Below are 116019 nucleotides of genomic sequence, written 5' to 3' on the forward strand. Positions count from 1 at the left end.
CACGCACGCCCCAAGCCCGCGGGCGACGCCGGCCGGGCCGCAGCGGGCGGGGTGGGCGGTCCGGGGGCGGACACCTGCGGCCCGGGGAGCTGAGCCGGCCCGGCCGCGGGGTCACGTGAGCGCCGGCCGGCCAGGTGGGGACGGTGACGCAGGTGGCCCGGCCAGGTGTCCCGGGCGCGCCCGGCCGTCCGCTCCCGCCCGGCCCACGCCCTGCCCGCGCGCGCGCGCGCGCCCACCCACCTGGGCGCCCACCTGGCCTGCGGCCGCGCGCGCGCGCCCGCCCGCGCCTCCCCTCCCCCCACCCCACCCCGGCCCCGGGGCCGCGCAGGGAGCGGGGGGCGGGGCCTGGGAGGGACCGGCGGCGCTCGGAGCGCGGCCCGGATCGGCCGCGGGGCCGGGGCGCGGAGCCCGGAGGCTACACCGGCCCGAGTCGCCGCCCGCTGGCCGCCACGTCCTCCGCCCGGCGCGCGGCGCAGGTGAGCCTGGGGACGGGTGAGCGGGGTGGGGGCGGGGAGGCCCGGGAACCCGGGGGCGCCTTTCCCGCCGGCGCCCCGCGGTCGGCGAAACTTGGCGGCGCCCTCCCTCCGCCGCGGGACGGAGCCCGCAGCCCGGGCGCGGCTCGACCCGGGTCCCCGGACCCCACCCCGCGCGGCCTCCGGCGTCCTGCTGCCCGCCCCCTGCCTCCCCTCGAGCCCCGGGGCGACGCTTCTGTCGCAGGGTCTCCTGTTTAGACATCAGAGCCGGGAGACCCTGAGGAAGCCCCAGGACCTTTGGAAATGGAGGTCAGGAGCAGGGACAAAACCACCCTCCCCCAAACTCCGGGCAATCTGCTGCCCAAACCCTCTTTGGCCTCAAGAGTCAGCAGCCCCCGAAAGGAACATCCGCCCACAACAGACCAAAATCCACCGCCTCCCCCACCCGGTGGATGTGGTGGACAGGCCCAGGTGGGGGACAGGGGTGCTGTTCACTCTTACCTAGTAGGGGAGGAGGAGGGAGGGGTATGGGAGCAGCTTCTGGAGGGCCGGGGGCCCCATTTACTGCTGACACCAGCCTCGGCTTCTGCATCCGGGAGGCAAGAGCCCCCTTTGAGATTTGGGTGGGTCTCAGCCCAGCACCCGGCATGGGGGGTGGGGGGGAACCTCTTCATCTGACCCGAAGCCCGGGAAGGCCTGATTCCTCCCTCTCTCCTTGAGGTGAACAATCTGCCCCTCCTGGTGTGGGGGTTCGGAGGGCGCCTGTTGGGGACCTGGCCGGGACCAGCAGGAGGGTGTCTGACCCTGTCCACCCTGACACCCCCGTGGCCGAGTGCTTAGGGGTGGGGGCCCTGGTTCCGTATGAACTAAGGCAAGTTACGTGAGGCTCCTGGACCTCGGTTTCCTCGTCTGTAAAAGGGGGTAGTCAGGGTACCCACAGAGAGGGCCCCGACTCCGTTGCCGCTGAGCTGTTCTGGGGTTGCCCGCGGGCCACAAGAACAGGGCGACCTCTGCCCACGTAGATCAAAGGCGCTGCCCCCGGCTCCCCCAGGCCTGGTGGGAGAGCGCGGCAGGAGGTGCGGACCTCGGGAAGAAGTAAGGTCTTAAGTCCCTTGGACAGATGTCACCTGCAGAGTGAGAGGGACTGAGCCGAGCAGAGGGCCTCCTTTGGGGGAGAAGCCTGGGAGAGCTCTGGTCCCCGGGGTCATCTCCGCCCCCGCCCGGGAAGTGCTGTTCCCCAGCAGGGGACATGAGGCACAGGGGTGCAGGGGCTTGCTGGGGCCCCCACGTGTGCTGTCCCTGAGGGGCAGTCTGTGTGCGTGACCTGATGGGCACAGCCACTCACCCTGCGTCCGTCTGGGGCCCGGAATTTTAGTTTCGGTTTCCAGACGGATCGCGGCTGCTGGTCGTTTTTGCCCATGGCAGTGACCGTGCTCGTGCGACCGACCGTCTGTAAGAGCGTCTTTATTTCTGGTGAGAATCCCTGCCCGTCTGCGGGGCCCCGCAGGACCGTCATCTAGGTCAGCACAGGCCTGGCTCCTCGTCCGGCTCTCTGGTGACAGGCAGCCTGACCCCCCCCCCCCAGGTTCCCTCACCTGTCAGGGAGGGAACACACCCACCTTCCCGAAGATGGGGGAGGGACTGCAGACACTGCGGGGGAGAAAGCATTTGGAAGACACCTGCTGGTCACCTGTCCAAGCTCCCGTCAGAGTCGGGGCTCTGATTTCCCATCTGAGGCTTCTTTGGGGAAATGGCATGCGTGTCAGCTGAGTCTGGGCCCGGAGCCAGGTTTATGGGACGTCCGGACCCAGACACAGGAGCCAGGGGCATGGACGTCGCAGACTGAGCCGGGAAGGTGGTCTTCTCTGTGACCGCTGCCCGAGCCTGGAAGCCTCATAGCAAGAGGCAGCGGGAGGCTTCTGCGTGGGGCGGGCCCAGCACGGCCCCTCCCTGCTGCCAGGCCCGGTGCCAGGCTGGGCATGGCCAGTGGGTCTCCCGGGCCCCACCAGAAAGGGAGGTGGCCTCTGCGGGGCTGGGCTTCCCTGACCCCCACCGTGAAGGGGTGGAGTCAGCTAAGCTAGGCACTGCAGACATTTGCTCCGGACAGGTCCCCCCTGCAGGGTGTTGACCTACAGGCACGGTCTCCACCCACACAGGCGGGGCAGCAAGTCAGGACCGGCCCTGACCTCTAAAACTGGCTCCGGACGTGGCCAGGTGTCTCTGGTCGGGGGAGGGCAAGGCCACCGCAGTCGAGAGTCCCTGAACCACCCCTGGCCACCTGGCAAATGGAACCATCTGCTGTGTGCTCTGTGACTTACACGGCCAAATCCTGCCCCCAGATTCCGTGTGACTCTGACGGTTGAGCGCGGCCCTGCAGAATTACCCAAGTACAAGACCATCATCGTGTCCCGAGTCAGCCTGAGCAAAGACCAGGGTCTGGTGCTCGGGAGGCCGGGCCCCACCGGGCAGGGTGGGGTCAGGGGGACCTGGAGGCAGGGCAGAAGGGACAGAGAGGCCCCACGGACGGAGTGGTCCCAGTGGCAGTGGGAGCAGCTGTGGACAGGGCCACAGGGCCAGGTGGACTGATCTCCTCTGTCAGGCAGCGGGAGGGCGGGCGCTGAGCCCATGGAGTCCGGGGAGCCCGTCTGGTGAGAAGAACGCAGGAGCCGGGCACCCGGCTGCAAGGACCCCCGGCACCAAGTGCCGCTGAGGCCCCGCTGACCCGGCCGCTTGGTCCTCCCTGACCCCGCCTGCTGCCCCTCCTCCCTCCCAAGTCACAGGTGCCCCTCACCTGTCCCTGCACCTGTGCCTCGGACACCGGGCCGGCTGCGGAGTGCAAAAGGAGAGTTAAATGCCATGGATTCCAAGGACTCAACAGGTCACCACCCTCCCCCACCCACCCGGTGCGGAGACAGCAGGAAGTCCCCTGAAAGTCACCTAAAAGGTGGTGTGGATGGGTGTGGAAGCCCCTGTGATGCGCCCTGGTGGCTTCTGCCGGCTCGAAGCTAAGTACCCTTATGGGTGGGTTCTGGGCACGGACCCCAGGGCCCCCCGGGAGGATGCGGCACCGGGGCGAGGGCACCAGGGCGGAGCTCGCACCACCACAGCCAAGAGCTCGCTTCTCACCATCGAGCCCAGCCGCTTGTGCAGATGTGAACCGAAATCGTCCCTGGGCCGGAAGGACCCACAGACCCCTCGGGAAGACGGACACGCAGCACGCAGCCCTCAGGGCCCCGGGTGTCTCTGGAGGAGCTGTGCTGGGGAGCAGACCCGCCCCTGTGACCCCATGGTCGCCGCAGGGCAGCTGGCCTCCCTCTCGGGAGCTCCATTGCCCGGACAGTGTGGCTGGCATTTGCCCGAGTCCGTGCCCTCGGCCCCTCCCTTGCACTGGCCCCCGGACACCAGGCCAAGGCCGGCAGCCAGTGAGGACCTAGGGAGAGCTGCTCTGCAGAGCCGACCAGCCAGAGGAGAGGCGGCGGGTGGAGACGCGGGGGGCGGGGGTCCCCAAGGAGCATGGGGGGCAGCAACACTCCCTGCGTGGCGCCGTCTTCCCTCCTAAAGTCGAAGCAGACAGCCAAGAGGGACCGGGAGGGCCTTCTGCCTTCGAGCTCGTGACAGAGGCCCATACAGGAGCAGAAAGGAACCACAAGCGACCTTTTCAGCGTCGACAGAAGCCGTAGCACGCCGCAGGGACAGGGCGCTCTGGACGGCTCTTTGCAGGACGTGCAAACAACAGTGCTGGTTTCTGGAAGAGTTGGAATCTCCCACGGCGTGGGCGGAGAATGAAAACCCAGGACAGAAGAGGCCGCAGCGTGGAGACAATGCCAGAGGTCGGAGTGCGGGATCCGGGCCGTCCCGGAAAGAGGGGCTGGAGAAAACAGGCGGGGGAAAGTTTGCACGAGAGATCACCAGGATGCGCCCAGACCTGCGAGGCCCGAGGAAGGGGCTGGAAGGAGGCACAAGTCTGTGGCTCAGGGAGTGCATGTGGACCTTTCCCCACGAGTGCCGGTGCTCCCTGTCACCCCCCACCAGAAAGTGGGAGCCACACCTCCACAGGGCAGGGGACGCCCCAGGCTGTGATCGTCCAGGGAGCCAGCGTCGGAGCGTGTCTGGTGTTTTCCCAGGAGCAGAGCACCGGACAAGAAAGGAGGCCTCCGGATTCTGGAAGAAAATAATCTCCCACGGGACTCTGAGCTCAGCAGGTTACCCGCCTCAGGGACAAAGATCTGCTTCCCGTGAGGCTACCTCGTAGCCTCAGGAAGGTGGGGAGCTCCAGGACCGTCCCAGGATGGGATCTGGGGGCAGGGAAGGGAGCGCCGGGGAGAGAGGCCAGGGTCTCTGGGAGAACCAGGGCTGATGAACTGATCGCATGGAGTGTGTGGTCCAAACACGCGAGGCAGGGACACGGGAACGAGTAGGGAGTTAACAGGAGGACAGCCGCCGGTCAACAAGAGGGAATTATTAACGAGGGGAGGCCAGGCGCTGGCGTCCTGCTCGGCCAAGCCGGCTGTACTAACACAGACACCCACGGGTCCTGCGTACTGGGCTGGAATCCCATCCACACGGCGGGGAGAGGCTGGTCTGTGTGATCAGATCTCAGAATAGCAGACATCGGGGAAAAGCTGTAGAGCCCGGAGCGGTGGCCTGTGGGGGACAGGGCAGTGGAGGAGGGGACACCTGTCTTTCACGGTAGGCCTCTCGGTGCCGTGTGACTTTTGGACCTGTGCCCGGGGAGTTGTGAGAACCCTGAGGTTAGAAGGAGGAGGTCAGAGTGTGCCCATGTCAGCTGCACCCCCCCCCCCCGACAGCTGGCTGCAGCCGGCCCCGGTCCTGGAGGTCCAGCAGAGCCCTGGGATGGCATCCACTCCTCTTCGGGCCTCGGTCCCCGCGCGGGTGGCACTCCAGGCCTGTGGGTGCGGCCACGTTACTGAGAACGGAGGTCACACCCAGCAGTGGCTCACCCGACAGGTTCCTGCTGGGGCACCTCCTGTCCCCAGAGTAGACTTTGCCCCCTGCTGAGAGCAGCCCTGCTACTGGCTGTGTCCGGGGTCTGGGGTCCAGGGTCCGGGTCCAGGGTCTGGGCCCAGAAGACCAGGCCTAGGGCCTGAGGTGGGGAAGGGGAGGGGGAGGACGGGGGATGGGGCAGGTGGAAGGCACAGTCACAGTGCTGGTTTTCAGGGCGACGAGGTGAAATGCTCCCACGGTAAACGCCTCCCAGACTAAGAGGACAGACCAAGCCTTCGGGCTCCCCACTCGGGGACACTTTGCTTGGCCTGCATAGAGGTCAAAGTCTACCAGAAACCCCTTTCTCGGCCAGGCCTGGATGAATGCAAAGTTTACGTGGGGGTGGGTGAGCCAGGGTGGGGGACCGCCCGCCACTGGCTGCCTGCGACTCAGAATGTCCCCAGGAATGTGTGGGCAGTCCTCCCGGGGTGGGGGCGGCCAGGGCTCCTCAGGCAGCCACACTCGCCTCTCTGGGATGGCTTCAGCAGAGACCCTGTGTGTTGGGGGTCGGAGCACAGGCAGCCAGGCTCCCGGCTGCTGCTGTCACACCGGCCGGTGCTGTGGCTTAGGGCCCTCTGGGGCCCGGCTGCCCCTCAGGGAGGGGTTCTGGAGCCGAGGCTGGGCCGGGAACTTCCGATGCAGGGTTGGGCGGGGAGTGTGGGAGGTAGGCTCAGGCTGGGACCTGCCTGGCGTGTCCTGGGACGGATGGCAGTGGTGTCCCTGGGGTCCAGGGAGCCGTCGACTCCAGAGGCCCGGGAGGCCTGGCGCAGGCCCGGGCACCTCTGGCTACGCGCCCCCCTCCGCCCCCCCGGGGCAGGAGAGGGCAGGTGACCGCCTCACTCCCACGGAGCTGTCGGATAAACTGCGTCTCCGTTCCTTCCCAGATCGGCAGGGAACGTGGCAAAGGATGCCGCGCGGAAGCTGGGCGCAGAGTCTCAGCCACCTGGGCTGCAGATTCGGAGACTTGATTTTTCTGCCTGAAAAATGGGCTTCCAGCCTCGTGTGCACAAGCCCCGTGTCTACAAGAAGCACAGGAGTGTTGCTTGCGTTAACGTTGAAAGGAGGAGGTGCAAAGGAGTGCGTCTCCCGCAGGCCTCCAAGTTCTCCCGACCCTGACTGTTGCCCTGGCCAGCGCGGGTCACTGTGGCCATGGCTCCGCCCGGCGGCTGAGGCGTCGCTCCTCGCAGCCCCGCGGCCCAGGGCCGGGCCGCGGAGCACTCGACTCCTGCGAGCGGGAGCCTTGCTCCCGAGGCTTTGTCACCATTCTGCCCACGTTGCCGATCTTGAGCGGGAGGCACAGAAAAGAGCCGAGGGATGTGACGGTCGCTGGCCAGAAGCCGGTGGCTGGGAGGCCTGTGTGGGCCCTCACAGTGGAAAGGCAGCGGCGGGCCCGTCCACACCGCAGGGCCGTGTGCCCTCGGCCCGGCACGAGCCAGACCAAGCTGAAGAGCCAGCCCCACGCCGGTCGGCGGGGCTCTGCACGTGTGAGGCGCTCAGGGTCCCCGGAGGGACGAGCATCCACGGGATGCAGGGAGACCGAGCAGGGGCTATGGGCCCCGGGTGTCTGCAGACGCCCCCCTCCCCCCTCTGCATCCAGGCATAGAGGGACCGTGCCCAGTGGGCTCTTGAGACGGGGTCGGTCGGCCCTGCTCAGAGTCCGTGAATGCGGGAAAGTCCGGGCGTGTCACTGCACACGCAGAAAGGCCACCTAGACAGCCGGCCACGCGGGAGTCACCACGCGGGGCGGTGAAGAGAGAGGGTCTGGAATCACACAGGCCGGGGGTCAGCCCCCACCCAGTTTCCCACGCGTCCCATCCCACACCCTGGGGGCTCCTGGGCTTCTCGGGGCCTCGTGTCTTCGTTTGCAAACCGAGAATGCAGACGGCTGGCGTGTCCCGCGAGTGAGCGAGCTGACACGACCTCCCCCAGCACGGCGGAGCCTGGCCCTGCGTGCTCTGGAACGTGGGGGTGCGGTGGAGGCTGGGGTCCCGGGAGCCCCACAGACAGCTTCGTTCGCGGTGCTCACGGCGACCAGGAGGAGGTGGTGCCAAGATGCCCAGTGTCCGACCCGGCTCGGGCCGGCAGGGCCCCGGGGCCACACGCCCCTCATTGCCACACGCTTGCACCCCCCGGCCTGGGGGTCCGTCCTCGGCGTGGGCGCCCACCAGAGGAAGCATGGTGGGGGGGGGGGGCGGGGGGCTGCCTGTCCTCCGCTCCGGTCCCAGCAGCTGGGTCCCGGCAGGCCTGAGCCTCCCGCCCCCCGCACACCCCGCTCCCAGCCTCCGGGCCCTGCATCCCGAGCGGGGTCCCTGGCCGGGCGGGCGCTGAGAGGCGGTGGGCGGGGCCCGCGGGCAGGAGGGCTGCAGGGTGTGCGTGTCCACCTGCCCTCACCTTTGCCCTCTCGCCCCAGGACACCGTGGCCACTCAGCATGTCCCAGCGACACTCGGACAGCTCCCTGGAAGAGAAGCTGCTGGAATACCGCTTCCACTCCGAGCTGCGGCTCGATGCCAGGGGGAACCCGGCGTCCGGGCTCCCGATGGTGCGGGGCACCCTGCAGCTCGGGGACAACGAAGGCTTCCAGCTCGATACCCCGGTGCCCCCCGCTGTGTCCCCTAAGGACGAGGAGCCACGGGCTGTCGTCCTGAGCACGCAGAGCCCCGCGGCCCTCAAGATGGGCACTCAGCAGCTGATCCCCAGAAGCCTGGCCGTGTCGAGCAAGGCCAAGACCCCGGCCCGCCACCAGAGCTTCGGGGCGGCCGTGCTCAGCAAGGAGGCCGCCCGGCGGGACCCCCGGCTCCTGTCAGCCCCCAGCTTCTCCCTGGACGACATGGACGTGGACGCGGGTCCCGGGGGGGCGCTGAGACGGAACCTACGGAACCGATCCTACCGGGCGGCCATGAAGAGCCTGGAGGCGCCGGGCGGGGAGAGGGGCCCCCTCCAGCTCAGCCCCAAGCTCCAGGCCCTGGCGGAGGAGCCCAGCCAGCCTCCCGCTCGGTGCCCGGCCAAGAATAAGGTAGGGGGCCGTGCCGCCTGGACTTCGGGGCGGGGGCCGTGCCGTGAGGGGCCTCGAGAGCTTGTAGGCACAGACGGAGGCTCACTGTCACCCTCGCTGTCACCGCCACCGTCACCTGTCTCGTGCGGCTGCCATTCAGTGAGCACCTACTTCGCGCAGGGTCCTGACGTGTATCCGGTTCGGTCTGATGGGCAGGCTGCAAGCGGAGTGTGAGTGTGCCCGCTTTACAGATGAGGCAGTCGAGGCTCGGCGAGGTCGGGGGGGTTCTGTAGGACCCCGGGCTCGGGGGTCCCCGCTCTCAGCTGCAGCGAGGAACGGAGCGTCCCGAAGGCAGCCTCTCTCTCTGAGCCCCGAGGGGAGCCGGCCTGTCTCGAGGACGAGTTTCAGTGCCGACCTCACAGCAGCACCTGGCTTCGATGGGTCTGCCCGAGGGGCCCCCTGGTTGGGGACTCAGGAGACGCGTGACGCCCTCTCTGCGCGCACGCCTTCCCCGCCCTGCCCGACAGCCGCTCTACCTCGGTGCTCTCGAGAGAACGGGCCGGGCACAGGGCTGGTGGGAAGGGGCCCCCGTGCCCAGAGTTGATGTTCCGGTGGCCGCCTCTCCGGGGGCTGTCACCGGGACCGGGAGCCGTGGCCGCGGGCGGAGGAGAAGCCAAGCCCACCCGTCGGAGTACGTGCAGAGGGGACCCCCGGGGACCACCTTGGCTGCAGTCCTCAGATGCCCGTGGCCTTGGAGGTGGGGCGCAGCTCCTGCCAGGCCTCCCTGAGATGCCCGGGCCCCAGAAGCTGCCTCAGGACCTAGGCACACTGCAGCCACCCAGGGCCCGTCCAGCTGCCACCTCACTCCCTCGCATCAGACGTTTCCTGACTTCCTGCACACCTGGAGCCGGGGTGCCGAGGGCACCCCTGTAGGTGGCCCCCAGCGAGGTCCTAGGGCAGGGAGGGGGCAGGCGTGCGCCGGGGTGCTCCGGTCTGGGCTGGGGGAACCTGGGGGGCCAGCAGAGCACGGAGGAGGGGCTCCCAAGGAACTCTGAGGTGGTCCAGAGGCAGAAAGCAGAGGGTGAACTCTGGGCAGGTGCCCAGACCCAGAGGCAGGAGGGGTAGGGGTGCTGGGAGCGGGGGCACGGGGCCCGGGGTGGGGGAGCAGGGCCCAGTGTGGGGGGAGCGCCACACATTCCCGATCCACAAGGGGAGTTTTCAGGCCCCAACTTGTTGAAGAAACCTCTCCCTTTCCCGGAACCTGCATAGCCCCGAGGTCGGGAAAAACCGTGTCCTGGCCAAGAGGGCAGGCTCTGTGCGGCCAGCTGCCGGGGCCGGGGCTGCCTGAAGACCCTGCCTGCCCCCACCTGCCTCTGCAGCCTCTGCAGCTGCTGGGACCCCAAGCCTGTGCTGGGAGCTCGACACTAACCTGCCAGTCCCTGCCCTTCCTGCTTCCCCCGGTGTGGCCCCGGCTCCCACCCTGGGCCTTCTGCACACCCGTCCGGCCTTGCTTGGGCTTCTCTCTAGACCCAGTCGGAACACCCTGCTGTCCCGAGCACCGCTCTTGATTAGTTCAGGCCTGCCTGCCTCTTCCAGGCAGCACTCCTGGATCTGCCTAGCTCTCAGTCACCCTGCCCTACCTGCCCTAGCCTCTGCTTGGTGGCCGTGCATTCCTTGTGGAGCTGACGTCTATCGAGCACCTTCCACGTGCCCAGCAGAGGCCCCCTCCTGTTGGGCATGCCTTCACATGTGGTGCTATGAGATCTCCGGGCCCCCAGGGTGGCCTTGCTGTGGACTCACACCTGCCCCTCCTCCCCACTGACGGCCCTGTTTCCGTGTCTCTTGTTTGCACAGAGGACACTGGGGCGGAAACGTGCACACAAGGGCTCCTTCAAGGACGGTGAGTGTGGCCAAGGGACGTGACCTTGAGAGGCCAGTATGGGCCAGGCCGGGCGCAGCTGAGGCTGGTCTCGCCGGGGCTGCTGGGGGGCAGGGCAGGCTGGTGCGGCGCAGGGAGAACAGGCCGACTGGGATTTCTCTGGGGGCTGGAGGTCCTGGTGGCTTGTCTCATCGTGCAGTTCTGACGTGTCTGGAAAGTTCCCTCGGGCTCTTCTGTGCTGTTCCAGGGGCAGGGGATGGACAGAGCGCCCACACTCACCCCAGGAGGCGTTTGTCCAGCGTGCATGTGTGTGCCAGGCCCGTCTGCACCGGTGCAGCCAGGGGGTGCTGGCCCCAGGGTGTAGACACCCATGCTGTGTATACTGCGCACGGGACACAGGGAGCCCAGTGTTGGGGGCTCAGGAGGGCCCGGAGCAGTGCATTTGGCCTGCTGAGGGGTGATGCCAACGGGACCCCACGGGGGAGGGGCGGGGGAGGGGCCCGCCCGCCAGGATGCAGCACCCAGTGGCTGTGAGGGGGCAGGTTCTTAGGGTGCAGGAGCTCAGCCAGGAGGGGGCCCCCCCGTGTGGACAGCCACAGGCCTGGGGGTGGGGAGGCGTCAGGATCCGGGCCCCCTCCTGCCCCAGGGAGAGGAGCGGTGGTGCCCAGTCTCAGAGCCAGGACAGGAAGAGAAGGGTTAGGGTTGGTGGCCCTGAGCCAGGCGCCAGCTGGCCCCCGGGGGGCGGGGGGGGGTGGTGATGGCTGCAGAGTGGGAGAGCGGGAGACCGCACCTCGGGTCGGAGGACTCGGGAACAGGCGTCCACTGCTCTCGGCCCAGCCTGGGAGCAGCCCCCACCGAGGGCGGCCCCCACGGCTCTGATTGGTCAGCTCGGCCCTGGTCTGAAGGTGCCACATTCTGCATGGGGACACCAGCCCTGTCCTGGGCTCGGCCGGGCACAGCCATGGGAGCCAGCCAGCCTGAGGGGAGCCTGCTGTGGGGGGCCCTGCACCGCCTGATGCCCTCAGGGTCTCCCGGGGAGGACTCAGCCCGCAGATTCCCGGGGGGAACCCGCTCAGAGCCCCCAGGCCTGCCGGTGACACACCCCCCGTCCCCAGACCCCAGGTTCTACCAGGAGATCCGGGAGCGGGGCCTCAACACCAGCCACGAGTCTGACGACGACCTGCTCGACGAGCCGTCCAGCCCCGACGGAACCGGGAAGGCGGACGCCCCCATCGTGGTCAAGAGCTACCGGCCGGCGCAGATCACCTGGAGCCAGCTCCCGGAGGTGAGGCCAGGACGGTGGGGTGACGCTCTGCGTCCGAGCCCACGGGCGATTGGCCCCTCAAAGCCGGTCGGGGTCCTCCTCCCAGTGAGGGGAGGAGGCTTCCAGAAGTACCCTCCTATGCCCAGCTTGCAGGGGGCCCCCCTTCCTGGCACCCTCAGAGCCGCCCTGCTCCAGGGGCACTTTGGGTTTGGTCCCGAGGGAAGGAGAGCAGCTAGGGGCCCGTGCCATCAGCGCATATGTGACGAGCCCCCCACAGGTGAGCCCCTGGCCCTCGCCCGACTCAGAGTGGCCTGCGGAGCTGTGGGCAGAAGGACCCCCTCCGAGGCCCTGGAAAGTGGCAGGAGGGTCCAAGGGGGGAGACGGCAGGGGAAGGGCGAGGGCCCTGCCCTAGGGCTGTGGGGGTCTCCGGGGAGAGCTCGGCTGGTTCAGAGGCCCTGGTGCTCTGAGCAGGTGTGTGTGGGGAGGTGCCTGCCACTACCCCAGGAGGGCAAGCACTGGCGACCCATCCCGAGGGCCCAGGGACAGAGCTGCACGCAGCCTGGGTGTGTGGGTGGTCTCCTGGCATAGATGGTCCAGGACCCCGCACCCTCAAAATGCTGGCAGATTCTGTTCCTACCCGAGCTCGGGGGATCTCAGCCAAGCCTCTGGGCTGGACGAGGAGGCAGGGGGTTACCCAGCCCCCCAACTCCCGGCCCAGGCGCTGGTGACAGCCTCTGGCCAGCCCAGAGGGGAGAAGGGCAAGGATCAGGTGGCTCTGGGTCCTGCAGGGGGGGTGCCCCTGGGCCATGGGGCGGCCTGGCCGGCTCTGCAGGGCCACCGCGGACACGCTGTGGCCGGATGGGCAGCCAAGGGCCGCTGGGCCTGCAGGGGTGAAGAGCTGGAACGCCTCCCCTACCTCCCGGGCAGGCCGCACGCCCCCCTGGGCCAGGTGTGTCTGAGTCATGGCCGTGGCTCGCCGCTCAGCTCTCCTGGGTGGCTTTGGGCCTCTCGGCCCCCGGGACAGCTCTAGGGGACGGAGCCCACACTCCCCACCCTCGGGTGTCTGTCGGCCATCGCCTCCAGATGCCTGTCTCGTTCCTCAGCCGCCCCGGGGCTCTCTGGAAGGGAGGATGGGCTTCCGGGATGAGCACCCCGTGACCCCCAGGCCTGTGCCCCCCTCAGGTGGTGGAGTCCGGCATCCTGGACAGGCTGCCTGCTGAGGAGCGCAAGAGGCAGGAGGTAAGGGGGCTGGGGGCGGGGGGGGGGGGTCCAGTCCTGTGCCCAAGACTTGGCGTGGGTCACACAACGCATGGGGGACGGTGGTCGTGGGGACACCTCCTGGGCCGGGCACTGGGACGATGGCTGATGCCCTTGGCGGGGTGGCGGGGCCTACCGTCGCCCCTTCTCGGATGCGGGTGCGAGTCCTCGCCAGCATCACGGCTGGTAGCCGCCGAGCCAGAGCATGTACCCAGGTGTCGGGCTCTTGTCCCCACGGCCACGCTCCCAGCCTTGCCCCGGGTCCGGCCCGTCCTGCACCCGGACCGCACCCCCGAGGCGCAGGGTGGCCCCAGCAGCCGCTGTCCTCCCCGCCAGGCCATCTTTGAGATCCTCACGTCAGAGTTCTCGTACCAGCACAGCCTGGGCATCCTGGTGGCCGAGTTCCTGCAGTCCGGGGAGCTGCAGGCAACGATGACCCAGATGGAGCGTCATCACCTCTTCTCCAACATCCTGGACGTCCTGAGCGCCAGCCAGAGGTGAGGCCCACGCCCACGGAGGGCGGGAGGGCTGGGGCTCCAGGACACTCCCCGTCCGGGACTGCGGGGTGGACGGATCGGAGCTGCTGCCCGCTGGGAGGGAACGCGAGAACCTTCTTGGGCCCTGAGGCCGCCGACAGCTGGTCCAGGGACAGGCTGGGCACCAGGCCCGCGGGCGCCCCAGCAGCCCCAGCGCCCTGTCCCTTGGATGTTTGAGAGGGTGGAGTTCCTCCCACGGGACACATCCCCCCCGGGACATCGGGTGAAGGCGGCCGAATGACGAGGCGGGCGGTGCCCACGGGGCGGGGCGGGGGGGGGGGGCCCTTTACTTGCAGCCTCGGGTCATGTTCCGCCTGGTGGTGTCTGGGCCTGGCCTGGGGCTCTGGTTGCAAGGCCCAGGGTGGAGGAGGGGCCAGGCCTGCACGGGCCTGTGCGTAGCTGTGTGCGTGCATCCGTGTGCCCGAGTGGCTATGCTTGCACAGGTGTGTGTGCGTCCATGTGCCCGAGTGCGTGTGTGTATGTATTTGTGCAGGTGTGTGCGTGTGTGTGTGCACATATGTGCCTGCGTGAGTGTGAGTGTGGTTGGTAGCGGGTGCACGTGTGTGTTTACTCCCACGGAGGGCACAGCCCACGTATGCACCCGTGTGCACTCAGCTGCACCCAACGCTGGGTCCCAGGAGACCCCGGGACAGCGTCCCTCATGCCCCAGCATGCTCTCTAAACTGCATAGGTGGGCCCCACGAGCCCCCCTCTGCAGACTAGGGTGGGGCAGGTGACAGAAGGTGGCTCGGCCCCGGTTCACTCACATCAGCATCAGTCCAGCCCCCGAGCCCCCCAGCCCCCAGGCCCTGCTACCTGTTGCCCCATGAAGTTTCAGGGCCGTGCGGGGTGGGCGGGGGGTGGCTATCTTGTCCCTGGAGACAGTCTTCCTGCGGAGCCGCGGTGACCAGCCCCGGGGAAGCTTGCAGCCCCTGACTCCGTGGGGGCCCGGGATGGTGGCTGCCCCTCCACCCAGCTCTGCCCCTCAGCTCCGTGTCCGTGAGGCGCAGCAGAGGGCCCGGGGCCGCCGTAGGCCGGCTGTCCTCTGTGCCAAGCGGCCACGTGGTTGCCTCTGAGCTCCCCAGGGCCTCTGGCTGGCCATCGCTGTCCTGGGGTGGGACGTCCGGCCTCCTGAGGTGGCAGCAGCCTCCTGTCCGTGGCCGAGGCCGAGTCACGGCTGATCTCGGAAGGGAGCCCCAGGGGGAAGCGGGGCCTGGGGGGTCCCTACCGGGGAGTCCGCCCAGAGCCCCCACTCCCACCCTGAGCCGGGCAGAGGGAGCCAGGGCTCCGGGCTGGCCTGACCCAAGTCCAGGGCATGAAACCAGAGCAGCAGGCTCCCCGTCCGGCCTGCGGGCTCCCCCGGGGTCTCCGCCAGAACCGCGCGGGAAGTGGCCTCGGAGTTGCCCTATTTTTCAGGCTGAAGGAGCTGACCTGTCCCGGGGTTTCCCCGGGAAGGTCACGGCTCGCCGCCGGCCTGGGCAGCCGGTCCCCGACGGCCAGGCCCCAGCCCGCTCTCACCCCTCAGGTTTTTCGAGGCCCTAGAGCAGCGGCACAAGGCGCAGGTGTGCGTGGAGGACATCAGCGACATCCTGGAGGAACACGCGGAGCAGCATTTCCACCCCTACGTCGCCTACTGCTCCAATGAGGTCTATCAGCAGCGCGCCCTGCAGAGGCTGATGTGAGCGGGGCCTCGGTCTCGGGGGGCCTCGGTCTCGGGGGGGCCTTGGTCTTGGGGCGCGTTCCTGCGGGCTCCCCCTCCCCTCCCGCCGCCCTGACTTCGGAAGCCCCGTTCTCTGTCATAGGAGCAGCAACACCGCCTTCCACGAGGCCCTGAGGGAGATCGAGAAGCGTCCCGCGTGCGGGGGTCTCCCCATGATCTCCTTCCTCATCCTCCCCATGCAGAGGGTGACCCGGCTGCCCCTCCTGACGGACGTGAGTACACAGCGCGGACCCCGCCCTGGGAGGGAGGTCGGCCGGACGCCGGGACGGAGCTGCCCGGGTCCCCTCTCCAGTGGAGTGGAGCACGGCACGCCCCCTCCCCCACCTCGTCACTCAGTCGTAAGACGGCTTTGACATTTGATAGCCTCCCCCCACCCTACCCTCCCCCCGGGCTCTGTGCCAGGAGCGGCGCCAGCACTCCGCAGGTGTTCGTCCCCGTGCTAGAAGGTTCACGAGGTCCCTTCAGGTGGATGAGTGAGAACCAGGGTTGCCCGGGCCTCTGCCGAGGGCGGGTCCTGGGCCGCTGCCTCCTTTCCAGGATCCTCAGCCAGTTGTCCCGGCTCTGGGCCCCCAGGGCAGCCCGGGTGCCCGTCACCTTCCCTTCCGTGCGTGGAGCTCTGAACAGCTCACTGGAGTGGCTCATGCCTCGGAGATGCCTGCTCAGTGCTGCAGGGCAGGTGGGGGCGAGAGGCATACGTGCAGGTGCACGTGTGCACATGCTTGTACACATGTAGGCACACACGTGTGCTCAGGCTCGCACACATGCAGGCGGACGCGTGTGCACGTGTCCACACGCTCACACACACGCAGGTGCACACATGTGCTCACGCTCGAAGACATTCAGGTGCACACGTGTGCTCACGCTCGTATACATGTAGACGGACGTGTGTGCTCAGGCTTGCACACATGTAGGCGCACGTGTGTGCTCAAGCTCACACACGTGCAGGCGCACACGTGTGCTCATGCTTGTATACATGTAGGTGCACACGTGTGCTCACACTCGCACATGTGTGTTCACGCTCGACATGCAGGCACACACGTGTGCAATCCTCACACATGCAGGCGCACGTGTGTGAACACTCATACGCATGCAGGCAGGTGCACATGTGTGCTCACACTCATACATGTAGGCGCACACGTGTGCTCAGGCTAGCACACATGCAGGCGGACGCGTGTGCTCAGGCTCGCACACATGTAGGCGCACACGTGTGCTCACACTTGCACACGTGTGTTCACGCTCGACATGCAGGCACACACGTGTGCACACGCTCACACACGCAGGCGCACATGTGTGCACACTCATACGCATGCAGGCAGGTGTACATGTGTGCACATATTCACACATGCAGGCGCACACGTGTGCTCACGCTCGCACGCATGCAGGTGCACACGTGTGCACGTGTCCACATGCTCACATGTAGGTGCACACGTGTGCTCACACTTGCACACGTGTGTTCACACTCAACATGCAGGCACACACGTGTGCACATGCTCACACACATGCAGGCACACATGTGTGCACACTCATATGCATGCAGGCAGGTGCACATGTGTGCTCACGCTTGAAGACATGCAGGCGCACATGTGTGCACACACTCGCACACATGCAGGCACACACGTGTGCTCACACTCGTATACATGTAGGCACACACGTGTGCTCAGGCTAGCACACGTGCAGGCGGACGCATTGCTCAGGCTCGCACACATGTAGGCGCACACGTGTGCTCACACTTGCACACATGTGTTCATGCTCGACATGCAGGCACACACGTGTGCACACCCTCACGCACATGTAGGCGCACATGTGTGCACACATACGCATGCAGGCAGGTGTACACGTGTGCACATATTCGCACCCATGCAGGCGCACACATGTCCACACGCTCACACACGCAGGTGCACACGTGCTCACGCTCGTGTACATGTAGGCACACACGTGTGTGCACGCTCGCACACATGCAGGCAGGTGTATCTGCGTGCACATACTCGTACACGTGCAGCCGTGCACACAGCACACAGAGGCAGCGTGTGGCTCCCGCTTAGAGTGCCGTCTTTCCAAGCAGACGGGACATCAGACCTCCCAGGTCCCTCTGGGAAGTGTAGAAAGAGAGGCCACGGGCACCTCCCAGACCGGTCCAAGATGCCAAGGACTGGAAGGGCTGGGGTCCCGGGAGCGTACTCTCTCTGGGTCCCACGGACCAGCCTGACCCAGCAGAGCCGTTTGGGGGCCGTGCACCCCAGGGCAGCCTGGCAGGAGCCCTCTGGACACTGGCCCTCGACCTCCCTGCGGCCCCGCCCGGTGTGACGTTAGTGGAGGCGCCCCTGCCCGTGCAGGCCCCTGAGCCCGGAGGGCAAAAGGGTCCTCGGCGCCTCACGTGTGGTATCCTCTCTGCAGACCCTCTGCCTCAAGAGTCAGGGCCACCCTGAGAGGTACAAGGCCGCCAGCCGTGCGCTCAAGGCCATCAGCAAGGTGAGGAGGGTCCAGGGGAGAGGAGGGGGCGCCCAGACCAAGCCCGGGCCTGAATGCTGCCCCCCTACCCCCACCCGGCAGCGGAGACCCTGAGGGCAAGGCGGGGAGGGAGGGAAGGTTTCAGCTTTTCACGGAGGGAGTGGAGCTGAAACACGATGGGCGAGCCCGTGGGGGCGGGGCCGGGGCCGGGGCCGGGGCGGCCGGGCCGCTGCCCACGGCACAGCCTGCTCTCCCGACGCCCGCCTCGCAGCTGGTGAGACGGTGCAACGAGGGAGCCCACAAGATGGAGCGCACGGAACAGATGTACACCCTGCATACGCAGCTGGACTTCGGCAAGGTCAAGGTGGGCACCCCCACCGCTCCTCGCCCGGCTCGTCTCAGGTCAGGGGGCCACCGCCTCTCGGGGCTCCGGCTGGAGGGAGGCCCCTGCGGGCGCCCGCACCGAGGGGGCCGGGGCCTCTGCCTCGGCCTCCCCGGCACCCTTGTGACTCCCACCCCCTTGGCCACGGGCTCAGCTTTTCGGCGCTCCTGCCCGAGGCTCAGTGGGTACGCGGGTCTCTCTGGCCTGTGCCCCCACCCCCAGGGCTGCAGGCGGCATGGTGGGGTCAGGGGGCAGGACGATGTCCGGGCCGGCTCGCGTCTCGGGTTTCCCCGTGAGGCCAGGAATAGCCGTCAGTTCTGGTGGGGGGGGGGGGTGGGCACTAGGCATCCTAAAGGCCGTCCCACGCGGGCAGGGCTCAGACTTCTGTCCCCACGGATCCCCCACCATCCCATGGTCCAGGGGTGGTCCCACCGGCTGCCCAGGACCCCGCTGTGCCCCAGGCCACCGGGATCCCGCTTCTGCAGGAAGCACCTCCTGGGGAGGGTGGCGCCCAGCAGCAAGAGAGGAGCAGACAGACAGACGCTTCCTCCTGGGAACTGCTCTACAGGAGTCAGGGCCTGGAGGCAGCTCTGTGGGCAGGGCCTCAACTTGTCATCAGCCAGCAGAGGCTGCCCAGCGGGCTGGAGCAGGTGCTGTGGGCAGGGCACGAGGGCCACGGAGTGACAGAGGGAGGCCACGGAGGTCCGGACGAGGGTGTGAGGGCCTCTCTGGCTCAGGGGGTGCTCAGTAGGTGCCTGGAGAGTCCCTGGGCCCGGCCGGAGGCAGGGAGGGCACCCACCTGCCTGGGTGGCCGAGCAGGATCTGGGCCGGGGACCTGGCACAGCGCAGCTGCCCCATCTGTGCCTGTCGGCCAACTGAATAGCCCTTTGTTTGAGGCGAGGACACATCTCACTGTCCTCCTCCTCGGTCCAGCCCGGGGGGAGGGGGCAGTCACCTAGTCCTTGGAGGCAGGGATTGGTGCCCACCCACCCTCGGTACATCCTCGCCCACACCCCGCCCCCCGACCGCCCCGACTCAGGCACCTCCCCGGCCCTTCCTTCCAGTCCCTCCCGCTGATCTCTGCCTCCCGCTGGCTGCTGAAGCGTGGGGAGCTCTCTGTGGTGGAGGAAACCGGGCTTTTCCGAAAACTGGCCAGCCGGCCCACGTGCTACCTGTTTCTGTTCAACGACGTCCTGGTGGTCACCAAGAAGAAGAGGTAGGCCGCCGTGGGTGCCGGGCCATGCGGCCCCAAGACGGGGACCGGGAGGGGCCTGGGGGAGTCACCCGGGCCTCCTCAGACCTCAGAGCTGGGGCACACGGTGGGGGCCCCCTCCCAGCCTGGCCCGGCCCCGGCAGCGGCCTGGGTCCCCCTGCAGGTGACGTGGGGCGGCCAGGTCTCTCCCTGTGCCTGCAGACCCGGGTCTGCCCGCCCAGGCCACGGGGACGAGAAAGCGCACCGCCTGTGCTCCCCAGGGGGTGGGTGAGGGGGGCAGCCCTCAGGAGCGTCCTTCTGGCCCCCGTTGGGCGGGGGACCCAGGCCGCCCCACACCCTCGGAGGCATCTGGCCGCCCCCTTGTCTCCCTGCAGCGAGGACAGCTTTGTGGTGCAGGACTACGCCCAAGTGGACCACATCCGGGTCCAGAAGACAGAGGCCTCCGACCCCTCCCTGCTGGGGGGCGGTGGCAGCCGCGGCTCCTCCGTGCCGCACCCCTTCCAGGTGACCCTGCTGCACAACAGCGAGGGCCGCCAGGAGAAGATCCTACTGTCATCCGACTCCGCGTGAGTCGGGGGGAGGTCCCGGGGCGGGTGGGGGGGGGGACCTGACCACGGAGGGAAACACGGCAGGGAAGGGAATGCCAGGAGGGGGCAGCCTGACCAGCACGGCGTGGCCCGGGGAGGAGGGCCTGGCAGAGGCACCACAGTACAAAGGTCCTGGGGCAGGAGGCCTCTGCCAAGAAGCAGCCGTGAGGCCAGTGGCGCTCGAGCATGGGTGCCAGTGGTGGGGGTGATGAGGTCAGAACAGGCTGGGGGGCGTTGGGCAGCACAGGGAGGTGCCAGCAGGGAGGGGGCTCAGCGGGCAGGGGAGGGAGGGACGGTGGGCTTGGGACCCAGCGCCCGGGTCGTAGGGGTGCAGCTGCTGCCTGACTGTGACCCTGGGCAGATGAGACTCGGGGTCGGCCTGACTCGGTAAAGCCTGCCTGCTGCCCCTCTTGCCTGTGACTTCCCACACCCGGCCCCCGAGGGAACTGGTTTGTGGGGGGGTCATGAAAGGATGCCAGTGTCCCGTGAACTTCATCATCACTGTGGGTCACAGCTCCAGGGCCGTGGGGGGACGCCTGAGGAACCCCGGGGAGGCCCTTTGACCCCCTGTCCCCGCACAGCACCACACTGGGGGTGGGCCGTGTGAAACCAGAGGTCCCCAGGCTGGCAGGATTGGCCTCAGGCCCTCACCCACGCTCTGTCCCGCCCCAGGAGTGACCGGGCCCGCTGGATTGTGGCGCTCACACACAAGGAGAGGCAGAGTCCCGCCAACAAAGGAGGTGAGCGCCCGCCGCACCGAGAACAGGGCTCGCGACCCCTTCCCCGGCCCTGGGCAGGGGGGCGGCACGGAGCTGAGAGGTATCGTCCAGCCCTCCGTCCGTGCCACTGTCTGCCCCCAGGGTGACCTGCCCAGGTACGTGTGTATCCATCTGTGCGCACAGACCCAGCTCTGTCCCAGGGCCGCCTCGTCCGTGCGGGGGAGAGGACCGTGCCCCGTACCTGGAGCACACGGAGCCGGGCCGGCCCATAGATCGTCAGCCTGGCTCCAGCCCCGCCCCTTAGGAGCCACCTGCCCCCTCTGCCAGGCAGGGGCAGCCTGTCCCGTGGCCTCTGGGGAAGCTGCCACGTGTCCCCAGCCCGTGTGCCCAGCCCAGGCCCTGCTGAGACCAGGCCACGGGGGATGTGCTGGGAGGTGGAGCCCACGTCCTCCCGGGGACAGCTCTGCCCCTGACCCCCACCCCACGTGCCCCCGCAGACCTGCCCCAGGTGGAGGTCACCAAGGCCTATCTGGCCAAGCAGGCGGACGAGATCACCCTGCAGCAGGCGGATGTGGTCCTGGTTCTGGAGCAGGAAGACGGTGAGTGGAACGGCGCTGGTGGGGAGGCCCCGGGCGACAGGCCCCAGCCCCGTCAGGGCCCAGGGCACACCCGTGTGGGCGGTGCACCCTGACCCTGGCCCCCTGGACACAGTTTCTGCCACTGCTCACGGTGCTCCAAGGCCCCCTCGGCACCCTCCCTCAGGGGTGTCCTCAAATGTCCCTGAGTCACGGGATCAGAATCAGGTCCTTTGTCACTCTGTGGCATAAGTGGGCGGAGGGTGACTGTGCTACTCCGGGGGCCCCTGCACACACCCGCACGGGGCATGCGCCGGCATCCGGGCCGAGCTGCCGATGGAGGACCAGGTGCCCGTGTGACCCGGAACCGGGCCCCCTTGGCAGGAGCTGGTGGTGATCCGCTGTAAGGGAGGGGCCTCGGCCTGGTGCCTTCTGGAACAGCGGCTCAGAGGGCATCGCAGCCCCGCCCTCGTGCCCGGACCCCGCCCTCACCCGCCCCACATCTGTGTTCAGGATGGTTCTACGGCGAGAGGCTGAGAGATGGGGAGACGGGCTGGTTCCCCGAGGACTTCGCCCGATGCATCACCAGCCGCGTGGCCGTGGAGGGCAACGTGCGCAGAATGGAGCGCCTGCGCGTGGAGACAGACGTGTAGCCCGCTCTGCCCGGCGATTCGGGGGGCGCAGATCCACCGGCCCCCGGGAGCCTGACAGCCGCGGGTCTCCCAAGGCGCTGGGGGCTGCAGTGCCGGCTGCAGACACATCCGGTGGGAAGCTCGCACGCGCCGTCCCCCCACCCCGGGGGGCCACCCTCCCCCAAGCTGTCAGGGCCACGCCAGCCAGCTTGGCCCCACGTCTCCCACGCGTCCTGCACCCACCGCACCGCCACGCAGGGCACGTGACTGGACGCAGGACGTGGCCCGGCTCCTCCCTCGCCTCTCCTGCCCCCCACGTGGGACCGAGGGCCCCACTCTCTGAGAGGAGGTCCCGCCTGAGGGAGCAGACTCTGGTGCCAGTGCTGAAATCCTGACTGAGGTTTCCACAGACATTAAAGAAAGTATTTCTTTAGTGCCTGGATTTCCATGGGAGCCTGCGCCTCGGGGAAGGCCAGGGCAGTCCCTGCAACATCCCCAGGGTGCCACCGGCCAGGACCGGCTCCCCGCGCGTGGTCACCTGGGCCGGGTCCCGGGGGCGTGTCCGGCCCCCCCTCTTCCTGGTCACCCGTGCTCATCTGTGGCCTTGGCCGGACTGTCCGCCTGGAGCTTGGTGAGCGAGGCCAGTGGCTCCTGACCCCTGTCCCCACATACTCCTTTGCTAGGCTCCGTCTGGCTAGTGGGTCTGGGGGCTCTTCTGGGATGTCCCACCAACCCCCGCCTCCCTCAGGGCCCATCTGTCCCCCCCGGACCTGGACGTGCAGGTGGGGAAGTCTGTCCACTCCCAGGGCCCCCCTCGGCTCGGGCAGTGCTGTCCTTGGGGTGGGGGCTCCCATTATGACAAGAATCTGCCCAGATCCCGCGGGAGCTCCAGTCTGAAAGCCACGGGGGCGGCTCCACACTCCCAGCCAGAAGGGGGCGATCTGGCAGGCCCTGAGCTGTGCCTCTCCCGGTCCTAGGCCCGGCCAGGTGGGGAGGGGAGGCCGGCCTGAGCCAGTTGGAGGGCCCGGTGGGGATGAGCTGTCCCAGCTCTGCCCACCGAATGGGGTTGGGGGAGAAATATAGTGCCAGGAGGGGTGAGCACCTCCTCCCCACCGACCTCCAGGGTGACCTCCGTGGCCACAGGCGGTCGGAAGGACCAGGTCTAGGTCAGAGCCCAAGCAGGGTCTGGGGTCCCGGGCAGGGATTTTATACGACCAGAGGGCGGTGGGATAGCGGCAGGGTCCCGTCACTGGAGTCAGCCCCCCGTAGCTCCTGCCACTAACTGCACAGGTGGGAATCTGGGACCTCGACTTGCCCACCTGTGAGCTGGGTTAACTCCCGGCTCTTTTCCAAGAACTGTGCGGGCAAGCTGGCGGCCGAGGCCAGGCGTGTGCACACGCGTGCGTGCGTGTGTCAGGCAGGGGTGGGGGCGGCTTTCTGTGTAAGCCCAGCTCCCCCGAAGGAAGCCCACCTGCTCGTTCTCCCCACCGACCCCCGAGCTCCTCGGAAGGGCAGACCTGTCCACTGCCCGCCCTCTGCCGGGTACCTTTCCAGTTAATGGAGCAAAGAGGGTTTGGAAAGCCCTGAGACCAGGCCCTCAACTTCCTGACCTGGGGCCAAGACACCACCTCAGGCCCATTTCGGTCTGCACAGTGGTTGGCTGGAGCCCCCTCGTCCTCCCAAGCAAGGGGTAAGGTGCTTAGCCAGGAGGAAGGACACCCCAGGACCCCAGGGGAGGGGCTGGGCCCACCCAGGCAGGGCCAGACCAGCCTAGGACGGGAACCCCTCAAAGCAGGCTCCAGAAGCACAGGGCCCTGGCAGCTTGGAGGCCTGGAGGGGCTCAGGTGGGCGGGGGGTGGGGCTGGGCGGTGAAGTGTGGAAGGCCAGGGCTCCCTCCAGGGCAACACCCTCTGAGGGGCCTCCGCTTAGCCTGAGGTGCCTTCCTGAGGGCGGGGCAGGCCAGCCGGGACCCCGGCCCCTCCCAGAGATGGCTCTGATCTGCCTTCTAGCCCAGCTGAGGTCTCAAGACCCCAAACAACCCTTCCTCCATGGCAGTGCCCAGCACTGCCCCCCACCCCCAGATTCCTGGGGGTTCTGTGAACTCTGCCACACCTGCCCTGCTGGGGAGGGGTCTCCAGAAGCAATCTAGCCCAGCCCCTCCTCCCAGCCAGCCGCACCGCCCCTTTTGGGCCTGCTGCTGGGGTCGGTGGGCTTCCTAGGACATCAGCCAACCCCCGTGGGGCCCAGTGTGAACAGACACCGAGGTGTCCCCGCCCACGCACCTATTACAACCACTCCGAAACATTCCAAGGCCTTTCTGCAGGGCGCCCCCCCCCCAAATCAAGCGCCCCTGGTGGCTGGCGGGGACACCGTGGTCGGGCCCACAGCCCTGAAGACATCCAGTGCCCCTGGGTGCCACGGCGGGACCCTAGCAGTGCCTGGGGCTCCCCAGTCCCTGAAACTCGATGGGAGTCCCTATAGCCCTGATTCTTGCCCCTTCAATGCGCAGGTCAGTGTTTCCGCCCTTACCTCCGTTGGCCCTGGGCGTCCACAAATCCTGCTCACGTTGCCACCCTGGTTACTGTCCGTATCCCCAAGATCAGACCCCCAACCCCAGCTGTCCCCTGCCGGGCCATCATGGAGCTCTCTGGGCACGGGGTCACATCAGACTGGGGGCTCTCCGGTCTGTTCTCCTAATTTGGTTCGGGGCTTCCCGCATCCTCTTGCCAGATTAATCTGGCATTGACGGGTTTTCTTGGGGAGGTGAAGGGCGTCTTACTTTGCATTGTTTCCTAGTTGGTCATGGCCTCCGCTGAAGCACGATTGAGTTTTACAGGTTTTACACATTTCATATGCTATATACGATTTTTATGCCCCGCCCTGCTGATCCTTACTGGTCTGCCGGCCCTTTTCTGTCCCCTTACTGGTCTGAAGCTTTTCTGTTCCCTGGTCCTGCCCCCCGAGCACCGGGCGGGGTTCTCTCCCCACAGCCTCACATTCTAGTGTCTCGCTCGCACCGAGTGTGGCCCGAGCCACAGAGCTCTGCTGGGGCCTGGGGCAGGAGACGCTCCGGCTTTCCACTCCTTCTGCAGTGTTTCCTGGGCCCTAGGGGGTCCGGCACAAAGCAAGCGGAGGCCCGTCTCCCGCACTGTGTCCTCCTGGGGCAGGACAGCCAGAGACGGGGGCTTTCGGGTCAGGGCCGGGGATGCAGATGATGCAGGCCGCGGGGAGGGCGAGGGCGGGGTGCTAGGCAGGCAGGGCTGGCCAGCGTCGCGTCGCTTAAAGATCGGGACCCCCTCAGCTTCTCTACCAGACTTGCGAGAGATTCTCGGCGCGTGACCACTGCCAGCAAAGCTCCTGCCTGCAGCCGCCCGGGCCTCCAAGAACTTACCTCCTGAAGAGACGAACTGTATAGAATGTTCTTTCTGCTCCTGTCGGACAATCATCTGATTCCTCATCTCACAAACACGTCGAGGCATTTTGTGATGTTATGCCGTCCCGCCGTCTTCAGGGCAATTCACGCTGGATCAGGTTATTACTTTGCGAGCATTTTGGAGTGGTGCGTGTTTGGGATTAGGACTTGGGCGCACCCGTGACGGATCGGTCATCTCCCTTGCTTGCCCCGCCCTCACCTGGTTTCAGAACCAGGTTGACGTGGGCCTCCCGGAACGAGGTGAGCTGCTTTTCGGTTTCAGAGAGTTTCCGGAACAATTCCCATTAGACAACTTCACGGGGCCTTGCAACTCTGGCACCAGCCACCTGGACGGGCATACGGCCAGGCCCTCCCGCGGGCGGCAGCTTCCGTTACTACTTGTGTTTACTGCAGTTGTGGGTTTGTGCAAGTGTATATTTCCACCAGCATCAATCCTGGCATTTCGTATCTTCCCTCAAAACTTACCCACTTTTTAAAAATTCTGTTACTTAGGGGCGCCTGGGTGGCTCGGTCGGTTAAGCGTCCGACTCCGGCTCAGGTCATGATCTCGCGGTCTGTGAGTTCGAGCCCTGCGTCGGGCTCTGTGCTGACGGCTCAAAGCCTGGAGCCTGTTTCAGATTCTGTGTCTCCCTTTCTCTCTGCCCCTCCCCTGTTCATGCTCTGTGTCTCTGTCTCAAAAAAATAAACGTTAAAAAAAATTTGTTTTAATTCTGTTACTTATACGTAATCGTTCTTAACATCATTTTTAGGTCTTCCTCTCTGTTGCGTCTGTAAGTTAGTCCTTCCTCCTGTATCTTCTCTTTGCGTTTAAAAATACTATGAGGGGCGCCTGGGTGGCGCAGTCGGTTGAGAGTCCGACTTCAGCCAGCTCACGATCTCGCGGTCCGTGAGTTCGAGCCCCGCGTCGGGCTCTGTGCTGACAGCTCAGAGCCTGGAGCCTGTTTCGGATTCTGTGTCTCCCTCTCTCTCTCTGCCCCTCCCCCGTTCATGCTCTGTCTCTCTCTGTCCCAAAAATAAATAAAAACGTTGAAAAAAAAATTAAAAAAAAATACTATCAAAGGGCACCTGGGTGGCTCAGCCGGTTGAGCATCCGACTTCGGCTCAGATCATGATCTCACAGTTTGTGGGCTTGAGCCCCGCGTCGGGCTGTGTGCTGACAGCTCGGAGCCTGGAGCCTGCTTCGGATTCTGGGTCTCCCTCTCTCTCTGCCCCTCCCCCGCTCACACGCGCGCGCTCTCTCTCTCTCTCTCTCAAAAATAAATAAAACATTAAAAAAAATTTTTTTAGTATCATCAGCCTTGCTAGTTTTTTTCTTCCTTATTCATCTTCAATGGAATTTTAGGCTTAAGTGCCCCATCATTCTCCACTTGCTGAATGTAAAGTTTATATACACGAATATAAATTCTGTACATAAGAATATAAATATATGAACGTAAGTTTACATGTATACCACGCATGTTAAAGCTTATTAAAATTTTATCATTGCTTGTGTCCTGCTTGCTTAACGTGGTTTTTTTTAAGGAACACGTTAAAATCACCTACCGTCGTTTATTTCTGCTATATGTTATAGTGTCACTTTTACGGATTCCAGAGCCTCTACTGTCTCGTGCATTTATCTGTACACGTATTTATAGAGTCACTGACGATGCTTTCTGCCCAGAAACGTTAAAACTCCTACCCCGGCTTTCTTCTGATTTATTTCGTAAGCTTATGTTTTTGTCCTTCGAGGCAGGTCTTTGACAAAGTACCACGGAATGAGGTCTGACGCAACCCACGGATCAGTGTTTTGATGTCCTTTGTAACCACTTACAAGGCTTTGCTAATCTACTTTCTCACTCTGCTTTATTATTCCTCCTTCTCCACTTTCCACCAGAGATGACATTCCCTCCGGGCAGGAAGTGACCTAGCCTGTTAGCACATGTCTGCACTCAGTTGCGCTCACCTGCCGCTGCGTGGGGCTTGCTGATGTCCCTCCCCACCCCTGCCACACACACTCTCGGGGTCTCTGCTGCCGGCTCAGGGGAATACCTGATTCCGTTACCAGGTCATGCGGGAACCGTGGGGACATCTCACTGCACCTTCCTAGGCTTTCTCTCCTTGCCGGTGAGCGTCCTCTGAGTGCATCTTGAGATCAGGCTTTCGAGGGCTCACCCAGTGGGGACTTGGGAGACCCAAGAAGAACCCTGACTTTGTTTTCCAGACGCTTGAACAGTAACATCAATCTCGAGCGTCATCCGTGCTTTGAAAACAGCACCACGGTCCTCAATTCCCGAGTTTCTGCCGTCAAGTCTGACGTCACCAGGACTTCCCTTCTTTTCTGGGCGTCTTAGAGTCTCTCTTTGCCGGTGATTTTCTTAAAATTCTTGGGATCCTGGCTCTTTTACTTTTGTGTTATGCGTGGAGCGCTTCTGGTCTGAGACGGTTCACCTTCTGGCCGGACTTCTGTTGTTGCTTCCGTCATTTTTTTCCCTCCTTGTTCCAGAACTTCAATTAGAAGGATGTTCACAACCCCCCTTGTTTCTGCTAACCGTCCTCTCCGGTCCCCTGTCCCTGTCCCGTCCCCTCTAGGAGCCTCCCTGCCGCCTCCAGGCGCCGCCCACCCTGCACAGCTCCACCCCCAGCCTTCACGACCGACCGGTCCTCCTGTGACCGCAGCTTCCTGTATCACGTCACCAATCTGTCCCCCCTTGTCCCTCCTGGGACTTTAAGACCTTAACACAGGGGCCCGTCCCTTTGACCTCCTCTGCCACGGGTTGTTCACTAGGTGTCTGCCTAAGGGGACAGGGTGGGTCGCTTCGCTCCATGAGACGCTTTGCCCTGAGGGGATCAGCTAGCTAGGCTGGTGTCGAAGGGAAGGGCAGAGGGGCTACAGCCCCGACCCTAAGTGTCCGGCCTGACCATCTGGGTGCAGCCCACTCTACTGGATGTTCTTCACCCCTCCACCGTTTCCGCTCTGAAGACAGGAGGGGTGGGGTGCCCAGCCTGCCCCCCCCCCACCCTGCCACAGCACCCCTGCCCTCGGGCCAGCCTCCTCCCCGAGGGGCCCACGCACAGACCAGCCCCCTCGTGCCCCTCCAGGGCACCGGAAACCAGGACAAACTCCAACCCTCCTCGTGTGCCAGCCACACCCTGGGGGAGCGGGGCGGGGCCAGACGGGGCCTCCCCGGTCAGGAGGGGATCCCCGTCCAAACACACTCATTGGGCGCGCCCGGGAGGCCAGCACAGTGAGCCCGAAGCAGGGAGCACACAGGTCACAAGGAAGCGACTGCTTCTTCCTTAAATTACTGGGTTTCACATGTACCAGAGTCCCCCACCCAGAGGCCCCTCAGAGCCCCAAGGTCCCGCGTCAGGGTTTCGTGGCGCAGGGGACGGGCAGCCTTCGGTGCCCAGGGTGCGGCGGGCGTGTCCAGCTGCCCATAAATACTTTTACATAAATACAGTGGGCTGCGGCTCCAAGCGAACAGACGGGGCCACAGCGGTCCCAGGGCCTAGCACCAGAAGCACCAGCTCGGGGGGCAGGGGTCCCCTGCCGCACCTGCGCCCACACCTCAGTCCCCACCCGGGGAGGCGGGCTTGCTCAGCACGCACAGCCAGTAGGGCGGGTCCACTCGTCCGGGCTCCTTGTGGCTGGGCCGGCCAGGGCCTCCCTCCCCGTGCCAGCCGATCCTCGCAGAGCGAGGGGCTGCGTGGCTGCACACGGCCCTCGGGGACGAGGCTGCGGCTGGAGTCCTGGCCTACGGGCGCCCTCCTCAGTCGTCGCCAGAGCACCCAGGAGACAGGCCTGCTTGACTGCTGCCTCTGCGCTAGTGTTTCTGTGCCCTGCTGCTGAGCCCAGGTGCTGGTCCGTCAGAGGCTGGTTGCAAGGCCGCTGTAGGGACAGGGGAAGGGAGGGTCAGCCCCGGGGCACGGGGAAACTCTCGACCCGGCCAGTTCTGGGCTCCCACTTCAGGTGTCCCCTCCTGCACCTCCAGCTCCAGGCCGATGAAGGGGAGACAGCCCAGCCCTTCCCCCCCAGCTTCTGCACCGCCCCGTGTCTGAGGTCCAGATTCTGGCCTGCCCGCCACCCTGTGGGGCCTGGGTTATAAGTAATTACATGCACAATCCTCATCCCTCCTCTGGCCTCAGTCTCCTGGTAACAGACCAGTGACACCAGCAAATGCCTCTCTCCCACCTAGGCCTGTAGGGCCCTCCCTCTGCAAATGAAAGCCCCCAGTGCCCCCAGGCCAGTATCACGGAGGGCCGGGAAGAGGGACTTTGAGGCTGGATGGAGAGGGGTTTTACTAGAAGCTAGCCGCTCCACTCCAGGAAAGTGAGCAGGGCCCAGAACTGCAAGGCAGGGAGGCCTCGCCTCTCCTCCTTTCCACCGGGCTCAGGGGTGACACAGGTCCCAGACCCTTGCCACCTGTCCAGGCTGCTAGGACCGCCTAGCAGCGCCTGCGGCGCAATCCCACAGCCGACCACCAGGTGCCGCCGTGGGTGGCGCTGCGTCCCGAGCCGCAGCCCTGCAAGCCCCGCCTCCGCCGCCACGCCCCCACCCCGCCTCCCGTGAGACCCCGCCCCCGGGACTCCCAACACTCCCGGGCCCAGGGCCGCCTCAGAGAGGCTGGAAGGCACGCTTGCACAACATCCGGCCCTCATTTGGGGTTCCCAGCCGAGGACCTGTCTGGAATCCCCACCCAGCCTGGCTCCTGGCTTCACCTGTGTGCACAACCCGTCCGCGCGGGCCCCAGACAGGCCCCAGGCACGACCTTCTCGGCACACACAGCCCTTCCCCTCAGCAGGCTGGGTCTGGGCAAGCTGACCGCGGAACCCCAGGGGCACCGCAGAGCTCTGCCTGCAGAGGCACGTCCCCCCAGGGGGCTGAGGGGCCAAGATGCAGTTCCTGCACCCTCCCTCACTGCCTGGGGGTGCAGGCAGGCACCGACGTGCACAGGGGCATGGGCACGCACCAGCGTGCACACACAGGGGTTAGCATATACATTGTAGCACACGCGCGCACACACGGGCGCACCATCACGCTCTGGTTCACACACGCAGGGCAAGGAGGGGAGGGGTGGAGGGCCAGGTCAGCGGATGCATTCAGCCCTGCCCCAGGGGTTGAGCCCACCCTTGCCGTCTAGGGCCACCGTGGGCGGCTGGCGCGGCAGAACCCGGCCCCACGGTCCGCACCTCGCCCATCAGCAGCCATACGGACAACAGGGGTACCCAGCTGGGATGGTGATGTCCTCGCAGGGGCGCCGTGTGTGGGGAGGAGGGATGGGGCCTGTGCCAGGGGTGGGGCGGACGCCGGGGGTGGGGCTGAGAAGCATGTCGCCCTCCCTCCACCCCCTCGGGAGCCTGGCTCACCTTGCTGGCAGGTGGGCCCAGTGTAGCCGTCCACGCAGTGGCACTGCCCATTGACGGGGTCACAACCGGCCCCAGCTCCGCAGCTACAGCGCAAGGCACAGCCTGGCCCAAAGAAGCCCGGTCTGCAGTCTGCAGGCAGCACGAAGTAGGAGAGACAGGCCTGAGGGTCCGTCCACCTGCCCTGCCCAGGGGACCCAGGCCCTCTGTGCAGGAGCGTGAGGGAGCGGAGGCCCCAGGCCTTGCTTTTCCCGCCCCACGTGAGCTCCCACACCAGAAAGCGCCAGGTACCGGGTACCTGCCCGGCGTCACCACCCCGCTCCCCGCTCGGCCCTGGGGCTGGCAGAGGGGGCCTGGCGGTCAGGGACGCTCCTCCCCGGGTCAAGCTGAGTGCACAACCGTGAGCTCGTGTGTGCGGCCCCTCCTCCGTCCGGGCAGGCTGGTGGATCAGGCAGGTCTCCACCCCGCCCAACCGGGCCTCTGTTCTGGCCAGAGAGCAGAGTGTGGGGCCTTGACGACCCTGAGCAGGAGCCTCATGCTGGGCGCCCCCTCCAGCAGCTGCCCCCCACAGAGGGGGGAGATGTGCCCAGGGCGGAGCACAGCTGAGGCTCCACCTGCACCAGCAGCACTCGCCAAAGGCAGAGACCCACACCTGTGCCCCGCCGAGCGGGACCCCAGACTTACCACGGTCACAGGTGGCCCCTGTGCGCCCTGGGGGGCAAAGGCACTGGCCGGTGACGGGGTCGCAGGGTGCCCCGGCCTCGCAGTCACAGTGCTGGCGGCAGCCCTCTCCAAATGAGCCTGCTTCACACCCTGCTGGGAGGCAGCGGGCTCGGTGTCCCCTCCGGTCCCCGCGCCAGACTGGACAGGGCCAGGGTCGCACGCAGGAGCGCAGAGCACTCACCCCTCTCGCAGAGCTGGCCGTGGAAGCCGGCGGGGCAGAGACACTGGCCGCTGACGGGGTGGCAGGAGGCTCCGTGCTGACACTCACATGCCACCTGGCAGCCAGCCCCGTGGAAGCCAGGGGGACAGGCTGAAGGGGACCCGCGTTAGAGTCCCCACCTCAGTTGGCCCAGAGTGAGCAAAGGGCTTGGTTCCAAGGCTCGCGTCCCCCCTTCCCCCTCCCAGGCCTGGGGAGCTCCCCCATCACGGCTGGGGCTCGGGTGGGAGGTCCGCCGGCTCGCTCGTGACCTCTGGCCTCGGACTCCCACGGTGAGCGGGGCCAGGCCCCAAGCCATCCGCCCCGCCGGGAGGGACGGGGACGGCGGCCATTGCCACGGAAGCCCAGGTGGGCCCTGACGTGGCAGGGGCAGATGCCGGGCAGGGGTCCCCTCCCCAGGACTCACGGTGCTGGCAGGCCTGGCCGTAGAAGCCGGGGCCGCAGCGGCAGGCGCCCGTGGCGGGCTCACAGGTGCCGTTGTTCTGGCACGAGCACTCCAGGCGGCAGGCGGCACCGTAGCGACCGGGAGGGCAGGCTGCGGAGAGAGCGGGGACGTGAGGGGCGGCCCCCCCACACCAGCCTGATTCCAGCGGCCTCGGGAGCCTGGCCCAGACCCGCGGCGGCCCCGAGCCCCACGCTCTCCAGGGGGCCCAGAGCCCCCCCCCCCCCCCCATCGAGGCCCTGGCCCTCCGGCCGCCCGGGAGCTCACCCAGCTCACACCGCGGCCCCGTCCAGCCTAGGCCGCAGGAGCAACTGCCGTTGGTGGCGTGGCACAGGCCCCCGTTTCTGCAGGAGCACGTGTGCTCGCAGCTTATGCCAAACCGGTTCCGAGGACAGCCTGGAGGCAGAAGTCAGGCGCTGCTCACAGCTCTGGCCGGGGCTGGACACGCTCTGGGGACACGTCCCCACCACGTCAGACCTTCCTTCAACAGACGCCTTCTGGGGCCTGCTGGTGCCGGTCTCCACCCCCAGGGACACGAGCGCCAGGGAGTGACACGAGCCGTGTCCTGCTCATTCATCCGTTCTCTCAGTTAGCAAATGCCAGGGCCGGCTGGGCGCCAGGGACGATCAGGACGAAAGGGGCCAGCGGCCTCCAGGGCAGGGGAGTGCCCGCCCAGCTGTCAGGAGGTGGTCAGGGAAGCCTTCCTGGAGGCGGCGGCCCTCCGCACAGGCACACCCTCTGGGCTGAGAAGGAGGCCGGGCTGCCATGCCCTCCGGTGGCCTCTGATTGTAATACGACTGACCGTGGCTGCCGTACTCCCCTGGAGGCGAAGACACAGCCTAGCTACAGCCGGGCCATAAGGCTTATGACTCCTTACTGCCGCTGGTTAAGAATGGGGGTTTGTCACTGACTCCTTGAGGAGGACTAAAGAAAAGCAGAGAGCTCAGATCTACCAGGGTGGGGGGGCCAGGCCAAGGGGCCGTAGCTGTGGCCGTGGGGTCCGGGTGCCATCATGGGCACAAGCCACCCCTGTTCTCCCCCATGCCTCGTGCTCCAGACGTCCCTCTACCTGGGGTCCCTGGCCTCTTGGGCCAGAAGAAAGGGCCAGCGGGACGCTATGCCAAGGGACCATGAGCCAGGAAGCTGGCTCTGTCCTCAGACGAAATAGCTGCTTGACCCCACCTCCCGCCCGCCCACCCTCTGCTGGGAGGGTCCGGGTTGGAATTTGTTCGGCCCCCACGAGCCCCTTGGGATCGCCGGAGACCATCAGCATGAACGTACCACCCGGTTTTGGGGGCCCAGGTCTCCCCTGGGGAACCCATGGCTCCAGCCCATCGGCCCCACTCCCGAGGGCTGACACGGACAGTGGCGGGTGGAGTCCGTGCTCACCGTGCTCACAGTGGAGGCCGGTCCTCCCCGGGGGACAGGTGCAGCTGCCATTCACGGGGTCGCAGGCCGCTCCCTGCCCACACCTGCACACACGCGCACAGCCAGGACCGAAGCGGCCCTGTGGACAGGCTGCCGGGAGGAGACAGGAGGGTGGCCACCGCTGCCGGCTGCCCTTCTCTCTGCCACGTCGGCCCAGGGACGGGAAGGGGCAGGGGGAGCCCTGTGTCTGGCCCGGACGGGGCGGAGGCGACCTCCTCCCGTGCCCCCGCCCGCCCTGGCATCTCCCCTCTACCCACGGGTCTGCTGGGGGCCAGGCCTGCTCTGAGGCGACAGTGACTCACTGATGCCCCCACCCCACCCCCACCAGCCCAGCCAGGCTCCCGGATGGGCGGGAAGTCCCCACATGACTCAGAGAAAGGCACTTTTCTCAGCTGGATGCCTGGCTGGCCTCTGCACAGAGGTCCACAAGCCCCTGCTGGGCGTGGCTGGGGGGCCTGGGGTGGGGGTGGGGGGGAGAGTGGGGACAGGTGAAGGGGACAGAGTTGACCGGCAGGGACACGGGGGTCACACTGACACCCCCCACCTTAGCCCAGCCTGGGGCCAGCAGGAGAATCGGGGGCGGGGAGGGGGGGGCAGATGGTCAGGGGCCCTGCCCACTGAGGCACAGAGGGCAGCCACCCCCTCCCTCAGCCAGCCACCCAGCCCTCGCCCCAACCACTCACCCAGGCTGCAGTCGGCCCCAAGGAACCCAGCAGGGCAGAGGCAGGCGCCGGTGGCCGCATCACAGGAGCCCCCGTGGAGACACCCGCACGGCTGCTCACAGCCGGGTCCAAACCGCCCAGGGGGGCACCCTGCGAGGACAGGGGCCGTTGCCAGGGGCCAGGAGCTGGGCCGGGCCCGCGGCAGTGCGCAGCCCTCCCAAGGACGGCCCGGCGGGCGGCCCGGCGCACTCACGCTGCCGGCAGCCGGAGCCATGGTAGCCAGCGGCACACGTGCAGGTCCCCAGGGCGGGGTGGCAGGTCTGGTTCTCGCTGGGACAACGGCACTTCTGCCCACAGCGCTCCCCAAAGGTGCCTGGCGGGCAGGCTGGGGCGCAGGCGGAGGTCGGTCCCGGCCCGGCTCGGGAGCCTCCTCCGTCCGCCCCAGAGCCGCCCCCCTGCAGAGCCCCCCCCCCCACCGTGGGGGTGCCGCTCCAGGGGGACGCACAGCCCCGTGCCCGCCCGGGCGGGGTCACCTACCCTGCTCGCAGCTGGGCCCCGTGAGGCCCGCTGGACAGCGACACTCCCCGGTGACGTGGTGGCAGGCGGCGCCCGGCGGGCACTGGCAGCGCTGGCCACAGTCCTTTCCGAACCGGCCACGCGGGCAGGCTGCGGGAAGCCATGTGCTGGGGTGGCAGGGAGCCCCGGGGCCGGCGCGGGCCCACCCCCACCCGAGCAGCGGGGCCCCCGGGTGCGGCGGCGCCGAGGGGCTCACCGTTCTCACACTGCGAGCCCCTCCATCCCGGGGGGCAGAGGCAGGCCCCCGTGACGTGGTGACAGGTGGCTCCCCGCCGGCAGGCACAGCGCTCCTCGCAGTGAGCCCCAAACGTGCCTTCGGCACAGGCTGCAGGCAGAGGGCTGGGTCGGGCTCCGGGGGTTCAAGCGGGGCCCCCCCAGCCCTCCCACAGGAGACCCCTGGGAGCTCAGACAGCCGCCCCTGCCCCCACCTGCCAAGTAACCCCTCACCGGGCCCTCCACCCTGCAGGGAGGCTGAGGCCAGCCCCTGATGGGCCCAGAGGGACCCCCGGACTTCCCCCAACTGGCCCCCAATCTGGCCCACTCACGGCTCTGACACTCGTCCCCGGTCCAGCCGGCTGGGCAGAGGCAGCGGCCTGAGTACCGGTCACAGAGGCCACCGTTGAGGCACCTGCAGCTGTGTTGGCAACCGGCCCCGAAGCGTCCCGGGAGACATTCTGCAGGGTACAGTGCTCCGGGAGTGCCCTGTGCCCCCCGCGTCCAGGAGACCCCCACCCCGCCCAGGGCCTTGCACCCCACGTCGAGGAGAGGTGCCTGGGGCTGGTCACACTACGGGTCTGGGCCACAGCCCCCAGCAGCAGGAAGCCGCCTCTGCCCACGGACGTCGGGCAGGGGGGGGGGCGTGCCAGGACACTCGGGGCACCCACCCCGGACCCCGGGTCCCTCCTCCTCCTCTACCGCCTGACCCGTGCTCACCCTCCTCACAGGCTGGGCCACCCCAGCCCTCTGGGCACGTGCAGTGGCCTGAGACAGGGTCACAGGTGCCCCCGTGCTGGCAAAGGCAGGAATGTTGACAGTTCTCGCCGTAGAGGCCTGAGGGGCAGGCTGGGGGGGGGGGGGGGGGCGGACAGCACCCCACCAGTCAGCCCAGCAGGGCCAACGCCTCTCCCCTGTCGAGGGCTGGCCCTGGTGGTTCTGTGCTTTCCAGCCACCCCAAAACCCAACACCAGGCTCTGTGGGGAGGACCTCCCCCAGGGCTGCATGTAAGATAACCTGCCCCAGGCCACCCCGGGCCCCCAACCCACCTCGGGGGGGCTCGGCACCCTCCTGCTGCCCCCAGGTGCTGCGGGCCCCGTGGGGGTGTGACAGGCCCCGGTCCTCCCTGCCCGTCGCTCCCGGTGAAACCCGCGTCACCGGCATCCCATGCCCACGTGACCCTGCACGGCTCATCGAAGGGCTGACACAATCCTTGGTTCCAGACTCCCCGGGGTGGGACTGTTTGCTCCTAAAGGACCCCTCCTCGGGAGGGCTTACCCTCCAGGCACGTGGGGCCCATCCAGCCAGGGCCACAGCGGCACTGTCCATGGACAGGGTCACAGGAGGCCCCGTTGAAGCAGGTGCAGGCTTGGCTGCAGTTGTGTCCGTAGGAGTGGGCTGGGCAGGCTGCAGGACAGGGGACAGTCAGGGGTCTGGGGAGCGGCCCTGGCCGGGGCTGCAGCAGATCCGGGGCAGCTGGGCACAGGCAGGGTGGCCACAGAGACCAACATGCTGGCCCTTGTGGGCAAAGGCAGCGTTTCCCAGGTGGCCACCGGGCAGCGTCGAACACCCAGGAAGAGGCCCTAGACGCGAGTCTCGCTCAGTGGACCCGGCCCCCCTCCCATAGCCCCCGGGGCTGCCTGGGCCTCTCGTACCCTGGGCACAGCGGGGGCCCCGGCGGCCGGCGGGGCAGAGGCAGGAGCCGCTCACGGAATCGCAGGAGGCTCCGGCGACACAGTCACAGACGCCACGGCAATCCAGTCCAAAGAAGCCCGCCGGGCAGGCTGCGGAGAGCGGGCGGTGATGGGAGACAGCCAGGAAACGGGGCCCACCGCCAGCCCCGGCCCACGGCCCAGCTCACCACGTTCACAGAAGGTTCCCCTCCAGCCGGCCGGGCAGGTGCAAGCCCCGCTGACGTGGTCACAAGCTGCCCCGTGCTCACACTGGCACCGCCGCCCACAGCCCGGCCCGAAGTAGCCCTGGGGACACCCTGAGCCGTGCAGCCCCCGCCCAGCATCAGCCGGAGGTGGGGAGACACTGACAGACACCTGCCTGTGCCTCTGCCACCCGAGCTGAGGGACGGGACCACGGGGCAGTCCCCCAGGGGCTCATCTACCTGCCTCCACCCCCTCCCTGCCCAGCCAGCTAAGGACTGAGCCCCCAGGAGAGGAGCCCCAGGCATGACTTTGGACCCCCTGGGCCCAGCTGTAGGGGAGCACACGCAGAAGGTCGTGGCCCTTGGTGCCCCCCTCCTCCGGGTGCCCCGTGGGGTGCAACAGACCCCACCTCTCCCTGTCTGCTGCTCCAAGTGTGCCTGTATCTCAGGCCCAGGTATATGGGGGCTGCCTGGGCCCAGCAGGGCAGGGGGAGCTGGGGGGGCAGGGGGAGCTGGGGGGCAGGGGGAGCTGGGGGAGGGGACCCCTGCCTGTCCCAGGACTAGGGCCCCCAGCACGTGGGTGCATGCACGCACATGCGTGGGAGCATGGCTGTGGGCGGGCCAGGACTCACGCTGCTCGCACCGCAGGCCCGCGTAGCCGGCCTCACACGCACACAGGCCGCTGACCGCATCGCAACTCCCGTGGCCGACACTGCAGCTGCAGGTGTAGCTGCAGTTGGGTCCCCAGTGGCCGCTGTCGCAGGCTGCAACACAACCCAGGTCAGCCCGCACAGGCCCGGCAGAACCCGCGAGCATCCCGTCTCCTCCTCGCCCCCCCCAACCCCCGGCCCCAGGCCCCGGGCCCACACACCTCTCTGGCAGCTGAGGCCGGTCCACCCGGGGGCACAGCTGCAACGTCCGGTCACCGGGTGGCAGTGCCCGTCATTGGCACAGGAGCACCTCATCTGGCAGCCGGGCCCAAACCAGCCCGCCGGGCACGCTGCAGGACGAGGAAGCGTGAGCGGTGGATGGGGCCGCCCGGGCTAGGGTCTGAGGTCGGGGGGGACATGGGACTCACCGTCCTGGCAGCGGCTGCCCGTGTAGCCGGGGCGGCACAGGCAGGCTCCGGTCGCGGGCTCGCAGACGGCACCGTGCTCACACGCGGGGCAGATCTCCTGGCAGCCCGGCCCCCAGCGGCCTTCGGGACAATCTAGCCCCCCCCCCCACCACAGCCAGTCAGTCTCCCCGGGGGGCCTTGCTGGCCCGGGGGAGCACGGTACCGACCCTGTGTCCCAGCCTAGCGGTGGCACCAACTGAGCCGGCCCAGGGGAGGGAGAGGAACGGGTCATGGGAGCCCCCGGCCCCTCCTTGGGCTGCGGGCTGCAGAGGACCACCCCCAAAGAGGAGCCCCTGCCCCAGGACAGCTCAACAGGCAAAATGGGGAGTGCATCAGAGAGGCTGGGAGACCCCCATAAGCCGGCAGCCCAGAGGGCACAGCGCCGCCCGCAGGGAGGGCAGGCGGCTCGGCTGGCCGGTCCGTCGCCGTGGCTGACGGGCTCCTGGTGCACGGAGGTCAGCTCGGTCCCCACCCCCAGACCCAAGCATGATTCTGCGTGGGGTCTCAGCTGCTGAGGATGGGGCCGGGGTCTGCAGGCCTCCGGGGCGGGGGCCAGGGCTGGGGGTCCCCAAATGCAGTTGGGGCCGGGGTCCCCAAACACGGTCCGGGCTGGGACCACCCAGCCTTGTGCAGCGCAGGGGGGAGGGGATCTCAGAACACTGCTACCACTCACCTGCCCCACAGTCGTCCCCAGTCCTCCCCGGAGGGCACTGGCATTGCCCCGTGACCCGGTCGCAGGGTGCCCCCCCACAGGAGCAGGAGCCCGAGCAGTTCACACCGAACGTCCCCTCCGGGCACTCTGCAGGAAGGAACAGGTAGGTGGGGCCTCGGCAACCCCCTACCCCAGTGGGGCTGCTGGGCACAGCCAGAGTCCCCTGGGTGACCATGGTGGTCATAGGAACAGGCAGGGCACAGAGCACGCCGGCAGGGAGGAGCCTGCTCGGGCTGACCGCGCACGGGGTAGGTGGGGGCAGGGGGCGCAGGGAGGACTCTGCAGGCCCCCAAGCACACTGAAGCTGGAGGCAGTTCTGCCCTCCTTCCTCCCCCCTCCCCGCCCGCCAGGAAGCCCAGGACAGGCGTGGCCCCGTCTCAGATCCTCAAAAGAGTAAGGGCTGGGGTGAGGTGGGGGTCTACACACACCACTTTACCCCCCCGCTGTGGCCCTCTCCCGGCAGGATGGGGGCTGCCGTGGTAGCCAGACACATTAGGAGGGTGGGGGGGGGGCCTCCCAGAGTCCTGAGGCCCCCTCCTCCTCTGCCCAGCAGATGGGCAGCAAGACCCTGGGGGAAGAGCCAAGACCAGGGAGAGAGAGCCTGCTGAGGGCGAAGACGCCGGGCTCTGCGGGTGCAGGTGCTGGGAGCCTCTGCACCCTCCCCAAGAGAACACGCGGAGCCCAGGGCACCCTAAGCCTCCAACCAGCCTGGGCACGGCCTCCCCCACACCGCACAGTAACCCTGGGCCCCCCTGCAGCTCTGCCCCTTGCCGCAGGAAAGCTCTGGCAGGCCCAGGAAGGAGGGCGCAGCCCTTGGAGGGGACGGGCCGTGGGGCCGAGCTCCACGCCCAAGGAATCAAAAAGCGCCCTTGGGGGAGTGGAGAGCAAGCACCCTGCCCTGGGGCAGAGTGTCGGAGGGGTGGGTGGAGTCCCTGGAGGGGGCTCTGGGACTGAGGACACATCTGCGGACCCTTGTCCTGAGGGCCCGTCCTGGGCGGGGCGCGCACCCGCCTCCCCCCGCCCCCGGGGCAAGGGCACCTGAGCAGGACCGGAGGCGCACACGGGCAGCCGCGCAGTGGGGACCAGGGGACGGAGGCCGGTGACGGCACCAGCTGAAGCTGTCCCGTGGGGCCTCAGGGGGCCCGGCAGACACGCATTTGGGGTGGTAAATCTCTCCAGACCGACAGGAGTGGGGAGCCCATCACTCCCAAAAAAATATGCATGGCATTTCCTGTGCTGCATCCTTAGGGCGCAAGAAACTATCAAAGAGAAAAGGGAAAGAAACAAGGAAACCCAGCAGAGAAGGGCTCCAGGTGACGGTGTCCGGAGAGACCTCCTGCCCCTCCCTGGGGCAGCTGCCCAAGTGTGTGCTGTGCTCACAAGTACTCCCGTGAGTGTCCAGTGGGGTGGGGGGAGGCAGAGAGAAGAGTCAGGGGTCCCCAAGGCAAGTCTGTGACTCGCTGAGCTCTGCAGGGGCTTGTAGGACAGGAGAGCAGATGTGTGCAGCTACTAAAGACCTCCAGACACCGCAGAGCCCCTTGGGGTGCACAGGGGGTTGGGGGTCCAGGCTGGGTTCCCAGCCCCCCCCCCCACACTCCTCCTGGACCCCTGGGACCTGAGAGCTCTGCGAGATCATCACCTTGGCCTCTAGGACCACCCCTCTAGAGAGACCTGGCCTGGTGCACAGGGAGACACTGACTCATCTCAGGCTGGGTAGTGGCCTCCAATCCCCTCCTTGTTCCTGGGACGGGACAGGCCAAGACTAGGGGGAGCTCGAGCCAGCCAGTCCCCCCCCCCCAAAGAATGCTCACACCAGTGGACCGCTCAGGCAGGGCAAGTCCCCATCCACTTGGGCCAACAGGTGCAAACAGTGCTCACACCATGTGCTCTGGAAGGTCCCCACGTGTCCACACCCCAAGAGTAGGGCTGGGCAGCCCCAGGACCCACGCAGGGGGCTTTCTTCCTCCTCATCTGCCTGTGGCGTGTGAGCACCAGAGGGGCCTCCAGCCTCGCCCACCGCTCTGCCCATGTCCTTCACCGCGTGGCCAGGGCAGCCGTGCGGGGGGCCTTCTGTCACTCACCACGCTGCACTTCCAGCCCAATATTGTGATTCAAGTCGCCCCTGAAGGAGCAGCTGCCAGGGTCCCGCACTCAGACCCACCGTGAGGGAGCTGCCCCGGGTCCCCCAGACTCAGACCCCCCAGGACGGAGCTGTCCCAGGTCCCACACTCAGACCCACTGGGACGGAGCTGCCCTGGGTCCTGCAGGCTCAGACCCACCGGGATGGAGCTGCTCTGGGTCCCCCAGACTCAGACCCACCGTGAGGGAGCTGTCCCGGGTCCCACAGGCTCAGACCCACCAGGACGGAGCTGTCCCGGGTCCCACACTCAGACCCACCGCGAGAGAGCTGCCCCGGGTCCCCCAGGGCTTAGACCCACCGGGATGGAGCCCCCAGCACACTGAACACGTTCTAGCTGACCAGTGGAGGGGCAGACCCCTTCCCTGGGCCAGGCCCCGAGCACAGACTTACTCCTGCCCCAGCAGCCCTGACAGGTGCACCGGGACCAGCAGACCAGTGCCGAGTCACCCCTGCATGACCAGGGCGGGGCCACGGCAGGTGCAAGTGCCACGGGGCCAGGCTGGCGGCTTCACTCCACCTCCTGCTCCGGTCACTTCTGGGGCCCAGTGCCCGGCGCAGGCAGGTGACCCCCACCCTACCCGACCCTGGGCGCCCCTCGGGCTGGCCACTGACCTTGGTCACAGTCCTTCCCCCAGTAGCCGGCGGGACACTGCTTCCCACACTGGCCGCTGACGGGGTCACAGGCCACGCCCTGAGGGCAGGCACATGCCTGCAGGCACCCCGGCCCGAAGAAGCCTGGCTCGCACTCTGCAGGGGGGCAAGGAGAGAGGGGCCTGCAGGGTCGGCCAGGCTGGGGCCCTTCCCCCCCCCCCCCGCACCCCCTGCACTCACCGTCCTGACACCGCTCGCCCCTGAAGCCCGCTTTGCAGGAACAGCTGCCGTCTCTCCGGTCACACGCAAGCGTGTTCCGCTGCTCGCACTGACACTCCTCCGAGCAGCCCGGCCCGAAGGCCCACGGAGGACAGGCTGCAGCCACAGAGCCCACGTGAGAGCCTGGCCACCTGCACGGGCCACCCCCTCCTGGGTCCCAGCTCTCCAGCTCCCGCTCACTGACACGTGTCCGTGGGAGCCGCGCAGGGCGGTCCTGCCCTCCTAGCCGCTGGTGTCCCAGGGGGCTGCGACCCGCTTGCCCGTTGTATAGATGAGAGACGGTCTCGGCAGAGTGTGGGTGCGTGCCTGGGGTCCCACCACTTCCCAGCCGGGAGACCCTCGGACTCCCGGTTCCTCCCCTTTCAATGATCCTTCTACAGGGGAACGTGGAGAGCTCCCCGGTGAGGTCGGCTCATCGTCACCCACCTTTGCTCCAGGGCCCACCAGGGAGGGGTGGCCCCGCTGGGGACTCAGGACTCCCCCTGGCTGCCAGAGAACCCCAAAAGCCAAGGTGAGCCCGTGCCCCGTTCAGAGGGAAGCCAGTCCACCCACTAGCCCGGTTGGGGCCGGGAGGTAACGGGAGACACCCTGAAAGCCAGCGCAGTTCAGAGGACGAGGCTCTGAGCCCACAGCCCCGGGGGCGGACCCCACATCCCAGCCGGGGGGGCCTCGCCAGCCCTGCATCGTCATCTGCAGGTGGTGACGCCACACCCAAGCCTCAGCACAGGCAGCAAGGCACAGAAGGAGCCCTCGGCCATCCCCTTGGGCGCAGGCAGCCAGGGCGGGGGACTCACCCAGGTGGCAGAAACGGCCGTAGAGCCCCGGGTCGCAGAGGCAGGCCCCATAGAGGCGGTGGCACCGGCCACGATTGGCACAGTGGCACTTCTTGTGGCACTGCTTGCCGTAGAAGCCCTTGGGGCAGCCTGGGGGAGGCAGGGCCTGCTGAGTGACCCCCTAGACATGCCCTCATGCCGTGGAGATGCTCCCGGGGGCCCCAGTGCCTAGCACAGGAGCTAGGAGTGGCCCGGGCCACTGGGGCAGAGGGCTCTGGTGCCACCAGCAGTCAGAGGACTCTGCACCCCAGACAGTGAGGGGCCCGGGGGGCAGGCAAGGGCACCATGAGGACAGGGCAGACACAAGATGAGCCATACATATGGCCATCTGCCCTGGCTGGCCCGTCTCCCCAGCATCTGTGGCCTGGAGGATGGCCCGGGGTGCAAAGCCAAGGACATTCTTCAGCATACGCGTGGGATGCACAGAGACTCCCCCGATCTCCTATGCCCCATCCACATCTACAGCATCCTGACTTCCGTCCCTCAGTGGTCACCTAGCCTAACCTCTGGCCCTCAGGGAAGGAGGGACACACAGCCCCAACCGGCTGTCTAAATCCCCAGGATCTGCAGGTGAGAACCCCCCTTGGTTATCCAAGTGGCCTAATCCCCTGAGTGTCCTTAAAAGGGAAAGGAGAGGAAAGCTGGAGATGGGAAGACGGAGGCAGAGGCTAGAGGGATGCAGCCCCGGGCCCTGGAGCGCCCGGAGTCCAGGAATCTTATGCGGGGGCCGCAGAGCCCTCCCACCCGAGGACTGGCCTGCCAGCCTCTCCCAGGACTGGTGCACTCTCCCCACAGGACCCCAGCAGAGGCCCAGGTCTCTGGGGAACCACGCCACACCACGCCACAAGCAAAAGCAAACAATGCGAGCCGTTCACGTGCCAGGAGCCCCGTGGGTCTGTTCAGGGCCCACACACGCCCTGAAGCCTCGAATGGGGGGGGCAAAGCCCCAGGGATGGCTTCCAGTGACTAAAACTACCCCCCTTACTAAGGCAGGAAGTTCACGCACTAGCTACGTTCTGCGGCAAAAGAGGCAGAATTTTAAAGGCCTGCAGACTTAAAGGCAAAGCGTTTTTGGAAGCTTATTTATATAGACTCTTGAATTCCTTCAAAAATGTTGATGCTTCACAGTTAGGAAGGATGTTAGCGTCGTCCCATGCAATGATGGGCCCAGGCACGTTCCCTCGTGCAAATCCCACTAAGCCACCAGGAGTCTGCTTGAATGCTTCCAGGAACGGACAGCTCACTATCTTCCAGGGGAACCCATTCTGAAAGGGCTGTTTTCCTGCCAAGTCTTCACCATCAGCTCTACTTGGGCCCCAGGCAAAGCTCGCATCCACACGGCCGCCTTCCCCACTCCCCACTCCCCACTCCCGCGGGAGGCAGGTGGCTAAGAGAAAGCCGGGAGGCCAGCTGGGAGGCCGTGTCCCATCCCCTCCACCCCAGGAGGGCTGCACCCACCGTCCTCACAGTGGGCTCCAGAGACGCCAGGGGGGCAGCGGCAGGCCCCCGTCGCGGGGTGGCAGGTCCCCCCGTTCTGACAGCTGCAGGACGAGCTACAGTTCCTCCCAAATGTGTCTGGGGGACAAGCTGCGGGCGGTGACAGCAACGCACCAGGGTCACCGGCTGCAGAAGCACTGTGGCCCCAGGAGCCCCTCTGGAGACACCGAGGCGCCTCCCGGGGTGTGAGCCCCCCAGTTCGGAAGCACCTGTGCCCCAGGCCCGGCCACGACACACGGCAGACATCACTAATCGATCACCACACTCCCTCCCTCTAAACCCCAGTACGTGCACCTCCTGTGCGGTGCTCTCAGCAGGCAAACCCTCGGGGACAGTCACCACGGCCCTGAGACCGCCCACCCACGTGCACCTGAGAGGGGCTGGTCACCGGGTGGGGGCTGGGACAGCAGGTCTCAGAGGCACTTCCAGTACCAACTCGCTGTGCGGCCTGGGTCGTGGCTGGTCCCGCCCACCGGCGGCACCCCGTCAGACCCCCTGCCGCCTGGGCTGCCGCCCCGCTTGCCCCTGCCAGTCCCCGAGGCCCCCTGGCACCTAGAGCAGCGCCTGGCTGGACGCTGCACCTGGAGGGAACGCGGCAACGGGTAGGCCCTGGGGAACAACCCCCCTCCCCCGGCCCAGGGTGGCTGCCCGCAGGACCCCGCCCCCGAGGCCTCACTCTCATTGCAGATGAGCCCGGTCCAGCCCTCAGGGCAGTCACAGCCGTCCAGGCCCGGGAGGCAGGTGGCCCCGTTCCTGCAGTCATCACAGGTGAGACTGCAGTCCTGGCCGAAGGAGGCATCTAGGCACACTGGAGGCAGACCGGCAGAGAGAGGTCAGGGCCCACGTGGTCCGGCCAGGCTCAGCAACCCCCCCCCACCACACTGTGCAAACGAGACCCCAGGGCGGGTGGCGGCTGGGCCGCCGTCCCCGACAGCAGAGCCCCCACGGCTGGGCCCGCCCGCACCGAACTTCTCCAGCAGCGTGTGCTCGCCCCGGGCCTCCACCGCTGCTGCCTCCTCCTGGGCCCCCACGTAGTCATCCTGGAAGAGGTGGGGCAGCTCGTCCTGGAGCACCGCGACGTGTGGGAGGGGCCGCACGAAGGGCAGCTGGCCGTCCAGGTCCGCCTCAGGTACCTCCAGGGCTGGCGGGGGCACAAAAGCCCCTTAGCCCCTGCCACCCTCCTGTCCCGGACTCCCCCGCCCCTCAGTGCCCAGAGGCAGCTCCCACCCCCTGGGGCCCCACCTATAGCCCCTGCTGCACCCCGCCTCAGCTCGATGGCAAGGGGACGTCCCAGCTGTACTCCTGACCAGGGGCAGCAGGGGCAAAGGGGGGGGGGGGGCAGGGGCGGTCTCTTCCCTTGGACGCCGTCCTCGGTCCCTCTCTGACCGGAACTGGACCACCCCGGACCCCTGGGCAAACCCCTGCCCTGGCGGAGGCCTGTCTGACCAGCCCCTTCCCCAACACCGCTGCCCCCAGCTTGTCCCACAGCCAGAGGCAGGACTGAGGTGGGCTCTACCTGGCCAGGACGGGGGTGCATGGGGGCATAAGGGACAGGTGCCTAGAAGGCAGGGTCCCTGCGGTGACAGGCAGGGACTCACGGGCACAGCCTCGACGGTCCTCGTCCAGCCGGAAGCCGGCCTCACAGGAGCACTGGAAGGAGCCGGCCAGGTTGGTGCAGTGGTGCTCACAGCCGCCGCGGCCGGACGCGCACTCGTCCACGTCTGCGGGCAAACCCGGGGCTGCTGGGCCTGTCCCGGGGGGCCTCGGGGTTGGCCCACCCCCGGCTCCGCCCACCGGACTGAGGTCAGGGGCATGCGTGACGGAGGATGACTGCGTCACAGCCGTCCCCCCACCTCCAGCGTCAGGGGGACAGCAGACGCCTGCCCGGGGGGGGGAGGCCGGGCCAGGAGCAGGCGGGGGTGCGCAGCCCGGGAGCGAGACACGGCTGGCCGGGGGTGGGGGCGGCAGGCAGGGCAGCCAAACCCGGGTCCCCCTTGGGGGGTCCCCCCGGTCCCGCCCCGGCCCCCCAGCGGCCCCCGGCTCACCCTCGCAGCCACAGCCGTCGGCGCTGAGCCGGTAGCCTGCGTAGCAGCCACACTCGTACCCGCCGGGGCTGTTGCTGCAGACCTGCTGACAGCACGGCGAGTCCGCACAGTCGTCCACGTCTGCAGGGCGCACACAGGGCCGCTGGCACCGCCTGCACGCACCCCTGCACGCGGTCACACGCACCCACGCACCTCCCCGGCCTTGCACGCGCACGCACACACACACACACACACACACGGGACACGTGCCCCGGCCCCAGGGCCACCCCGCCGGCTGTGGGGGCCAGACTGGGGGTCGCAGTGGGGGTGAGGAGTCCACCTGGCGGCACGGGGGGCGGGGGGCGCTTAACCAAGTGACCGAGCGGATGGGGGCCGAGGGGGCCCAGTACCGCCTTTCCCAGGCCCGCCCTCGGCCACCACCCCCGGCCCGGGGCAGAGCGAGCAGGACGGAGGGGAGCACGGGGGCATGCCGAGTCACGGCAGCCAGCAGTGCGCAGACCGGGGGCGTGTGCGGGGAGCCCGCGCACCGATGCACGTCTTCTGGTCCTGGTCCAGCTCGTAGCCACGGGGGCAGCTGCACAGGGGCCCCGCGCTGCTGTGGCTGCAGCCGTGGGAGCAGCCCCCATTGCCGGCCTCACAGCTGTTCACAATCTCCATCTCGATCCCTGCAGTGACACCCGCCACCGGGGACGGGGGTCTGGTGACCCGCTCCCACCTGGCACGGTCCTCCCTGACCCCCTGCAGCCCCCCCCCAGGCCCCTCCACACCCCCTGAGGCCAATGCCTGCCCACCGTCTACTCACGGTAGCACTGTCGGCCATCAGCGCCCAGCTCGTAGCCGGGGTGGCACACGCACTTATAGGACCCCCGGGTGTTGAGGCAGCCGTGGGCACACCGCGCCTGCCCTGTGGCACATTCGTCCACATCTGGATGGGAGAGATCGAGGAGGAGGCCCCTGGGCTGCCGGCCTGGGATGCACAGCCCCCAGTGTGTGGGGGAGTGGGGGGAGCCTTGGGGTGAAGGGGCCCCTCAGCCCCATGTCCTGCTGAGACGCCCGCACGCAGAGCGGCAGGGCGATGACGCCCGAGACACCGGGTCCTGGTGTTGGTGCCGTGGGGGGCACGTCTCTCGGACGCCCGGGGAAAAGCTCACCTCCTGCCCTGGACACACCGCATCGCCTCACAGACTCACCCTGAGGGTTACAGGGGGACACGCACAGACCCGTCCCCAGAGCCGTGTGCACAGGGAGGAGGGGGCACGCCCCAAACTCCTGTGGTGGGGTAACGGATGCCCCAGGCCACTCAGCACACACCCCTGCAGCCAGGAATGAAGGACAGCTTCGTCTGGGACCGGGGACCAGGGACCGGGGACGATTCCGAGGGCGCCGGCCCAACAAACCGTGGAGACATCCAGAAGCCGGCCTCGGAGACGCCACCCGGGCTCGGGTGACCTCCCTCCCTTTCTCTTCGTGATCTCTCTTCTGTTTCCCTGACGACCGTGTACTACTTAGCTAACATGGGAACTATTTAAAAAATAAAAACACAAGGGGCGCCTGGCTGGCTCAGTCGGTTAAACATCTCACTCTTGATTTCAGCTCAGGTCAGGAGCTCACGGTTTGTGGGATCGAGCCCCGCGTCGGCTCCGTGCTGCAGCGTGGAGCCTGGAGCCTGCCTCGGACTCCCTCTCCCTCTCTCTCTGCCCCTCCCCCGCTCTCAGTCTCCCTCTCTCCCCCAGAATCAATAAATAGAACATTTAAAAAATAAGAACTAAGAACACAACCCGAGGTCTCCCACCTGCTTCTGCTCAGCGTGTCCCTGTCCCCGCCCATCCCCCGCGCGAGGTGGGGTGCAGAGGCTGCCTCACCCCGGGGTGGGGCATCGTACCTTCGCAGGACCTGCGGTCCGCCCCCAGCAGGAAGCCCGCGTGGCATTCACAGTGGGCGAGCCCCCGGCGCACTTGGCACGTGTGAGCGCAGCCGCCGTTCCGGTCCGCGCACGGGTTTCTCCCTGCAGTGACAGTTCCGGGCCTCTCGTGAGCTCCCCCAGGGCACCAGGCTGGGGGGGGGGGAGCCTCCCCCTCCCAGATGCGGGAGCCCCCGAGACACCCCGAGAAGACTCCAGAGAAGACTGGGTGCCGGCCAGCTCCTCCTGAGCCTTCTAGTGGGAGCCGAGCTGCCCCCCCCTCCGGCAACCCCATGCCGCTGTGCCCCCGCTGCTCGGCCTCTCAGACCCACCCTCACTCCTGGCCTGGGACCCAGAAGGCCAAGTGGCGGTTGTGCTCTCGCAGTACCTGCCCCATCCCAGCGCCCCGCCCCCCAGTTTCCACATCTTGGGGCCCCCGGCCTGCCCCCACCACCTCCATCAGGGAGGCTCCTCTCCCCGTGGCAGGCAGCCCTGAGACCCCAGGGCGAGATGCCAGGTGGCGCCCTGTCCACCTCTTCCACCCGAGGGCCGGGGCCTGGGTTCCACCTGCCCACACAAAGCCCAGGGCCAACACACAGATGCCCTTCCCATCATCCCCCACGTGCCCCGTCCTGGCCTTCCTGCTCCCAACAGATGCACGATCCCAGAGCACAGCCTAGGGGGCTCACTCCCCGTGCTCCCAGAGCACAGCCTAGGGGCTCCCTCGTCCGTGCTCCCAGAGCACAGCCTAAGGGACTTCCTTCTCAGTGCTCCCAGAACACAACCTAGGGGGCCCCTTCCTCAATGCTCCCAGAGCACAGCCCAGGGGCTCCCTCCTGGGAGGGCTCCCAGAGCACAGCCTAGGGGCTTCCTCCTCAGTGCTCCCAGAGCACAGCCTAGGGACTCCCTCCCCCGTGCTCCCAGAGCACAGCCTAGGAGGCTTCCTCCACAGGGCTCCCAGAGCACAGCCCAGGGGCTCCCTCCTGGGAGGGCTCCCAGAGCACAGCCTAGGAGGCTTCCTCCACAGGGCTCCCAGAGCACAGCCCAGGGGCTCCCTCCTGGGAGGGCTCCCAGAGCACAGCCTAGGAGGCTTCCTCCACAGGGCTCCCAGAGCACAGCCCAGGGGCTCCCTCCTGGGAGGGCTCCCAGAGCACAGCCTAGGAGGCTTCCTCCACAGGGCTCCCAGAGCACAGCCCAGGGGCTCCCTCCTGGGAGGGCTCCCAGAGCACAGCCTAGAGGCTCCCTCCTCAATGCTCCCAGAGCACAGCCTAGGGGCTCCCTCCTCAATGCTCCCAGAGCACAGCCTAGGGGGCTCACTCCCCGTGCTCCCAGAGCACAGCCTAGGGGCTCCCTCTTCCGTGCTCCCAGAGCACAGCCTAAGGGACTTCCTTCTCAGTGCTCCCAGAACACAACCTAGGGGGCCCCTTCCTCAGTGCTCCCAGAGCACAGCCCAGGGGCTCCCTCCTGGGAGGGCTCCCAGAGCACAGCCTAGGAGGCTTCCTCCACAGGGCTCCCAGAGCACAGCCTAAGGGACTACCTCCCCCGTGCTCCCAGAGCACACCCTGAGGGGCTTCCTCTCCAGTGCCCACCAGGGGCTGGACGATGCCTCGTCGCCTCCACTGAGGCCCCCTTCCAGCCCCAGCCCCCCAGCATCTGCCCCTGCACCCGCCCTGGGCTCGGGCTTCGGGTCCCCGGGTGGCTCTGTGGGTTATGGGAGCCCCGGTGGGGTCCAGCCTCTCTCCCGAGGGCTGGCGGCACACTCACGGACACAGCGCTTCCCGTCCTCCTGGAGCTGGAAGTCGGGGCGGCACTGGCAGCGGTGCTGGGTCACTGTGAGCTGGACACACTCGTGCTGGCAGCCGCCATTCCCCAGGGCACAAGAGTTGATGGCTGGGGACACACAGACAGGAGCCCAGGTCAGCCCAGGAGGGTGACCCGGCTGAGGGGCCTACCCTCATCAGGCGCAGAGCAGGGATATCACGTGACCGCCTCCTCCAGGGAGCCCCCAGGACCCTCCTCTGCTCTGTGTTCTGGAAGCAGGGACTGTGAGAGGGCAACACTGTTCCTGCGGTGTTCACGGGCCTGGCTCTGCTCCTCAGTCCATACACAGGGTGCCCGGGACGCGGGTCTGTTTCTGGCTCCACATCCCCAGCCTGTCTGGGGACTGGGTGCAGACAGGGACTGCAGACCTACCCAGCGCCATCCAGCCCGCAGTGCAAACCAGGGCCCCGCTGAGAGCCCGGGTGTTCGGGGCTCAGAGGCCAAGCAGACTGGGAGGCTCCCTGGAGGAGGCGGTGGGCCGGCTGTGGGTGGTGGAGACCCAGACACTTCCACTATCCTGTCGGTCAGGCCAGGGGCCAGGTGGCCAGCACAGCCCACAGGCCTGGCCCGCAGCCCCTGCCCACCCCGGGCCGTTTTTCGTCGCCTGTGGGAGGGGGAGCGGCAGGCCTGGCGGCATGGGGGAGCGGACACGGCATCCCCACAGACCGGGTGCCTGGCCTCAGGGCTCCGAGGACGCCAGGACCACGCTGTCTGCCAGGAGCAGTGTGCTTGAGAAATCCAGAACACCGCCCTCGTGAGAGACCCGACTTCCTCCCGTGAGGCATACGGCTGGGGAGCCCCTGCCCAGGGTCCCATCAGGCCCAAACCAGCACTAGGGAAGTGAGCCTAGGGGAGGACACCAGGGTGGCAGTGAGGGCTCGGTCCCCTGGCAGCACCTGCCTGCCATATGCACTGAGGAGTGGCAGTGATGTGGGACCTGGGCCAGACCAAGGCCTGCATGGCAGCCGCTGTCTGATGTCCGTCAGCCCTTAAGCCCCTCCCCCACCCAGCCACCTTACTCTGCACTGACCCCCCACGGCCCTGCCTGCCACACCTGAGCCACTATGACTGACTGAGCCACCGGCACCACCCAGAGGTTTCCGAGCACGACCTGACCCAGCCCGGTTCCTGGGCTCTCTGTGTGCACACCTCCCAGCCCTCTCCCTCCTGTTCTGGCTTGTAACAAGAGCCAGAAGGCCTTCCTGGCAGGTGGGACAGGTGCCCAGAGACAGGGTCTTGGAGCCCAGGGCAGGGCGGCCCACAGGACTGGTACCACGGCCACAAGGAGGGCCCAGGGGGCTGTGGCAGGGGTGGAAAGGAGACCCCTTGACAGGCAGAGCCCCCAGGACGAGTCCGGGCATGACCTGGCACTGCCCACCCACCCCCCCCCCATCAAGTGAGCCAGGGGACAAATCCCCAGCAGGTGGGCTTGGCAGAGGGAGCTGGGGCTCGCTGCGGGGCCTACTGGCCTCCGGAACCTGACTCCCACAGCCCGGCCACACAGTGCTAAGGTTCCGGGTGCTCCCAAGCTGTGTGCACGAGGGAGCCAAGCCCAGCGGCCTCGGGCACACCCTGTGCCACGGAGGCCCAGAAAGCTGGAGGAGGCGGATTTTTTCTCAGACGCGGGGCCGTGCAGCTCAGGGACGGGCCCGCTTCGGCACGGCCGGTGCCCGGAGCTGGTGGTGAAGGTCACACTGAGACCCGGCTGTGGAACCCATGCCCCAGCCTGCGCGGCCCCGCAGATCAGGACGGTGCTCAGACCCGAAGCAGAGCCAAGAACTGGTCAGAAAACGGGAGGTTGGCAGGCCCTGCCGCCCCTGACGGGATTGATGTTTCCGTTCCTCTGAATCGACACGCGTGCCCCTAAAATTTAACCCCCAGGGTGACTCCCTTTGGAGGCAGAGATTTCGTGGAGATAATTAAGGTTACATGAGGTCACAGGGCGTGGCCCCGATTCAACAGAAAGCTTGCCCTCCTAAGAAGAGACGCAAGATTCTCTCTGTCTCTCCCTCTGCCATAGGACACGGCCAGAAGGCCACCAGGAAGGCGGGACCCCGCTGGCCGGCAGCGTGAGCAGGAAGTGCCCACCTCCAGAACTGTGAGAAAATGCACTGCCGCTCCTGAAGACACCCACCGAGGTACCTGCTGGGGGGCTTCGGCCCCGCAACCCCCTCCCCCCCCCCAGGATCTCAGGGTGGGGCTGCACTGCCACCTTCTGCCAGCAGGGGCCGCCACCACCCACGTGCCAGGGGCCGGACCTGCCCCATCACAGACTGCACACCCACCGGCCAGCTCCCAAGTCCCAGCGGGAGAGGGACAGCCACGAGCAGGGCGCCAGGGCCTGCCCGCCCCGCGCCGCCCACCTCGGGGTGAACCCGGGCTCTGCCGCAGCCCCTGGGGGTGCATCCGCCGCTGTTCGCACAGCCCAGGCCACCCGGCCCCATGCCCGGCCCCACGCTCCATTCTGCGCCGCCCACACTCGCCGACCCTCCCCACCGCATCACCCCGTCTTTGCGCCCTTGCTTCCCTGTCGGCCCAGGGCCTGTGGCCACCGCTCCCGACCCCCGGGGTTCGAGCGTGACCATCCCGTCGCTCCCGAGTGCCGGCAGCTGCCCTTCTGGGGCCCTGGGCTCGGCCAAAGCCAGGACTCTCCTGGGGGTGCTTAGGGGCGGGGAAGCCCTTCCCACCACCCCACTGAGACCCAGGGGCCCCGCGGGGCCAGAAAGGCACACTGCTTTCTTGCAACGGTGGCCCGTTTCGGGTTTGGGAGGCACCAGAGAGCACGCCCAGAGCCGCAAAGGAGCTTTGCAGGGAGGCGTGGAAACGAGTCTAGAGCCCTCTACCTTCCCGCTTCCTGTGGCTCTGGCGCCAGCCCCACGTTCTGCCAACGGGGCCTCCTGGGGGGCAGGGAGCCTCCCCTCTGAGCAGCCCTCGCTGCTCCCTCCCTGAGGGACCCAGGCCTGGTGGGGAAAGGACGGCCCCGAGACGACGGGGCACGGCCGGCAGAGGCCCCAGGAAACACAGGGCTGGGGAGACCCTCCCCCACACCGTGGGCACCACAGGGCCCGTGTGACTCCTAGGGGAAGGAACCCGGGTCAGGGCGTTGGGACACGGGTGAAGGGGGGTGGGGAGTGCGAGGGCTGGTGTGGGTGGGGGGTGAGTAGTCCAAAAGGCCAAGGGCAGAGGACGGGGGGGGGGGGGGGGGGGTATCACACAGACAGACCCCGTACTAGTTGGGCCAGTGAGGTCATGGTCCCTCAAATGGACCCTGTGCTGTATCGCTTGCTGCGGGGGAGTAGGGGAAGTTCCACGTCCAAGGTCCAGAAGGGACCACTGGGCAGGTGTCCTGCTGGCTCAGGGCGCCCAGCCGCGCAGAGAAGGCGGGTTTCCCAGCGCCAAGTGTTAAACCACCCAGCAGCTGGGCCCTCGGCAAGATGTCACAGAAAAGCGAGAATGGCCTTCCTGAACACATCACCTGACCAAGGCACTCCCAGCCCCTGATGCCCCAAGTTGGAAAAGGCAAGAGGCCTGCTCTGTGACCCGAGGGTGACACTCAGGGTGCACTAGCACTGGGCCCTGCCCTGCTCTTTCTTCCCACCCCAGAGCCCGGGGGACACACCCAGGAGGGCAGCCCAGAGATGGAGGGCCCCAAGACGCCCGGCTACTGCTGCTTCCCTTGGGGCCAGGCTGAGTGGGTGGTGCTCAGGGGCCTCAGGCTGCTGGCAAAATCCTTCTGGCAAATTCTCATCTTTAAGAACTGAAACCTTTCTGTGTTTTGTTTCCGTCAGAACTTCTGAGAGGGAGGGATTTCCTGCCCTCTCCCTGCCTTGGAGGCAAGTTCCTCAAGGGTTTCAAGGCCCCCCTTGTGTGTCTCAAGGCTCCCCTCTCCAGTGTGCCTCCCTTGAGGACTTCCCACGTCCCTCAGGGCCCTGTGACGTGGAACACCCCAAGAGATGCCAGCACACAGGAAAGATGGCCATATCCCTGTGGGCGTCTTCTCTACCCGCCCTCCCCCCACCCCCCCAGCATCTCTAGAACTCTTACTCCCAGCTGCTAGATGGGAGCGGGTGCCTGGGGCTGTCTCCTGCCAGCCTGCAAAGTCCCAGGAGAGCTCCCAGCACCCCTCCCCCAGCAGAGGATCCCAGCAGGGCCCAGGAGAGGGGTTCCAGAGCAGCTGTGCTCCAGCTGTGCAGCCTGTCCCATAGCTGCACAGGGTGGGGGTGCGGGTCCTATTCTGACGCTTCCCATAATCCTGTGCTACAACCCTAGGGTGGTCTGGGCTCAGAAGGCGCCCTGTAAACCTCAGACAGGCCCAGCTCCTCCCCAGGAGCCCCAGAGGAGAGGGGGCAGGGCCCCACAACTTCTCGGTGGCAAGAAGTCCAGCCCCCCACCCAACTCAGAGCCCTCCGAGGGTCCAGTGGCGCCCTCCACCCGAGCCCCACCCAGAAGCCACCCATCCACGATCTCAGATGCTTGGCCAGCCTGCCCACCCACCCAAGGCCACCGCCGCACCTGGGCAGGTCCCTCGGCAACCAAAAGGGCACAGTAGCAAGAAGGGAGAGGTGCCCCTAGAACGAACACTTCCCGCTCTGCCTGTGAAGAAGCCCCCTGGAGACGCCTGTCCACTCTGGAAGTTTCTCAGCAAAGCCCAGGCCTCCCCAGGAAAGGCAGCTCCCAATGGACCAAGTCTGACAATCCTGCACCAATCCCAGACACGGTGGGGGACGTGGGGACCGGCCTGTCAACCGGTCAGCTCCCAGACTCCCAGGTATCCATTGGGATCCACCAGGTCCCAGAATTCACCCAAAACAGCCAGGTGTGTGCAGGTAAGCGGAGCACAGTGCGCGCATTTCCCGCTGGCAATTCCAGTCCAAAGAAAGAGAAAGCGCGAGAGGCCGCATGCCCTCTAAGAAAGGAGCCACTCCGGCTACGGGGAGCGCCCAGGGGGCGGCACCGACAGGGAGAGGGCTGGCCGCCACTCGGTACGGAGCGCACCTGCCCCGCCTGGTGGGCAGTGTGAGGGGCAGCCGGGCAGAGGCCGAGAGGTCCCAGCAGCCTCAGGTCAGGCTGTGCAGACCACGCCCAGGAGCCCGGCATCAGACCAGAGAGGACCTTTAAATAAGCAAATGTCACAAATCAAGACTTCTGGGGCCTGGAGCAGAGGGGACTCCTAGGAAAGGCTCCTGGGAACAGCTCCAGCGCAGCGAGGGGGTGGGCTGGGGGCCAGGGCAAGGCTGAGGGGCGCCCCACCTGAACTTCCCGCAGCCAACAGCCTGAGGCCAGTCTCAAGGCCACAGCCTGTCCCTCCACAGCCGTGAAGGCCCCCCTCCCTTTGCATGCTGCCCACGCATCACCACCACCCAGCACCTCACTGAAGGCCACGATCAGCACACACGGGGGGACTAGAGACACTGGGGAGGTGGGTCCCAGACCCAGGCCCCTTGCAGGGGAGCCCGCGACAGGGAGGGGGCAGTGGGCACCCACCAGGCCCGGCCCACCCCGGACCAACCCCCAGGACACCCTTCTCCAGGGAGAACCCGGCCCGGAGGAAGGGTGAAGAGAGACGTCGGGGGGCCAGGGTGAACCAGCAGACTCCCAGAAGCCCCTCCCCCTAGCGCCGGGGGGCAGCAGCTGGAGACTGCACCCTAGTCAGATTTGTCTGGAAGCACATTACAACACTTCCCACATCTGTTTCCACTTCCCGACCCAGAGAAGCTTCACGGAGCAGCGCCCGGACATGTGAGTATGCGCCCTGAGTGCCGGGAGGGCCCCCCCGGGGCTGGCAGGCCGCCCTGCCACATAGCAGTAAGGCAGGCGGGGATGGGGCCGCTGGGAGCCTGCCGGGCCCGCTCTGGGTCTCCGGGGTGAGAGAAGGGGTGTCTGGCCCCCAGCCCCCCCCCCCCCAGAACAACCATCCCGTGGCCTCCCAGACACAGCAGCCCTGTGCCCTCGGCCCCTGCGTCCAGAGCCAGCCAGGAGAGGGGCACAGGAGGGTGGGGAGCAAGCGCTGGCCGCCAGACCCCAGACCCGCCTCCGGCCCCTCCAGCCTCCACCTCAGGGGGAGCCTGGCTCTGTCCCCTCCTCCCAGTAGCCCTCCAGGCTCGCTCGCAGGGACAGCAGGCCACGGCAGCAGGCCACGGCCAGGCACTCCATCAAGCCTACTCCCCACAGGCAAAGAACGTGCTGAGGAAGTGAGGGTCAGGACCCGGCTTTTGGCTACCCCTCCCCCCAACCCCGCCACAGCCCAACCCCCTATGCTCCCCAAGGCTGGGGCGGGGGGACCTGGGCCCGGGAACCCCAGCCCACCCACCCCAGAGCGGTCTCACACCACCCCCGCCCTCACCAGGCCTCCCCTCACACCCAGCAAGCACCCAAGTCGCCCCCAAGGTTGGTCCCCATCACTGCGGCTTCTGCAGAGAGGGCACTCCACAGTATCGGGGGCCCAGGGGCTCCTCCCCAGGTGCCCAGAGGCGCCCCGGGAACGCGGCTTCAGCGTCCCAGGCCCCAGCCTCAGCAGGGGGAGCCAGGTCCTTGGGACGCCTCCTTTCCCTCCCCCAGGAGCCGCACACTCAGCAGGACAGGACGGAGACGCCGTCAGAGCTGCCACTGAGCACACAGACCCCAGAGGGTCTCTCAGTCCCTGTCCCGGCGGGCGCGCCCAGCAAGTGGGTGGGCCGGCCGCTCCCGGAGCCGCAGGGCGCTTACCCAAACAGGTCCTGCCGTCCGCGTGGAGCCGGAATCCGGGCTTGCACTCACAGACGTAGGAGCCTGGCGTGTTCACACAGCTGTGCTGGCAGCCGCCATTGTGCACCTGGCACTCATCCACATCTGCGCGGGGACACAAGGCCAAGGGTTAACAGCCAGCAGCCACCTGGGGTCGGGGCCCCTCACTGAGGAAACTCGGTGGCTGCAGAGGGGACTGGGCGGGGCAGGGGGAGCGGTGGGGGAATGGAGTGCGCTTCCCAAGTCCAAATCCAGAAATACCCGGGACGGTGCCAGCCAGTGCCCGCCGCTCCTCTGGGGCCCATGGGCCCCAAAGGAAAAAACCGGTAACTCATGAGGTGCCCTTGCCCAGGCTTTGGGGGACAAAAAGCCCAAGGGAGGGCAGGGGGTAGAGGGACTAGATGCCCCCCCAAATTCACATCCATCCGGAGCCTCGGAATGTGACCTTATCCACAAATAAAATGCAAATGCAAGTAAAGATCCAGGCAAGACCGCACTGGGTGAGGGGGCCCTAGATCCTGCGACTGGGGTCCTGACAAGAGACACACGGGGAAGCAGAGGTCAGAGTGAGGTGGCCACAAGCTGAGGGACAATGGGAGCCACGAGAGGCTGGGGGACACGTCAAGGACAGGAGGTCTCAGAGGGAGCGTGGCCCTGCCGTGACCTTGATGCTGGACTCCCAGCCTCCAGGAACAGCGAGAGAACCAACGTCTACTGTTGTGTCCGTTTTGTTCCCAGGAAACGAACACAGGACCTGTCTGGGGTCCCAGGGGGGCTCCCAATGCCAGGGGGACAGGAGACCACCAGCAAGAACCCCAGCACAGGACCCAGTGGAGGTCCCTGGCACTCCGCTTCTGGGAGAACACCTCCCATCTGAGACCACCGACCACCAGGGCAGGACACCTGTGCCCATGCACCCCAGGAGGGTCACACCTCCTTCTGCAGGAATGCAGAGGTGTGGAGAAGATTGGGGCTGCCCTCGCCTCTCATCCCTCCCTCCAGGCTTCCGTCCACCAAGCTGAGCTCGAGGGGAGGCTGGGCAGCGACTGAGGGCGTCAGAACAGGCTGCCCGGGACACCTGCGTGCGAGGCTAGGGCCAGGAAGGACGCGACTGCCCGGGAGACACGGAGACTGAGGCGGGAAGCCGCTGCAGACACGGAGCATCCCCAGCGTGCCGGGCACGGGGACGGGAGCCCACTCCTGGGCCGCGGGCCAGTCTGCACTTTTCAGACGCAGCCTCACCAGCTAAGCAGCCAGCTCCCCTAACCACAGAAGCAAGGAGACAGACACACAGACGCTTCACTCAAGCACGTACAAGCCACGACTGCACCCTCCAGTTCCCGTGAAAATGCCCACCTTCAGTGCTCCGACCCTAAAATGCCAGCCACGTGAGCCCACTTCTGAAGGGCGCCGAAGGCAGCACACGGGGGCCAGGCTCCTCCCGGCCACCCCAGAGCCTGCCCATCAGGTTATGCAAACCCCGCCACCGGTCCATGCTCAGAATGTGCCCGGCCGGCACTCCAGAAACGACACAGAGCCAGGGCCTCTGCTGCACACACAAGCTGCGTCTACTCTGGGGACATCCCGGGGCCCTGCCAAGCCCTGAGGCTGCCTAAGACAGACAACAGAGGAGCAAGAGAGGCTCTCTTGGAGTCCTCTCAGAACGGAACCAGGGTGATTCATGGGAAGCTAGAGGGCAGAGCAGAGCCCCCAAAGAGGGTGGGGGACAGAGGGACCCGGGGCACAGCTGAGGGAGAGCTGGCTGGGAGGGGAGGGGATAGAAGGGTAGACCCACAGCCATCGGGCAGGGCAGGCGGACAGCACCCACCCAAGGGGGCTCAGAGAGGAGACCCTGGAGACCCCGCCCGTCCCTTCTGAGCGCAGATCCCTGTCTTTGAGAGAGTCCCTGAAAGGTAAGTGCCTCCAGGGGGCACAGCCCGGGGCACACAGTTGGCACTCAGTGAAGCTTTGAGGAAGGTGCACCACGTGTGTGTTGAGGGCTGGGTGGACGGCGGCCTCGGTGTCCTGAGCGGCCTTGCCAGGCAGGCAGGTGTCATTCCGGCAGGCTGACCCCGTGACGTGGCCGCGGAGGCAGGTGCTGGGTGAGCAGGCAGGCAGGGACGCTGGTTTCTAGAAACCTGCTCTCGGCCGGCAGCTCTGTCTCCATGCTCACTCAGTCCAGACCCTGGGGACAGGCAGGCTCGGATGGCACCACGCCCCTGAGCCTCTCAGACACCTGGCTGGGGGCGCTGAGCCCACCCTGAGGACTGCCCCCTCCAGCAGCTCCCAGGCGGGTCGGATACGCAGGGAGCCCTGGTCAACGTCAGCCTCTCGGGCCCGCTCAGCAGCCCTGTGGGCCACAAGGACACCAGATGGGCAGTCTGGGAAGAGCCACGTGGGGGGACGCAGGGGCAGGAGGCAGCCGTCAGCCAGCAGGGCCCCTCCAGTCGGGGCCTCCCTCCCCAGCTCACACCCCCTGCCCACGTGACCACTGTTCTGGCCCCCCTGCTGCCCGCACAGGAACACTCAGACTCCACCCCAGGGGACAGAAATCCTGCTCTTCGCTAAGACGCACAGGCCCACATCGGCCAAGCCGTCTCCCAGGGCACCCCCCTCGGGAGGGGCTGGCACACTGACCACAGCCCCAAGCTCTCCCTGGCCCCTGGAGCCGCACTGCCTGGTGATCTGCAACCTGCCACTGGGGAGGGGGGGTGGGGACAAGATCTGTGAGCGGGGGCCCGGCAGGTGCAGTGATGCTCAGCCACCACTTCGGGCACCACTTGTGCCGTCAGCCCGGGTGGGTATCTGGACACAGCGGGCAGTTCAAGGCCGAAGGATCTGAAGCCTCCCCCCTTCAGCTCTCTGGGCAAGGGAAGCCTGTTTAAGGGTGTTGGGGCGTTTGGCCACATGCCCTCCAGCTGGGGCCCCTTCACAGAGACATAACCAGGACACAAGCAGGATCAAATTACCTAAACCCGCCTGCCCCACTCCTGAGGTGACCACGTGGGGGCAGAGCAGAGCCGTCCTCAGCCCGCTCCAACCACCGGGAGCTTCGGACTCCGTGACCGTGGCTGTGGCCGTGGCTGTGCCCTGAGAGCCACAGCTCAGTGGTCTTTAAGGAGAGTGTGGTCAGCCCTCCAGAGGTCCACATCCTAATCCCTGGAGCCTGGCCCAGCAAAAGCGACTTTGCAAGTGGGCTTAAGTTGAGGACAGCGAGGTGACCAATGATCCTGGAGTATCCAGGGGGGTCCTGTGTCATGACGTGGCCCTTAAAGGAAGGGGCAAGAGGGTCAGAGAGAAAGAGATGGGAAGACACCCGGCCCCTGGCTGTGTCAACGGAGGCGGGGCTGTGTCGAAGGATGCGGTGCCTCTAGACGCTGGGAGGACAAGGAAACAGGTTCTCCCTGGAGCCTCGGAAGGAACCAGGCCTGTCAATTCCTGGACTTTAGCTCATTTCAGACTTCTGACCTCTGGAACCGTAAGGTAATAGACCCGTATGGTTTTAAGCCACTCAGATTGGGGTGATTTGTTGCAGCAGCCGCAGGAGTTAAACATGGGGCACGTGTAAAGATTCCCTCTGTGGTCTTTTCTGGAACTGTGGGGTGGGGAGGCTCAGACCACCCATGCTGGAAATCCAGGTTTCCAAATGTCCATTCTGGCCAGCCCGGCCTCCTGACTCCCACAGTAAGATCCTCTGTGCTCCCCGGGGGCTGGCCGTGCTCCCCTGGGCCCCGTCCTGCAGGCCTGCCCTCTCGGGCCAAGTGGCCTACACGTAGCGATTCCCACCGTGGAATCAGTGCCCTGAGGCACCCCAAGCAGCAGGGCCCCAACTGAGCATTGACACAGAAGGCCTTGGAACCACCAAGAGAACATCACTCTCCAGGTGGCACAGAAGGGGGCCTGGGTCCTCCCCCAGGCCGAAAGAGAGCGCCAAGGCACCGCACCTCCCATGCTGACCCAGTGGAGCCAGGGGACGAAAGCTGCCTCTGGGTGCAGACCCCCTGCCCTCTGCAGCCCGAGGCCCGGCTGACACTCGTCTGGGGCAGCTCACACCTGCGTGGGAGGAGCCAGGAGCCCAGGAGTGGGCAGGTCCAGAGCTGGGCTACGGGAAGGAATAGCCGGGCCTGGGGCCTCCAGCATCGCCCACAGGTGCCGTGCTGCTCTCAGCTGACACGTGTGGCTGGAGACTTGAGCAGCCTGGTGACACATCACCGGGCTAAGACCCGGCTGGCTCCCCGGCGGTGCCTGGGGACACCCATCACGACGCGGCCGGGAGCCCATCAAGTCACGGCAGCTCCCAAGCCCGGAGCTCAGGCCAGGGCCAAACAAGCTGCCCCTGCAGAAACCACCCAGAGAAGCCCCTTCTGAAGCCCTGCTCCCTCCAGATGCTGCCGGGAAGCTCGGCTCCGATGGTTACCAAGTTCAGAGTCCTGCTTTCCTCCCAAACACGCCAGAGGGTCCTCAGGCCCGCAGGTGGCGCCCTGTCAACCACAGGCCGGGATCCTTTCCTCTCTGTAAGTCCAGGCAGGCCTGGGGTGGGGGGTGGGGGGCGGGGGGCTCCCCGAAGCCCAGCCCCACACAGCCCCAGGCCTCGGGATGCTACACAGCCTCACGGCGCTTAGTGCCACGCTGCTTCAGTGACAGCACCGGCCTGGCCTCGACTGAGCCAGAGTGGGAGGGCTGCCTACCCCGTGGGGACGCAGCCAGGGACCCGGCTGGCCGAGTGACAAAGTCAGGGAAGGTGGGAGACGGCCACCATCAGGGGCCTGCAGCTCAGTGCTCGATGTGTCCCCTGGCACGGAGGGCCGCAGAGACTGCCCCAGGGACAGCTGGGCAGGGCCAGCATCTCCAAGAAGACGCGTGCCCTGCCCAGAGCCACACGCAGGGCCGGGAAGGCCTGGAGGGGAGCGCCCCCGCCCCTGCCATGATCCGGTTGATGACTCACCACGCCCCACCTCGCATTCCTGAGGATGACCAGCTCCAAGTTCTGAGGAGCTCCCTCCCGCAGGGAGGGTGGCCCAGCGTGGGTACCAGATCTGGAGAGCAGGGAGAGGCAGGATGCAGCCAGGACAGGGGTGTATCTGCCGGGGTCCTCACAGCTCACCCGGAGCCCACTGGGCTGACCACTCCCAAGGCTTGCGGAAAGGTGACAGAAAGAAAGGCTAGCGCCTGCACATCCACCCAGGCCCTGGGCACCCCGGAAGCCGAGACTTTGCCCGGGGACCCCAAGGACTCTCTCTCTTGAGCCTGCCTTCCTGCCTGACCCCCAGAGCTACCAGCGCCAGGGAAATGCACGCCCTGTGCCACAGGCCAATGCAAGGGGCTGTTTTATTCTTCCCTCCGCTCAAGACCACTCTGCTGTCGGCAGCCCCCTCAGCCAGGCCCGAGAGGGGATGGAATGTCGACAGCTCAGGGCGTCCCAGAGGAAGGGGGCCGCCGGCGGCACTGCCCCCGCCCTGCTCCCTCCGGCCTCGGCTCCGTCAGCCGGTCAGCCGGGACGGGCGCAGGCCGGACCCAAGCGGAGCAAAGGGAGCCCAGCGCGGAGCAGGGCACCGCCTCCCCCACGCCCCCCGCGCAGAGTCCGCGCGGCGCCCACCTGGCCTCCGGTCCCCGGCGTTCCCGGAGTAGCCGGCCTGGCCCAGGTGGCACGGGACGCAGCCCCTCCACAGGTAGCGGTAGTGCGTGCCCGCGACGCGCGCCAGGCCCCCCAGCAGCCCGAGGCACCAGAGCGCGGCCAGTCCCCCGCGGCCGCGGGACGCTTCCATGGCCGGTCGGCGAGCGACGCGCACCCCAGCGGCCCCGCCGCGCTCTGAGCCCGGCGCCCCGCCCCTCGCCTTTATGTTCTCGGCTTTCCCTCCGCCCCCCGCAGGTGAAAGCCAAATCCTAGAGGCGGACGGGCCGCCCCCGCCCCTCGCCCCGCCCCCGCGGGCCGCGCCCTCGCCCCCCAGTGCACCGCCCACCGCCCCCGCGCACTCCCGCGCGCGCGCGCGCCCTCGCACTCGCGCCCTCGCACTCGGACACAGGCACCCCTCAGGCCAAGACGCAGAGACACGTGCACAAACAGACCCACGTGTGCAAATACGCACGCGACACACAGGGGACCCTGCACAGACGTATTCAGCAAACCCAGACACACATGCTCAAACACATGTGTTTCCAGCACCAACGCGGGAAAGTAACCGAGGCAGAAACGGAGGCCACCCTGGCAATGCCGCCTGGGGCTTTGAGAAGGCGGCTCGGTGGGGTGGGGTTGGGTGCTGTTAAGTGTGAGGGGGGTGGGGAGCCAAGCCACCAAAGTGGAAATCCCAAGGGGTAGAGACGCCTGCAGCCCCCAAACCCGGTGTCCTGCACCCTGAACTGTCGTGTCCTCCAGTGGACAGGGACAGGCACCCGGAGGGAGCAAGGGAATCCCTGTGCCCACAGCAGGTGGGAGAGGGCCACGGGGAAAATGGACTCCCTCGCAAGGACAGCAAGCCCCAGATGCCAGGCTACAGAAGCCCGGGAGGCAAGTCCAAATCCAGACCCCTGAACCCCCTCCTTGGCTCAAGGACAGGGCCTGAGGCTCCAGCCTTGTCCAAAGTGGCCAATGGCATCATAAGGGTCTATGCATTCCGGCCCCGATGAGCGCCGGACCGGCAGCCCCACGCTGGCTCCTGATGTCTTGGCCCTCGTGCCCTGCCTAGGCCGACCCTCTAGCTCCTGGCCAACTACTGGGGCAAAGGCCCTATTGGCCGTCACTCAGCCCTGCCCCGCAATGGGTGGGGTCCTCAAGTTTGTGGGAGAGAGGCACCAACCCACCTTGCCCGGTCCTGTCTGCGGTGCGGAGGCCAGCCCATTGGCCCCCCGCCTGCCAGGTGCCCTGCAGTGCAGACACAGGCCTGCCTGGGGCCCGCCTGCCTGTCTGCCCCCGCCTCCTGGATGAGCCTCTCTTCTGGCCTCCCTCTGAACAGCACACCAGCCTTCGAACTCCGGGCTCTCACCCGGGGAGCCTCCAGAAGTCTCCCCGATGGGCACACTGTCAGATTGCTGTTTGAACGGGGCCTTCCACGTGGGCTGGCAGTCCGTTACTGCAACGTAAACCTCGTTCTCCAACAGCATGCAAACAAGTGCTAACAGAAACCGGAGGATCTCACCCCTGCAGCCAGCAGCCAGGGTGCAGGGGGACGGGAGGCCGTGGAGACTGTCTGTCTCACAGGGAGGGGCAGAGAGACACCTCGGATCCACAGATCACCCTCACCAACGGGGCACAGGGCCTGGGGCTCCTCCGGGAGCACCCTTCTGGGGTGGAGGCCCCTCGAAGCATCACTAACTCCCATGCAGGACCAGGGCCGTGGGAGGAGGAGGAGCCAAAGACAGGAAGGGGGAGGCGCCGGCCTCGTCTCCGGTGCAGCCCAAGTCTAGCCCACCCTGGGAAAGGGCTCTGCCTTGTCCCTTGTCACAGGGGGGCCTGAGTACGGGAACTGTAGCTCGTCCTGAATGGAGACACGCACTGGGGGTAAAACACACCACTTTCCTGGTACCAAAAAGATGATGGCACTCCTTCTCATTTTTGTATTAATCACACGTTAAAATGATTCCACCTGGACGTGTTGCGTTAAATGAGATACGTCGTCAAAATTAACGTCACCTGCTTCCTTCCTTTTTCAGTGCTGCTTCCAGAGAACTTAAGGTAGACACGGGCTCTCCGTGTGGCTCCGGCCACCTCCGCCGGGCAGCGCTGGTCTTCCCGAGCCCAGCCCCCAGCTCTGCTACCAAGGGGCACGAGGCTCTCTGTGCCCACTGCCTTGTCTGTAACGAGGGATGATCATCACAGAGCCGGTAAGCTGATGGGGAAAATGCTTCACTGAGAGTCAGTAGGAGTCAGTCAAGGTTGGTGGCCAGGGGCCCTCCCCCAGGCAGGGCAGCAAGCCCCAAGGAAGTGCCCAGACTGGGTCTCCGAGGGGCGGTATCCTGGGACCTGGCCAGCTCCCTGCAACATGGCAGATGCAGCCGTGAGGACAGGCATCCTGGAACCCAGCCAGGCCAGCCTGAGACGAGCCAAGGGACCTGAGGACCGTCCCTAGCTCTCTTTTTTTCTTAGTATTACTTATTTTAGAGAGACACAGAGTGCGAGCAGGGGAGGGGCAGATATAAAGGGAGACACAGAACCCGAAGGCGGCTCCAGGCTCCGAGCTGTCAGCACAGAGCCTGACGCGGGGCTCCAACTCACGAACCGCGAGATCATGACCTGAGCTGAAGTCGGAAGCTCAACCGACTGAGCCACCCGGGCGCCCCAGGACTGTCCCTATCCCACAAGAGCCACCTCCCCAGTGCCCCCTGCACTCCCTCCCCGACCCCAGGACCCCCAGCCAGGGACCGCTGCTCGGGCCACCTCGTCCCACGGTGGGGCTGTCACCACCCTTCTGTATCCACCTGGACCCCGTCGCACATCCCAGCCTCGGGGTGGGGAGGCATGCTGCTCCAGGCCTCTGTCCTCAGCACCGGCACGGCCAGGGGCTGGGAAGGGCAGAGCACGGTCTGCAAGCAGCAGACATGGGTGCAGGCCCACGGACGAGTCCCAGGACCCCACTGGGCCTGCTTCCTCGTCTATGCAGTGGGCAGGACACGGTTCTGAGCAGCAGCAAATAAGGGTTATGATGAGGTCCCCAGAGCCTGGAATGGCTTTGGCACCTCCCTGAAGGACTGGGGGGGGGGGGCTGCGGATGGCTCTGGGCCCTACCCCCACCAGGCCAGGCACGGGGACTCAGGCACGGCCATGCAGGCCAGCAGACCACCCAGGACAGAACACCACCGGCCGTCCAGACAGTGCCCACAGCCGCCCCACTGTCCCCCCGCCCCCCGGACTCGGTGCCGCCGAGCGCATCCAGGGCCGCGGCTGTGGGGTCTGGAAGCTGTTTGGGAAATGCTTTCTCGATGCGGAAATGCGGGCTGGGCGTCTCTGCCCGGCGGAATGTCTGTGTGTCAGCAGAAGGAGCCGTGTCCCCCCCACCCGCCAGGCCGGCTCCAGCTTTCCTCTCCCAGCTGGGCGGCCACGGGGCTCCTTTGCCAGGCCCCAGGCTGGGGTGAGGGCCCCGTGCTGCCCCACAAATGCCACACTGCCCCCTCAGTGCCACAGACCCCTGACATCAGGGCTTTAGGGAGAGCTGCCACGTTCCTGGGTCAGCTGGGGCCAGCAGGAAGCAGAACACAGGCGAGCTTACCCCCACTTGTAGTGTCTGTCCCCTGGTACTCATGGACACCTCCTCCCTGAAGCCCTCCCTGAGGCCTCTCGAGGCCCCACCCTGCTCAGTTCAGGGGCCTGGCCACATGCTGCCAATCTGAGGGGGGTGGGGAGGTGTTCCCCCCAACCCCGCCCCGTGCCAGCTGCCTTAGCTCCGGGATGCAGAGTGGGCGCCGGGTGAAGTCTGGCTGAGCCTGGGAGCGTGAGATGCTGGCCCGCGTTGGGAGGCTGCCCCACACCTCCCCCCTTCCTGGGGGTCAAGACATGGAGTGAGCAGGCCCTCCAGCAGAACCCAAGGAGACCAAGCATCAGGCACCCTGTGTGGCCCCCGAGGGGGAGCCCACAGGCCTGGACCCTCCCTATGTGGCTGGGGGCCAGGCGTTCCCGGGTCCCAGCTTGTCAGGAGGAGCTAACCGCTCTGCAGGCGGGGCAGGGGTGGGGGAGGGGCTCCAGGCGAGAGGGACACACAGAGAGACTCCCAGAAGTCACTGCCCGTGGTCCCAGGGTGCCTGGACTTGAGAGTGAAGTCGCCGGCACAGCAGGCTCCAGAGTCCAACAGCGGGTGCTGGCCACCCAGCAGCTGTGGCCCTGGGTGCTGTGTGGGGGCCGAGGCCACGCCCACGCACAGGCGGGCAGGAAGACCGGGTCCTCCAGGCTCCCCGGCACCTCTGCTCACTCTGCTCCCCCTCCTACTGAAGTCGGCGTGTCCCGTGTCCCTTCTGGGCGGGAGCGACAGACAGCAAGTGCCCGAGCGGACTCCCTCCCCACAGCCACAGCGTGCCCGGGGACACACACGGGGTTCCACCTGTCTGGCCCCGGGGAGAAGCTTCTTTGAGGGTGCAGGATGAAGGGGGGGAGCATGGGGGGGGTAGAAAAGGGGAAGAGTGGGGCAGGGTGGGCTGAAAGGCAGAGACCAGTTACTGGACGCCGAAGGCAGGGGAGAGCAGTGTGGGTGCCATCCACGAGGCTGGGGGCACAGGGACCGAACATGACAGGCTAGGGATCAGACAGCCCATGGCTTATGTTCAATCTGCCCTGTGGGGGGGTGGGGTACTCAAGTCTTCTCAGATGGAAAGTCCTCCTTTCCACCTCCGGTCCCCCAGGTGACAAACGCCCTGCCTGGTTGTTCCCACCCTTGACATCCAGAGCCCAGCCCAGAGGGGAGGCCAGTTTTTGGTCTGGGGCCACACGCGATCAACCCAGACCCAGCGGAGCTGCCTGCAGGACGCCCCCCGCCCCTTCCCTGCCCCCCCCCCCCCCCCCGCCCCGTGCTGCTGCCTGAGTTTATTTCAGGAGCGGGGAGCCAGCTGGTCCCCGCGCCAGCCTCCTGGTAAACCCATTACCCGGCTGGACTCCTCACCCAAGCAGAGGGAAGGAAAAATGAAACCACGGTTGCTTCCGAGAGCCCAGCTGCCATTCCCGACTATGGCCTCGGTGGCGGGGGCCCGGCGCAATGGGGGTGCTCCCTCCTCTTTCACACACGGGCCCCCCAGGAGAGCCCAAGGTAGAGCAGGCCCCGTGTCCTCCGGGCGCCAGCCAGCTCGGGGGGCCTCGGACCCCGGCACCACGCCGCAGAACCCAAGGCCTGCCCTGCTCCGGGGAGGCGCCCGCGGAGGGCCAGCCCCAGAGCCGTGCTGGAGGCCTCCCACACACGTGTGCACATGCGTGTGTGCGCGTGACAGGGCCCACTCTGTGGCTGCCCGCTGCCTGGACTCACGCCCCTGCCGTCACGCACAGGCTGTGGTGAGTCCAGGGCAGGCTGTGCCACCACCCGAGTCCAGGAACGCCCACGGCCCCCACGACGGGCACAGCCCCCGAGGCCTGGCTCTCACCGAGGACATCTGAGCTGCCAGGGACGCATGCACAGCGCTGGGGCTCACACTACTCAGAGAAGGGGAGACGGGGAAGGCTGATGGACGGGGAGGTTTCCCCGAGAAGGCGACGAGCCAGACTGTGGCCAGGTAGCGGGGAAGGGGGCAGCCGTGAAGACTGGCTCGTTGGAGGACATCTGGGCGGGTGCAGGGCTGTGGGTGCAGAGGCAGGAAAGGCCGGTGAGGGGAGGATGCCAGCCGGGGAATCTGGCCAAAGCCGTGCGCCTGGCCCTGGTCCACAGCAGTCACCCAGAGAGACCGCCAGAAGGAACCAGAACATCGACGGCCAGGTGCATCACCAGGCCCTCACCCAGCAGCCCACTCAGCCTGCTGGGCCCCGTCGGTCACTCCTCCTGCTGTTTTCCCACCCGAAGGCAGGACACTGCGGTCACGGGGGTGTCAGCCAGCTCCAGCCAGTGTCGGGGACCAGCCCGCACATATGCGCCTTTTCAAGGTGCCTGAGCCCGAAACTGGCAGGCTGGCCATCGGCCCCTCCTGCCGCTGAGGCCCCGACGTCACACCACAAGTACTCAAGGCCACCTCCTACAGAGGCTGAGCTCAGGGACAGACACCGTGCATGTGACAAGCAGAGGGACAAGAAGTAAGTCCAGAGGGCTCCCCAGCTCTGACCCGGCAGGCCAAGGGCCCGGGCTCTGAGCGCCCACATCCTCTCCCTAAGATCGGTTCACAGGAGATGCACCAGTCCTGTGGTCTTACCACAGGAGTCTTGTTTCCTCGTCAGGAGGAAGGAAAAACCTTTGTCCTCAGTTCTGGTACAGCTGCCCACCCCCAGGGCTGCTCTGGCCAGACCCCAGGGTGTGGTCAGAAGCCCAGCAGCCCAGCGGGGTCCAGAGCAGCAGGGAGAGACTGGAGTGGAGGCCAGCCCAGCCCCGCCTCCCGGGGATGCCTGGAGAAGAGCCAGGGAGGGAGGGGAAGGTGAGGCCACCATTCCACAAGGAGGGACAGAGACAAGGGGCAGCCAAGATACATGGGGCAGAATCCAATCAGGAGATGAGGCATGGGGGCCGGGCGGGGGGGGGGATACTTCAGGATGAGCAGAAACTCGCAAGGAAGGGAGTTGGGCCGGGTGAGGGACGAAGCGGAGGGCAAGACCCCCTGCCCCCTGCCAGGCAGAGAGCCCCCCCACCCAGGAGCGAGGCTGTGAGGGGCCTCTGTCTCCACTCTCTCACCTTCCCCGGGTGAGCCACGGCCCCCTCGAGCTCCACATCGCTGCCGCCCCGAACCACCCAGCCTTCAGCAGGGGGCCCTGGACTACTGTGATTCCAGGTGACAGTGGCTGCCCCACACAGCAGGCCCCCAGCTCCGTGGCAGAAGCTTCTGGGGCGAGGGCAAGGTGCGGCCTGACTCCTGAGCTGTGCCCTCCCTCGTCGGTCCTCTCGGCCCGGGGGCATATCCCAACCCCACCCCCCACCCCCCAGCAGCTGCCCTGGCCAGGCAGGGCCCCCAGCGCACGTTGGGGTTCACGGTTAACATGGGTCGGCCTCCTCCTGCTGAGTCCCGAGTGTAAGGCCCACGGCCTCCAAGGTTACCCGCCATGCCTGTGCTAAGTCGGGGATCTGAACCTGGCCTTTCGCACCTCGGCCTAAACCCTCAGGCTGTACCACTGGCCTCGGCACCCAGGCTCACCCGCGTGGGTGCCTCCGGGCAGCCCATCCCCAGGTCTCCTGCCGGAAAACGGCACTGGGCCCCGGACTCGGGGGTCGGGCAGGCCTGCGGGCCAGGCCGTGGTCTCTCGGTCGCCGGCGGGCTCTGACTGCCGACAGCAGGGCTATCATTTTTCCTGCCTTGGCCCTTAACCGAGGGCACGGCTGCTGGCATCGGCTCACTAGGGGAGCAAACGCAGCCGGAGTCGGGAAACGAAAGCACTCGATTCTCAGGGCCTCTGACGGAGGAGACCCTACCACACACGCCTCGTGGGAAACACTGCCATCCTGCCTGGAAGGACCTCGGTTCCCAGTCGGGCCCGGGGTCCATCCCTCGCAGGAACGAGGCAGGTCCCGGTCCCGGTCTCCACATCTGGGTCACCCAACAGATGCTCACCGAGCGCCCACTATGGGCCGGGCACCGCCAGCTCGGACGGCCCCGGAGGACACAGCAAGGGGCCCCCCAGGTGGGGCCTGGAGGCCAGGATGTCACTCCAGGCTTCGTCCCCGGCTCCCCACACTCCCCGGCTGTGTGACCCCAGATGCACTATGAACCCCTGGGCCTCCCGCTGCATTGTGTCACCTGGGCCCTGGGTGGCCCTGGGCGGCCCTGAGCCCTGAGCAGCAGCGCTGCAGGCCCCGGGGTGCGCTGTGGGCTGGACAAGACAAGGCGGCCTTCTTGAGGTCACCATGACGGTTCCTGCCACCCTCCCCGTTCTCTGGGTTCGGCAAGAGCATGATCATCCCAGGAGGTGCAGAAGTCCTCACGATGCTAAATCTCCCTCGAGACTCTCTTGGGTGGGGGGTTGGGGGGGCCCTGCCACTGGAGGGACCAAGTATGACCCGGGCCGGGGGTCAGAGAAAGCTCCCCCCCCCCACTATCAAGACCCTATGGAAGTGTGGTCAGGCCCCACCTGGGTGCCACCAGGAGGGTCCCTGGCAGTCCCCCTTGTCACACCCCCACCAGGATGTCGCCGCAGGACAGCACAGCTGGCCCCGGTCAGCCCACGGCCCTCCCAGGCTGGGGACGGGGCCCCGCAGCCTCCTAATCAAGGCCTGTCACTTCCCACATTCTTGCCTCTCCCTCGGGATGGTGAGAACCTGGCAGCCACGTCCAGGAGGCCAGTGGAGGCCAGGCCAGGAGTCTGGCCAGGCAGAGTGGGAGCGACAGAGAAGCACTTGTCCGGCCGCGTCTGCTTCGGGGGTGGAGACAGGCCCGGAGCCACAGCCACAGCCGAGGCTGGGGGCGGGGGGGGGGGGGGGGGCCGGCCTGCAGAGAGCGAGCCCTGCCCCCTCTTCGTGTCCCTGGGGGTCGGGGTGGGGGGTGGGGCGGCGGTCAGCAGAACCCTCTGCTCAGCGCAGACACCCAAGCTGGGCCCATGGGCTGGGACGCGGGGACCCCATTACCGTCTCAAGTCCCGGAGCCCCCCAGGTTTCTCACAGCCACTCTGATGTGGACCCCAGCTCTGCCGGCCTCCCCCCGCGGCGAGGCGTAATGGAGAGGCACACCCAGCCCCCCAGGAAAGACCCAGCTGTTCTCACCCCGAGGAAGCCTGCTCCCCACTTGGCTCCCGCCTGGCACTGACCGCTGCCCCTTCCCCAGAGCCTCTCTTATCTCCTGGAAGGAGGGCCATCAGGGCGGTGGGAACAGTGAGTGGGGTCACCCGCCGTGGGAAAGCAGGCCTGTGGGCCTCACGTTCCCCCCACAGAGACACCCTGATTCTCTCCAAACAGCAGTGTCAATCTTCCTAGGGCGTGGGACCGAGACCCCCTCCCCCCGTTGTGACAGTGTCCCTGCGGTCCTCAGGCCACACCATCTGGCCTAGCGTGAGGCCTGGACGCATCTTCCAGATGGGGTGCTACGAACCCAGTACCCAACCAGCCAGCCGTGGGGTGGGGCGGGGGCTTGGGACAGGCACGGAGACCGGCCAGAGGGTCTTGGGACCCCCTCAGCGGCCTCAGTGTGGTCTCCCCAATCCCCCGGACCTGCTGAAGAGGTCCTTGCTGAAGAGAAGGCTGTGAGGTTGGAGAAGGGGCAAGCTACCCAAGGCCAGGGGGAGGACAGGTTCAGGCCAGGTTGGAACAGCCCTTCTCTCCATCCCAGGCCACCGAGGGAGCCGGCCTGGGGCTGGGGGCCTGCAGGGGCACTGGGCCAGCGGCCTGGAGGCATTTCCCCAGGGCCTCTCCAAGTTCCCTGAGACATAAGGGTCCTTTTAGTCCCACTTACTGGATAAAGAGACTGAGGTTCAGAGTCACCCAAGGTGCTAAGCTGAGGCTCATCCCGGGCCTGACATCAAAGCCTGGCCCTGGAGTGGCCTCCCCAGAGGGGTTGCCATGGAGAGCTGGGACCATGGACGGAAGCTTGGGGACCCCGGGCTGCCAGGACGGAGGTTTTATGGGGGAGCCCACACTTCTCCCCGGGGCCCGCCACCTCCATAAACCCACACGTCTGGGGGTAAGGCCGACACACGCCAGAGGTCGTGCCCTGGGACTTGAGACAAGCGTCAACCTCACCTCGGAAGTGCACCTGCTCCGTCTCCCAGCCTCCCTTGCCTCCTGGTCTCCAGGTCTCCCAGCCTCCTGGCCTCCCTGCCTCCCAGGCTCCAGGCCTCTTGGCCTCCTGGTCTCCAGGCCTCCCTGCCTCCTGGTCTCCAAGTCTCCCAGCCTCCTGATCTCCAGGTCTCCAGGCCTCCTGGCCTCCCTGCCTCCCAGTCTCCAGGCCTCCCAGCCTCCCCACCTCGCAGCCTCATGGATTGCACGGCTCCTACTCCAGGATGGTGTCCCAGAACATGACAAGCACACGGCCTGGCAATGCTCCCGGAGCAAGGGCCAAGCCGCCCTGCAGCCAGGCTCCCATGCCAGCGCTCAGGGTTTTAGCGTCGATTCATCACTCTGAGCGGTTTCTGGGCTCACCCCACCGTCAACTCGGGGCGCACCACCCCGCGTGTGAACGAGCAGAGCTGCCCTTTCCTCGGCGGTAACATCTTGATTTCCTGCTGGCTCTGCTCGCTCACGGCCGCCGGCCGCCCACCGGTCCGGCTCACTCGCTCGCGCGCTGCATTTGGGGGCTGGGGCTGGGCTGGGCTGGCAGGGGGACAGAGAAAACACAGCAGGCGCTTGGCTCTCTGCGGAGCCCTCTCAGCCTCGCGGTGACTCGGAGCCCCAGCCATCCCAAACACGCAGGGCTGGGGTCTGCACACTCCCAGGGGCTGAGACCAGGGAGGGGCCCCGGGCGGGGGACAAAAGGCCAGCGCTGCGGGATGCAGGGTCCGAGGCCAACCTCCCCGCCCGCCCCCGGCCCGCCCCCCAACCTCGTCATTTTGTCCACGGCGCTGCCCTCAGACAACTCTGCCAGATGGCGGCAGCCCGCCTGCCCTTCGGGACCCTGTGGATTAAGGGATTCCAAAGCTTCCCAAAGGAACTCGGAGAGGCCGGGTTTGCAGACCCTGTGCTGTGCTAGCTCTGTGCAGGGCCCTGGCCAGTGGCTGGGCAGCACCGGGAGCCCGGAGCACATGTCGGAAGACCTCCAGCTCTGGAGCAGCCCCAGCACCTTCCCCAGGGCCTCCTGGACCCTGACAAAGGGTCCGGCTCTAGGGGCCGGGGACAGGAAGGGGCGGGGGGCGGGAAACCCAAAGCCCAGCCCCAACCCGAGAGGCCACTGGGCTAGGGGACCCCGATTCCATCTCAAACTGTGCACAAACCGGCCCAAAAGGAGCAGACGGCAGCTTCCTGAGGCTGGAGATCCTGATGCAGAAGTCGAGGCCCAGACCGGCCAGGTCCACCAGGGTCAGGTGGCAGATGGAGGCTCGGACCAGGATCCTCCGGGGGCGCCGTGGGGGCGCCAAAGCCCAGGAGAACCTCCGCGGAGGGCGCGTGCGTCTTGTACGTGGGCATCCTTGGGGCGGAGGAGGGCCAGGGCAGCCGGCAGCGAAGCGGACTCTCCCGGGGCTCTGCCCTGGGCCCGGCACTCTCTGGACCCCAGACTCGCTCGCCGCACCAACACGTGCTCCCCGCTTAGAGAGGTACACAGGCTCTCGGTGGGGGGAGGCAGTCCGTCCTCCTGCTCCCTTCTGGAGGCACTGCCAGCTGGTCCCAGGTGGGGAAATGCAAACACCATCCCCCAAAACCCCACCGGGACTCTCCCACGGGTGCCAAAAACACTCCTCACTGGCAGCAAACCTCCAGCCCCGTCTTTCCAAAACGTCACTGGGCCACTGGACGTGCGGATTTGGTGGGAGTGAGGTAGGGGGCCTCCTCACCGGGACTGGGGGTGCTCCCCTACCCCCCTGCTGCACTTGCTCGCCTCCCTCCAGCCCTCCTCCTGGCCATGGAAACGCTGGAAAAGAGCCTCAGCACAGGCAAACCCTGTGTTCACAGACCCCCCCCACCCCGGGACCCCGGTCCAGCAGGCTGAGCCCCATCCCGCCCTCTGACGGACAGCTTCTGGCTGGCACCGGTGGAGACAGTGTTCTCTGGAAAGTTCCGGACACAGAGACGGGGGTGGGGCGCTGTCCAATATGGGGAAATGGGGCAGATGCTGCTGCCTGACAGGTGTGCACTCAGGGGGACCCACGCTGCCCAGACCCGGCCCCGGGGTCAGGGGTCAGGTAGGGCTGGGGCAGACAGGGGAGTGTGAGGGGAGCCGCCCTCCCACCCCTGCCTTCCCCCTGCTTCAACCCTAATCCGTCCCTCTCCCTCCCCACCCCCGGGGGAAATCTCTCCGTTCTCGATTTTGCTGACAGCCTGCCAGCGACCACAGGGCCGAGGTCGAGAGTATACCCAAGGCCGGCAAACACCTCCAGCCCAGGCCTCAGCAAGCCCCAGCCGGGCTCGGTGCCCACCGGCACCTCGTGCATGCCTGGGCACACGGCCCTCCCTCCCGAGGCCCCGCTGTCTGCACTGGGCCAGCTGCAGCTCGAGGCCCGCCAAGGGCACCTCCCCCAAGACGGCCTCCAGGGTGCCCCCACCCCCTCAGGTTCTCTGGGTCCCCCAAGGCTCATTTTAGGAGACACACGTGGGTGCCCTAACGGCATCACGAGTGGTGGGGCAGGAAGGGCCCACCGCCCGAGTGCCACCCAGGGCAGCCAGGGGGGACTAAGGAGGAGGCCCCCAGGGACCAGCCAGGGCCTCGATGTGAGGCTGAGGCCAGGCTGCAGCAGGGGGCAGCAGTGGGCTGGGCCCTGGGGCCTACCTCGGCGGGTCCTGCCATCTCCCTGCGGCCGGGGTGGGGGGAGGGGAGGGGCAGCGGCAGTGGAAGCCCCCACAGTGTTGCAGTCCTGATCCCCACGGCCCCTGTCGCCACTGGCACACTGACGCACGTCTGCGAGGGGGAGACGCTGGTGAGCCGTGGGGACCTCCCTCCCAGCCACGGCCCACCCCACGGCCCAGACCAGAGAGGCCACAGGGGGATACTGAGCAGCAGGGACGGGGAAGCCTCGCCCCTCCAGACAGACCCCACGAGAGAGGACACCCAACGTGTCAGTCCAGGACAAGCTGTCTGTCCTGCAGCATTGGAGGGCAGTTTCTCGGGAAGGCCCTGCAGGCACAGCTTCTGCTCCCCCATAAAGGAGCCACACCTGCTCTTCTGAGTCCTTCCAAGAACTGCCCGTGCACGTGTTCCGGTCCCCCTGTCAGCGTTCCAGGGAACCCGGGCCTCCCTCAGCTCCGAGGCCAGGAGGAGCCCCTAGACCTGAACCAGTGCCCCCCACCCCCCGCATCACTGACCCCAGGCTGCTGGGGACCTCACAGAGCCACGGCTGCCAGCAAGGACGGACAAGAGTGTGGGATGACGGGGGGCCCGGGCTGCCCTGCCCCCATGCCCATCTGAGATCCCAGAGGGGCTCTGCTCATCTCCTGGCGTCTCGAGGCCAAAGGCCAAGGCTCCCCTGGTTTCATGGGGAACACGACCCAGAGGCAGGCACAGACCCTGCTGAGACCCCGCTGGGCCACAGGCCACAGACGGCCAGGTGCGAGTACTGAGCACCAGACCCTCCCTGGCCACGCAGGGAGCAGCCCCTCCCACAAGGCTCGATGCCCACACAGGTCACCCCACAACCGCTGGTGTTCCCACCGAGCCCAAGCCTCCCCTGATGGCCCCTTCACCTCTGCACGTCCCCGGGAGGGCCCCCGGGAGACCCCGGGCCGGGCTGAGGCCGCAGTTCCACACGAAAGGCTGCAGCCAGAACCCTCCTCGGGACCGCGGGAATGCAGCCCTCGGCCCAGACCTGCAGAGGTTAACGCCGGGAATTCTCTGGGAATTCCTAGAGAGTTACGCAGGGCCAGACAGAGGTCAGCCCGGCCCGGGAGTCAGAGACGGGGTGCCCGGGGCAGCAGTCGGCCTGGGCTGGGGAGACAGCACAGAGGCCAGCCCCAGTGGGCGGGTGGACAGGAAGTGGGCCCCCGGGGGCAGGGAGCGTGCCAGGCCGGCAGGACACACACCAAGGGAGCTTCCTCACAGCCTGGCGTGCAGGGCCCACCGGGCCTGACGGCTGCATGAGCCAGCACCTACCCGGACCCTGTTGGCAGCTCCACACCCCCCAGGAAAAGCTCTGAGTGCTGGGGGTGGGGGAGGGGGCTGCGGGGCCCGGCGCTACACCCCTCGCTGCTACCCCTGACCCCTGGCATTTGCGTGCCATACGCCTCGGCCCCAGAGCCCCCAGGAAGCCCCCCAACCCTGACTGGGCCGAGCCCCCCGTGACTCCGCACCAGGCGGGCTGCTCGGCACCTGTGTGCACGCGAGGCTGGGCCGCACCATCCTCGCTGTGGGGGTAGGACCCCACTAGTGTCGGGGTCCCTGTGCCCAGCCGAGGCCACGGGACACCCTCACTGAACCCTGAACAAATATCACACCGAGGGCCTGTCCCCGAGGGCAGTGGAAGCAGAGAGGGCAGGTGGCTGGCCCTCCCCAGGTCCCCTCCTCGGGCAACGGCAGCCCAGACGGAGCAGGACGAGACCCTGGCTGGGGCCAGGGAGGGGCTGGCCAGATTCGGCAGGCTCCCCTCCGCTGAGCCCCTGCTGTGCACATGGCTGGGGGAATAGGATATAGATGAGGGACCCCATCATCCTGGGGGGGGGGGAGCATGGGAGAGGGAGGGGACCACGCAGCAGTAAGGTCCCAGAGACTACACTTCAGGTTCAAAGTCGCCTGCTCAGGGTCACCTGTTTCCTGCCCCCACCCCCCACCTCCAGCAGGCCCCTCTTGAGCCATGTTTCAAAAACTCCACTGCTATAGACAGGGCTATGGGGCAGCTGTGGGTGCCGTGGGTACCCCAGGGTGATCAGCAGCCCTGCTGAGGACAGGATGGGGCCAGCAATGACCCCTCCCTGGAGCAGTAGCCAGGCCTGGGCTAGACGGCAGGGCAGGCCTGGGCTGAGGCCACGTGGCCAGAGCGAGGCAGGCGGCAAAGGGCCCGGAGCCCCCCACACAGCCTGGGAAAGAAAGGTGGCACCAGGAGCTGGGAGGGGAGGCCGGAGCTGCCTGGGGGTTCTGGAAGCAGATCCTGGGAAGTCCTGGCCCAGGCGAGTGATGCGCTTCACAAGCCTCACGGGATGGCTGCTTCCAGCGCCATCCATCAATTCACTGTCGACCTCAGCGTGGGGTGCCCCGGAGCCAAATTCCAGCAGATTACACCCCGGCAGCCCCCACTCCTCACTGCAGCCCAGCACCCCGCTCAGCTCTGGCCCGTCGTGCGTGACCCAGACTTGGGGGGTGCTTCGGCCCAGGAAACCCCCCAGGCGGGTCTCACTGCCCTTCCCGCCCACGGGGCCGGTCCGGGGGTGCGTCTCGGAACCCAGCAGGCTGGGCACCACGTGGGCCCCTCACTCCAGCACGCCGCAGGGACCGCCTGAGCCCAGGCAGGGTCAGGTCACAGGCAGAAGCGACCAGAAGCAAGAGGTCAGGCTGAAGGGAGGGGAGGGTGCCCTGCCCCCAGCCCTCCCCACCCGGGGAGGACGCCTCTAGCTCTGCAGGTTAAGCAGAGTCTCCAAAGGACGCAGCGACACCACTTGTGTGCGTGTGCCCGGGACACTCGAAAACAGGACTCAGATGGACGTGTGTGCGTGAATGTCCCTCACAGCACGAGTCACGACAGCCAGAGGTGGAAACCACTCAAATGTCCATCAGTGGGCAAACAGACAATAAACCGTGCTGTCCCCACGGGGGGACTAGTACTCAGCTACAGGGACAGACCAGGAGCTGACACGCGGAAGAGGCTAGAAACACTGCCCTCGGGGACAGAAGCCAGGCTGGGGGGGGGGGGGCCTGGGCGAGGTGAGGAGGGGCTGGCTGCCGGGCACGGGGGTCTCCCCTCGGGTGATGAAAATGTCGTGAACCAGGTAGGCGTGCCAGGGGGCACAGGAGCCTGAATGTGCTGGAATCACTTTAAAAGGGTCAGGTCTGCGTTATGTGAATTTCACCTCAAGGACAACAACCAGAAAGCCCTCCTCCAACTGGACCCCCCACCACGCATCTCCAGGGGGCGATGCAGCACGAATTGGGGTAGGGCCTCGGCCCCAGGCAGGCTCTGGCCCGGCCGCGGGGCCCTTGCTCGAGCGCCAGCAACTCTGCAAACGTCCTAAGTAGCCAGCGGCATCCCCGCCGGACGAGCGCTCCTCCGAAGGCCCTGCCTGTGCAGCTGGCCGGCGACCAGGCCCCACAGAGCGAGGAGTCCCCGGCAGCTGTCCCTTTGCCACCCTCTGGGGAACCAGAGGGGCCCACGCCCCACGGCCCGCGTGCCCTCCCCGCCCGTCTGCCAGCAGCCTGGGGACAGCCACGGGCCTCTCAGGTCGACCGTGAGGTGAGGTGAGGTGAGGACGGGGCTGGCCTGGGCCACAGAGCCCCCAGGCAGGAAGCAGGTGAGGAGAGGCACCAGGCTGCCTGCCACACGGCAAGGCCATCCCACTGCAGTGGCAGTGACAGCCGCCCACACGCACGGGGCAGGCGCCCGTGAACGTGAGCCCCCCACACCCGAGTGGGACCTCGGGGGTCACAGGCTATCTCTGAGCCGGGGGGAGCCCCCAGGGTCCTGCAGCACACTGCCCCTTGCCCTCCCCCGACACGTGCCTTCCCTCGTCTCCCCCGCAGGACAGGAAGCAACCCTCTGAGCCAGGCTTTCTGGCAGGACAGGCCTCGAGCCGCTCCAGGCGGGCAGGGCAGGGTAGAGGCCTCGACGACCCGCCGGCCACAAACCAGCCTCGGGTTTCCCGCCAGAAAACAACTACGTGAGGCACCCGCCGGGGCCCGGGGCCTTTAAATTCTTCACTGAAGGCTGACAGCACCCAGAAGGAGGCCACGGAAGCCCAGGGGGTGCCGGACTCGGCTGGGCCTTGGGTCCGTGGGCACAGCTAGCCCTCATCCCGCCGGCCCACCAGGCCTCGGGCAACCTGTTAGCAGCCAGGATTTATGAGGCCCTGCCTGCCAAGGAGGCCAAGAACCCTCCCTCCCTGCAGCCAGGTGTCACCTGGACAGGCCAGGGCTGTTCCCCACATCTCTGCCGGGAGGGCTGATGAAAGCTGGCTGGACCAGAGTCGCCACGCAAGGCTCAGGACCTACAGGTTCAGAGGGGCTGGTCTCATGCTCCCGCTTCACAAAGGGCACTGGGAGAGGGGCCTGGAAAGGTACCTGTGCCCCGAGGAAGGACGGGAGGTTCAATGTCCGGAAAGAGGGGTGCCCGGGCCAGCCCCACAGCCAGCGTGCCTGAACGCTGAGGGAACCCCCTCTCTGGGCAGGACACACGGCCGGGGCCTGCCCTCCCTATCTCCCCAGGAATGTTCCACCCCCAGAGCCCAGCCGGCCCCTCCTTCCGTCAGGGGAGACAGGACACTGGGGCTCCCTGTGTAAGCCTGCTCCTCGGGCCCACATGCCTGCTCGGCACCCCGGCCGGAACGGGCTTGGGCCTGCCCCAGGAGCCCACGCGGGGTGGGGTTGGGCGTATGCACCCTCCCCCGCCCCGGGGACCCCCCCTTTCCCATGCACCCTACTGAGTATCTAGGACAGGACGTCCCGGCCCCCAAGACAGGTGATGCAAGGCCCCTGTTGGGGCCCCAAACCAGCCTTGGGGACAGCCGCTGACAGGAGCCCGTGGAGCAGCGACAGGCCTGCGGGATCCCCGTGACGGTACCAGGAAGGCCGGGCAGGGCCGAGGGGGAGGCCAGGTCACCAGGCCCCTGGTGGCTCTGTCGGGGGAAAGCTGTAGACGGGGACTTGGCTTTGACCCAGGAGAGCAGAAATTCACCCGGAGTCAGGCAAGGTGTCCCAGCCGTGGCAAAAGGTGGTGGCATAGTGTCCTGGGGCTGCTGGGACAGAGGGCCACGGACTGGGGGCTCAAACAACCATAATATACTCTCTCACACAGTTCTGGAGGCCAGGAGGCCAGAATCAGGGTCACTGGGCCGAAACCAGGTGGCGGCAGGGCCACGCTCCCTCCTGAGGCCCTAGAAACGGAAGTTCCCGGGGCCTCTTCCAAGAGCCGTGTTCCTCGGCTGACGGGGCACCACACCCACCGCTGCAGCCAGGCCCCTGCTCAGATGCCCGAGGCTGAAAGAGGCCCCTTCTGCACGTCCACCCCCAGAAGCTGGGGGAGGCAGTGCCCGAAAGTAGGGCTCAGGTCCCGCAGGCAAAGGTCCGGGCTGCCCGAGCCTCCAGCCACTGGGTGAACGTGGCCCGTCGCAAAAACCCTCTGGGCCTCTGCTTCCTCGTCTCTGAATTGGGGAGAGCGATGCAGGCACCGGAGGGCAGGAAGGGGATGCCCGAGGGGCCCCTCGAAGGAACAGAGGCCCCGGCCAGTGTTCAATTCCATTCGGGTCAAAAATGAAAGCCTGTGGTCACACAGCCCCAGGGCCCAGACTGGGACCCAGGCCCACAATAGCTAGACCTGGAGCCTTCTCCGTGGCTGCGAGGGCCTATGATGGAAATGCGGAAAGCCCACAGGCGGCACAGAACATCTCCGGGCTCACCCACATTCTCCCGGCACGGCTGCCACCAGGCACTCGCCTCGGCTTGTCCCAGACGCTCCAGAGCCACATTCCCTGGGGGGAAGTGTGCAGCAGGTAGGGCAGGGACCAGGCGGGCAGCCAAGGGCAGACCCACCCCCGCCCCCCGGCGAGGAAACAGTTATCCTGAGGATCTCAAAAACCTGTCCCATCACTGCCCAGGGAAGGGGTCTTGGCTGCAGGCCCCGCTTCAGGGTGGGCTCAGCCTGTCACAGACAGAGCAGCCCTCCCTGACCCCGGCACCGCATGATTCTGGCTGTGCTGACGGGCCATCCAGGGGTCCACTCGGGGTCCTCTCCCTGCCCCACCCGGCCGGCAGTTCCAGGGACAGAGTGGATCAAGGGTCCACAGGTAACCCGGAAGTTTCTGTGTGTGACCTGCTAGCCAGTTTCCAGATCGAACTCCACGCCCCGGGTCCAAGGAGACTGTGAGCTCCCTGGGGGCAGAAAACGCCACACACATTTCACGGGGTTGCCATGGTAACTGGCAGGTCCAAAAGCGTTTTGCCGGATGGAATTAAATTCACACCAGGCGCCTCCACATTTGACCGTTGAAATATCACGTTACAATCATTTGTAACAACGGCAATTAGAGGCCCAATGGCTGTGAGCAGGGGTGCGGCAGGGGGACCAGGCAGAGACGGGAACCATCGAGCCGTCCTCGTCCTCAGGAGACAAAGGAAATGAGGCGTCCGGAGGCACACGGCGCAAGATGCCAAGCAGGCACAGCAAGAAAGCGAGGAAGCCGCCCTGATCCCAAGAGCGGGCAGGCGATCTCAGGGCGGGGTCGGGCAAGGCCAGTCCTGACGGCCACCAAGGCTGGGCTCCTGCATCACCTTGTGATGAATTAAGAGATTTTATTCTTCAGAGAAGTTCTAGGTTCCGGGGAGAAATCGAGCAGGAAGTGCAAGGACTTCACGCGCTGCCTTCTCTGCGGACACAGGGTCCCCATTACCAACTCCCTGCCTTCGAGGCACATTCACCCCCACGTGGGCAGGACTGACGAAGCATCTGTAACTAAGCCCACGGCTTACGCGAGGGCCGCTCTCGGTGTTGGGCATTCCGGGGGTCTGACGAATGTGTGCCGCCGTGTATGCACCATGACAGTGTCACATTAAGTAGCTTCGCTGCCCTAAACATCCCCCGGCTCCCCACCTGCCCACCTGTCTCCGCCCCCCCTCCCCCCCCCAGCCCCGGCAACCACCGATCTCTGCGCTGTCTCCCTGGCTGTGCCTTTTCCAGTCAGCCCTCCAGCTGGAATCATACACCGTGGGGCCTTTTTGGACACGCTTCCTTCACTCAGCGATCGGTGTTTAAGGATGCTCAGCTGTTCACGTGGTTTTCCAAGAGGACAGCCTGGGCGGCCAGGGAAAGCTCCAGGTTCAAGGGAGTCCTTCCCAGGGCCAGAGAGGCTGGGGGGAAGGGGGTCCCATCAACACCCTCCCCGTCTGTGGTTTCCAGGGCAACCAGGGAAACCAAGAGTGGGTCGCCTAGAAATGGTCGGACAGGCCTCACCCGCTCTGGATTTCCAGGGTCACCTGGCAGTCCCCTCTGGAAGAAGGTTGTAGGGACAGGTCAGGAGTGGGGTGCTGCATACTCCCTCTTTGGGGCCTCTCCCAGAGGATTCCAGGGGCCAGCTCTCGGTCCCCGTGTCCCTGGAGCCAGGCACAGAGGTGGCCCGGGATCAGGTGAGGCAGCAAGTTCTCAGAAGCATCTGCTGAATACACCCTGTCTCTGCAAAGCAGAGGGGTCGTGGAGGAAGAGGCCCACCCGGCAGGAGACCGCCTTCGGATGGGGAGGTGGGCACAGTCCCACCAGGCAAAGGCCGCCACCGGCTCCAGACGCGAAGGTAGCAGAACAAGGAAATTCGAGCTCCAAGTGGAGCTCTGGGGGCCTGGCTCCATCAAGGCACAGGGCTGATCGCACTCGGCTGCCAGTCCCAGAGGGGCCTGGAGGTGTGACATGGGGTGCAGGTCCAGGCAGAGTTGGCGACGAGGGGCCCTGAAGGCTCCCCAGCGGGCCCCCCCAGCGGGCCCCCCAGCAGGCACAGTTCAGGAAGCAGGTCCACCCGCGGCTGGACCAGAAGGGCTCCATCACCTCCTGCCATCAGCCCAGGACACAGGACTGCCTTTCCCGACTTCAGACAGAGTTTCTCTGTTTACTCTGAAACTTATCGGGTTTGGTCTGTTTATACAAATCAGCCTTCAAATATGTGGGAATGGGGCTTTTTTTTTTCCATTTGTTTCCCAGAAAACAAGACAAAATGTAAAAGGCCCAGAAGAGAGCCAAGAACATTCCTCGGTTCCCCCAATGTCCAGGTCTCCACTCTGCCCCCCCTCCCCCGCAGCGCCTTCCCGAAACAGCTCACTGCTTCGGGGGCTCCAGCCACACCCACAGCAGGAGCGACGCTTAGGAAGGGCTGGTGTGGGCCGAGCCATGCACACTCTTCTGTATGTGTGCACGTGTGCATTGTGTGTGCGTGCCTGTATTGTGCACACGTGTGTGCATGTGGGTCTGCACTGTGCACGTGTGAGTGCACATGTCTCTCTGTGTCCCAAGAACCTGGACTTCCGGACTCACATCCAGTCCACCCACAGCCAATCTAATCCCCTGCATGGTTGAGACCCGAGCGGCACAACCCAGAGGCCCCGGCGGCCCCGCCACAAGGCGTCCACCCTCTGGTCTGGACAACAGGATGTGACACCCTCTCTGCATCTCGCTCAGTTTCTAGGCCAAGATCAGGAAGGACCGGGGGGGGGGGGGGCGGTAGGGGGCCCTGCACGTCTCCATTCTTTCCCGAAGCAGAGTCCGAGGCCTCGCTGGGAGCCCAGCCTCCCCACCAAACGCACAAAGCTGGGCTCTGACACCTTGCTCCACGCCTGAATGCCCCTCACACCTCCCTGGTGTGAGACCACAGGAGCCCCCGCGGCCAGGCCCACCCCATCCATCCGGGGCAGCAGCGGCCGCTACAGCAGAGGGGAGGAGGGGGCCCCTTTCAGGACTTACCCCCGGGCGGGCAGGCCGCTCCCCACAAGCTTCCCCAGAGAAGCATCCCGCTGCCCACCGCGGACCTCTGCACCGCCGGCCTCCATCTACACTCCTTCTTAGCCCACACGAGGGTCACTTCCCTGGGGGCCACCCACTCTGCGGGCCAGCTCAGCCCTCTGCGCAGCCTGGGCCCCTAGACACACACATATGTCACCCGCGCCTCCGCAAGCGGCTGCCCTACCTGCCCACACCCTCAGCAGATACTCGTCTCCCCCGAGCTTCACGACTGTCTCTCTGGAGGTCACCGGAAACCTTGAGGGCGAGTCCCTACAGGCCCAGTGTTGAACCCCGTGCTTGGTCCCGGCAGGCACCCCAAAGCTATGGGATCCAACAGGCGGACAGACAGATGGACGAAGTTAGTGCAGAGGAGCACAGAATCAACCCACAGAGTGGCTGCTCACCCGGGACCAGGTCCTCTGGTGACCGCACGCCCGCCCCCCGCCCCCCACCCCCCGGGACTGCCCCCAGCAGCGCCGGTACGCAGGGAAAGCCAACAAACATTCGTTGGAAGAGGGCTTCCTGGAAGATTAAAGGTGATGATTATCTCACTCGGGATTTGGGTGCAAATGCTCAGTTTTCCAAAAAGAGCCCTCCTCTGGGTCCCCGGATGCCTGCAGAGGGGATAAGGCTGGGGTTCGGGGCTTAGAATCCAAGAGGCCCTCAGAGGCCCAACCCACAGATAGGAACACACACGGGAGAGGATGGTGCTGCCACCTCGGTGTCTGGAGCCTCGGGCCCTGCAGCGTCCACGCCCCACCCCCAGGGCCCGGGGGCACCTCCCGGCCATGCCTGCGGCTCCCGGCACAGAGGCTCCAAGTGCCCGCCAGCCTGCACCCACCCCGGTCTTTGCAGTTGCGGGAAAGGGACCGCTATGCCCCCCACCTCTCAGACCAGATCCCGGGAGACGCCTCTTGCCCTCCCACTGCACGCGGAGCCGCAGGCTAGCAGCACCCGCCCCTGGCCTGTACCCACCGGTGGACTCCTCTCCCCTCCCTGCCAGCCCCGCCTCTCTGCCCTGGCCTGATGTCCCTCTGGCCACCAGCCGTCCCAGCATGAGCCACCACGGCTACCCGGGCTTCTGGCCTTGGAGCCTCGGGTGGTCGGTCCCTGAAGCACAAGTCTGCCCCTCCACCCCCACCCCCGACTAGAGCCCTCAGCAGTCCCGGCGGCAACAAACCCCTGGGACCCGGCCCCTGCCTGGCTGGGCCCTGTGCTGGCCGTGTCCCCCACCTGGACCAGCCAGGCCTTCACACTCATGTCTGGGGCATGTACTTAAGCCCTCAGAGCCCCCGCCATCCCCACCAATGCAGCCCCCAGACACTTACATCCCTCCTCCTGGCCCGACCCTCACACCTGCCACTCCTGAAATCAGAAATCATTCCCGTGTCTCCTATTATCTGCCCCCAGGACGCGAGCCCCCTTTCCCTGGGGCTCCCAGGCCGTCCCTCCCCTTTCTTGCCCAGGACCGGTCTGGGTCTCATCTTCTTCTTCCCATGGTATCCCTCAGGCCTCAGCAGCTGTCAGAGGTGACACCGGGTGACACCAGGCGTCACGGGGCTGGGCTGGCTCAGAAGCAGCTGAGGAAATGACCCCAGAGTTCCCAGGCAGCCTGGTGCACCTGCTCTGGCTTCTCATCGCCACCAGGGGGCGCCGGTGCCCCACCCTGACCACCCAGACCGGAAAGGCGGGGGCAGGACACCCCGCCCGGAAGGGGTCTGTGGCCCTAACCCTCTCTGTGCCTTCCCGCTGCCCGGGCCACACTCTGGAAAGGATGGCAGGGCTGGGCGGCCCCGGGGGCACCGCTGGCTGGCCCGGGGGCTGAGGGACCCATTTGCAAGGGTCACCCCCCAGCCGGCCTCTGGGCCTTGCCCACCCCACCCACAGAGCCCAGTGCCCACTGAGGGCAGAAGTCAGCATGGACGATGGTTTGGGACACGACCTGGCCTTCTGTGGACATCTGCCTTGCGTGGGGTGAAGCCCGGGGGCACACCGCTGGGTGCACAGGGCCGGCTGCCTGGCCTCAAGTCCCACCAGGCCTGGGCGCCAGGGCCCCCAAGGTAACGTCTTCCTGGCAGGAACCCCACCTCACCCACCACCCCTCAGGGCCCCCACCACCTTCCAGGCTCCCGGAGAGCTGCCCACCCCAGCGCGTCCCAAGGAAAGGAACAGGTTGCCGGAAGGTTTGTAGGTGGGCCTGGCTACAAATCACCCGTATCACTCATTCGTTCATTCATTCATTCATTCATTCATTCATTCACACAGCCCACAGAGAGCCAGATCACCCATATCATTCATTCATTCGTTCATTCATTCGTTTGTTCATTCATTCATTCACACAGCCCACAGAGAGCCAGATCACACATATCATTCAGTCATTTGTTCGTTCATACATTCATTCATTCATTCATTCACATAGCCCACAGAGCCAGATCACCCATATCATTCATTCATTCGTTCATTCATTCATTTCTTCATTCATTCATGCATTCATTCATTCATTCACACAGCCCACAGAAAGCCCAGCAGGGCCCCAGCCTGGCAACCGCCCTCCAGAACACACAGGGAGGTGCCACAGCCACACATGTTTCGGAACACAGTCCAACCTGTGAAAGGAGGGGCTGGGGCCAGTGTCCGGCTGCCTCCGATCCCTGAGTTCGCAAGTCAAGGCAGCCTCCCAGCACAAGCACCATCCCGAAGCCTCTGAGGGGATCCAAGTCCCCACCCGCCCGGGGAGACACTCCTGCTCTGGGACAGCCAGGCGGGCCCAGGCAGCTGCCCAACGCTGAGGGCCCGACTGCCCCCTTCCTGGAGCCTGGCCTCGGAAACGGGCAGGTTCAGCTCATCCACACTCACCGCCAGGAGCAGGGCAGGTGCCTTCTGCAGCCCCACCCGGGCCACCCCCAGTGCCCCAGCCTGGCTGCGGCTGGGAAACAGGAAATGAAACCATGTTCGCTGCAGGATGAGCAGGCGCTCACAAGGCTCCCAAAGACAGTCCCGCCCAGGCTGGGCCCCGTCACCCCGATGCCATCTACATGTGCTCTGCCCACACCCGCGGGGAGCAGTGTCTGTGGCCTCCAAGGGCTAGCGGAGGTAGCCAGCCTGGGCCCTCAAGCCACGGGGGCCACACTGCCCAAGACCCTCCTTGCATGATCTCCTGAGGCTTCCCAGGTGGACTCGCCAGGCTCTTTGTGACAGCTCTGGGCCCAGCAGGTGCATCCGGGGCCGGCTGGGCCAAGGTGGGGCATCGCCCAGTCCCACACACCCAAGGGCCAGAAACCTTGGCACCTTCCCCCTCAGACCAGAATGCAGGGCACAGGAGATGGGAGGGCCCGGGAGGCTGTGGGCAGAGTGGCCAGCACGGCCTGCACCCATCCCGTGTCCATGCCTGGCACCACAGCTCAGCCAAGCAACGAACAGACTGCCCAGCTCAGCCCTGCACCCAGTGACCCCAAGGAAGGACAGACAGGGGGACAGACAGAGGTGCCTCTGACCACCACCCCTCGGGAACCTCAGTGTCCCCACCTACAAAGTGAGGTGGGGGCTGTGTCGACGTCAGAGGACTCACAGAGCAGTGTGAGCACCCAGCAGAGTATCACGTCCCGGCTCCCTAGTCCCATAGCCTCTGCAGGGCCGTCCTGAGGACGGTGACCTCGTATGCAGCTCAAATTAAGGACAGGCTGTGTGAGTTCCAGACGTGCCCACCAGTGGACGAGTTCTCCCCCTGGGGGCTGGAGGGAGAGGTCCTTGCATGGGTCTGGTGCCCAGTGCCAAGGACTGTGCCAGGACCAGCCACCCCATCCCGGCCACCTCCTCCCCAGGACCACCTCCCACCCTTCTAGGGGGTCCTCATCAACCTGGGAGTGGCCAGAAATGCCCGCCCCGGAAGGCAGCAGCTCCGGGGAGGTGGTGATCTGTCCTGGACGCAGCCCAGAGCCAGCCTGAATCCATGTCCCAGCCTGCCCCACCCTCAGTCCGAAAGACAGCCCCGGAGGGGGGCAAATCCAGCCAGAGAGGGCTGGGGGTGAACAGGCCAGCACTGGGCACAGGCACAGAGACCCTAAAGTGATGGCGGTCCTCAGCAGGTGAGGGAAACCAGGACAGGGAGCCAGAATTCTGGGGCTGGGCCCACCGGCCTGTGCCCACGGCCCTGAAGGAGGCGCTCAGGAGACCTCAGCTCCCAGCCCGGCCCCTCTGACTTCCAGGGCGAATCTGGGTCCCCGGTACTGGATCCCGAGTCCCCAGGGAGAGCAGAAAGGCCCAGCGGCCTCAGTGCTCACACAAACCGCTGGCCCTTCTCCAGAGGCCGTCTCGCCTAGCTTGCAACAGGCGCCCAAACCCAGCTAGCATCGGGCAGAGCCGTCCGCCCCGCGTGCCCGCCAGGACGCAGCCGCAGCGCAAATGGGGACGTGTGGCCGCGCCCACCTGGCTAGGAGGGTGATGCTTGCAGGACAAGGTGTGAGCTCGCCTTTCCTGACAAACAAGTCGTGTCCCAGGTTTGCCAAAACTCGCCCTTCCTTTCCCCTGAGCAGAAAAGGCCCTGCCAGGCCTTGGGAAGGGAAGGACGAGAGCAGAGCCAGCCCGTCTGACAGCCAGGGCCATGCCGGGGGGCGTCGGGCTGCCCCAGGGGGCTGGAAGAGTGAAGGCGGGGCACTCCACCAGGTGTCACGCCCCTTCTGTCTGTGGGGCCACCGAGTCCGGGACATAATCCCCAGCTAGGAGCTGGGGCTAAGTGCCCGGGTGTGCAGTGTCCAAGAATCTTCCCAAATTCCCAGTTAAACCAAGTGGCCACAGGTCCGCCGGTCTTCTCTGCCCCAGGGGCTCACAGGCCCGCACCCACCAACACGTACCGTAGTTTGCTCAGGGTCGAGAGTCCCCAAGTCAAGGCGGCCGCATCCACTGGGGAGAGCACGGACAGACGCGTGGGGCGCCTGCACTCCGTCCTGCTCCGGACTGGCCTCGAGACTCGCTCTGCAGAAACCCAGCCCGCAGCAGGACGGGCAGCAGCACCGGGCTCAGTGGGGATGCGGCCTCCTCCCTCCAGGGACCTCTGAGTGCGGGGCTGGCTGTAGAGGGCCCCACAACGGAAGGCTAATGCACAGGTTCATCTCGCCCTGGCCCCAAATGGCAGGGTGACCTCCCCGGTACCCGGGGCTCCCAGCGGAGATGCTGGCCAGAGAGACTGACCGGGGCAGGGGCTCCCGTGCAGTCGGTGCTGGCCGGAGGCCGGTCTGGCAGGACGTCGGCACCCTTGGCTGCCACCCCTCCTCCTGCAGTAGCTGCCCTGTTGTCAGCTGGCCTGGCTCTGCGCGATGCTGCCCAGGCCCCACTTCGACCCGGGCACAGAGGGCCAGGCCCTGCTCTGGAATGCCTGGAGCCGCCAAGACCCGAGAGCAGATTCCGGGATGCCGAGGCCAGCTCCCTGCTTGCAGACCCCTCGTTAATTATCCTGCCGAGATGGGGAGGCAGGCACGAGCCCCAGGAATCCTGAAAACGAGCAATCAGCACATTTCCTGGAATTTGCCCCTGGAACAGCGCTGGGAGGCCAGCGCTTGGCAGGTGGGCGGCCAGTGCCTGGGGGGATGGGGTAGACAGGAGGCTGAGGCGCTCTCCAAGAGCCTGAAAACAGCCGGGGGTCCGGGCCCACCTGGACCTGCTGTGCTCACCGCCCAGGCCCTCCCCCCACAGTCTCGGGGCACTGCTGGGATTGCAGACAGGGATGTGGCGGCCGAGGGGCACAACCGCTAAGGAGGCAGCACCAGGCCCAGAAAGGGCTCCTGAGCGCAGGGCTGCACGAGGCAGGAACTCTGCAGGAATTCAAACCCCAAAGCCTCTGCCGAGCCACAGAAGCCCCCACAGGGGCAGATTTCTGGGGCAGCGAGAAGGGGCCCAGCACGGCGGGGAGCTCACTCGGGAGGTGCCCCTTCCTGCATGGGGGGTCCTCACGGGGGGGTGGAGGGAGGACCCCCATGGCCTCCTACGCAAGTTCCTTTCACAGGTGCCCATCCTCACCTGTGCGGAGACGTTCTCTCCCATGTCCAGCCTGAGAGCTCCCCAAATGCAAGGACCACCCCCCATCTCGCACTAGCATCCCCGGCCCCCTCCAGCTAACTGTCCCGACCTGAAAGCCCATCTTTCCGCCCCTCCTGGAGTGGGCACCCGCCTGGGCCCACCACGGAGGCCTCCCCAGCTCTGCTCCCCTCTACTGGCGGAGAAGGCCCGAGGCAGCGACAGTCTGAAGGACCCAACGGTGCAGGAGGGCAAGGGGCAGCCTCTGTACGGAGCAGGGTCCCTGAGGGCCGGGGGACAGCAGCCTGCCCGGCTCAGCTCGGCCCAGCCCTTCCTCTGTCCAGATAGAAAGCGCCAAGCCATCAACCCTGGCCAGCTGGGTGCCGTACCATCGGGCACTGCTGCTTCCTGGCCAGCGGGCAGCTGCCAGGCTCTACAGTCCAGCGGACCCCCTGGGAAAAGTTTCCGGAGGCCCGGGAGAGGCCCCTTGGCCCCAAACATGCAGGAGGGAGTTCCTGCAGTAGAGTCTGTCAATCCCAAGGTGACGACAGTCTGGGGACCCACAAGGGGTACCCGTACTGCACAGACCCCCAGACACCACCCAGGGTCCCTCAACCCCAGTCAGTGGGGGGGCCCCCAGGAGGGGGCCTGGGGTCCGGTCCTGCCCTGGTGGGTGCAAGAGGCTGTTTACACTGAGTCACCACTGACCCCAACAACTCAGGAAGTGACAGGGCTCAGTGTCCCCATCTGTAAAACGGGACGAGCATCCAGCCCACGCAGGGTACGCCCCAGGACCGCCCTTGTAAGGGAAGAGCACTCCACGGAAAAGTCTGGGCCAACCCTGGGGAGGGAGGGCCAGGGCAGTGTGGCCGAGGCGGGTGAAGGGCAGGTTCACAGGGTCCTTTCAGGAGACCACCCATGAGGATGAGGCAGGGCTTGTAGCCTGGGGCAGCACGGGGAGGGGAGGCGCGGAGGCCGTGTCCTCTAATCTGAGCCTCGACCCTGCCTGGACGGTAGGCCCCACGTGGGCGGGGGCCATCGAGATGCCCACTCAGCAAATGCACAGCCGGGGCGAGCTCTCGGCCCACCCCCAGGAGGGTTGCCCCGTGGCTCTCGGCTATAATTATACCATAAGACCACCCGACTCTGAAGTCAGCCCTGGGAGGGGCCCACAGCCCCACTGGGCACGAGGCCTGCCTGGAGGCCACAGTCATCCCAAAAGACAGAGGTGCCTTTGTGGTTGGCTGGAGCAGGGCGGGCGGGGGGGGGGGGGGGGGGGCGGTGGCCAACCTGGTAGTTAAGTGATTCACTGTATGAACACGAACACCCCTCCCAGAGTCAGCCGCTTTGAAAGACCTGTTCGATTCTGCGAGTGGTTGGTCTCCACTGTCCCGGAGCAGACACACGGCCCTGCAGGGATGCGGCCCGGCCCGAGTGCGGGATGGACCCGCAGTGACCACCCATGGGGCCCAGCCGACTGTCAAGGGCAGCGGGACCGAGGCCAGAGGGCAGAGTCGAAGCCACTACCCACCCCTGCATTTGAGCCAGCAGGCCTCCCCTCCCAGGGGCTGCAGGGCTCCCCCCCCCCCACACACACACCCAGTGCCAGGAAGCAAGAGTCACTGGGCAGACGCCCAGGGCCACCTCCTGCAGGGAACTGGGGCTCTGGAAATTTCGGGAACTGTCTTCGAGGGAGGGGCTTGGTGCAGCTAAAGCAGGTGTGCATGGAGAAGACAAAGCCCACGGCCAGTCCGCCCACCCGGGGGGGAAAGCAGGGCAGAGCGGGCCGCCCGCAGCCGGAGGAGAGCCACGCACAGCAGGCCCCCACATGCCTGGGTTTTCTCATGACCCAGAAACTGGACCCAGCTCCTCAAAGGCTAGAGCCTGAGGGCAGCCTCCCAGGGAAGCCAAGGTGTGTCCCCGGCTTAGGCGAAAGGTGCCAGGTGCTCACAGGGGACGCCCCCCAACTCCTGGGCTCAGAAAGCAACCTCACGCTGACAGCCAGCACGACTCAAATGGCCCTGCCACCCCACACGGCTGGTGCAGGGAACGGCGCAGGGAACCCGCAACCGTGGCCCAGGACCAAGGTCAGAGGCAGGTCAGGACAGGTTAACCCGAGGCCACGCCCACAGGACAGTGGCTGAGCTGCCTCCAAGGGAATCGGGCCAGTGTAGGGCCACTGTGGCTGCTGGCCTCAGGACAGCAACCCTGTGGCAGGTGGCAGGACCACAGAGGTCCTGGAACCTGGCCTCTGTGGGCCATGCCCTCCAAAACGAGACAACCCTGACCCAGGGCCCCAGCGTCTCCGAGGCGGGCAGCGCTGGCCCCTCGATGAGCTGGTCACAGCGGTTGGCCAGGAGCAGCCCTTGATGGTGTCTGGACCTCAGGCCGGGGGTCAGTCTCCCACCCTCAGACACAGTGGGCAGCACGGAAGGGTGGCCTGGGAGGGCCTGCTTCCTCCCCATTGATCAGTCATCCCAATTTAGAAACAGAGTCGCCCTTGAGGCCTGCCTCCTGCCCCCACACCCTCAGCAGCTCTGTTTCCCTGCACAGCCGCCTCCAGGGTCTCCCATCCGCTGGCTTCCTGCTCAGAAGGCAGACTGTCAGGGCGCAGAGGCTCCAGGCAGGACCGCTGACTTCTCTCCCTGCTGGGTTGGCGTGGGGGCAGAGCAACAGATCACACTGGGTCCCCAGGGGCACCTGCCAGGCGGCCCCGGGAAGCAGGTCTTCCACCAGCTCAGAGAGGGAGGCTAAGGGCCCTGGGGGTTCCAGGCTGACCCTCCTGCGGCCCCCGCCCAGGCCCTCCAGGCCAAGCTGGCTCACTGTCTCCTCTCTGCGGCTCTGCTCCAGCCTATCTTCCACCTGGAAAGCCCACCCTGAACCACCTGCACCTCCCCAAACCTTCCCCAGCCCACAGGCCCTCTTCCTCCAGGAAGTGCTCCGGGCTGCGCTCTGTTGGGCCTCGGTGCTGATGCCCTGATCGCTCAGCTGGACCCAAGAGCCAGAGTCCCAGAACTGCCTCAGAGACCTGCCCAACCCACCCATTTTATAGGTGAGGAAACTGAGGCCCAGAAGGGAACAAAAGCCAAAGCTTCTTGGACCCAGAAGGTACCTAGAGATAACCCAGGCCTGAGTTCTCAGTCTGCTTCTTACCCAAGAAGTCAAGTGAGGGGCGCCTGGGTGGCGCAGTCGGTTAAGCGTCCGACTTCAGCTAGGTCACGATCTCGCAGTCCGCGAGTTCGAGCCCCGCGTCGGGCTCTGGGCTGATGGCTCAGAGCCTGGAGCCTGTTTCCGATTCTGTGTCTCCCTCTCTCTCTGCCCCTCCCCCGTTCATGCTCTGTCTCTCTCTGTCCCAAAAATAAATAAACGTTGAAAAAAAAAAATTAAAAAAAAAAAAAAAGAAGTCAAGTGAGATCAAGTCACAAGAAATGACCAGCGGCTCGGTCACGACGCCCAGTGCAAAAGCAAGCTGTGTCCCTAAATGTATGTGTTTCTTGCCTGTATTTTCCTTAAGACCCCATGCCCGGGGCCAGGAAGCACTCGCGTCACCGGCAGGTACTGGCTCACTCAGGAGCACGCGCTTGTGAGCCGGGTGTAGGGGTGGGACAAAGCCGTGTTTTCTGCTGGTGAGAACATTCCTGGTGGATCTGCAGGGCCCCCGGAGCCCAACAAGGGACAGCTACTGGCCCTGCTCTGCTGACATGCAGCTCACCCCCAGGGCGGGGAGGCCCCCAGTCCTGGGGGGTGTCCCTACCAGAGGGCCCACATGTGAGCAGCACCGTCCGGAAGCTCAGGCACGCTGTGCATGCAGCTACCGCAGGAACAAGGGGCAGTCCCCAGCCAGCCGGTCATCTACCCTCAGGCCCTCACGCCCAGCAGACCGGGCCTCTGGGGGGAGAGAGCACCGCCCCCACCACAAGCCTCTTCCACCGGGACGCCCTGCGCCTCACCTGCGCTGGCGCCTGGGACTTGCACGAAACACCATTTGATCCCCACCCAACAGAAGGAGTGACTGGGGTCCAGGATGCTGTGCGCGGTCACACTGGCCCACCTACGGGACACGAAGCTGGTCCTGGCGGCAGAGGGCCTGGGCCGGGTGGGGTGGGGGCTCTGCTGCGGGTGCCCAGGGCCCAGCCCCCCACACCCCGCCCCACACCCCGGGCTCTGCCCGCACAGGCCCCCTTTGTGTCCCCTGGCTCCTGCAGAAAGCCTTCCGCCTTCCGGAGGGGGGATGGGAGCGGGTGGAGGTGGAACAAAGGGGCTAAGCCACCGGGCCCCCCCGAGGCCCCCAGCCCCAGGGAGAGGGGGCAGGCGGGGGAGGGCTCTTCCTAGGGCCCCGCCCCCTCCACGCTCCACCATTCACACAGCTGGGTCCTTTCCTCCCCCCTCTCTTTTGTTCAAACGAAAGAATTTGGGGGAACCAAAAAAAATATGGCTTTTATTTTCAAAACTGGAAGCAATTATAACTGGGGGGTTGGTTAAATATTGCCAACTGTGCTGAGGCTCAGGTCTGCCTCATCCGGACGGAGGAGAGACTGGAAGGTGGTGCTGGTGGACGTTTGGGCAGCAGCACAGACAAGGGCTGTCCCTGCAGGCGGCCCAGCCCTTCCACCTGGCCCTGCACACCCACCGTGCACACCCAGCCTCGCACGCCCAGCCCTACGCACCCACCTGTGCGCACCCAGCTTTACACGGCCAGCCCCACACACCTACCTGGGCACACCAAGCCTTGCACACCCAGCCTGCACGCCCTCACACCCAGCCCTCACCCAGCCCTGCATAGCTGGCTCTGCACACCCAGCCTCTCTTCCAGGAGACGGCGCCTCATGAGGCAGCCCAGCAGCTGCCCTCCAGCTGGACCTGCCGCTTCCTGAAGGCCACATCTGTCCCACCCCTGACCAGCCACTCCCGGAAAGCCGACCTACCCCGGAGGACTCAGGCTGGTCACAGGGTGTACACGGCAGGGTGGGGACTTGGAGATCTGCCCCCTCTCTCCAAAGCAGGTCTTGACGGGGCCCCACTGAAGCCTGGTGCGGGAAGACGGTGGAAGGTTCCAAGCGCCCATTGCCCCAGCTCTGCTGGGACGTGACCAGCTACGTGGCCTCCCTGATCCCGGTTTCCTCTTCCACCAAGTGGATAAACTGAGGGTTCGGTGAGACGGCGCAAGTCTCCAGGCCCAGAGAGGCCCCCTGATGTGAACGCGGGGAGTGGGGGCTGCTCTGGAGGCAAAGCCAAGCCTAGAGCCCAGGCCCGGAAGCTAGAGGACAAGGCATGTGAGCACGGCTCCCCCCTCCCTAAGACCCCGTGTGTGGATCTGAGCCCACCGAGCAGGTGTCCTGGCCAGACGGGCCCCCTCCCATGGATACAGGGTCACTTGCTGACGCTGAGCTCCCCCCACTCGATGCTCCCTCCCCATTCTGCCTCTGCAGGCCTCATGACCCCCACCCCTGGCCCCGTGAGGCCAAGTGTCAGGGTCTCTGGGTGGGGGAGGCTGCTCATCAGAGAGAGCACCAGCCCTCGGGACTCGGAGCTGGCCACCTGGACAGAGTCAGGCCAGGAGCGGGGGTGGCTGATGGCTGACAGGAAGCAGGGCATGGGAGGAAGGCCGGCCCTGAGGGGGTCAGGGCAGGTGTCCCCAGCTGCTTCCTGGAGGACGTGACCAAAGACAGGCCACACTCCAGCATCCCCTCACTGCCCTCCCCCCGCGGCAGGGACCACAGAGCATCCGTGCTGCCGACTTGGTAAGTCACATCCCTGACCCAGCAACGGCCCCAAAGCCAGCCCACCCCAGGACCAAGATGTGTCTCTTTCTCCAGCCTGCCTGGGGCGGGGGGGTCACAGCCCACAGAGGGGCTCAGGGTCCTAGAGGGCACAGGGCAGGCCCCCCAGCACCCAGAGGGCTTGAGAGACAGCGGGCCTCACTCCCTGGCCCAGGCATCGGTCCTCCCAGCACACAGAGCCCATGAAGCAGCGGGACTGAGGAGCTGGCTGAGCAGAGAAACTTCCAGCTAACAGAGGGTATCAGAAAAGCCACCAACCCGCCAGCTTGTGCAATGGTCAGCACCCTCAGCTACCGGCACCTGTCTCCCCAGGACCCCTACCCTCAGCCCATGCTGGGCACAGCAGGGGGGCCACCACAGGTGAACATGCAGGGACCAGAGAGAGGGCTGGGTCTCCTCTATAAACAGAGAGCCTCCTGCTCCCTACGATTTCCTGATGCCCACCCTCCCCCTGGCTGCCTGCTGGGCATCCGAAGCATTGAAGCATGGTGCAGGACGAACGCCCTCAAAGAAGCCCCCAGCCGCTCACCAGGAGCAAGTTCAAAGCACCGGAAGCCGTCGGGAGTACTTCACTTCCCCCGGCGGCCGTGGCTCTGCGCCCCGTGGCGACAGGACCCGGAAAGCTACACGTTCAATGAAGGCACCCCGGACCGAGCAGGAAACCCCGGAGAGGGGAGCTCTCGCTGATCCGTCGCAGAGAGATTAGGATGAATGTCTGCGGGGGTTCCTGTGACGCGTTTTCACGCACTTGTACTCCCTTTCCTTACAGAAACCCCGTCACCCGCACGTCTGCTCCAAGGCCCAACCCCCCTCCCAGCACCCCGACGGCACGTTGTTAAAAGGAAAACCGCAGGCCCCCAAAATGGCACCACGTAGTGTACGACCCAAGACCCAACCTGACTGCAGCTCAAAGCCCCGGGGGGGGGGGGGTCATCGCGGGAACCCTGGTTGGCACAAGGAAGCAAACCGGCAGATTCCGCTCCCCTTAGGAGGCCCCCCTTGCCTGCAGCCAGGGTTCTTGGCTGACGATTTCCTTTTTCCTGCCCTTTCTCTCTCTCTTTAAAAACCTTTCCTTTCTGTAGCCCCCGGGAGCTCCCCTCCCCCTTGTTATATGGGATTCTGCCCGGTTCATGAATCGATTCCTAAAGCCAATTCGATCTCTGAAATTCGCTCCGTTGAGTTTCTGCTATTTAACAGCGTGTAGCGTGGCTGGGTTTTCGTGACACGTCACTTTACAGCTGTGCCCAGTTTTACTGAACCAGTCGCCCCCGATAGGACCCTGGCTGTCCCCCATCTTTGGGGACGCTGGAGCCTCCAGCAAGGCAGGAATGCCGTTTGCAGACCCTGGGACGGGCCGCTTCCTGGCCGCCCAGTAGCCCGGCCGGTCCCTGCCCATCTCTCCAGGGGAGGCCACAACTGGACAGGCCCTAAGATGAAGGGGTGTGGAGGCATCGGTGGAGGAAGGGGGTCTCAGGGTTCCCCCTCCTCCCAACAACTTCAGATGAGCCGCAGGGAGCAGGGTGAGGGGATGAGAGAATGCCCGGCCGTCCACTCACCGTACTGACAGCGGGGACCCTGGAACCCTCGGGGACAGCGGCACAGCTGGACTGAGCTGGGCGCGCAGTGACCGCCGTTAAAACAGAAGCCAGCGCTGCACCGGGCTGTGGAGAGAGGAGAGAAGGTGTGTGAGAAGGGGCCACAGCCTAGGGGCAGCCCCAGCCCAGCCACCAGCGACCCTGGGGACGGTCCCTTAAGTCTCCCCATAAGGCCAGGCCTAGAGCTGGATGGGACCCAGATCCTCACCTCACAGACAGCAAAGCCCAGACTACGTCTTGAAGCCCGAGCCCTTGAACCTTGGCTGGTGGGGGGGGGGGGGGGGGCGGGGGGAGAGGGGAGGAGGTTTCCCGGGCCGGCAGTCCCAACCCTGCCACCAGATCAGGGTCCAGCTCTGTTCTGTCTTGGGTCATGCACTGGCCCAACACCACCAGAGCCTGCAACACCACCCCCCACTTTCTTGAGGAGGTGGGGAAGGAGTCAGGGCCAGCAGGGGAACAGCCCCCCACTGAAAGGAAGGCTGCAGGCTTGGCTGAGGACCCGCCCCTGTCCAAGGGGACAGGCCCCCCAAGGAACCCCCCCCCACCCCAGCAGCTGAGGGAAGAGGCCGCACGAGCAAACACTGAAGAACTGCCCCCCCCCCGCCCCAGGCAGACAGAGCACAGGAGCCAGAGCCTGGCTTTCAAATGAGCATGTTTGACACCCGCACAATGAAGAGGGAGGCTCCCTGTGTGGGAAAGGAACAGGTAGATAGGAAGAAGGACCCAGTAAGAGACCTGGAAACAAAACACGTGAAAACTCGACGCGTGGCTGTTACTGAAGGCTGGACAGATGCCTCGCAAAACGACTTCGGGATTTCCAAGGAACAGATGTGTTTAACGCTTCACGTTAGTTCATTTTTTTATTTTTTTTTAATTTTTTTTAACGTTTATTTTTATTTTTGAGACAGAGAGAGACAGAGCATGAACGGGGGAGGGTCAGAGAGAGAGAGGGAGACACAGAATCTGAAACAGGCTCCAGGCTCTGAGCTGTCAGCACAGAGCCCAAAGTGGGGCTCGAACCCACGAACCGAGAGATCATGTCCTGAGCCGAAGTTGGACGCTTAACAGACTGAGCCACCCAGGCGCCCCGGTTTATTTATTTATTTTGAGAGAGAGAATACCTAGCAGGCTCCATCCACACTGTTAGTGCAGAGCCTGAACCGGGGCTCGAAACCCACAAACAGTGAGATCATGACCTGAGTCGAAGTCGAATGCTTAACTGACTGAGCCACCCAGGCGCCCCAACATTAGCTCATTTTTTTAAATGAATTTTATGAATTCCTACTACGGTCCGGGGTCGCCACAGAGGCTCGGCTTGGGGACGCCCCTTCAGGCTGTCAGGGGGGCCAGGACTGTGCCCACAGGACCCTCAGGGGCCCTGGAAGGAACCGGTTGCCTCGAGAGAGTGAGAAATGCCAGGGCAGGCAGAGGTGACCCAGGCCCACGGCACCCACGGGTCTGCTGCCGCTGGGTGGCTCTGTTCTCTGAGGGCCAAGCAGGCAGAGGGAGGGCCGAGCCGGGGGAGTCCCGCGTGGCTGGAGAAGCCCCCCAGGAACCACCGTGCACACACCGCCCCACAGTCCAGATGCCTTAGCGGGCAAGGCAGGCGGCTTGGGTGTTGTGCACAGGCGTTCAAGCTCCGGTCTGATATTAGCCAGTGGGTCAGAAAGTCCTGTCAAGCTCCACGACTTGCACACATCGAATACAACATTCTTAGCGACGTTCACACGACCAAGGGTCCCCGCCACACCACTGCCTCAGTCTGAAGCCGCACACGCTACCCGCAGCAGCTGCCAGGCCTGAACCGGTCTCCTCGCCCACGATCTGGGGAGAAAAGGGGGAACACTGCTCTGGTGTACAGAGTGCGGGCTGGAGGTTCGAGGACGGTGACGGTTCACCGAGCGTTCCAGCCCCTCCCCGGCCCAGGCCTTGGCTCTGGGGAGAAAGAGGGAGGCTCTGCCCATATCCTCAGGCTGGCAGGGCCCTGAGGGGCGTCCAGTCAGCAGGATGGCAGATCCCGGGAGCGCAGTCCCCAGGGTGAGGGCGGCACGTGTGGACATCTTCCGTGGCATCTTAGCGCCCCTTTCTCTCGAGGTGGGAGGCAAGAAACAGGTGCGCTTGGCTGGAACTCCCCATGCGTGCAGCGGGCGCAGTATCTGCCAGGCCACTTGCCCCGCCCTCCTCCGCGCCGGCCCCGCCCCTCCACACGGCCCCGCCCCCTCCATGCGGGCCCGGCCCCTCCACTGTGGCTGGGTTCCCGCACGCAGGCCCAGGCCTCGCCCCCAGAAGGGCCCCTCTGTCGTCGAGCCCACGGCCCCTCCTCTTCCCTTCCTCTGCTGGACAGTAGAGTGGCCTCAGGCGGGACAGGTGTGATCCAGGCTGGCGAGTTACTCCTGGTCTTGCCAGGCCACCCACCCGCAGGCTCTGAGCACGCGGCCAAGGTCACCAACCGTGGGTGGCGAACGTCGGCCTTCTCCAGGCCAGCGCTGGGAATGAGCCCCTCCCTGGGCCCCTCTGCCGAAGCGGCCCGGAGACCCTACGTGCATTCTGCAGCTGGAGGAGGCCGGGGCTGGGGCAACCAACTCAGACCCAGGACTCAGTGCCCCGCCTGTGACCCTGCTGACTCCGGCTGCCGGCCTCCTGCGCACATCCCCTGCGGACGCCTCTGGCTTCTGTCCTCCCTCCGCGGCGAGGGCTGAGCCAGGAGTAGCGGAGCCCCATCCCTCCGCCAGCTCCCCCACGGCATCCCCAGAGGAGGGGCACGCCTGTCCATGGGATGGGTCTGAGGTCACATCCTGAGCAGACCTGCAGGCGACCTCAGCCCCACCCTGCACCCCACGCATGCCCAGTGCTGAACCCTCATCTTCTCCAGGACGGAGCCTGGAAGGGGGCTCTCTGGGCCACAGCTCCAAGGTTGGAACCTGGGATCAGCCCCCCACCGAGACACGTGGTGGACGTGGGGACTCAACAAAACCGCCCACATAGGCTCCCAGTGTGGGCCAGGCTCAAGGAAAGGTCAGAGAGGCCACCCCAAATGCAGCCTATCAATCCGATGACGGCTGGTCCCCAGCTCCCAGCCTTAGCAAGGATAGCAGCGACACCAGCACCCGGCAGCGTCCTGCCTGTGGCCAAAGCCCGCCAGGCCAGCCGGAGGGAGGGTCTGTGAGACGCAGCCGGGTGCCCAGGAAAGTTTCCCAGGACTGCGGGGCACACACAGCACGGTGGGACCCCAGGAGGACACGCCTGTCCCCAACACTTCTCCAGCAACCGGCCCTGGAGGCCAGGGGAGTCAGGGCTGGACCCGGCGCAAAGCACCTCCATCTGCCATCGAGGGAGGCACTTAGGGGTTCGAACAACCCTGGGTGGGGGAGAGCGCAGACAAAGGGGGTGACAGCGAGGACGACACTGGCCCTGGGTCGCCCCGCAGGGCAGGTGGATCAGCGCCGTGGCTCAGGGCGGTCCTCCGCTCATCCAGCAAAGCCGCGGGGTGGCCAGGTGTGGGAACCACAGTGCCCACCTCACAGCAAAGGGGGGCTGCGGGAGAGAGGCGCTTCCCCGGCAGCCCAGGGGACAGGACAGGCCCTGAGTTCCCCCCCCCTTCCGTCTCTCTGTCCCTGGTCTGTCCCCAAACCTGCTGGCTAGGGGCTAGAGGCCAGGACCACGGGCCCCCACCCCAACCTCCGCCCATCCCGGACCCTCGCGGCGGGGAGGGAGGCACTCCAGCAACAAGCTCCGGAGGAAGAACCGAGCCAGTGCCTGCCCTGGGGCCTGGGGACTCCACGGGCGCCGCCGCGGGCACGCGCCCGCCACAGGCCTGTGCTGGAGGCCCGGGGGAGGAGCGCGTGGTCAGTGTGAGTGCCGGGGGCTGCGAGTACGGGTGCGAGCATACCCCCGTGGGCGTGCAGTGCTCACACCGGTGAGCAGCACGGGTGCATGCGCGTGCATGTGAGCACGAGCACGTGTGTGCAGGCGCATTTGTGCGTGTGTGAGCACACAGCACACGTGTGTGCGCCTGTCTCAGGATGAGCGTGTCAGCACGTGTGAGACCATCCACGTGAGCACGGGATTGTGTGCACACGCATGTGGGAGTGTGAGCACACTCGCATGCACGGGCGCGTGTGTGAGGCCGCGAGGCAGGTCAGCTGGCCTGGGTGGACAGCATGCTGGCCCAGGGCACGCGTGTGCACAAGTGCGAACGTGTGCCAGGCACAGCACCGTGCGGGGCTGCGTGTGACCGGGTGCGAGAGACCTGGGGGTGGGGGGTCACAGCAGGACAGCGTACCCACCCCTAGCGACCCTGTGGGCGCTTACGTCCACACGGAGGACAGGAGGGCCAGGACGCCAGCTCTCCAAATTCCCACGCTGGGCGCGGGCTGACACACGTCCAGAACGGAAACGGAAAAGTGAGCGTCAAGGCAGGAAAGCAGAGGGCGGCCGTCCCCAGGCCTCGCGGCTGCCCCCCGGCTGCTCCTTCCCTAACGCCCCCACCAGCGGGGCCCAGAGGAGGCGGCGGCCGTCCCGGGAGGGAGAGCTATAGGGCCAGCCTGCCAGGCAGTCAGCAGCCTGGGCTTCCGTCCCCCGGCCAGCCCCACAGCCTGTTCTGGGCTCCGGTGACAACGAACCATGTCAGTCCCTCCCCTACTGATGTGAAGCCCTCACAGGCCACAAACTTTTTCTAGCTCCCCCGGCATCCCCCGGGCAGCAAGAAGGCATGAGTGACCAAGATGGGGCTCGGGAAGCCCGTGGAGAAAGCTCCGGGTGGTCACTCCACAGTGTCCTCCCCAGGACCCGGTCATCTCTGAGGGTCTGCTCAGAGTCAAGGGCACGGCTGTCCCACGCACTCTGGGCTCACACGGGGGTCCAGAGGGCTCTGAGGTCCTGGGCCCCCAGCCACGGCCACGGCTTCCAGACGCAGTTCCCACTGTCCACGCACCCAGAGTCCGACCCCTTCTCACCATGCTCCCTGATCCCCCAGGGCCAGCCCCGAGGTGGCTCCTCGACTTTGCCTCTGCCCTCCACAGCAGACCGTGTCCCTGCCCCACTCAGACCCTGCCCTGGCTCCCTGTCCTTACAAGGGCCCCGGGACCTCAGAAAGCGACCCCGTTTGGAAATAGAGTGTTTGCGGGTGTGACCAAGGTAGAGCCCGAGCCCACTCGGAGCAGGGCAGGCGCTGCTAGGAGAGAGGAGATGACACAGGCAGGGAGGAGGCAGGAGGGGGCTGACGCGGCCACAAGCCAGCGGACGAAGGAAGGACCCCCACGCGCACCTAGACTGGACACCTCTGGCCTCCAGGGAGTAAATCTGAGCCGTTCCAAGGCCCGCCCTGCCCCGCCCGGCCTGCGGTCCCTTCCCCACCTCCGCGTTCTCCAGAGCGCGTCTCACCAGCCCGCACAGCATTGCTTGCAAGCTTTCCCGCGTGTCCACCTGCCCCAGGACAGCAGCCCCAGGAGCCTCTGCCTGAGAGCAGCGCCGGGCACCGCGTCGGCCCCGCACAGACGTCCGTCCAGTGGATCAGCTGCGTCGGTGTTTCCCAGGGCCTGCTTTAAGGACCCTGCTTACAGTTTCGACTTTGTTGTGTCTTCCTCCTTTCTTTTCAAAGAAAGAACTGGTTGGGAACACCACGGTCTGTCTCAGGAATCCTCAGGGCACATTAGCATGTTAAATGCTCTGAGAAGTCCTGCAACAAAGGAACCAGAACTGCCAGGACCGCAGAACCCCTCTGGTGCGGCTCCCAGCACCTGCTAGGGCCCTGCCTCTGCATCCTGTGGCCTCCTCAGATGGCCGGAGCCCAGCCCTATACGGACAGAGATCGGGGAGCCACAGAACGTATTCTCGGCACCGCATTCCTAGGTGCGTGCATGTCAGGGTCAGGCCAGACACCCACCTTCACACTCAGGCCTGCCTTTGATGAGGGGGAGCCAGGACCCAGGGTCTCAGGGGGTCTAGGCAGAATCTGCACCTGACTGGGAGAGACGGGGACTGGCGAGAGCCGCTGGGCAGGAATCTGGCACCCCGACGGCAGACGGGGTCCGCGCCAGGCTGCCCTGGGGACGCACGCAGAGGGGAGCCATGTGGACCCGGGGAAGCCCCCCGGGCACCAGGCAACGCGCCCCACCCAGCCAGCACTTTTCCTTTTCGGTCACCTCCAGGTCACAAATGCCGCTTAGTGGGTCTCTGAGCAATCATGACGGCCATTAGAAGCTTCCTGCCCTTCTCCCAGACGGCGTTAGGCCCCCTCCTCGATCCCACACGAACGCACGGGGGGCCCGGACGTCGGCCCGCACACAGCTACACTTCCAGGGCACGAGGCTGGTGGAGCAGGGCGGGGGCTGCTCCCTGCCCTGTCCCAGCCTGACCACCTCCCACTCCCCCTGGGCCACAGACACTCTGCACTGGGACCGAGGGAAGGTGCCGGAAGCCACCAGAGGAACGGGACAAGGTCAGAGGATCCGGACCCCAGGGAAGCGGGCACCCCTCCCAAGTGGGGCCCGGCACCCCGTCAGCACTCGCACTCGGGAGCCCAGAGACCCTGCCCCAGCCCTGCCACCACAGGAAGCCCATGGAGAGGCCAAAGGCAGCCCCGCAGACACTCACCTGACCCCCCAGGGCAGGGCCTCCCGGGCGCTGGGGGCTCTGGGCACCTGCTCAGCCCGGAAGAGGTCACAGCAGGAAGCACACTCCCTGTGCTGAGCCCACCTTCCCCAGCCACGGCGGTGCTCCCACATGTGCTCCCGCCTTCCTCTGCCACCCCCCGCCATCCGCTACACTTCCTCCTGCTCGGGGCCCCAGTAGGCTCCCGGAATGCTCCCACCCCCACCCCACCCCCGGGCCTCCCCTGCCCATCTGCACCCCAAAGCCACCCCGAAGCCCCAGCTGGCTCTGCGCTCCCCTTCACACCCCATCACATCAGCATCCTCGAGCAACCAGCCTCCCGTCAGGCCTCACCTCCCAGAGCTCGGTGGGAGCTGAGCGACAGGGGGCAGGGTCCCAGGCTCAGGACCCTCCCCATGTGAACCCCCCAGTCCCTCCCCTTCCCATGCCGGCAGCCCAGACACCGGGGAACAAGTGGGTGTCCGGAGAGGCTGGATCACAGGGCTCTTTCTGGAACATTCAAATAAACAGATAAAACCCAAATACGTAAATAAGTAAATCCTGCACTAAAAATGATCCTTTAAAAACAACCGAGGGGCGCCTGGGTGGCTCAGTCGGCTAAGCATCCGACTTCAGCTCAGGTCATGATCTCACAGTTTGTGAGTTCGAGCCCCGCATGGGGCTCTGTGCTGACAGCTCGGAGGCTGGAGCTGCTTCAGATTCTGTCTCAGTCTCTCTCTGCCCCTCCCCTGCTCGTGTTCTGTCTGTCTGTCTGTCTGTCTCTCTGTCTCAAAAATAAATAAACATTAAAAAAATAAAAAATTAAAAAAAAAAAAACAGTCAAGAAAGGCAAAGCCTCCAGTTCAGGATATACGCGGAGACCGGTGACAACCGGGACCACCAAGGCCAGGCACTGTGGCCGAGACCCGCCCCCCCACAATGTCCTCACCGCCACAGCCCTGACCGCAGCCGATCTCCTCCACCTCTGCAAGGCCAAGGCCACTCTGCCCCTCTACCGCATCCCCGCTCCTGCCAGTGGAGCCAGACCGGGCAGGGCAGACCGTGGTGGCCGCTGGCCCTGAACGCCTCTGCTGAAATTGGCCTCCCATCCCTGAAAAGCCAGCATTTGGGCCCCGTCTCTGCCATGGAGAGAGGCCAACAGGGCCTCCCAGGGTCTGGCCGGCCCTTGGGCCCCGCGGCTGCTCCCTGGCCCTGCCTCTGGGATGGTCTCTCTGAGACACGGGTAAAACCAAGGGTTATGGGACCCCAGCTCATGAGCCTGGGCTGTGGGAACGTGGGGTACAGACCCCGGCCTGCACCCGGGCTCCCCCTGGCCTTGCCTGTGATGGGCCACACGCCAGTCCCCCCAAACCAGGAAGCCAAGCCCAGAGGGCCCCCCACCCCCGGGCCACCATGTGGCTATACATCCGTGTCCCCTCCCAGGTGTAAAAGGCCACGCTCCTCACCCCCACCCGCACCTCCTCCGCCCGCCCCCGTCACCCACCAGATTGGTAGGGACGCCTCTGGCAGGTCTGAGGAGCCCCGGCCTCACAGCGGAAACCAGGAGCCTTGGCTTTGATGTCTGCACCCCCACTCAGCAGACCCCTTTGTTTTCCTAGAAGCCGGAAGCAGGGAACACACACATCACCACGATCAGAGAGCGATCAGAGGGCGTGGGGAGAAGGGCCGCCGCCGGGGGGTGGGGGGCTGGCCAGCATCCAGGCGCCCCCACCTCGTCCCCCCAGGCTCTCCTGCCCACAGGGAGGTGGGGAGGCTGGCCAGCATCCAGGCGTTTCCCTCCGCATCCCCCCCCCACCAGGCTCTCCTGCCCACAGGGAGGTGGAGCTGCTTCCTCGCCTCCTCCCTCCTGCTCCCTTCCTGGGGAGAATTATTCATTTCCTCTCCCAGAAAACAGCACCCACCATCCTTCTCTTCCCCTTCTCCAACTGGAGTTCGTGTAAAAACTCTCTGCCCCTGTTCAGCGGCTCCCACGTTCCCCATGTGTGGAGGGGGGCCCAGGGGCAGAGACAGGCTGGAACACGGCCCCCCAAGTCTGGTTCCCATCCCAGCAGAGGGGAGCCGAGACCCCCCAGCCACCGCCGCAGCATGGCCCTGTCCGTCGCCTCACATCAGGGGGCGCCACGGCATTGTTTCAGGGGAGGCCAGGCCTCCGAGGCCACCTCTCTGGGAAGGGACGCGGCCTCCTCTTACCCAGTTACCCCAACTGCCCACCCACCTGTCCCCACACCCTCCTGTGCCCACACCTACCTGCTGGCCCACCTGTCCCCACACCCTCCTGTGCCCACACCCACCTGCTGGCCCAACTGTCCCCGCACACACCTGTCCCCACACCCTCCGGTGCCCACACCCACCTGCTGGCCCAACTGTCCCCGCACACACCTGTCCCCACACCCTCCGGTGCCCACACCCACCTGCCGGCCCACCTGTGCCCACACCCACAGGCCAGGAACGGCTTCCCAAATACCCTCTGCCGCCAGACTCCACAGCTGTGACCCCCCTTCCTTTCGAGAAGCAGAGGCATCACAGTGAGGCTCTCGTGTGCTGACACACGGGCTCCCCGTCCCTCCTGCGTCGATCAGGACCCCCTCTCTCTGAGGGAGGCAGTGACAAACCTCCACCAGGCACCTGGGGAGTCTGAGGCCCATGGCTCTAGGACGGGAGGCAGGACAAGAGCTGCCGTCTCGAATGTCCACAGAGGCCGGGGGCCACCGCCCAGCCCCGGGCCCTCCTGGGAACACAGGCCCACAAGACCCAAGAGCAGGGGTGTGGGCTGGCTCCGTGACAGGGCCCTGAAGAGGTTCCTGAGCCCACACACACCACCGCGTGGTCCCGGGGCTGCCCTCAGACCCCTCTCCCAGATGCCAGGCCCTGGCCGACAGCCCCTCACCCTCCGCTCGGAGCCCCCACCAGCCCCAGCCCTCTTTCCTTGGCCCCCGCCCGCATCAGCCTACGGAGCTCACCACTCCTCTTCTATTATTCTGTTCTACAGCCTGGGTGGGGGGCAGAGTGGGGAACTCTCACGCTGTGAGAAGTGCCACCAAGTGCAGAGACAGGGTCTCTACCCCCACCGCTGGAGGACGATCCCTTCAGACGCGGCCTCTTCTGAGGCACAGATTTAGTGCTGGGGGAGGACACTCACGGGAGAGGCAGCCCTGGTCACCGGGCTGCTGGCTCCACCCGGGGCAGCACCTGAACACGGTCTGCGCCTCCATGGCATACACCTGCCTGTGGCCCGTGTAGTAGATGGTTCTAGAAAAGAAGGGAGAAGGGAAACGTTTACCGTGGAGACACAGCTCTGGCGGCACGTCCCGCTGCTTTTGGCTCTCGCCCACCCACCCCTCCCCACACTGACTCCCCGACTGTTCCCTTCAGGTCCAGGCTCCGAGGTGGGGGGAAGGTCTGTGAGCCACACCCGCACGAAGAGGGGCAGCAGGGCACACGTGGCTGCCCTGGAGCCAGGACCAATGGCCCCGGCCAGCTCCGCCCGTGGGGCTGCTGCCCCCTTCCCTCTCCGCCCCTGCTGGGGCCCAGCTCCAAGCCAGCGTCAGGACGGGCATAGCATCCCACGTCTGGCCCCAGGCCAGGTTTGAGGCCTTCGGGGTCAGACTCGAAATGTCCAGCCGAGGACCAAGAGTGGCTTCCAAGGTGCCCAGTGCTAGGCAGGCTGTGCCCTGGATAGTGCCAGTTCAGACCCCAGGCTCCCAGTACACCAGACAGCAGGACCACCCCGAGCGCTCGCGATTTGCGAGGGCCCTCTTCCCCACCTGCGGAGTGGAGGGTTGAGCCGAGGACCCAGGGTGACCGGGAGGACAGCTGTGGACAACAGCAGAGGGGCCAGACTGTGGTCACACACAGCACTGCCGTCAGAGGGGAGCAGGCGGGAGGGACCCTCAGAGGAGACGGGACAGGGCGGCCTGGGTCCAAGGCCGGTTCCTGTTCAGGATGGGGGCAGCTCTCACAAAGGCTGAGCGGAGAGAGACAGAGCCCCAAGCAGGAGCTGGGAGGGGGTCCACGCTGGAAGGAGGCACCGGGGTCTGGCCAGTCTGGGGCCTGGCACGGGCAGTGCCCATAGGAGGGCGTTGACTAAACCAGAAAGAGACCAGCTCCCCTGGAGGCTGCCCCAGGCCACCTGCAGCCCCAGGACCTTTGGGGCCACCCTCTGCATGGCGGGCTGGCCAACCCCAGCCTCCACCCTGCTTCTCTGCACAGCAGCAGGCCCCACAGGGTGGCCTTGGAGGAGCAGTGGTCAAGGGGTCCACCTCCCACGGTCCTGGGACTCGCCCCGCGGCCTTGACCTTGGAGCCGCAGCCAGGGTGGGGGGCAGAAGTGCCTTGGTCCCACATCGCCCACACAGCCCCCCGTCTCAGTGGCACCCCACAGCCCCAGGCTCCTACATCCTGGCTCCACTTCTGCCGGGCCTCAGCCTTCGGAAGGGTCTCTGCCATTCCGGAAAGCTCCATTCCCCCTTGTTCAGAGTGAGTTACAACGGATTCTCCCTCCTCATCCCTGCCCCGCCCACCTCCACCCTTACCCGGTGACGGTCAGCCAGACGGACAGCTAACTGCCCCAGCCCGGCCTCTCTTTTCTCACCTAGAGGCGAAGACTGCTGACCTTATTTGAAAGCAGGGTCTTTCCCAATGGAAACAAACTGAGAGGAGCCCGTACTGACTTCGGGTGGGCTTGCAGTCCAAGGACTGATGTCCTCGGAAGACAGGGAACGGTCACAGACACACCGTTGGAGGGCCACGTGACCACCGCGGCAGAGACTGGGGAGAGGCAGGTGTGAGCCAGGACACGGCCACCACCAGGGCCCGGGGCAGGGAGAGGCCTGGGACAGAAGGAACCAGCTGTGCCCACACCTGGGTCTCAGGCCCCCAGGCAGAGAACACTGAAGCCCCGCCCCCACAGTCTGTCACAACCTGTTACAGCAGCAACAGGAAACTAACGCGGGACCGGGAGCTCAGCCCCTGTCCTTGGCTGTGAGGTCCTTGTGTCCACGGGACAGGACTGGTCACAGGTCATGGGGAGGTGGGCAGGAAGGCTGGGGAAGAGGGACAGAGAGCGGAGTAACAGAACAAAAGGAAGGGGGTGACCCGAGGCCACCCCTGCCCCACCGCTGTCTGTTGGAAAGGTGACCGGGGCTCGTCCAACAGCCATGGGGTCAAGGACCCTTGAGCCCCGGGAGTGGCCCGAGGGCCCGGCCTGCCCTTTCCAGGTGAGCAAACACCCTCCTGCCTGCTGGGGCTTGGCCGCAGGGAGCCGTGGGAAACCCACGGCCACCCTGGGGACCAGGACCCCACCAACAAGGCAGGCCACTTCCCGGAAGCGTGAGTTCATGTGCCCGCTGCACACAGCAGCTCAGGAGAGCTTTGCAAAACATCACTTCGGCAGGACATGAAACCGCTTGCCTGGAGAGACACCGACCGCAGCAGTGGACGGCTCTTGGCAGAGCAAACGGTGTTCGGGCCCTTCCGCCGTAAATATTTATCCCTCTCCCGGGGCTACGTGCTGCTGCGCGCGGTCGCCAGGAGAACGGAGCCGGCCGGCCCATCTGCCACCTCCCTGCGCCCCCGCCCTTGGGAGTTAGAGACCCCTGCGACACAGCTGGTGGGCCTACTGCCCCGTCGCTCCCCTGCAGCCCACACGGGACACCCCACGTGGGCTCTGGCCACCGCCGGGGAGCTGGCTTAGGGCAGGGCCAGGGGCGACAGGGGGTGCGGGGTCGGGCGGGCCTGGAGGGAAGGGTTCTGGGAGGGCTCCGGGCTCCTCCAAGCACCCTTTCCCTCCCTCCTCCCCCTGCACAGGCCACACCCCCCAAAGGGCAGGGGAGTGTGGAGGGGCAGGGCAGGGGAGGGGAGCCCCTCCCCCTGGCACAGCCTGAGCTGGCTGGTGGTTTGTCGGGGAGACCCTCCTGATGCGCCAGGAGCTGGCAGATGGGGAAAGGGGGCCAGGGGGCAGGGCCGGCCACCCAGGCAAGCTGGGGCCCCTGTGCGTTCCTGAAGGATGAAGGGGACCGTGCCTGGCAGAGGCCACAGCCTCGACGGCCACTGGAGAAACGTCCGCACGAGGCGTGTGGGCAACTGCCCCCAGACAGCACGTGGGGCTCGGCTGTGGCACCGCGGGAGGGGACACACCCACTACGGCGCAGCAGGCGCCCCACAGAAGGGAAGCGGTTAGCACAGGTCGCAGAAACCCTACAGGACACAGAGGTGGTAAGACAGCTCTCATCCACGTGGGGTGGAGGACCATGGGGGGAGCAGCCCACGTGGCTGCATTCCAGGCCAGGCACCCCCACCCCCCGCAGGCCAGGGGCCCAAACTGCCCCAGCCCCATCACCTCAAGCTGGGCCAGGAGAGGATGCCAGGAACCGGTTCCGCACGTGGCCCCTCCTGAGCCTTCCCAGGAGACCCCCACACAGAACACAGACCACTCCCCACTCCCTGGCAGGAAACGTGGCAGAGACCCATGGCCCCGGCCCCACGTGACCGGGCAGCAAGGCCCTCGCAGACAGTGGGACTTTCCTCCCAGGGCCCCAGATGCTCCGCCAGGAGACTGAAGGTGCCCGGATGCTCCCGCCCCTACCCAAGCCAGCCTGGGGACCAGCGACAGGGAAATCGGGGAACTGTCCGCCCTGGGGGCTCCCTCAGCACACACGTAGGCCCCCCCCCCACGCTCCAGCCCTGGGACCACGGGGCCCCTGGCAGCTTCTAGAAACAGCACCTCTCCCCACGGGTCGTCGTGGGGACACGGCTGACGTGACCTCATTCCTGATCTGTGAATGGTGGTGGCCGCACACAGGAGGAGGCCCGGAGGACCGCACAGAGCACACCTCTGGGGGCAGCAGGAGGGCAGACATCTTCCTTCTGCCCCCGGTTCCCAGCGTCGACGCCCCTGACCTTTGGGCAGGACCCTCCGTGGCTGAGGGGCCACCCTACGCCCCACGGCACGGGCAGCGGCATCCCTACCCCCGCCCGCTGGCTATGGCGCCCACCCTCGGCGCACCTGGCACAAGGGACACTGCCCTCAGAGACCACCAAGGGTCCGCGGAGAGAGCTGGCACCCCACACGGATGATGCCACGCAGGCGACCCTCGAAGGCCACGCTGCGAAGCTGGACGCCACACCCCACGTGAGGGCCGCTCCCACCTTCCCTGCACCTAATGGGGGAGCTGCCCGAGCTGAGGCCCCCCCCACCATCCGGCTCTGCAGTCGGGCAGATTCCAGAGAGAGGAGAGGTATGCAAAGGCACTCCTTAATTTGATTTTGAAATAAAATCTTGAGCAAGAAAAGGTTTGGCACTGGCTCCCCCGGGGAACGAGGCCCAGGGCTCGGCCGAAGCAGCTCCCACAGGGCACTCAGCGGGCCGGGCACCCCACTCTTCCCCTCTCGTGTGGCCAGCCACTGCCCCCAGCACCCCGCCTCGGCCACAGGACTCCGTCCTCCTCAGAGCACCCTCCCAGAGTTCCCTCCTCCCTGCGGGGCCCACTGAGCAGCAATGCTCCGTCTGTGAGCTGCCCTCCGGGGTGGGAAAAGCTTTGGCATCAGGCGCAGGGCAGCGGGAAGGGGTGTGGACGGCCCTGGGACCAGGAGAGCCCCCCCCCACCCGGCCGCCCGCTCGCACACCGGACCTGGGGCCCCCGCACATACCTCCGCTCGTGGCTGACGCACCACGCCTGCCGCCCGCAGCCCGGCTTCCACACGGGCACGGTTCGGCTGAAAGCCTGCACACAGGGCTGGGTTCGGCCCACCAGGGTCAGCTCCTGCTCGGCGCACACGTGCGGCCTGGGACAGAGGACAGATGGTCAGTAGGCCCCAGTCCAGGGCGTGGAGCCACCAGGGGTGGGGTGCACAGCAGGGCCAGGCCCCGCGGTGCCCGTCCCAGGCCTGCGGCAGGGCCAGGCTCGAGGTGTGGGAAGAGGACGAGGAGGGACGGCCACAGGGCCACATCCTGCAGACACCCTGCAGGGGCCCCATACCACCCACAGGACTATTGTAGCTTTGCCTGGACAACAGGGGCCTGAGGGTCAGCGGGAACAGTGACACGGCCCCCGCGTCCGTGTGACTCCCTTCCTAGGCCCCCACCTCCCAGCCATCCTGGCCTCAGAGATGTCCCCTGAGCTGCCCCCGCTGGGCACACGGAGTTCGCTCCAGGTGGGACAAAGTGTGGAAGGCGGGGAGCCTCCAGGGAGCGTGGAAGGGGTGCAAGGCGGAGCCCTCTGATGTCAGTGGCTCCCCAGTGCCCTTGACCCCCCCCGCCCCCAAATAAGGACAGGAGGGTGCCTCGCTCGGGAAGGAGGTGGTTATAGAGAAGGGGCCTGGGAGGTGGGGGGAGGGGCAGCTGCCCCAGCCAGACACAGGCAAATTTCAAATTTCGGGAGACAAGGCACAAAGTTTTTGAGGCCAGCCAGATTCCACAGCCTCCGAGGAAGGGGATGGGGGGTGGGCTCGCCTCTCCCGTGGACACCCTCAGGGTCACACAACCCTGTGGGCTCACTCCCACGGGCCACCCTCCCATCCCCTAGTCACCTGCGTGACTTCTCCCGAGGCCCGTGGGCCTGGGCTCCCCCTCCGGCTCTGCTGCTCCCTCCACAGCCCCCCAAAACAGTCCCCGCTCTGCTGGCTGCCCACTGGCCTCCCGGGGACGGGGGGTGAGCGCGGCACCGATCCCCTCCGGGGAGTTCCCAGCCCTTCAGAAGCACAGCTTGGGCCAACTTTTCCATCTTCAGGGCGGAGGAGGTGGGATGGGGGAGGGAACGGACATAGAGACGAAGTGTCAGCCCAAGTGGCAGGACAGTCACAGGCCTGTCCTTGCAGTTGGCTCCTGGTTCCCATCTGGAGAGGCAAGGCAATTCCCAGACTACAAAGCAAACGGTTCCGTGGGACATCTGCCCCCGGGCAGAGAGGGGCTCCTGGGGGCCGGCGCCTCAGCCCAGAGCCGAGGAGAAGGTGGGCACGTGAGCCGTCCCTTTGGGGCAGGCGGTTCCAGGCCAGCAGGCCCCAGGATGATGGCCCCAGGGTGAGGAGACAGGAAGGGGAAAAGCAGGCGGGGAGGGAGAGGCAGGCAGCCCCGCCCAGCTGGCGAAGCCGGGCTGCGTGCACACCCTTGTGCAGGAGGAGGGCTAGGCTCCCCAGAAGCGTCTCGGTCATGTCTGTCTTTACAAGCTCCCCTTTTGAAGCCCAGGGTGGGCCTCCGAACACACGTCCCCCTGGACCAGGCGCAACCCTTGAACTTGGAAGCCTGCAGGCTCAGCCCTGGGCCGGTTGGAGCTCCAGTGTAGGGGACACTGTCTCCCCATCCCCAGACCCCACCAGCAGCCCTGGGCCAGCCCTGTGTGTAGTGAGCGGTCACTCCAGGCCCCGGGAAGATAAGCCAACCATTCTTCCAGCAGAAATGCACTTAGAGGCATAAATAAATAAATAAATAAATAAAGACATGTTGTAGGGTTTTCAGTCTGGACACGGTCGGCCAGCGGGAACCCAAGAACCAGCCACAAGCTCCCACACGTCCACAAAGGCCACCCTGGGCCACGGGTCAGTGGGACCCCTACTCCACGGCACCCCTCTTCTCTTTGTCTCCCCCAGAGGCCCACCAGGAAAACCAGTCACAGACAGTGGGGAGGCCTGTGCAGGGCCCTACGGGCTCATCAGACCTCCCCCAGGGGAAGGGGGCAGGGGGCACAGGACCAGCGAGGACAAAGCACTTTCAGGGACCCCGGCTGTTCTCTTGGCCCCCTCCCCTGCTCCTCTGGGGCACAAGGAGCAAAAAGCAAATTCTGGCACCCAGAGCCCACCGGCTTCCAGCACTCCGGGGCCTAGCAGAAAGCTATCCCCTGTTCAGCTGGCCAGCGGAGCTCAATGCTGCCTAGCAGCAGGTGCCTCAGAGACAATCAGAGACAATGGGGCTGTGGAAGGTGTACCCCGAGGTGTCACAGAACTCAGTCTGCCCAGGGCCATCTGAGAACAGAAGCCTAGCCAAGAAACAGGGACACAGGCCCCCATAGGGGAAGCCACCCCTGACATGTGGGAGGCTCCCTGAGGAGGGGGAAGGGGAGGAAGAGACAGGGTAGAGGAGGCTTTGGGGAAAAGCAGGAAGCAGAAAGAGGTCTCCTGCGACCCACTGCTTGCCCCAGAGTGGCCAGAGCCTTCCCGGAGCCCTAGGTGACATGCCAACCAGGGTCAGGGGCCGCCCGCCGCTGTGATAATCCCTTCTGAGCCTGCAGCTTCCCTTGGACAAATGAACTCACTGGGATCACAGGAAAGAAAAATGTCCAGCAGAAGTCATGCAGAGTCGGGACTCAGGCCACTCACATTTCTGGATGCAAAGGCCACAAGGAAATCTTCCTGCCTGGGGCAAAGCAAGACCCAGGGTGGGGGATGGGGGTCCTGGGGCACCGACTTGCCCTGCCCCCCAGCTCTGCCCCACCAGGTGCACTGGGCCCTCTGGGCGAGTGCCGGGCAGGGGTCCCTAACCCGGGCCGGGCCACTGGCCTGCCCCTTTGCAGCACCCTGCAGGAGCCCCAGGCTGGGGGCCCCCAGCAGGCACCTCCCCTCCTCCCCCTCCTCTCTGGCTCACTTTGGCACCAGCCGTCCTGGGAGGCCAACACGGGATGGATCTGCCCGTTAAGAGAGACCGCTAAACGGCCCGTTGGGGAATCATCTTTCAAAACTGAATTCATCTCCGCTGGCTCCCGGACCCTCTCTTCCTGCCCATTCTGGTGCTGAATTCCTTCTGTCTCTCAGCCCCAGCACGCACGTGTTTAACACATAAACCACGTCCAGCCACCACCACTACCGCCCCCCCCCCCCGCCGCGTCTGGGCGCTCCCCGCCCCTGCACAGGCCCCCCAGGCCCCCGGAGGCAGCTTTGGAAGGAAGTGAGAAGGGGCTGCTTCCTTCCTGCTCGCTAGCCAGACCCTGCCCACGAGGACCCCGACTGGAGCGCGGCGTCTGCCAGAGCGCGCGGTCGCACATGACGGAGTGGAGGGTCACCGACAGGGTAAGGGGAGGAGGAGGTGGCCCCGCCACGGAAGCGCCCCTAGACCCAAGCCCCGACCCCCGTGTCTTAACCACTCCCTCCCCAGGGGCGGCAAAGAGCCCAACTTTGTCAGGGCCCCAGGGACAAAGCTGCTCAGGGGCCCGGGGCTCCGCTACTCACATGCCGGGCTGCAGGCGGGGCAGGGCGCCCGCCGGACCCGCGGGGAGCAGCAGCACCAGGGCCAGGGCCACCGCGCGCCCCGCCGCCGTCGCCTCCGGAAGGACAGGCATCGCGCCCGCCGCCCCGCGCCGGCTCCCTCCTGCGACCCCCAGCTCACTGGACGTCCCGGCGGACCCTCGGAGCCGCCGCCCGCACGTGCGCCATGGCCGGGGACGCGCGGGACGCAGCCGCAGGTGCGGAGGGACCGGCTTCCCGCCCGGCCGGCGCCCGCTTCGCGCGACACTGCGCGCTCGGCCCCGGCGCCAGAGGCCGGCCCGCCTTTGCCACGCCCCCGGCCCCGACCCCCGCCCCGGCCCCGCCCACCGCCCGGCCCCGCCCCCAACCCTCCTCGGGTCCTCGCCGCGAGCCTCGCGCGCTCGGCTGCTCCGAGGCCGCCGGGTCTAGATGCCCTGCGAGCGAGTGGTCACCACCTCCGGCGGACCTTGGGCCCAGGCGCCCATCTCTGGGGGAGCCCTCCGCCCTCCCTCCGCCCTCCCTCCGTCCCTCTTAAGTCTCTGCGGACGCTCGGTCCGTTGTCACCGGCTGCCCTCTCCCCTCCCTTGCCGGGCCGGGGGCAAGGGGGTGGGGGGTAACGGCCCTCCCCGTGCCTCTGGGTGCTCCCCCTTGGGCACCCGCGTCGCGGATCACCGACCACCCCCTGGGCATTTTTACCCTTGTTCTGTGCAGGGCGTTCTTGGCCCCTGGCCTGAAGCGGGCGAGCCGGCCAGGGCAGGAGCCACCCTCCGGAGACCCTGCTTCTCGCCAGTGTAACCTGGTTGGGGCGGCTGCCTGGCTTAGTCAGTAGAGCCTGCGCCTCTTGATCTTGGGGTCCTGAGTGCAAGCCCCAGGCTGGGCGTAGAGGTAACTTAAATGAAGCTGGGTGGGGTTTGGAATTCACTTACTCCAGGGGTGACGACTAGGTGCTCCAGGGTCCAGGGGCTCGTGGGGGTCCCTGGGGTGGAAACAACCCCCTCCGGAGGTTTTTGAAAAGCAGGGGAAGGTGCAGCCTGGGTAGGACCTGAGGAGTGGCCGGGACTTAGGACCCGCTAGCCACCCGTGTGCCCAGCCCAGCTGCAGAGGCCCACGGGTGGTCAGGCTCACTTCCGAAGCTGGCAGGCCTCTTTCTTGGGGTTTTCGTCCTTGCCACTTCCCGTGGTCTGGGTGACTGGCCCTCGCCTCGCCCTCCTACAAAGCGCAGGAACTCCTGGCTGGGAGGGGCTTGGGAGACAGGGACCCCCAGCTGTCCAGGAGCAGTGGAGATGTGGCAGTGCCCCCGCCCCCCGCCGAGGATCTGAGCCCTCCACACCACCTGGAGGGTTATAGTCATCGGGCCGAGACGGTAGATGGGGAAACCGAGGTCAGAGTGGGGAGCAGCACCCCCAAGTCACCCAGCTTGTAAACTGCAGGTCTGAGAATGGAACACAGGGTCTGGCTCTGGGGACCTTTGGTAAACGCCCTACTCTGCGGCTGTGAACCTAAGAAGAGCTCTAAAGCACATGGGGTAGGTGGAGGTCCCGCAAATCTGACTGCCCCACGGGGGTGTCCCAGTCTATCCAGCTGCCGGAACAGAGCACCGCAGACCCAGCAGGGTGAACAACGGACATCCCCCACCACAGCCCCGCCGCCCCGTTCTGGAGACGGGAAGTCCAAGATCAAGGTGCCGGCCACTGGTGCCAGGAGAGCACCCTCCTGGCTTGCGGACGGCTGCCCGCTCTCGAAGTTCTCACTCGGCAGAGGGGGGCGGCCAGGAGAGAAGGCTCTGTTGTCTCTTCCTCTTCTTAGAAGGCACC

The 116019-nt window shown here is 66.2% G+C and overlaps 2 protein-coding genes across 5 annotated transcripts; one reads left to right on the forward strand and one right to left on the reverse strand.

Annotated features, from left to right (window-relative positions):
* The first annotated feature begins 382 nt into the window (after positions 1 to 382).
* ARHGEF16 (Rho guanine nucleotide exchange factor 16) lies at positions 383 to 22115 on the forward strand. Its single transcript, XM_043573610.1, has 15 exons — positions 383 to 476; positions 7888 to 8491; positions 10325 to 10370; positions 11465 to 11634; positions 12796 to 12852; positions 13207 to 13367; positions 14932 to 15084; positions 15209 to 15338; positions 17521 to 17595; positions 17846 to 17938; positions 19021 to 19172; positions 19544 to 19735; positions 20429 to 20496; positions 20973 to 21074; positions 21564 to 22115. Exons 2-15 carry the CDS (start codon positions 7907 to 7909, stop codon positions 21701 to 21703), a joined length of 2124 nt encoding a protein of 707 aa, XP_043429545.1. The 5' UTR covers positions 383 to 476; positions 7888 to 7906; the 3' UTR covers positions 21704 to 22115.
* A 6251-nt stretch (positions 22116 to 28366) lies between these two features.
* Positions 28367 to 114461, reverse strand: MEGF6 (multiple EGF like domains 6). Of its 4 annotated transcripts, none has more exons than XM_043573600.1 (37): positions 114191 to 114461; positions 110684 to 110818; positions 106177 to 106286; positions 96387 to 96491; positions 56236 to 56358; positions 49474 to 49599; positions 47692 to 47814; positions 46612 to 46734; positions 46337 to 46474; positions 45810 to 45929; positions 45363 to 45485; positions 44729 to 44905; positions 44441 to 44572; positions 43726 to 43854; positions 42229 to 42357; positions 41396 to 41530; positions 41177 to 41311; positions 38386 to 38511; positions 37674 to 37805; positions 37467 to 37595; positions 37228 to 37359; positions 36581 to 36709; positions 36375 to 36503; positions 35998 to 36126; positions 35440 to 35568; positions 35052 to 35180; positions 34703 to 34831; positions 34468 to 34596; positions 34184 to 34315; positions 33952 to 34080; positions 33230 to 33358; positions 32108 to 32236; positions 31805 to 31933; positions 31363 to 31491; positions 31143 to 31271; positions 30462 to 30590; positions 28367 to 28983 (listed from the first exon to the last, which is right to left on the reverse strand). In XM_043573600.1, exons 1-37 carry the CDS (start codon positions 114298 to 114300, stop codon positions 28919 to 28921), a joined length of 4695 nt encoding a protein of 1564 aa, XP_043429535.1. In that variant the 5' UTR covers positions 114301 to 114461; the 3' UTR covers positions 28367 to 28918. The 4 variants fall into 4 exon arrangements, with proteins under 4 accessions (XP_043429535.1, XP_043429534.1, XP_043429536.1 ...); XM_043573599.1 differs by having other exon boundaries at positions 31143 to 31274; XM_043573601.1 differs by lacking the exon at positions 37467 to 37595 and having other exon boundaries at positions 31143 to 31274.
* Between the last annotated feature and the right edge of the window lie 1558 nt (positions 114462 to 116019).

This window comes from Prionailurus bengalensis, chromosome C1, assembly GCF_016509475.1.
Source record: "Prionailurus bengalensis isolate Pbe53 chromosome C1, Fcat_Pben_1.1_paternal_pri, whole genome shotgun sequence".
Classification (NCBI taxonomy): domain Eukaryota; kingdom Metazoa; phylum Chordata; class Mammalia; order Carnivora; family Felidae; genus Prionailurus; species Prionailurus bengalensis.

Bases quoted from the DNA above. Each gene is read 5' to 3' on its own strand.
- MEGF6 (XM_043573599.1), bottom strand. From the start codon at position 114,300: ATGCCTGTCCTTCCGGAGGCGACGGCGGCGGGGCGCGCGGTGGCCCTG. The intron at 46,735-47,691 runs GTACGATGCCCC...TCTCCCATCCAG, and splicing joins GGACCGCAGGTCCTGCGAAG to ATGTGGACGAATGTGCCACA. The intron at 36,710-37,227 runs GTGAGTCCTGGC...TGCACGGCTCAG, and splicing joins GGGCCTGCGGTGCGAGCAGC to GGTGTCCCCAGGGCTACTTC.
- ARHGEF16 (XM_043573610.1), top strand. From the start codon at position 7,907: ATGTCCCAGCGACACTCGGACAGCTCCCTGGAAGAGAAGCTGCTGGAA. The intron at 11,635-12,795 runs GTGAGGCCAGGA...TGCCCCCCTCAG, and splicing joins CCTGGAGCCAGCTCCCGGAG to GTGGTGGAGTCCGGCATCCT. The intron at 13,368-14,931 runs GTGAGGCCCACG...CTCACCCCTCAG, and splicing joins GTCCTGAGCGCCAGCCAGAG to GTTTTTCGAGGCCCTAGAGC.